Below are 144179 nucleotides of genomic sequence, written 5' to 3' on the forward strand. Positions count from 1 at the left end.
GGGATCTGTGATCCATGTCGTGTAAATGTTTCATAACAATCTCTATAAGTATTAAACATTATGTAACAACCTTGTCAAAACTTAAATGTTCCTTCCAAGCTGACCTAGTAATCATTTTTCCTCAAACTCTATTCCATTCTTGACTTTTATGTAAATTCTGCATTGCTTAGTCTTCATTGTCTCCTGATGCTTGAAATTACTATTGGTTGATCTGCATTACTCTTTTGATGCTTGACATGTATTGTACTCGGCACACACTATATAACTTGGCACTTGTATTCTTGATACTTGCCCAGTCACTGATGAGCTTGGCTTGTATAGAAAATGCTCTTTGACCATAAACTTACTTGGCTCCTATAGATCTTAGTACATACTTTGCCTATGTACATGACTCAGCCTATATAGAGTAGCTCAATTGCAGTGATGAACATCTAAATATGTCTTGTAAATGACTAAGTGATTGACACTAATAGACAACAATGGTTAGAGATGCCAACAATATTTTGGTTGTTGATCCTAGTATTATTCCTTTTGTGGTTAGTAATGTTGATTTAAATCATTCATAATATTAGATGTAAAATTCAGAGGGTTGATATCTTCAATATCTTTTTATTAGCTAGTAATTTTCCTATTACAAAACTTAATTCAAAATCTAATAAAACCTAACATACATTATGGAAATTGAATCATTATAGAACACATATTCTTAAAATAAGCACAAAAAAAATTTAAACTCACCAACTACTCATTGACTTTATTATCTGAAAATATATTTAAAAAAACATAAAATTGCTTGTAAAGATACCAAACACATTGTATAAAAATGGAGTACATTTGTAAATGACAAGGTTTCTTTGTAGTCACAATAATGTCAAATTATTTTTTAAAAATCATTTTTTTAATCATAATATGTATTTAATCATATGTAGACACTAACTTGAATACTAATACTAATAAAGAATGCATACCAATGATCTAAGATCAAATCTATTCATTGAATCTATATTACAAGATAATTGTTTCCTTATATTGTAAAAATGATTGAGTTAAGATATAAGAAAATGCATTGCATGTGCGCTTCAAACTCATTAGCAGAATAACACATACACTTGTTGTGAAGTATACAGAAGGTCTATAGTTTTCATCCCCTACATGTACTTGCTAATATACAATTTATACTTCAATGATAACCATAATTATGTGTTACTTTGTGGTGACTAATCAGGGAAGTACTATAAAAAAAATTGGGTTACTATTCGCCAATGGTGGGTTGCTATTCCCCAATTGGCTATTGTTTATATTCAATAATTTATAGTCGACATGTTGTAACTAATTTTAACCAAAATACTTGTATAAAAGGGCTTAGGGTTAGGGATTGTTTGATAAAGTGTGATGCAAAAATTGCTTCTTGTAGTGGTATTAAGCTATAAGAGATTATAGATTGTAATCAAGATGTAATCACTAGATCATAAAAATATTGGACTTATTGTTTGGTGGACATAGCCCAAGGATTGGGTGAATCATGTTAAATCTTGGTGTCTTGTTTTCCTTTCTATGTGATCTATTATTTTCTGATATTGTTTATATTTGCATGTAATTGTTATTTATGTTTGAGGTCATTCCTAACAAGTGGTATCAAAGTGAGGTTTTTTTTTAGTTATCCTTTGTAGGAAAGTCTCGCGGTTGAGTGGGAGTGATGGCAGACGAGGGTAAGCTAAGGGTTGACAAGTTTAATGGGAAAAACTTTTAGTTATGGAAGATGCAAATGTAGGACTATCTTTATCAAAAGCATTTATGGAAATTATTGGAAGGAAAAACCAAGAATCAGGGATCTATGAAAAATGGCGACTGGGATCTTTTAGATAGAAAGGAACTTGGAAGCATTTGATTATGCTTGGCATTATTGGTGGAATTTAATATAACAAAAGTGAAGATGATAGAAGAGTTGATGGAAACCCTAGCAAAATTGTATGAAAAGCCCTCTACTTCAAATAAGGTATTTCTCATGAAACATTCATTTAATATAAAAATGGTAGAAGGTGGATCTGTTGTAGATCATTTAAATGAGTTTAATACTATTACTAGTCAGTTATCTTCTATGGGTATTAATTTTGATGAAGAAATTAGGGCTCTCTTGATTTTGTGTTCTTTGCCTAAAAGCTTAAATGACTTGGTAATGGATGTGAGTAATTTTATTTCTAGATCTAATACCCTAAAATATGATGATGTGATTGGTGTTATTTTGAGTGAGGAAACTCATAGGAAATTCTCAGGTGGATCTACACGAGGAAGTGCCTTGAATGCACAAAGCATAGGCAAAATGCCTGAATGAGGAAATAATTTTGGAAATCATGGGAAATCAAGAGGAAAGTCAAAGGGGAAGAGGTCTCAATCCAAAGGATCAAGAGATTGTTGGTACTATGGTAAAACGGGGCATAAGAAGAAATATTATTGCACTCAAAAGAACAATGAAGGAGATAATTCATAAGGGAACAAGGAGGAAAATGTGGTAAGTAACAAATCTAAAGAGGATGCTTTGCTTTTGTCTTTAGAAAGTGTTGACGATTCATGGGTTTTAGATTCTGGTGCTTCATTTCATGCTACACCTCATAGAGGTTATTTCATTGATTATGTCCAAGGGGATTTTGGGATTGTTTATTTGGGGGATAATGAACCTTGTTAGATTGTTGGAAAGGGAAAATTTAAGATTAAGTTTTAGAATTGGAATCATTGGTTGCTACATGAGGTAAGACATGTTCTAAGACTGAGTAGGAATTTAATTTCAATAGGTCAACTCGGTGATGAGGTTTGTGTCATTACTTTTAATGATAAAAATTGGAAGGTTTCAAAAGGTTCCCTTGTAGTAGAAAAAGGTGTGAAAATAGGCACCTTATATCTTTGTACAAGTCATATTGTTCCTTTTACTTTAATTTTGTCAAAACAAAATGAATGTTCAGGAACAGTCACTGTAGTTGAGTATGGAGAACAAATAGCTACTATAGATTTTGAGACGGCACTATGACACAACAAACTTAGGCACATGAGTGAGAAAGGTATGAAAGTAATTCATTCAAAGAAAGTTTTACCAAGTCTAAAATGTGTTAATATGGATTTCTATGAAAGTTGTGTGTATGGGAAATAAAAGAGAGTGAGTTTTGTGAAGACTAGGAAGGAAAATAAAAGGGAGAAATTAGAGCTTGTGCATATAAATGTATGGGGACTGACTCAAGTATCTTCCCTCAGTGGCTCTCATTATTATGTTATCTTTATTGATGATGCAACTAGAAAAGTATGGGTTTATTTCCTTAGAAAAAAATCTTATGTATTTCAAACTTTTAAGAAATGGAAATACTCAGTTGAAAATGAGACTGGTAAGAAATCAAAATGTCTCAGATCTGATAATGGTGGTGAGTATTGTAGTCATGAATTTGAAGATTATTTTTCCATGAAAGGTATTCATAGATCAAAAATTATTCCAAGGACTCCATAGGGAAATGGAGTGGCTAAACATATGAACAAGACTATAATGGAGTGTGCAAGGAGCATGAGGTTGCATGTTGGGTTGCCCTTACACATGTGGGTGGAGGCTATCAATATTTTTATATATTTGATTAATAGAGGTCCCTCTACTCATTTGGGTTATGGCATTCCAGAGGAAGCATGGACTAGTAAGAAGGTGAGTTATTCTTTTCTCAAAACCTTCGGTTGTGAAGCATTTGCTCATATAGATTCTAAAAATAGAACCAAGTTGGAAGATAAGTCAAAGAAATGTGTATTTTTTGGATATGGCATTAATGAATTTGGTTATAGGCTTTGGGATTTTGAAAATCATAAAATTGTAAGAAGCAAGGATGTCGTATTCAATGAGAAAGTGTTGTACAAAGATCTGTTATAGCAACATGAGAAGAGAGAACATGATTATGTAGTGTTGTATGATACTCTGAAAGATGATGTTCTAACCATTCCTCATGATGTGAAACAATCGCAACAACAAATACCACGCACACTAGTGAATGTTAGACGGTCAACAAGGATAATTAGACCTCCAGAAAGATTTTCTCCCTCTTTGTATTCTATTTTACTATCCAATGCTAGTGAACCCGAATGTTATGATGAAGTTGTACAGGTGGATACTAAGATTTAGTGGGAGTCTACAATGCAAGATGAAATGGACTCTTTGTTGAAAAATAAGACATGAGATTTATGCAAGTTGTTAGCAAGTAAAAGGGCTTTATAGAATAAATGGGTTTACAAGTTGAAAGAAGAGGATGGAGGTAAGAGACAATTTAAAGCCAAGTTAGTGGTAAAAAGATTTGCACAGAAAAAAGACATTGATTTTGATGAGATATTCTCTCATGTTGTTAAATTGACTTTATCTATACTATTTTAAGTATTTTGGCTACTAAAGATTTTAATTTGGAGCAACTCGATGTTAAAATAGCCTTCCTTCATGGTGATTTGAATGAAGAGATATAAATGGCACAGCCACAGGGATTTGAGGTCAAATGTAAGGAGAACTTAGTGTGCAAATTAGAAAAGTTTATATGGCTTGAAGCAAGCATCTTGGCAATGGTATCTAAAATTTGATAGGTTTATGCATGAGCATGGATACAATAGGTGTCATTCAGATCATTGTGTTTACTTTAAGAAGTTGGATGATGAAAACTACATTATTTTATGTTTATATGTTGATGATATGATTGTAGCTAGGTCTAATATGGATCATATTAAGGGGCCAAAATTCTAGTTAGCACATGCATTTTACTATGAAGGATTTGGGAGAAGCAAAACAAATCCTTGGTATGAAGATTTGCAGAGATAGGAAGAATATGAAATTGATGCTATCTCAGGTGGATTATATTGAGAAGGTATTAAAGTTGTCAACACACCTTTACCTGATCATTTGAAGTTGATTAAGGAGATGTGTCAAAAAACACAAGAAAAGGAGGATAAGATATCCAAGGTACTATATGCTTCAGGTATAGGAAGCTTGATGTATGCTATGGTGTGTACAAGGCCAGATATTGCACATGCAATGGGATTCGTTAGTAGGTATATGAGTCATCCAAGCATTGAGCATTGGAATGTTGTAAAATAGATTCTCAGATATTTGTGAGGAACATCCAGTAACTTTTTACATTTTGGGGGCTCTACTACTAATTTATAGGGCTGTGTTGAATCAGATTTGGCAAGAGATATTGATACCAAGTGAAGTACTACAAGTTATGTATTTACTGTTGAAGGGGTATTTGTGAATTGGGTTTCTAGGTTACAGAAGGTTGATGCTTTATCCACTATAGAAGCAAAGTATGTTGTTGCTACAAAGGCAACCAAGGAGATGATATGGCTTCAATTATTCTTGCAAGAATTGGGACACCCTCAGAGAGATAATTATTTGATTACAGATAGTTAGAGTGCCATTCATCTCGTGAAGAATTCTGCTATGCATTTAAAGACAAAACACATACAATTGTAGTCGATCAATTTTGGATGATAAACAGTTAAAGCTAGACAAGATACATACAAATGATAATCTAGCATATATGTTTACAAAGGTAGTGACAAGGGAGAAGTTGAATTCCTTTGCTTCGCTTGGTCTTCTAGACTGAACAAGAATAATTGAAGAATAGTAGAGTGCAAGGTGGTTTTATCTAGTGGGAACCCCATGTGGTAGTAGTATTGCTACAAGATCAGTCTCCAAGTGGGAGATTGTTGTCCAGTGTGGAGTCTGATCAGTCCCCAAGTGGGAGATTGTTAGTTTGTCATGACTAATTAGGGAAGTACTATACATACTTCATAAATTCTTTCGGGCAAAAAAATTATTTGGGCTACTATTCAGCAATGGTGGGCTCCTATTTGCCAATGGCTAATATTTACCAATTGGCTATTGTTTATATTCACCAATTTATGGCTAACATGTTGTAACTAATTGTAACCCTAAAGCAGCAAAAACACTTGTATAAAAGGGCTTAGGGTTAGAGATTGTTTGATAAGGTGCGATGCAAAAATTGCTTCTTACATTGGTATTGAGATGTAAGGGATTATAGATTGTAATTAGGTTGTAATCATTGGATTGTAATAATATTGGACTTATTGTTTGGTGAATGTAGCCCAAGGATTGGGTGAACCACGTTAAATCTTGGTGTCTTGTGTTCTTTTCTGTGTGATCTATTATTTTCTAATATTGTTTATATTTTCATGTAATTGTTATTTCTATTTAAGGTTAATCCTAACATTATGAACATCGTGAAATGGAGTAACCTATGAGTAAAATGAATTTGGATATTGCTTACTAGATGATGTAATTCATGAGATCATATAATTTTGATACTACATTTTCACTAGTAAATTTGGACCTATTTTTTGACAAGTGTTGGTCGATATTTCAATAGACAATGGTCGAAAAATTATGTCACTATAATTTTGTAAAAATTTTGGTGTAATCCAAGTTTGCTGATATATCAATGGACAACCCTGTCAAAAATGATCCCAATCTCTATCACGAGGCAGCGTCAAACCACTACTAGGAAAAATTGAAACTTTGATGACTGGGACATTGTTATTGATGACAATTCTTGTCTAAAATTTGACGTTTAGGAAATTGTTATCGATGAGCTTGCCATGCCCTTAATGGTAGGCCTCGTAAAAACATCGATGATTAGGAGATTGTTATCAATGAGCTTTCCATGCCATCAACAATAGGCCTCATCAAAACATTGATTAATGATCGTCAAAACTTTGATGACAGCCCTAGGTTGTTTTTTTTTTTAATGAAAAACTTTCAAAGCATGACCTCTCTAACTAAACTTGGAGTTGTCGTTTGAATATATCTTTTTCCCAAAACATAGTGGAAGAATCATCATCATAGGAAACTTATTGATTTAATATAATGCTTATTCTCTCTATTTTATAAGAGTCAATAACATATAGATTATGTCTCATGTAATCTTTTTTCCTACTTTGGACTGAGAAGATAGGGAAAATGAAAATTTTACATTGTTAGCACCCTAGATCTGGTAGCAAGTTGATAGTCACAAACCACTTTCTTAGCTCAAATTTTGTGTTTCCTCACATTTTTTGTTGTATGAATAAAGAATCCTTCATTTTCTTAGAAAAATGAAATATCTTACACCCTTTAACTAAATTATATAAAATGGAACTTCATTGTTAGTAAGCATCTATTCACCCTATGATTTTTTAAAAATCCTACACATATTGCAAGCCAATTTATTTTACCAAAGAAAACTAATATTTCTCTGAAAGAGTAAGTGAAACAATCATTATGAGAAGCAACACATGACTCACCACACATTCTTCGATATATCGATTAAAGAAAGGATTACATGCAATTATGGTGCTTTCAATATTTTTATGGGGAGAGTGATCGATCTCTGTCATTTTAAAAAATGATCAAGCCATGTTGGAGACTTTAATGTTGGAGCTGCCTCCATCTATAATAATGAAAATAATGCCTACGAGAGACAACAATGACATGATACAAAAATAAGTTTTTTGGTTAACAAATTGTCCCTCTTTCTAACTTGGCTTTACCTTAACTCTAGGTGCCTAAAATGTGAGGAAACAAAAGCATGTTACCAAAAAATACGTTATATGATTCCCCTTTGAATTATAAGGTACAACTCCCTTATATGAAATATATGCAATGAATTGTTTTTAATAGATCATTGGGATGGGGGGTATGCTTTTAACCTAAAAGTATAAGAGGATAAACTAGGATGCTCATAACTACAAACACCCTAGACATAAAAATATTTAGGCAACATATAACACCCAATGGAATGGATATCACAAGCTACCTTGAAGTTCTTCTAACATCTACTCCTATTTCTAAGTGTAGATTAGTCCTACTGAATTGCAATCTAGAGATAGAGCAAAGATGCATATGAAAGATGAAATGGAATCCACCTTGACTGATAACTCTCCACTAAAATAGAATCTAAGAAGATATCACCAGCTTCAAATTCATCTGTCCTATAATCCCATAGAAATTATTCTAAAATGCAAGGTTAACTCAGCTAAAGGAGATAATGAAAGAAACCTAGGCATGCTAGTCCTAAATGGAACCAAAACATCACATTGCCTAACTGCAAACATCATACAAATCCTTCATTCCATAAAACTCTTTGATTCTCACTCAACATCTAGAAATGCAGGGGGAAAAGTTGGACAGAATTGTTAATTCATTCCATTAACTTAGAAATTCACATATATAGGCCCCCTCTTAGGGTTCTTGGCCATTTATAGATTCATTAGTTAAATTAACAAAGAACTTGAATACCACAAAAATCTAATAGTCATTGGTTTCAATCTAATACATCAGTGAAAGAAAATAGAACTAGTTAGAAACCCTCAAAATGGTTCATATTCCTCTCTAATCTACAACAATCATCTTGGCACTAAAACCATATAATTTGTATCTCAAGGGTCACAACAGGTTTGAATTTTGGTCATAGATCTTGAATCAACAATCATGATTAATACATAATAATCCTCTTTATGAATACTTTCATGGGTCCCTTTACATACACATGTCAAATTGTCACTTTCTCACTTTGGTTATTTCTCACACATCTCTAAAAAGTAAGAAAGTGAGAGACATTGATCTAATTTTGATCTAATAGTTGAATGATATCTTCTTTTTCTATGTCGTATCTTCACTATTGTCATTCCTTTGATGCCTTCATTCGATACAATGATACGATTGACTCTAATCATTTTTGCTAGGTTGCAACTTGACATGTCTTTATTCTACTAACTACAACGACTTGGTGACAACCTTAGTTTAACCATGATCATGATTTCGCAACATTAAACTTAATTGTTACTTCTAACTTGTGACTATGTGATGGCAATTTGAGATTGACTATTACTGTAGTCACCAAGTCGCAACTTAACATTTATTGAATGTCTCCTAGCCTGTGATCATGCGATCAATAACCTTTCACTACTTTGTAACTTTAAATGTATTTAGCATTTTAGACCTATGAAAATGAGATTAACATGCTTTCACATCTTCGTGACCTTGACTATGAGTTAATTTGAACATCATGTGAACATGCAATCTGTAGCTTTCCACTTCTTCACAATTCTAACCAGAGGTAAATCTTTACTCCATGTGACCTTGCGATATTTTTTATTTTCACTCCATCATTGCCTTAACCATAGGTTATCTCTAATGACTAGCAACCATTCAATTACTAACTTTCACTCTATCACTATACTAACCTTAGGTTACCTTCAATTACCAGTGATTATGCGACAATCGTCGATCTTAAAGATCTGACGATTTAGACTTAAAAATCTTGATTCTCTGGTTTGCTCTATAGTGTGGGTCCATTTGTTCCATATGTTGAATTATCATTATGTCACTTTGGTTATTCTTCTTGCATCTTTTAAAAGCAAGAATACAACAAGCATTGATCTTCTTTTGACCTGATGGTGGTGATTAAAGATCTTAACTCTCTGTTTGTTTTGCAGTGCAGGTCCACTTTCCATCTATGCACCTCATGGTAGATAGGTGGCACCATTTCATTGCCTAGAGAATCAGACATTGGCCTGCCTTTCTTCATGGCACTTCACAGTTGGATTCTAACTATATCTCATGGAATATGATGGGCCCATCAAGACACATTTTTTTCTATTGTAATGTCTTTTTGGTTATCTTTCATGCACCTCTAAAAAGTGAGAATATGACAACCATTGATTTATCTGGAGATCAACAATGAAAAGAATTTCTTAATAACCTAACTTCATTTTTTATAAAACCAATCAAATGAAGACACTTCTCACCTCGTCTGACAATTGTATCAGTCACAAAAGGAAATGGCCCATAGGGACACATGTTGTTTTGTCACAATGTTGCTTTGGTTATCTTTCACGCACCTCTAACAAGTGAGAATATGACAATCGTCAATTTCATGCTTGATCTACGATGATGATTCTCCTCAAGATCTTACCCTCAGTTGGGTCCCATGGACAGGTGTCAAATTTCCATTATGTCACCATTGTTATTCCTATGCAACTTTGGAAAGTGACATAGTGATAGGTGTAGATCTTTTAAGATCTAATAGATGAGGAGATGCATTATTGGGTACTTATAATTCTATCTTAAAACATCATTCGTATGGTCTTCATTTGACAATTAGACTTAATCTCAAAGTCATTTGACTTGTCAACTTTGCCAATTAGATGTGTAAATTAAATATAAGATGTTGATTGGATTGTAACAAGAGTCATACCACCTTTTACTGGGTTCTTTCATTATTTCTGAGGATTTAACAAATTCTTCTTCATTTAATCTAAATTTTTAGGTTTCCCTGATGTTCCTATGATCTACATATTACCTTTTAGCCTTGGTCCTATATTCTTTGTTTCCATTTGCTCTGAATATGTCTGTGATTTCTCCATTTTGCTTGCATTATTCCTTTAATGGAACACTTTGATCATAGAGTCACGGTTTCTTATAAATAGAACTAATTCTCTCTCTCATGTAGGGTATGTAGAAACTTACCCTCCCAAATCCTAGTCACCTAGCTAGATTGAATCCATTACATTGTTCTTGTATTCCCACCTAGGCAACTCAAAGAGAAAGATGAGAGAGGAAACCCTAATGGCAACCTAGACTAGACACAGATACAAAACATTGACACAACCATTATCCTATAAGTTTGAAAAATATAGCATGGCAACAAAGTTATAACTAAAATGCTTTTAATAGGGAAATTAAGACCACTAATGTTTTAACCAAATCATAAATTAAAAAAGGGATTGTTAGTGTAGTAACAAACCTCAACTATCAATATTGTCAAACTCAAGAATTCTAGCTTAAGTTTTTGAAGAACAAGACAATGGCTGAAGTAAAAAGATTCACCACCAAAATAAACATTTAATACAAAATTGTTGTTGAACGAGAATTGTTTCAAAAACAAAGTGTGACTTTGACAATAGGAAAAAGATTAAAACCCACCTTAAATCTAATGTCGTCAAGTTCTAATAGACCAAACTTACATCATGTAAGTTTACATAATGGGACAAGTTCAAAATAGAAAGATGAGTGTATCGAGCTGATTTGGGAATAACAAATTGCTTGATGTCAAAACAAAAATTGCAACAAAGAGTCTTAAGTTAGTGTGTTTAATTTCCTCTATAAGTGACTACGTAATATTTCCACTCATAGATGTATTATTCTCTAACCTCCAAACTCAATTTAAGGACATCCATATTCGTACATCTACTTAGTTTTACATTGGTGAGGTGCAAGCAACACACCATGAGCTCTTCAACCATGGATTGGAAAAAGCAACAATTTGATAAGTCTAACACATAAAACTTTGGAAGAGACCTTCCTCTATAAAGAGACACAAGTGTGTTATCATCAAGTCTTTTACAAACCTGGAGGTTCAAAGCCTAATTTACATAATCAAACAAAAAAAATGTTAGAGCCTTCGACCATAAAGGTTTCCTTAAATAATACACAATAAAACCTTCTATTTTTAAATAATACATCTAATAGTGGGCAAGAAACTATAATATGCTCTAGATTTGTCAAGTATGTAAAAGAAAAATCTAAAGTTGTCAAGGAGGAAAATTTATTAAAGGTGGATAGTCTGTCTAGTGCAATTAATGTGCATAACATCAAAATCAATGACTTCAATTAAGGACATGCACTACCTACAGACTCCAAAAAACTATCATTAAATGCTCTACCATATCCTCAGACATTGTAAATAGAAATATTGTCATCCAAAAAGAACTAAAGTGGTGTAGACAATTAGAGTAGCCTTAATAACATTCTATCTAATTGAAATAGAAAGAGAAGATTATCAATTGACGTCCCTCATTTAGCACCAAACATGTAATAAAACAACATAATGTAGGAATCTTAAAAAAAATTGTCATCGATATTTTCCTTCTAGATTTAAACCATAAATAGATTCAGTCCTTGCTTGAAATTACCCTCAAATGATGGAGAGATGCTTTCTTTACCCTACAACTTCAATTTCTCTTTCAGTTCTGCTACTTGATACCATGCAACTAAATACAATTAAATCATGATCAATTAGCATTATAACAACTTTAAGAAGACTAAGATCAACATGTTACCAATGTGGTTGCAATTAGCAAAGATCAATTTTAGTGAATGAAGGTGTGACACATTTCAAAAAAGGAATCAAAAAATTACTTTTAACAACATCAAAATATAGAATGTAGCAATAGTCAAAAAAAGGAACTTAACGATAGAACTACAATCTAAATAGTGAAGAATCATTGTCTATAGCCACTTAAGAATCCATATGTATTTGGTTTCTCTCTATCCCATCCAAAATAAGATTTAACCACTCTAAATTGAGAATGCATGTGCGACAACATTCCATATGTATGAACAATAGGTGGAGCTAAAAATGCACCATGTTTATATTAATGACCTGTATAAAAAATGCAAACATGTTGCATTTTTCAACTCCACTCGATGTCCTAAGCATATCAATTGAGATTGCACATTGAACTAGGGCATCCTTCTACATTGCCTAAAATTGAGATAGATGAAAAAATTAATCCAAAATATAGATTTATGAAACAAGTGATATGTAATAATGACCCAAATTGTAAAACCATTGGCCCAAATTGCATATATAAGCCATCGTGGCCAAATTGGTCAAGGAGGTAAGGGTAGAAGTTGGTGTTCTTAGGTGTTGGAAACAGTTTCAAGTCATATTTCACCTCTTATATGAGGTCAACATCTAAATGCAATCTCCTTAAAAACCTCATCAAATGCTTCTCTCATTGGCTAGATGGTTCAAATTTTGATTTATTGAGATAGTATTGATATATTTATGACCCAATGGATCAAATTCAAGGACATATATGTACAAAGGGTTGGCATAGGGGGTTTAGAGAAACATTAGGGTCACAAGGTGATCCAAAAAGAAGCATGAAAACGAATAAGTATTTTAAGGTCATAAAGAAAAGTAATCATGGTCATTAGAGCCATTTTAATTAAGTTTATATAAAAAATATGTCAAAATGTTAAAGGTTACCAAAATGGGCAAATAGGCCTAACAAGAGCTAATAGATGGGTTCAAGGATAGCTTTATATTTTAGTTGATTTTTGAGCCTAAAGGGGTAATAAGAGGTTATTTGATGTAATGGAATAAGAAATACATGTTAAAGTTGCGAAAATTGTGTAATTGTAAAATTCACAACATAATCCCTTAAGAAACAAAATCAGTCTATATGTATATAGGGTAGTTACAAAGGTGGAGGTTGGTTTCAGTAGATTGTATTGGTCTATAAAAGATGTCAAAGCTCGATGACAAGTGTAATGGTCAAATGAGTTTTGGGCATCAATTAAGAGCATGTTTCTACATATTTATATGTTTTGACTGATATAACAACTCTTTAAAATGGTTCTTTCATGGTTGATCTACTAGTACCTAAATCGTATTTTTTTGTGAATGAAAGCACGATGAATGCCCCTAAATGATATTTTTTTGTAGATAAATAGTTGTTAAGGGTTCAAGAGTTGTAGTTTGTGGAAATAGGACATATTTGAAGGATGAAGTTGTAATAAGAAGAAAGAGATGAAAATTAGTAAATTCTTATGTGATCAGTACTTAGGTTTGATCTGAGATTGATGGAAAACCAATATGTGGAGCATGGTGGTTAGATGGAGTTGTTTGTGATAGACTCTAACCATTAATAGATCTTAATAAATTCATTAAGTGATTTGATGATTAGTTAAAGGACTTGGTGTTGGTTCAATCAATTTAGTGGTTTAACATGATATGTTTGATGTGAGAAGTTGTGTCTCACTGGATATGTTTGATGGTGAATAAGATGAAGAACCTAGTACTTAAGAGTTTGAAGGTGTTGAAGCAAATGTGGAAGACAAAGTTTCTAATGGGGATAGTAAGAAATCAAGTCTTATGAGGCTTGAGTATGATGAGTTAGTGGTGTTTGGAATAATGATGAGTCCTTTGAGTGAGAGAGATACAGTGGAACAGTGTACCCCATATGACAGAGAGTATAGAGGCTAATATTGTAACCTTGATGATGAATGAAGACTTATAATCCAAAAAGGAATGACATGAGGTAAGTAAAAATTTGGTAGAAGAAATGATCTTAGTGAAAAGGATGCAATGGTGTTGGTGATGGGTCATGAGAATATCATGGAGATTGTTTATGCTCCAAGAATGGAGATTGGATATGATGTTGTTACCAAGATAGAAGAGTTTCTTTGGGTGGTGTACTTGGTGAATTTATAGATGTATGTAGTTGGGATGATGAAAATGAAGACATCTGGCTAAATGAAGAGTAGTGACTAGGAGGGAGTGTTAACAATGCCAAGGAAGAATCTTCCCAAGCCATCTTCCTAACTAGATAATGTGTCAAAGTTTTATGAATGTTTTATTGCTTTCATCTTTCATGCATGTAACTAGATCATATTATATGGTGATGGTTTAATTGGTGAATTAAGTTTGAAGTAATGGTTGATCTCTGATTTGCAACTCTAATTTAGTAAATGAGATTTATTTGAATAATAATGATCACCTTACTCTTATAGATAAGTTTCCGCTATTCCTTATACTACTTGAAGCATTCTTTAATTCACACTCATCTTTTTCTTACTTGTTCACATACTTGTTTGGATATGATATAATACATTACATATATATCAATTCACTGAATTACCTTCTGGAGTTGACTATAATACTAAATTCATCATAATTCACTAAGTTGACTAGTTGCTGGAACTTGGGTTGTGAAGGCAACTTGGTGATGTTCTAACACTTGGCAATATTTTCAACACTTGGCAGGCTCTAGCACTTGATTGACATTGAAGCTCAGTCCATACTGATCACTTAGATTAGTAGGAACTTAGTCAACACTATATGAATCGGTGAATACTGTAAAACTTGGTAAATACTGAAATGATCGATTGACAATGCATGGTTTGGTCAACACTAACTTCATTTACTTCATTAACACTATGAACTTGGTAGACACTGATATACTTGGTTAACACTAAGATCTTCATCACTTATACTAGAAATCTCTGTAGACTCTGCTATGCTCAAGTAACACTGTACTTTTCCTCTAAAGCTCGGTAGATATTGTAAAACTTAGCAAACATTGATATATGTCTTAGATGTTGAGTAGACACTACTGAACCGCCTCACAATAGGTGTATCATAGTCATGCACTAGGCCTTGCTTAGGAATAATATATTCAAACTAAGGACTATTTTCCCCACCATGAGATGCATTTCATCTTATCAACCCGGGGACGTATACTTGAAATGGTCGACACAGTATGTGCACTAGGTCTCTTAATGAGTCACTAAGCTTATGCTATAGGAAAGTAAAAATGCAAGGAAAAGAACTTACACTACTATTGCAGGAAGGTAAAACAATTAACTCTATGAATGCTGGAAATACAATGGAAAAGGTAATAGATATTCCAACTTGGCTCATCCACTAAAATTGTTCTCACATATGCTGCAGGAACATTTACAAAGTGCGATGCTACAGGAAGGAACTTACTACTTCTACTTAAGATACTACTAATGCTTGAAAAAAAAAATTCTATCCTAATCTAATCCACCTCCCAAGTGGGCCCCCTTGGTTGGCTTATCTAAACTATTAACACAGGATAGAAGCCAAAGAAAACTATTTCATTCCATTTAGATATTCATTACATAACACAAAACTGTAAAACACAACTGTAAAAGTTAAAAGTCTGCTCTCAAAACTTTTCTTCTTACTTGCTAAAAAAACTTCACACACTGGGGTTGATTCCTACATATATATAGAAGATCAACACTTTATTTCATAACAAAAAAGTAAATGTCCTAGCTTTAAATCTGCAGGAGAGAAAATAGGAAGAACAACTGAAGGCGAGAAGAAGAAATAACGACTTAAGGTAGGAATAATAAAGTCTTAACATTCGCTCGCCACATAGTAAATGCAAAGAAGGCAATGAATCTTCATAGCTCCTCCTTACTCACTACCATGTTTTCTAGAACCGTTACAACTTTCTCCACCATGGTTGCTCCTTAGCACTCACTTCTCCTTAAATTCTCTTGACGCCTAACTTTTGAATCCCTCCAATCATCTTTTAGTCTTCATTAACAAGTTAGTTATGACACAAATCATGTTTGTAAATAAACATTTATCAAATTAAATTCAAACATAAGAACACACATTTTGATAACTATATGAAATACTACATACTAGATATAATATGAGCAAAAGATGGCATAGTTTCTACCCCATAGGTTCATCAAAGGTTCAATAAACATAGGTCCATAAGTGTTTTAACAAAGACAAATAGAGTATCAACAAAGTATCTTAAACACCACAAAATAAAGGCAAATTTTAGTCTCATCAACTATGAAGCTTGGCATGAACTATAGTTTGACTGATTAGCTTAGTAGCAACTAAAACACTTGGTTAACACTACTAGAAGTATGATAAGCTTGGTAACAACTATAGAGCTCGGTAGCAGTGAAACCAACTGACTAAGTATTTAGTCACTAATAGACAAATGATTTGACCATAAGGTCAACAATCTCCCCTTTTGTCATTAGTGACAAAAACACTTATCATATCAAAATATGAATTCTCAAAATACAAGTCAAAACTTTCCCTATTAGCAATTTGGGTCTTCAACTTGGTTTTGACTGATGTCTACTGTTGTAGCTCGATAACCTCTTACTTTGGTTTTTGTTTTTTTTTTTAATTTCTTTTGTAAACATATTTATGTTATCTATACATATGTTTCCTTCCTTATTACAACTACCCCATACATATATTTGGAGTATGATAATATTCTCCCACTTTTTGACATAAATGCCAAAGATGCAAAACATTTACAAATTAACTCCAAAATGTGACAAAAATTCACTATGTACCTTTAAAGTGATGGTCATTGTCTTGTCCCAATTCTCTTGCAATACTTTTGATGCATGCAAGGCTAGTTGCATTTATGTTGAAAGTTCCATCATATGATCAACTATGGAGAAATTGTTATCATGGACCGATGTCTTTGCATGTGTAATTTGTTTTTATAGTGTATCCATGTTGGGAAGGATCATGCCTTGAATTTTTGTAAGTGTGGCCCTTATCCTAGCTTCTTCCCTTAACAATTCTACTTGAAGTTTTGTCAAGTACCAAATCTTTACAAAATGTGCAAAGCTGCAACTAGGATGAAGTGACAATTGATGTGTACTTTTCTTCATGTCCCCATCTATCTTGGATAATTTATTGTTTATTTTCTTAGTGAAAATAGATTTATCGCTTAACTTGATGAACAAAACAACAACATTATATACATATACTTCAAGTGTAGCAAGAATAGTAGATAATTCTACTTGGTCAATAGCTATCTTCTGTGCTACCTTCTCAATACTTTGTTTTCAAACTTTCTTTCTGCCCTCTGCATAAGTTTATCTTGTCCATTTAGCTCCTCATTGTACTTGCAAATAACTTCAACAAGTTGGTCCAAAATAGGTTGTTTCTCATCATCCTCAATTATGCATCAATGAATATTCATTTTATATCCTCAAGCACTTGATTGTACTTCTTCCTTTCTTCTCTAAGATTTTTCTATTTAGCCCTCTTTTTCCATAACTTACCAAGGGTGTCCATTTCTTCAAGAGTGAGGTTAGAGGTATCCTAATTTGGAATAATAATGTCCTCATCCAAATCAATCTCTTCTTCCTTTACCCTTTTCCTTTAGAATGGTAGAAGGAACAATTTCTTTTCCCTTGCTCGTGACTTCTATGCTCGGTTAAGGCTTAACCTCAACTATCATTGCACTTATTGTAGACACACTTGGAAATGAAAAAATAGTGGAAATAGTAGAAACAACAACAAATGTAGGTGAAACAATACTAACATCAGGAATGCTTGAAATACCTTGTTGTAGCTTGATTAAGCTTGATGTTGGGATGGTTGGAGTTTGTTGCTCAGTAGATGAAGTGATGGAAACTTCACTCATAATAGCACTTAGTAATTTTTCTCCAAAGGTTAGTTGGGTGTTTGGTGATGTAGCTTTTACCTCAACTAACTTAGTAGCAACCTTCTTTGAGTTGGCTTGCACTAAGGCTTTGCTCGAAGAATGAGGAAGAGAAGTCATAACCTCTAATGCTATCTTCTCTGCATCAAAGTCTTCAATACTCTATATATTAGGAAGATCTCCTCCTATAGTTTCTTGATCCTCTTCATCTTCACATCATCTCCTTATACATTTTTTATTTGCTAATCATCTATTTCGACATCTATTCTTCTACATCCTTTTCTTCATCATCCTTGTAATCAATTTTCACAACTTGATCACTGGATTTGTGCAACCCATAGATGTTCTTCTATGCAAAGTGTTTGACTTTACAAAATATTCTATGTCTTTTGATAGGATTAGGAATGCATTGAATCTAGGGATTAGCTTTTGGTCATTTTCCTTTAATGATTCCTTCACTTTCTTATCAGAAAGACTTGGCATAACTTGTCTAAGAGTTTGCTCTATGATGTCCTGGGAAACTTTAATTGCATTGTCCCATTGTGGTGCAACTGCCTTAAGTCATCAAGAACTTTTGATTTCAGTTCATTAGGGGAATATTTCCACTTAGCCATCTTTTCCGCTAGGGTATCCTCAATTTGTTTCTACTCTTCCTTGGTTATTATTTCATATTTTATAAATCTAAAATCAAATGTGCCTCCACATTCTTTAAGTATTTTCAATCTTTGTTGTCTGCAAAGCTTGACTAAATTCATTAGCGGGTGTTGAGCAAGTTAGTTCATGCTGAGTAGATTATCAGTAAGTGTCGAGCAAATGCAAAATCTAGTGTGTGTTGAGTGAAATAGAAGGTGTCGAGCAAGTTCAAGTGTTGAGCTAGACAAAATGAAATACATGTCAATCATCAATATAATTTAGTTAATGCCGAGTGAACCCACAGTAGGTGTCGAGTAACATAGTATGTGTCGAGCATCAAAAAGTCAATGGTGCTGAGTTGCTACATTATTTGAAAAGTCAAAGATTCGCCAGATCTAAGATGATAAGTTTCTTACCTTGAATTTTGTGAACTAGATGCAGAATAAGGATGATCAGTTGATGGCACATAATTTTAGGTAAACTATTTCTAGGTGAATACAGGTGGATTCTACATGATGATTCTAGAAGAAACAAGATTAAGGGTAGATTCATTGAATCTTCACCTAATCCATTTGAACCAAAAGAAGATTAGAGCGAGAAAAGTATTCTAGACTTCTATTTAAGGAGCTATGGGTCAAGAAGCAAAAGTGGTTGGTTGAAGATATTGTGCGGTGTCAAGGACAAGGCATCGAGAGGGAGGAATAGAGTACATAGACTCTACTTTGATAGGTGACCACATAGGTGATTGCATTGGCACAATGAGAATTGAGACTCAAGGAGACAAAGCTTGAAAGGAGGACAAGTTGTAGAGACTGAAAGCCAGGCAAATTTGTGAACTGAATTGAGATCTAAAATCTACAAGTTATGTTGTGAGCAATATCAAATCAAAAGCTCTTATTGTTACTCTTTAGTAGTTGTATCAGTTAGGGAAAAATCCTATGGACTTAGGTTGGTTTAACAACCATTTGTAAATCCTTTAACAAGGTGGCGTTCCAAGTGAATGTTCTAAAGTCCTTTAACCAAGCCCACTTCTAACAAGGTGGTTAAAATCCTTTAACCAGGTCAAATTTAACAGTATGTTTTGTAGCCTTTAATAGGGCAAGCCTTTCACAAGGCAACACTCCATAAGAGTGAAAATTGAGTAGCATGTTACTGGTGGTTTTTCCCAAATTGGGTTTCCACGTAAATCACTATGTTATGTGTTGATCTTTCATGTCTTATTCCTCAATGTTGATTTATCAATAACTTGCTAAGTAGAAAGTTTAGCTTGGATGCATGGTTAAGTTTAATAGGCTCACTACCCTTGGTAAAAAGTTTTATCAGGACATTTGGACCTTGAATAACTGATTCACACCCCCCCCCCCAAGTTATTCTAAAGCATTTCAAATAGTGACTCAAGAACCAATAAAACTTTAAAATTTAACTCACCAATTAATCCATCACCATATAATCTGATCTAGTTGCATGTATGAAATAATGAAAGCAATAAAACATTCATAAAACTTTAACACAATATTTGGTAATTCAAAAACCTTCTAAATAGAAAGTAAAATTGGTGGGGATGATACCTACAAGCTTTAGTACTGCAATATAAAGTTGACTTATTAAGGCTTACAATTGATCAATTCTGATGATCTACCCTGTTAGGAGCAATGAGGACTATTAGTCCACCTTGTAAAAGGATTTTACAAACATAAAAAGATATTTGGCATAATACTGTCAAGTCCACCTTGTTAGAGGATTTGACTGATGCACCTATTAGGATGAATCAATGGTTGATAGTTGATCTGCAACTTTGATTTGTTGAATGAGATTCCTTTGAATAATAATGACCACCTTACTCTTATAGATAAGTCTTTGCTATTCCTTATACTACTTGTAGCCTTCTTTAATTCACACTCATCTGCTTCTTACTTGTTCACATACTTGTTTTGATATGATATAATACACTACATATATATTAATTCACTTAATTACCTACTGGAGTTGGCTACTAATACCAAATTCATCATAATTCACTAAGTCAGCCAGCTATTGGAACTAAGGCTCTAAAGACAACCCAGTGATGTTCTGACAATCAAAAAAGCATTGTCTACACATGACATAATCTAGCACTTAGTTGACATTGAAGCTTGGTCCATACTGATCACTTCAAGTAGCAGGAACTTGGTCAACACTATATGACTCAGTGAACATTGTAAAACTCGGTAGATACTGAAATGCTTGGTTGACATTGCATGGCTCAGTCAACACTAACTTTATTTACTTCATTAACACTATGAGATTGGTATACATTGATATACATGGTTAACACTACAGAGCTCGATTAACACTAAGATCTTCATCACTTACATTCGAAAGCTCAGTAGACTTTTCTATGCTCAGGTAACATTATACTTTGCATCTGAAGCTTGATAGATATTGTAAAACTTGGTAAACACTAATATCTATCTCATATGCTTGGTAGACACTACAAAGTTTAGCATGAGCTATAGTTTAACTAATTAGCTTGATAGAAACTAAAACACTTGGTTAACACTACTAGAAGTATGATAAGCTTAGTAGCAACTATAGAGCTTGGTAGCAATGAAACCAATTGACTAAGTGTTAAGTCACTAATAGACAAATGATTTGACCATAAGGTCAACAATCTCCCCCTTTGGCATTGGTAACAAAAACACTTATCATACCAAAATCTAAATCTTCAAAATACAAGTCAAAATGCCCCCTATCAAAAATTTGGATCTTCAACTTAGTTTAGATTGATGTCTATTAGTGTAGCTTGGTAACCTCTTACTCTATTTTTTTTATTTTTCAAAATTTCTTTTGTAAACATATTTTCTTCTATATGTACGTGTGTTTCCTTCCTTATTACAACTCCCCCATACATATATCTTGAGTATGATAATATTCTCCACCTTTTTGACATAAATGCCAAAGATGCAAAATATTTACAAATTAACTCCAAAATATGACAAGAATTCACTATGTACCTTCAAAATGATGGTCATTGTCTTGTCCGAATTCTCTTGCAAAAATTTTTATGCATGCTAGGCTATCTACACTTTTATTGAAAGTTCCATCATATGATCAACTGGAGAAATTGTTATCATGGACCAATGTCTTTGCATGTGCAATTTATTTTTACAGTACATCCATGTCGGGAAGGATCATGCCTTGAATTTTTGCAAGTGTGCCCCTTATCCTAGCTTCTTCCCTTAACAATTCTACTTGAAGATTTGTCAAGTACCAAATCTTTACAAAATGTGCAAAGCTGCAACTAGGATCAAGTGACAATTGATGTGTACTTGCCTTCATGTCCCCATCTATCTTGGATAGTTTATCCTTTATTTCCTTAGTGAAAATAGATGTATCACTTAACTTGATGAACAAATAAACAACATTATTTAGTTAAACTTTAAGTGTAGCAATAATAGTAGATAATTCTACTTGGTCAATAGCTATCTTTTGTACTACCTTTTGAATACTTTGTTTTCAAACTTTCTTTCTACCCTCTACAGAAGTTTATCTTGTCTATTCAACTCCTCATTGTACTTACAAACAACTTCAACAATTTGGTCCAAAATTGGTTGTTTCTCATCAATCTCAATACTTATTGCATCAATGAATATTCCTTTTATATCCTCAAACACTTGATTTTTCTTTTTTCTCTCTTCTTTGAGCTTTTCCTATTTAGCCCTCTTTCTCCATAGCTCACCAAGGGTATCCATTTCTTTAGGAGTGAGGTTAGAAGTATCTCAATATAGAATAACAATGTCCTCATTCAAATCAATCTCTTCTTCTTTACCCTTTTCCTTTAGACTGGTAGAAGGAACAATTTATTTTCATTTGCTCTTAACTTCTATGCTCAGTTTAGGCTTAACCTCAACTATCATTGCACTTATTGTAGATACACTTGGCAATGAAAAAATAGTGGAAATAGTAGAAATTAAAAAAAATGTAGGAGAAAAAATACAAACATCAGGAATGCTTGAAATACCTCGTTGTAGCTTGATTAAGCCTGATGTTGGGATGATTGGAGCCTACTGCTCAGTAGATGAAGTGATGGAAACTTCACTCATCATAGAACTCAGTAATGTTGCTTTAGAGGTTAGTTGGGTGTTTGGTGATGTAGTTTTTACCTCAACCAACTCAGTAGCAACCTTCTCTAGGCTGGGTTGCACTAAGGCTTTGCTTGGAGAATGAGGAAGAGAGGTCATAATCTTTGTTGCTATCTTCTCTTCATCAGAGTCTTCAATACTTTGTATTTCAATAAGATCTCCTCCTTTAGCTTCTTGAATCTCTTCATCTTTAACATCATCTCCTTCTACATTTTCTATTTTTTCATCATCTATTTCTACATCTTCCTCTTCTACATCCTTTTCTTCATCATCCTTGTTATCGATCTACACAACTTGATCACTGGGTTTGTGCAACCCATAGATGATCTTCCATGCAACAATGCTTGACTTCACAAAAAATTCTATGTCTTTTGATGGGATCAAGAATGCATTGAATCTAGGGATTAGATTTTTTTCATTTTCCTTTAATTATTCCTTCACTTTCTTATTGGAAGGACTCGGCATAAGTTATTTGAGAGTTTTCTCTTTGGTGTCTTGGGAGAATTCCATAACATTGTCCCACTATGTGCAACTGCCTTCAGTAAGTCATCAAGAACTTTTGATTTTAGTTCATCAGGGGAATATTTTCACTTATCCATCTTTGCCACCAGGGCATGCTCAATCTCTTTCTGCTCTTCCTTGGTTCTTGTTTCATATTTTATAAATATGAAATCAGATGTGCCTCCACCTTCTTCAAGTCCTTTCAATCTTTACTCAAAGGCGAGGGCAGGCCTTTTGAATGTGTTCTGCTCATCTTCATCATCGTTATCACCCAATTTTAGTTTCTTTCTTGATTTTGTGGATCTTCTAATGAACAAAACAGGGAAAAACTTTGTAGGTTTGGTGATTATGAACATCCCTTTCTTCTTGGGATGCTCCTCCTCTTAAGGTTCTTCTTCCTCTACATTTTCTTCCTCTCCTTCTTCTTCCACTAGGTCATCTCCTTTTCCTTTAGTTAGCATGAGAAGAGAACTGGATGATTTTGTGTCCTTAAGTATTTTCACCACTTTCTTTCTTCCTCTTTTCATGGCTTGGGGAAGCTTGATTTCTAAATCAATTTTGGCCTTTGCTTCCTCATAGGTGTTAGATTAAACCAAAAATAGATATACCAAGTACATGCAAATATAAAAAATATCAAAAAATATTAGATCATACAGAATAGAACACAAGACACCAAGATTTAACGTGGTTCACCCAATTCCTAGGCTACATCCACCAAACAACAAGTATGATATTATTACGATCTAGTGATTACAACTTGATTCCCTTACAACTCAATATTGCTATAAGAACCAAATTTTGCATCACCACAAACTAACTATAGGTGCCAAAATATGATGCCCTTGGATCTATTGGCTCATTAAAGAAAGTCTCAATTATATCTTTTGTGTCATCAATATTGACCTCATATTCCAGAGGCTTAAGCCATGCTACTCTTGGCTTGACTGCTTGGATATGGACCTTATCACACTTAGCAAGAAAACATATATCTTGTTCATAATCTTCTGCCCTTCTTTGGTATTCTATATCTACTTTGCATTTTCTCTTTGAATGACTCAAAGTAGTTATCTATTACACTTTCAAAAAAATTATCCATTTCTGCTATAAACTTATTAATATGATATAAAACTGGTGTATCCTTTTTTTCATGCCACAATTCCTTTTGAAGGGAAAAAAATTTTCACATAGAAGAATAAACAAGTTAACAAAGAACCAAACTTACATGGATTTTTCTTTGAGACTCAGATGTTTTCAATGTTCTTTCTGAATTGGTTCAACTGCAGCTCAGTAAGGTCAAAGGATAGATTATTCTTCACCACCTTGTATGCTAGGTCAACACCTTCACAGGGTACACTATTCAAATGGCTTGAGCTCTATATCTTGTGAGCAATAACATGAATGCCAAACTTAATCTCCATATTAGTTACTCAATTCAATTTCATGCCTCTTCATCCAACTCGGCAAGCATTCTCTTAGCTAGTTTAACTCAACCTAGGCTTTTTGTGGTCTTTACCTTGTTCAGCATTGGCAACTCGATAATTTTATGTATCATCTTCTTAATAATCTGAATAGGGTGATCCAACCACAAATGCATGTCATGGACTCGACTCAAGATAAACCTAATCCATTTCCATTGGAAATCCCTTGACATATGTAGAATATGCATTAAGCCTTTCATTTCTAGATGCTTGTGTTCGAGTTTCAAAATGCCATCCAAAAATGACTCATTGTACACTTGGTTCATCTCTAGGGTTTCCAATTCTTAGATTGAATAGTGGAAAAATGATCGGATACCATGTATAAGGAGTACCTTGAGAGGAATTTATGATTGCACTCTAGCAAGATCAAGTGCTTCTACAACTGTTGGACTCAACTTGAATGCGGGAGCCTTACAATGAACTCCTTGAATCAACATCTTTGAAACCTTCTTCACCTTGCTGCTAAAAGATTCCATTCACTTGGTTAAACTTTGAACATGTAAGTAAACTTCAACAATAACTACTTCGAATCACTCGAGGGCTCTGGAATTGCTCCACTCTTTGCTCTGAAAATTTGTGGTGAAATGATTAGTTCTATTTCTCCCTTTTAACAAAATTTAGTATTTACGATTGCCATTGATGCTTCATAAAAATATTCACTCTGTGACAGGCTATCCTCCACTTAGTTAAGTCTTTAATGCTTAGAAAACACTTTCAACTCAGTAAAGTCTCTTGACTAGGTAGGAACTACCAACTCAAAGAGAACTTTGAACTTGGTAGAGTTAGCACCACTCGATTTGAACTTGGTACTCAGTAGAGTCACCAACTCAACATCTACATCCAAAAATTGGTACAAGGTTATGCAACCCGACCTTTGTTGGTAAGATCTTGCGACCCAACCTTGCTTGGTAAGGTCTTCAACTATCATCTTAGCTCAGTGATCCTTGTGCATCTTGAATGTTGATATAAATCATCTACTTGCTAACTAGAACTAATGTGAGATGTCTTCTTTTGAATCATAGTTCTAGTAATCTCCATGGATGACTAGGTTTAAATAGTTAAGTCACCCAACTCATTGACTTGGGTGTCAACAATTTCAAGACTTTGGCTTACATTATCTAGAGTTTTCTACACCCATTGCTGCCTCATTTGTTTTCTGATATTGTTAGCCTTTGGTTTTTTTCATCTTCAACTATTCCTTTGTTCATATAGTTATTGCCAAAATGTCCAAGTTTGGTACATACAAAACATCTCTTTATAGTGTCTCTCTTTTTCATGTGATGTTTTATACAATTTGCTCCAATATGTCCAAACTCACCACAAGAGTGACATCTACACCATGTGTTGTAATCCTAACCAAATATTGTTTTCATAATTTTCTCTATTGGGTTCCACTTCTTGGTCTTGCATTCTAAAGATTTATGTCCTTGTTTGTTGCAATTGAAACACTTTCCTTCAAACCTAGATTTCTCTTTGCATTCACTTGCTTTGTGTCCTGGCTTGTTGTATCTGTAGCACTTTCCATTGAACTTTGATTCACCATTTTTCAAACAATCGTTTGATGTATGACCTATCTTTCCATAATGATTGCAAGTAGGTCTTTTATTATTTTGAGCTCCTTGTTGAGATGATTCACCTTCTTTTGTGTATCCTAATCCAACTTTAGCTTTATGTCTATAACCTTACCAAGTCTTGGATGTAGACGTTGAGTTGGTGACTCTATTGACTACCAAGTTCAGACCAAGTGGTGGTAACTCTACCAAGATTGAAGTTCTATCTAAGTTGGTAGTTACTACTGAGTCAAGAGACTTTACCAAGTTGAAGGTGTCTTCTAAGAATTAAAGACTTAACTGAGTGGAGGATATCCTGTCACCGAGTGAACATTTGTACAAAGCATTAATGGTGATCATAAAGATTGAACTTTGTTAAAAGGAAGAAATTGAATGAATCATTTCACAGCAACTTTTTAGAGCTAAGAGTGAAGAGCAATTCTAGAGCCCCAAGTGATTCGAAGCAATTATTGTTGAAGTTTACTTTTGTGTTCAAAGTTTAATTGAGTGAATGGCATCTTCTAGCAACAAGGTGAAGAAGGGTTTAGAGATGTCGATTATAAGCCTTTCCAAGTTTTGTACATATAAAACATCTCTTTGTAGTGCCTCTCTTTCTCATGTGATGTTTTATAAATTTTCTCCAATGTGTCCAAATTCACCACAATAGTGACATCTACACCATGTGTTGTAATCCCAACCAAATATTCTTTCATGATTTGCTCTGTTGGGTTCCACTTCTTGGTCTTGCATTCTGAAGATTTATGTCCTTGTTTGTTGCAATTGAAACACTTTCCTTTGAACTTTGATTTACCATTTCTCTAACACTTGGTTGATGTATGACCTATCTTTCCACAATGATTGCAAGTAGGTCTTTTAATCTTTTGAGCTCCTTGTTGAGATGATTCACATTCTTCTATGATCCTAATCCAACTTTACCTTTATTTCTATATTGATTTTTCTCATTCAATTGATTCATGCTTTCTTGAGATTTCATCGTCCTCTCATTGGCTTGCTTTTCCATGCTTAGATCATTTTGCATTCTTTTATTCTTTGTTATTAAGTTCATAATCTCTTGATTTTAATCATTGTGTTGATCAATAAAATTTTCTTGTTGAAGGGATAACTGATGGATTTCATTGTCCTTTTCTTCTATCTTTTTCGTAAGAAATCTCTTATCTTCTTTTGCTTTGTCCATTTGTTCCATTTATTCCATATTTTCACACATTCAGACTAATTGGATTTCTTTCTCTCTTTTCAACATTCTGATTTCTTCATGAAGAGTGACATTCTTATCAAGTAGGTCTTTGATTGCTTCATCAACTTCATCTGAACTTTTCTCTGGGCACAACATCAATGTAGAGATTGTCATTCAACTGTACACTAGTTCCTTCCTTCTTTGCAAGGATTGAGAGAGATTCTCCTTTTCTTTCTTGAGCTCTACATACTCCATCAATTCAACAACTTTATTATAGCTAACCTTTATACCATCCATGGAAAATAGGCCCAAGCCATGTAATGATGATGGAGCTATGCAATATATACTCTCGTTAACACAAAAATCAATGTTAATTGGAGATAATTCTATGGGTACCCATTCTTTTTGAAGATGTGTGTACCTAAAGGGAACCTTGATGTTGCCCTTTGTCTCATCATCATAAGAATATGACCCCCCTCAAGCAAGGAAAATTTGCATTTTTTTATTGAATTTTCTTCTAATATTTTGACCTCTAGTTTGTCTCTCTTTCATAAACATACCACATGTCTCACTATCCTCTTCTATTCTTGCATTTTTGTCACTTGCAGGAGATAAATTTGATAGATACCTATTTGGTGGTACCTATAGCTCATTTATTGAGAGATATAGTTGGAGGAGAGAAATATTTTGCTATAAAATGAGGCTAATATTGATGAAGTTTTCCTAAAGTTAATGTTGAAGGTAAAGAGAAAACATGTAATAAACTTATACCTCTCGATCCATGTCACTGTGTACGATCCTCATCAAAGGGGTATAGCTTCCTGCATATGTAAATCATTTGTCTTAAGGTAGTTACAAATTACATGATACTTATACTACAAATTACATAGAACATAACATGAACAATATGCATACATCATAATCATTGTATACTTTTAAATATTGTTACCTCTACAAAAAAACATATTATAAGTAATCAACACCAAGAATTGAGCATCATAAACAAATATTTCAACCTAATCAGCACCTAATACATTTCCATTGATCATGTTATTGATCATATTCTTTGTCCATCTCATCATCGTGAACATTATCATCATCATCATCATCATCATCATCATCATCATCCAAATCATCAGAATGACCATTTTCATCATCATGATCATCACTATGACCATCATCATCATCATCATCATCATCATCATCATCATCATCATCACCATCACCATCACCACCACCAGCATCACCACCATCATCATCATTTCGCCACCACCACCACCACCATGAACATTTTTGCCATCATCATCATCATCATCATCTCCTTCTTCATCTTTGCCATCATCATCATTTGCTTCATCTTCCACTTCTTCAATATCTTCTTCTTCAATCACATTATACTATATTGGTCTTCCTCTTGGATCATGTCTAATGACAAATGACCAACCCAGTTTATGTGGAATGCCAAAGTAAAACACTTTTTCACATTGGCTTGGAAGAATATAGGGCTCATTTCCAACTGGCTAAAATGACCTTATATTAATCATTGTAAATCCATTATCATGTTCAATAATAGTTCTCTTAGCATCATTTTGATTCAATCATAACCTGTACCATTTGATAATGAATAGAACTAGTTTGAAGGAATTAAAGTCACATTCAGTTATATCATCCAAAATGCCATAATATCTATTTTCAGATTGTTGAGGATGCATGTTGTTTCTAGAAAAAATATTGTTGACCTCAAAAACTGTAGTTATCCTAGAATCCCAAATTCTCTTAGTATTGTCCACTTTTTTAATGTGAAATTTATGGCCATTGCAATACATAGTTTTGTGGTGCTTGACCTATTATTTTTCAAACATGTCAAAATTATGCATCCATCCGTGAGTTGAAATTAAATAAATGGGTCATGATAGATTAATTTATACGTACCTTTCCACCTCTTAAACCATTTGCTAGATCAATTACTATTAGCGCAACATTGGGATCTCCATTATGATGAGCTTATTTAACCAATGAAGCAACACCTTACCATTTTAATGAGTGGCCATTTTGTTGAGATCAATCAATATATACCATCATTTAATCAAAGATTGTTTGCAATATTCAAATGAAGTGCATCCCACTCACGAACAATTGTATAAAACAAATAGACCATTTAGAAACAAGTTATATTGATGATGGATAAGAATTCATTAACTAAAATAACATCTTATAATCACCTCTCACTTTCCTCAATCTACCTTTCTCCATTAATTACTCCCCTTCGAATCTGTTAATGGAGTTGGGATCCCAAATGCAATCTACATGGATCTTTGATGCAAACTCAGGAATATATTCACTAATGTACACCATAGTCTGGTATACCATATATCCCTCGACCATGGAACTCTCAAGATGTGCTCTTTGTCAAACCAAGCCCTTCAAAAATTTCAAGTGCCTTTCAATCATCCATATTAACCTAGTTGGTACAGGTCCACACAATTCAATATCCACAACTAGATGTATGAGGCAATGTTCTTGTGCATTGAAAAAAGTTGAAGGTAGACACTTTTGCATCTCACACAAAAGCTGAGGAATTTTGCTCTTCCAATGCTTTATGTCTTTTTTAATCAATTTCTTTAGATGAAAACCACCTAGAAGATATTCATCATGCAAAACATATTAATGAGACTCTACAAAAAAAAATACTATAAATTACAGAAAAAAGAAGAGCAATACGCAAAAATAATATCTATACAATAAATCTAACAAATAACACGTCTAACCTCATGTCTTTTCCAAGATCATATATAACTTGTATGACACTCATGTTGTTGAAGTTGTGTGGGAGAGACAGAGGTAAAACACACTTCAATAATAATAAAATTATCCTTTCAATATATTATAAAATAAAATAATAAAAAGTATATGATGTTTTACAAATTTATTGTAAATAGAGAAGAACATGACTTACCTTGACGAAGGTATGCCAATCATGCATTTTTAACCCTAACCCAAAATCACCTTTCTTTGATATGAGACTCCTTATATTTGCAACAAATCCTATGGGATATTTAGTTTTTTCAATGGCCTCAAATATGGCATCAGTTTGTTGCCTCTTTAATAACTAGGGAATGACATTTGTATTAATCTAGCTTCCATTGCTACTTGATTCGAATAAAAAATTCAATGCATGATTGGATTCATCAATGTCATTACAAATTTTGACCAATTTTTTTTTCACACCTGCCATCCAATAATTTACATATTATCTCTGTTACTTTATTTTCAATATGCATAACATCAAACAAATGCATGGTTGGGAGGTGCTCATAGTACGACAACCTACTAAATTATCTAGGATAACTTTTAAGTCCTTTTGGAAGTTGCTTATTAATGCCTTGACAACCTTCACAAACATCAATTACATCATTACTAAATAAAAGACAACATCCAAATTTTAATTTCCTACAAAAACCTCCATCATATGGAATGACATTACCTTGACAATTCATTCTACTGTATTCCAACTTCCACATTAAGCTGTCATTTTTCATGGATTTGATGTTATCTCTTCTTTTCCATTGAAAAAATATTTTTGGGTAATTCAATACTTATGATTTTTGTGGAGAAAGTGTCTATGCTCATCGAACACCTGCTTTCCTAAACTTTTTGAATGACAAGATTTCATCTTTGAGCTACAAATTAGATATGTAAATTTTCCCTTTGTCTAAAAACCTACAAGATCGTGTATAATTGGATGACATATGCACTATAAGATTCATATTTACAATTATCACACACAACTTAAACATACAATGAAAATGCATTAGCACTATTAAATACCAAAAATATGTGTTAATAGTTTTATACACCACAAAGATGTGTTAGTCTAGGGGAATCATGTATTGTCCATACAAGCATTGCACATAATTGAAATTGTCTTTCACCAATTGCTTTAGATTTGTCATACATAATGACCCCATTTCATAACTCCAATATATCATCAAGTAGGGGCTCAATATATACATTCATATCTTTCATTTGGTACGTACCTAGTTGAATTGGCATAAACAAAACATAATTATTATGGCCATTTTGATATTGTGTTTATAAATTAATTTAGATGATTATTAAATGGAAAAATACCTTGTACAATCATTGCCAACATTATATGCTCCCTCTTTACAGACATCCAAGGAGGATTGTTATTTGCTAATAACAAAAATAGGCTAGACAAAGTAAAAAAATCTCATCTATCTAAATGGATTGACACCGTTTGTTGCCAATGAAAGCTTCAGATTACAAGGTTCTTTAAATACTAGTCACCCATCTTTTATGTCCTTAAATGTAGAACCATCTACAGGCATTCACATAATATCATCTTGACTTCTATTGCATGCATGGTAATCCATAAATTGTGCCAAGTTAGTGCACCTAAATAATTGTTGCAGACATGAAATAATGGGAATGTATTGAAGAACCTTGTGAGAAACCTTTTTGGTTATTTGATTTGATCGATATCTACTAATGTGACAATCAGGGCACTATGTTTCAAATTCATGTTGTTTATGATATATAATATGATCATTGGGACATGTATGTATTGTTTGACACTCCATTCCAATATCATGGCTAATCATTCTTAGTAAGAGTGACGTAGAATGTTTGATGGTGGTGGAAAACACTCACCTATCAACCTATGGAAAAAATGTTAATATAAAGAACATTAATGGTACGCTAGCATAGAAGATGAAAAAAATGACACTATACCTTAGCATACGTGAGATTACTACATTGTATATACCTTACATAACCTTGAAGTTTACTAGCAACAATACATTGGAGAGAAGTGTTGTTTAGGAGCCTTGGTACAAGGGCTCGTAGTCCTTTTCAATTATAGGTATATCAAGCTTCTCTTCATCATCATTATTAGATGCGTTACTATCATCATCTTCATTAGTTTCACCAATAACATCTTCTTCAATTCTGTTCTTTGGCACATTATTAGTTGCGCCAATACCAACATCTTCAATTGTGCTCTCTACCTCAGGATCATCTTCTTCCATGGGAGCATTACCTTCTGCTTCAATATTCATACGTCCATGTTCCACTAGTTCAAAATCCACATTCACCAAAGGGTAAAAATCCTTTCCCCCTTCAATGTAATTGTGTTGCCTACAATGTCTTTGAGCTGTTGTGATTATAATTCTTTGATTCTCTAAGCCCTTGCATTTTTTTCAAGGACAATAACATTTTCCATCACCTTTCCTTTGGAACTGAGACCACAATCTAGTAATTGTCACCTTATCTTATTTTGGGTTCACATTGTTAGGCGTGGACTTTCTTCACAGGCAAATATTTGGGCTATTAAATTATATCAAATATAAACACACATTACTAATATCTTGTTTATAAAAATAATAATTAAATATTTCTATACCTTCAATAACGGTGGCATCTAAACCAATCAAATGAATTATACAATATAAATATATATAATAATAAGAAAAGCTTTCATTAAAAAAAATCACTATACAAACACAAATATTCCACTTTATATAAAGACATCAATAGTGTCTTCATGGCAAATCATTGGTACATCTAGACACCTTATGTTTTATTTGTAGTAAATAACATTGAATGCGGGTCTTTATTATGTTTTGGACTAGGTGTTATTCACATTATTACATATTGAGATCGAAAAGCTGGTGCCTAAAAAGCTACGATAATTGTTGGTGCATGAAAAGCTATGATCCCAGTTGCTGTTAGCTTTGATTGGAGAATATATGGAAATTAATCCATACCGAACCTAAAACTATTTTGATTTAATCCATAAGAAATGAATATACCACAATAACATGTAAAATTTGTACACACAAATGAGAATGAAATAGACATCTACAAAGTCATCAATCACTAAACATTCACTAGAGTCCATAGGTAGCGAATAGCTCTTAATCACACGTACATTGTGCTAAGGATATAATTAAAGCCTCTGACATTAACAATTGTGCTACTTTTGTAGGCTGAATATTTAGATCGATTATACAATATCATTAAGAATGTCTTTAGTGTTGGAATTATGCGTCTAAACTTTCTTATTATATGCATGTTTTCTTGAAAACATTCTTATTCTATGCTTTGCTTGTCCGATTGAGAGAACATAAATGGCTTTTATTGCAATGTGTTTAAACTTTAAAGAACTCATTTATATACCAAAAATGTTAACTACAAATGGAGGAGAATGAAAGTAGCATGGAATAGTTATGATGTCTCGATGTAGTAAACAAACCTTTTTTTGCGTACCAAAAATAGTTGGGGTTTAGCCAAACACCGTCATATTGTCATAAAGTGTCATTTTGTCATTTGTTGACCTAAGAGATTATGTAGAATCCTTGGGAAATCTAAGGATTAGGAAAATTTGTGAGATGAATGAGAAAAAAAACTTAGGGGAGCATGTGAATGGAATTTAAAACCAATCCTTTTAACCTTAAACATGACAAGTGAAACTACTAAACCTTGATTGCTTGATCAAAATTTGACTAAGTTTCAAATTTTGAAACACTTGATGTCCCAAAAACTAAAAGAGCACCATTGATATTTTGGTGATTGAAGGATTAGATGTGCTAAATTTACAAGTTCCTAATCCCCAATAATTCAAAGCTTTATCAATGGTCAAGAGACCAATACTATGAGATTAGATTCTAAGATTTATCAAGGTAGTTAAAATTCCAACACACAAAAGGGATTAGGGATGTCAATAACCATGATCCCCAAATATGTTTTTTACCAAAGTATACTTATAACCAAAGGATTTAAACTCATTACATTTGCTTATGGGATTTTTCAAGGGTGTCACCACCCTCAAACTCCAAAAGGGTCGAGGATAACAACACCCTAATTCCCTGAAAGGGTAGGTGCTATAAATAGATGCTCACTTATATGAGATGTTAGGGATGCTAACATCCTCAACCACAATATGTTCACATTTTCCAATATCCATAAAGCCTAAATATGTTGTTTTTCTTATAAATTTTCTTTAAGCATGGTTAGGGCTTAAGGTGAATGAATGAAATTCCTTTTTCAACATCTGATGCTAATGATACATTAGATTAGGTTGCTTTTAGTGGGAGATATTTAGATGAATGGTTATTACCTCTTGCTTGGTGCAAAAGGAGATATGTCAACTACGACAACAATGAAGTACAAGTTTTAAGGAAATCTAAAGACCTTCAAGTTGGGTAATAGAAACCAATAAATTATTGATATGTACTTGGAGACATGGATTTGAGCGAGTTCACAACCAAGATAGCCAATCCCTTTGGGGATGTCATTCAAAGCCACCTCCTTGGTCTACATTGGGCCAATAGATGTAACAAGGTTTCCTATTTCCCTATAGTCTTTGAATTTGGTTATGGCTTGTGTAGAGAACTACAAAGTGGATCAAATGAAAGTCTTTGGGAGAGAGGGGGAGGTGATCTTGGACCTCACCTCACATAATGTAGAGTTGGTGGTTCACATACCCCAAGCTATGACACCTATCACAAGGTCATTATGGACCTTGGAGATAGATACTACAATTTGGAGAAGGATTCCACTAGGTATATCAACGAGGAACTCATGGAGAGGCCTAAGAAGGGGCACAATTTTGACAAACTGAACTTGCAAAAGGCATGGTTCCACGAGGATGCTAAGAAACATTTTACCCTCCCAAGTAAAGTGTCAAACTTCATCAAGCTAAAAAAATGGTGTCGTGGATGGTCCTCTTCATTAATACCTTGTTAAACATGAAAGATAAAATTGAGTGGGGCAAAGTAATCAATGAAAACTTTTACACCGAATTACTAACAATGAAATTATTTTTGAGGTTATATAAGACCTTCTATTGGTCTACCTTTGCTACCCAAGCCACATTCTAGGGCTAAGGATAGAAGTGTCACTCATTGAGTTTGTTGTCATGATTTATAATCATTATCCATAGTTAACACTCAAGAGAAGTATCGAGAAGGAAAACTACAAGGTCAATGATATGTTCATGTTTGTGGTGGTTAGAACAATTGAAGGTGATTTTGCATAGAGTCTGTCTCCAAAAGTTGTTGCTCTATGAAAAAATTTGGGTGTTATTTAATCTGATTCAAAACCATTTATCTCAAGGTTCCTAGCTCTCCTCTCCAACTCTACAAGCTTCCAAGGTTCCCACAACTAGTTGAGTACCAAAAATAGTGCACTTACCTTTACATAATTATTTTTGAAGTCATAGTTATTATCTTACATCTAGTCTTGAGGGCACATTTTGTTGTGGAAGGTACAATGTTGGTCATGTATACTTGCATTTTGATAGTGCAACATCTGCAGTTTGTATACAATGTGCTCTCCATAGTAGATGGTTTGCTATCAAAATAATTATGCCAACATTCAAGGTATATAAGTTGAGTTTTAGAAAGATACAATTTATTGTTGTAGGTCAAGTTATATTACCATGGTTTAATTATTTTCTCCATGTTGTTTCATGTGCAGCCTCCCTATAGATATGGGGCAAAATTTCCTAATAGTAATGATTAGGGTGGATCAAATATTCAAAATTATCAAGCATTTCAGTTTAGTTTTTAATGAAGTTAAATCTAGTGAATTGACATCATCTACTCATGATTACACAAGGCATTGACCACAATATTACTTGATTTGGATGAAAAAAAACAAGAAACAATAAACACACTTGTAAGCCACACACATATACTGACCTAGCCTCTTGCTACTCCCATGAGCCCTAAATGTAGGTTGTATGTAAGCTACCTGTACTACATTGTGTATACAAAACCCTTCATTTTCCTTTTGGTTTTCTTCCTTTTCCATTCACAACAGAGACATGACTAATAAGAAGGGGAGGACTAGTATCACATTAACACAAACAATCAAAATTTAATGACTTTTAGCTACCTTCAACAATGCTGAGAAGTGGTTCTCCTTCAACCCTCCCGCGTGCCCGCACTTTGCCGCATCAAAATAAAATGAAGTTTCACTTTTTTTTCCTTATATCCTAACAACGTTGAAATTTTGACAAAAGTACTTAAGTGTCATTGAAATTTTGACATTTTCAAGATCATATTAAAAAAAGTGAATTTAACAAGCCAAATTGGTCTGCCGTTGAATATTTAGGTCAAAAATGGGACCCACATGTACTAGTGTTTATATTGAAATAAAATAACTAGTAGTTGCATATTTTGTACATGCAACAAAAAGTTGATAGAAGTGATATATTAGATGGAAAGAAAAACATATGTAATTAATACTCAGATTTTACTCAAAAAATAGGCTTCACAAATTTTATATCATTTGATTATCACTTATTTTCATTTTATAATATATTGATATAAAAATTATTATAATTTTAATTGAAACCTGTTTATATTTATTAAATTATCTAAATTAAGAGTTTATATGAATTTGGTCAAATTCATTGATTGTAGACGTGCATAAATGATATAAAATAAATTTCAGCCTATTAGAACTTGGGAGGAAGATCTGAAACCATCCAACTATATAGTGTGTTGTTTAGATTTCAAGAATCTTTTCTTTAGAACAATTTCAAAAGTCTATTGTATACAATTCTATAAATGGAGTTTTTAAGTAGTCGGTGGATCCAAGTTGAATGCTTGATTAGGATTAGAAAAATTTAAAAGTGTCAGATAGAGTGGGAGAAAGCTTTAACTAATGTTTGACAACCATGAGAGGTACATGTATTATTTCTTAACTACATCATGCATGTCGGATGCCCCATTGGCCTCTAATTGAGTATGTATCCAAATTATTAGAAATATTTTTCCAAATGTAAATAAAAAGTTCAAACTTTGAGAACAAAAAATATTAAATTTAACATAAATTTCATTTTAATATTGTAGATTTGTTGTTCTCAGTCCACAAAAGTCAAGGCTCAGTTTCTATGATACCCCAAACATTTTTGTTGATTGCCCTTGCAAGTTTTTGTAGAGCTTTCTACTAATGTTTTCAGGGGCTCTCTAAAGAAAGACATTGGCAAGTACATGATTTTTTTTTAAATCTCAGTTTCTTTAAAGACAACTTCTTTATCTTCATGAATTCCTCCATCATTCATTATGACACTTCCTTTTGGTAAAGCAACCTATGTAGAAACATCAAAAGTTTGTAGTAAGTGATTGTAGTCCCAAATCATGGGCAAAAGCATACCTTGGCTACTGATGTAACTACAATCCCAATTCATCGGTAGTATATTGTGAATCCAAACAAACTAAGGAATTGTGAAACACATAGAAAATGATACCATAAATATACTTTTCTCTAGTTGTGCCTCGTCATCATGTCAAACATTAAAATATTGTCAATGTGCAACAACATATAAATGATTGAAGAAAAACAATGCAAGGTCACTCACCTTCCATCACACAGGCCCACAAGTTTAATAACATACCCTGAAACCAAAATAACATATTAGAGGTACAATGCTCTAGTGTCTTATTCATTGAAGAGGACATATATTTATACAATAAGGAAAGAGGCAGTTTTTTGCAGTTCCAATAAATATAATGTTGACTACTAACCATCTAAATACACATCAATATATACTATCTATAAAATAAAAAAATCATAAAAATAAAAATAATAATTTCACACCATTAAATAATCAAATATTAATAATATAATAATGCATCATTAGAAAATGCCATAAAATCAAGAGAATGCCCCAACTTATTCTAAGCATCAACATAAATGGTGATGACACTTTTTTGGATATTCTCATTTTGTTTGTTCTACCAATGCTCTACATCAAATTTTTTTTTTTTTAATAAAAAATAATTTAACAATTTTTAAGTTCAAAAAATAAATATTATCAACCTAGAATAGAATTATTTTGTAAATAATAAAAGATTTATCTCAAAAAGTTATTTGCAAATTTAATATAGTTTTGTCCCAATTTGATCTTAAATCAATTGCATAAAGACTTTGTAAATTAAAAAACTTTTCATTCTCAAAAATCTAAGCCTACATTAAACTTGAAGATATTATATTTTTATTATCTCATAAATATAAATAAATCTACACCATGAACTTGAAGACCTTACATTTTTGTTGTTTCACAAATAAAAATAAATTTAAATAATATAAATTGAAGTTCCAATTAGAAATATATAGAAAAATTAAAGTTTGAATTAAAAATATATAGAATGAATAGTTTGAATTAGAAATATAGAGGATAGATTGAAACAATTAGAAAGTGGATAATGGAAGGTAAGATTATTATGGAAAAGAGAAAATATAAGATTAGACATTAGCCCACAATTTTTTGGGAAGTTTAGTTAGAATTAACAATCCACCTAGAACAACATATGATATCATATATTTAAAAAAAATCTGAAAAATCAGAAAGAAAACATAAATCTCTATAATTTGTTAGATTAAATTTCAATATTTCAATATTTATTTTTTAATTAAAAAAAACTTCTTAAAAAAATATGATTATATAATCTTTTCACGATTTATTAATATTAAGAATTTTATTTTAAATAAGATAAATCAATTTTACTATGTATTTAAAATACTTCTAATATTATGAATATTATTTTAACCAAAAATATACAAATACTTCTTACAAAATATTTTATTATTAATAGACAAATATTTTATATTTTTATTTGTTTTAATACAATTGATGTATAATTTGTTTATCTTCATCGTAATTTTAATATCATGATAGAAAAATTATCTTACAAATAGTTCAATACTATATAGTATTTGTATTTAAAATAGTCAATGATAGAAAAAAATCTTGAAAATACTACTACTTCATATCTTATCTCATTTTGTTTCAGGTGCTAGAAAGGTGCTAGAATCTGAAAAATATTATGAGTTTTACCAATGGACTCTTTTGTGTAAAGATAGTTTGACACAAGTTTTTAACTATAATAATCATTCATGTCTAGAGGACACATATATTTTAAATATTTATATTGTCTAATGTATCTTAGTAAACTAAATTCACATACTAAGATTATGTCCTATGTATCTTAATAATCTAAGTTTTCTCATGTTTTAAATATCTAATTCAAATATAGATGTATTTTGAACCTCTTATAGTGTTATGATATCTTTTAAGAGTGATTATAGCATTAATGTTGTTGGAGAAGAACATTGTGGAATTTTGAATGGCCAAACTTTTATCAATGTATTGTGTATATACATATTTTGGTATTTTTTATCTTTATAGACAGTAAGTGCAATTTACCCTTTTATTTCTCATATTTGTATAGGAATCATATATTTTCAAAACCTCATGATTTATATTTTGTTCTATTTTTTTTGTATTTAATAGGTAAAAAGTAAAAAGTTGACATGCTTAATGTTTTGTTTAAGAAAGAAATAATATTCGTACCATTAAATTTACATGATTTGATAATGGACTCTCCATAGACACGCTGTGGAAGCTATCCATTCTTTCTTACTAGAAATTAAAGGTTTATATAAAATACCTCATACAACTATCAACTCTACCCTTACAAGTCAAATTGTTATAATTAGAAGATATTTTTCCATAAGTATAGTATAAATATATATATGTTGATAACGACACCAATTTGCCACCTTTTTGCGCTTTCAAGTGCACCAGCTATTGCTATACCCTTACAAATCAAATTGTTAAAATTATTAGATATTTTCCGTAAGTTAAATCGTTATCAACTGTGTAATTGTCGAACAAATTCGTTGATCCATATTTTACAAATAGAGATCATCCATCTAACTAGTGAAACTCTAGAATCAAATTCTTTGATCCATATTTTGTAAGTAGAGATCATCCGTCTAAGGAGTGAAATCTTTAATCAAATTCCTTGATCCATATTTTACAAGTAGAAATCATCCATCTAACCAGTGAAACTCAAACACACTTATCTACAAAGTTATAAAAAAGAAATTCCATATGAATTTGAAAAAGAAAGCACGGATTCAAACATCAATATCACTATGACTAAATGTTGATAATGGCGCCATTTCGCCACCTGTTATGCGCTTTCAACGTGCACTCTATTTATTTGCAATTTCAAGGTTTCTGCCCTTTGCCGCTTGATCTTAACTTGTGCCCATGTCCTCATACGAAAGATCAGTTTTAGAAGCCCGCAGCTCTGCGGAAATCAGAGTATGGCGAAGGTAATTTCTCAGGAATTAACTAGTTTTTATCTTTTATTTGCGTTGTTGTGGGTTGTACAAAATGATACATTAAATCTTCTGATTACTCAACCCTGGAATAATGCAGAATGATACAAGCCTACAAATTCATGCCTTTGCTGGCTAGCCTTGGTATTAATTCACACGTACAATACACTTCTTATTTCAATGCATGATTGCTATTTTCCTTTTCTTAAATTTAAGTTAGGGTTTGATTTCTCAATTTCGGGATTTCTTGATTTCCAGTGCAACGAGATGCTTGTGGCATAAAACATCGAGTGGCAGGTAAGGATACAATTGAGTCCTTGCTTGGGCTATGAAGCATTTTATTGTTCAAACAAAATTTATCTTTCCCTGTTTGTTTGCAAACGCTCTTTCAGTAAGATGTGCTCTTTATATATGAAATATAAGCTACATTGCATGCTTCTTAAGTGGGGAATTCAGGCAAGATATGTGATTGTAGTCAGAAACCATAAACTTTGCCAAATAGTTTAGTATAACAAAGCGCCCGGTCTCTCGTTTTTCTTTGATTTTTTAATGAGAGTTTGTATGCAACTATATCAACCTGTTAAATAATTTATCATTCTGTCTGATTTTTGGCTCTCTCAGGAGCAGCCTGGTACAGCTCCTGTACTTGTCTGATTTGGTTATTAGTAGCCAATAGTATATAAGTTTTAAATATTTTCTTGATATGTTTTCAGTGCTCCGCCCCTGCTCGATCCAATTGCTGCTGATAAAGTTTGCCACCTTCAGAATCATCCGTAGATGGATTTATATAATTCATACCATTGCATCATCATCCGAATGAAGCTCCACTGTTTTTCTCGTGCTTTTGGCTCCGTTTCTTCGTTCACTTGCTCTGCTTAAATATTCTGTTTCCAACATCTAGCTTGTCACAAACAAAGTAGGAAAAATGGTCTTATATGTTTAGCCATGTCATACTCTGTAGCTTCTACTCTTGAAAGACTCCTGTCCAAAATGATTTTTCGACTGAAGGCTTGGTGTTTGCAGTCAAGCTGGCTTCAAACCATTCGAACTACATTACCAAGAAACAAAACAAGTATGTTTTCGTAATGCACAATGGCAAGAAAACCGATTTCAAGCTTTCATAAATAACCCAGCTTTTCTAGCTCAAAATCAATCTACCTTCATGTTTCACTAACCATTCAGTTCGACTGTGGTCTTGTTAGTTGCTCCCATGACCTTCAAATATTCATAAAGATAACCCGTTCTTTCAGCTATGGACTTAAACTTCTTTTTCTCTTTTAGAAAATTTAAAAAAAAATTGGTTATCTTGGCTACATTTTTCTTACCTTTTGTTTGGGACCTGCTCGGTATCTCCATGATACAGAGAGAACCATCCGACCTCAATGGCATATTTAAACGATACATCTGAGAAGAAGCCTACCAATTACAGAAGCTAGTAGAAGCTGACTTTGCAGGGGACTTATAAGGATGATCCCCATGACCCTCATGCTTTACTGCCCAGTGTGGTGAAAGGGAGAATGCAAGCCAGCTACAATTCATGGATTCACTACAAACTGAACCTTTCAGTTTATGTAATATAGCCTAAGTGCTTATGATCTTGAAGGTGTTAACGTTTAACAGTACCACATAGTAGCAAAGTGCCAGGTGTTTATGCTGCCAAGTATTCTCCATACAAAATTGCATACCTAAGGCATTATTTAATAACACTAGCATGCAATACCATGCCATAAGGAATTTTATTCTCCATACAAAATTGTATGTCTGAGGCATCATATCATGATTCTAACATCAATACCATGCTACAGAATGTACGACAATGGCTAATCTTCACGTTTTGATCCATCACTATGAACATCAGCTAACAATGATGAGATCTGCATTTCTCTTTGCCCTTTTTTGTATAGAACTAATATGCTTTTTCATATGGAGCTTCAGATACGTGTCGCCTTTATTTCTATCATTTATTTTGAGTTGAGAATTGAAAAACCAGTTGCAAATGATCCCAGCTTGATGAGTTGTAGGCTACTCTAGCTTCTCAATGAATGAATGAAGAAATTTAAATGACGTCCATGTACCCGAGTACATTTATTTATGCAGGCATCAAAAGGTTTCTAGGCAAGACAGTTTTTTGCATTTAATAATTAAATTAAAAAAACAGCATGGTACTGTACTCTAAAATTTAATTTAATAATTAAATGCAAAAAACTATTTTGTCAAGAGCCCTTTTGGTGCCTGCATAGATATTGCCCATGACCAAGTGGTATAAGGGAACAAGAGACAGAACAGTAACACTTTTTCAAGTTCCTTTTGAAATCATCTCGTCTATTATGAATTTTGGTCAAGAGAGCTGCCATTTTTAAAAGCCTTGCTTCCTTAAAATGGCTCATTCAAAGTTCAAACTACCTTCACATTTTTTTCAAACTGAATATGAATATAAGTATCCTAATACACTGTTCATGAAATGTTGAAGTGCCATTTAATTTTAATCACCCCTTTGCTGCAGAAAATGCAAGTTCTTTATTACCACTCTTCTTGGTAGACCATCTCACATCTAAGATGATGTGTTCTTTTTCACCACTCTTCCTTGTAGATCATCTGACATCTAAGGTGAAGAATACTGATCCTCAACTGTGCAACTAAAACTTTAGTTGTTCCTTCAATTGCAGCCCTCAAATAAATGTTTTCATCATGTCTCATGGCAGGTTAAATTCTTTGACACGATGCACGTTATTTTGGCCAATGTGTCTTGTCCACAATCTTTTTTAATCTCTCCAATAGTGTTTGGATATTCATGCAAATTGATGCCCCAATAGGTTTCTTCTATCTTTATGGGTATTGCCAAGCATTTATGCTAAATGTTTGAAGTCTAGTTTAAATCATGTCTAAATAAAAAATTTAATGGTGCCATATTTTGTTCTTCCCACTAGAATGAGGTGGTTAATTTGTGACATAACTTAAACTCAGCTATTTTGCAATTTCAGCAAAATGTCTTGATGGTATGCATTGAGGTATAGTAGAAAACTGAAAGATTTATGTTTGCAATTCATATTTGGCTTTCTCCAGTTTGTAATTTGTCTTCTAGGGTTGTCTGCAACTTGTTTTAGAGTTCCTGAATTTAAACAAATGACAAACAAAAAAAAAAGACAAATGTTTGAAACTCTTGGCTTCATACATCATTAATGGTGATGTTCATGGAGAACAGAAGGAAATGGGTTCTAGCTGATGGCTCATCATAAAAGAAAAATGACAAGAAAAATGTTAAAAAGTTACTGTTGTTGTGGGTCCCATTTCTGTAGCCTATGGAATGTGATATCGTATGTTAGAATCATGTTATGATATCGATACCCATGCAACATTATATGGAGAATAGCCTATACCCTTTTGTAGGGGATGGGACCCAGTACTTCAGTACCTTAACTTCATTCCTCTCAAAATCATATGTGGCAATTTTGAATTACTCACAAATTCTTATAGTAGCTTGCTTGGTAATTTCATTCCACAAACCTAAGCTTTTAAATTAACATACGGCCTTCAAATTTTAGGCTCTTTTGTGGGAAACTTCTATCTCTTTGTTAGGTGGTTCTCTTGCATAAAAAGGTGAGCACATGGATATCTTGGCCGGCTGCTCCATTTTCAAATGGAGATTCCACAAATCACTCTAATTTTAATTCTCTAAAAGGAAATAAACAAATGAAAGAAGGTATAGGCATGCCCTTTGTCTTGTGAGTCCCTCTTAATTGGGCCAAATTGTTTTCATATTGATCCAACACAATATAATAACGGTTGTTTTTGTTTTGTTATTTGAAAAATGGTATTATTTTATTGCTAGAACATGAGAGTATATAGGTCCCATAAACAGCTACTTTGACGGCCTGGAACATTTGTTTTGTTTCTATTGGTACTTGTGTGTATTTGGATCAGAAGTTATACATGGCACTTCTTTCAGGATGCATTTAATATAACAATGAACTCACTATCAAGAGTATTTTGAATTATCAAGCATGTTTTAATATAACAGTAATGTTTTATTTGTTTGGACAATAGAATTGCAAGATTGCTTGAACTCAAACTGTTATATCTGAGGACAAATTCATAATTTAAAAAAAAATATTGACTAACATTTATGGGAGCAGCCATGAATGCTTGTTAAAATTGTAGGCCCTATTATTACCAAACTTTTCTCAATTTGATCAGAGCCTTATGATTAGAAATTTGACTGTGATTTAAAAACTAAAATGACTTTAGAAGAATTTGAGGCTTGGATTGCCAAGTATTATATTTGTTCTAGAGATCTGTGAAGTAGCTTCTGCATGTTGTGTACCAAAATAATGGCATAATATACATCTTGCTGCTGCAACTCAGAAACAAAAATCTTTAAAATCCAAAGAAACTTATGTTATGTACATGCACAAAATTCAGTTGAACTCAGCCATTCAGACAATTTTGTATGAGAGAGAAGGGATTTAGAAAATTTAAACCTGTATAAAGACAGTGGGAATGGTAGGAAAGGAGACAACACTGGCAAAGAAAGAAAGGATCCCTCTCCCACTGATTGAGATTGGCTGTGAAAAGTACTATATTCAAACACAAATCTAAACCTGTTTCAACAATATAATGCACAGATTTTGGCCGCTGAAAATCTACTTTGTGATTTTACCTCATAACAGATTTGATAAGGCTCTGTATTAAGGGTTCTTCAGGCAAAGGAATATTGATTTTGCAGGTTGTAAATATTGGATTGTTTGTTATATTTCATTACCAAGAACTCTTCCTTTATATCTATTGGTGGTGCCCCTTCACCAAGGTTCAGCACTAGTCCAAGATGGCCCAATTATAATTAATATATAATTATATACATATAATTTATTATCAGTATAATTATATTATCACAATATCAATGTAATAATTATATTATCACAATATCAATGTAATAATTATATTATCAATAATAAAAGCAATTTTACTATCAATAATTTAATAAATATATTATCAATAATAATACTTTTTTTTTTTTTGATTTTTGCAGCTGCCAAACAAGGGGGTTGACCCTTACAGATTGACAGCCAAATTGTTGTCAAGGAAACAACACAAATCAGTGTGCTAGAAGAAACAAAAGGAGGCCACTAACAAAACTCAACCAACAAGGGCTAAAAAATAGATACAACTAGGAGTACAAAAGACCAAGAGAGGCCAAGTACAACAAAGAGCAAAAGGCTCCCATTGATCAATAACGCTTCAAGTGCCAAGAAAGACAATTGTCAGTACATTGTCATTGCTAGCCACCCACAACATGGGGCACATAAAAGCCCTATGAATAACAACACCACCCTGATTATTAGTCTGGACACCAGCTGGAATCACCCTTTGCACTTAGCACAGTGGTCCACCTCAATAGGAACAACAAGGAGCGACAGAGATCAATGCAACAAGGTACAAATCATTATACTACCATCTCTCAACATTTCCAAAGTAGGGAATCCAGAAATTCTCCACCTCAATAGGGGAATCAGCCACCTCTAGAATCACGAAAAATAGTCTCCATCTGTATAGGAGATTGGTCCACCTCCACAGGAATTGTGAAAGAAGACGACAATTGAATGTACCAAGCCCACCTCCTAGAAAACGAAATATTACACATAACAAAAGGGTTGAGAATAAAACCCAAGCTAGCTGTAAGCTTCAACTAAAGACAACACCCCAGAGTGTAATGTTCCCGTGCCCTATGTTTCTCTAAAAACGATCTTCTTCCGTTAGTTGCTAGCAAAATCACCCGATGGGGTTATTGCAGAATCTGTACTGACTATTGGGAAGCAGTATAGATAGGAGGAGATGCTGTACAATTATCAAAAGAGGATGAAGGCTGTACAGTTTGGAATGTACGGTGTGGTGAAGGGGGGCAAATATGCCTGTACGTTGTAGGGTAGTGGAGTATGATGAATAGATTGGGCTGTACAATGCAATGCTGGCCGTACAGTATAATGGTGCTGGCCGTATGATACTATGAAGCTGGCTGTACGGTATCTAGGAATGAAGCTGGCCATACGGTATAATGGTGCTGGCCGTATGATACTATGAAGTTGGCTGTATGGTATGCAAGGGAAGACCTTACGTTGTTGTGAGGAAGATGCAGTTCAGGGGTGTTGTACAGTATGACTATTAACTATATCCGTACTACACTGATTTGTATAGTATGTTGAATGCGGAAGTTAAGTATGCATACCAAACAAGAATGATTAGATTTTCCAATTAACTCAGATTAATGGAGTAATGATTCCAGATAACTATATATATATATATAAAATTGTAGATTGCGCTCTAGATGTGCTAGATCCAAAGCCAAATAGAACACAACAGAATAGGGTGAGGGTTGGATCCCACTGAAACCTTGGAAGCCAAGTAGGGAAGGTCTTCCACCTCCAAAATGGTGAACAATAGAGAATCCCAACGGGAATTTGCAGTACAAGGAAATAATCCAAATTGTATACTAATGACTACCTACAAGCCATGCTTAAATATCCGTCGGGGAAACCTTTCCGAGGGTGTACAGAAATAGCCAACGACTACACATACTTACAGAAACAAAAGCAAAAATGGGTTTGAGATATATTAAGTCAATTGGCCTATTAACAAAAGTTTGATTAATGATTTATTTTATGACGGGAACATTATAGTCCTGTCCCAAATTTTGCTTGTCCTCAAGCAAATGCAATGTTGGATGCTGAAGAATGTGCTCGCCCTTCCACGTCGCGTCGTCCAATGACAAGTATCTCCAACATACCAAATATTTTTTCACCGTGCGGTTCCGCAGGGTCTTCTTGTGCACCCTGTTGATTTTGGCTGGTTCCAATATGAGCTTCCCTTCTTCATTGAGCGGTGAAAGGTTTGCAGCTGCTGTGATGTTCTGACCCATGACTTTCTTCAGGAAGGAGACATGAAAAACATTATGAATACGGTTCCCTTTCGGAAGTTCTAGCTCATAAGTGACTTGATTGATGTGGCGAACTACTCGATAAGGGCCATAAAATCGTGGCTTCAGTTTTTCTTTTCCCTTTTCCTTTAATGAGGATTGTCGGTATTGCTAAACTCTGTGATAGACCATGTCTTCCACTTTGAAACTTCTCTTGATTGGGTGTATGTTGGCATACATCTTTTGTTGATTCTGCGCCTGTTGTAAGTTTTCTTTCAAGCATCTCAAGATGTTCTTTCTGTCTTGAAGCCAGTCCCTCACACTTAGTGCGTGACTATCACCTAGTACTGTGTCGATGAATGAAAGGGGTTCATATTTGTATAGTGCTTTGAAAGGTACCATCCTGATGGACATGTGGTAAGTGTTATTGTAACAATATTCCCCTAAGTGCATCCATTTGATCCACGCCAATTGTTGTGCCAAAATGTAGTTCTGAAGGTAGCCTTTTAGCCACTTGTTCACAATCCTCGTCTGTCTAAGGGTGGTAACTAGTACTTCGCAACACTTTTGTTCTTGCGAACTAAAACAGTTTTGTCCAGAAGATATTGATAAATCGTCCATCCCAATCACTAGCAATGTTTCGGGGTAATTCATGTAGATGAAAGACTTCTTTGAAAAACAGATCGACTATTCTTGTGCGGCTTGAAAATCTAAGGGGATGGCGAGTAAGTGTGTATACTTAGTCAATTTGTCAACCGCCACGAAGATACAATCTTTTCTGTTCACCTTGGGAAGTCCAATAATGAAATCCATCGAGATACTTTTCCACTTTTGTTCTGGTATAGGCAGAGGTTGTAGTAACCCAACGGGTAGAGTATGTTTGGATTTGTTTTGTTGGTAGACCACACACTCTCTTACATACTGCAATATGTCTCCTTTAAGGCCTTTCTATGAAAACCTCTCCTTGAGGTGTCTGTAAGTTTTGAGGAAGCCTGGGTGTCCCACCAAGGGTGAGTCGTGTACCTCCTTCAAGATTTTCTGCTTCAGTTTGGATTTAGGCACTAAGTATATTCGATTCTTATCATAAATGATGTCGTCCACCACTTTGTACCGATCATCCTGGGTGTTGCCATCCATTAGCTCATGGGCAAATGTGTTTTTGGAATATTCCACCAACAAATGTGCTTTCCAGTTGGCTGAAATTTGGGTCAGTAAACAGATGACAAGTTTCTTGCACAAAGCAAATACAACCACATTGTTCTTTCCCTTCACATATTCAATGTCAAAATCAAAATCCCAAACCTTGCTTACCCATTTTTGTTGCCTCTCGTTCAAATCCCATTACTTCAGAAAATATCTCAAACTATTGTGATTTGTACGAATGACAAATTTGGCACCCACCAGATATTGTCGGAACTTGGTCAATGCATGTACGATGACCAATGTCTCTTTATCATAAATGGAATATTAGCGCTCTGTTTGTGTAAGCTTCCGACTCTCATAGGCTATGGGGTGTGTATCTTGTATTAGTACCGTGTCAATGCCTTCTCCAGAGGCATCACACTCCAGAATGAAAGGTCGAGTGAAATCAGGTAAGGCAAGTATGGGACAAGTGCTCATTACTTCTTTCAATTTATCAAAAGTGAGTTGCACCTTTTCATTCCACTGGAAGGAGCCCTTTCTTGTCAGATCTGTTAATTGTGTATAGAGCTTAGAGAAACCTTTTACAAACCTCTGGTAATAATTGTACAGTCCAAAAAATCCTCACAACTTAGAGAGTGATTTTGGGAGGGGCTAATCAAGGATAGCTTGAATCCTCTCCTGATGAATCTGTACTCCATATTTACTGACAACGTGCCCAAAGTACAATATTTCTGTCATACCGAATTCACACTTGGATTGCTTGGAACAAGGATTGATCCTTCATGATCGTTAGGACTTCATCTAGATGCTTCATGTGCTCTTCCCATATTTTGCTATAAATAAGGATATCATCAAAGAATACCAGTAAGTACTTACGCAATTGTTTGTTGAAGATGCGATTCATGCATGATTGGAATGTAGCGGGTGCATTCGTTAGTTTGAATGGCATGACTAGGAACTCATAATGCCCGTAGTGACAACGAAAGGTCATCTTCTTCACGTCTTCTTCCCTCATGCGGAACTGATGGTATCCAGAATGGAGATCAATTTTTGAAAAATAAATTGCACCATGTAATTCATCCAACAAATCATTGATCCTCGGAATAGAATATCTATTTTAAATCATTTTTTTGGTCAATGCACGATAGTCTACACACATGCGCATCATCCCGTCCCTTTTAACCAATACCACTGATGATGTGAAAGGGATAGAACTGGGATGGATCCATCCTTTCTCAAGTAGTTCTTGAATCATTTTTTTGAACTCATCTTTGAATTTCTTGGGATGGTGGTAGGGTGTGGTTATGACTGGGTTGGCGCTTGCTTCCAACTCAATAGTATGTTCAAACCCTCGATGGGGAGTTATGCTAGGAGGAATGTCTTAAAAACTTCATCATTATCACTCAAGATATTCTGGAGATCGTTATTCTGGTGAGGTTTCCATTGTCCATTTACAGGTTCTGCCAAAACAGAACAATGTGCAACCCAAACAATGTCCTCATGTCAAAAGATTGCTTCTATCCGATGTGCTAAAACTTCCTTCGGTCCCTCATTGGCCATTTCGTGGAGAACAACCTTCTTCCCATCAACAACAAAAGTGAAGTCCATTCATTTGAAGCTCTGAGTGTATTCATCAAGTGTCTTCATTGACTGTATCCCTAGAATAACCTCCATATCATCTAGGTCCACTATGAAGAAATCATGTCACCCTATGATTTGCCATTGTCATACTTAGTTGAGGAACAAGGTGTTTGCAGGGTAGAAGGGTCCGTTTGGCTACTTTAAGCTGGAATCCTATGTGCGACTCAATAGGTAGACCTCTTCGTCTCACCAAAGAGGAGTTTATGAAGTTTAGAGTGGCCTTGCTATTGAGCATTGCCATAACTCTTTGTCCTTGAAGGGTTCCCCGTACAAGAAACACCGTACACCTCAAGCTCTCGACTAAGGCAATAGTTCCTCTATGCCGTACCAATACTGCATTTCTCTCCATACGGTTCAAACTAACCATTTTGGTGTTCTCATGGGGATGGTTGTCTAAGGTGGCCAATATACAATACCAACAAAAATAACATTGTTAGTGTATTTAATTAAATAATAGTTATAATTCACATGTCTTGCGAGAATGGTTGAAGAAGCATCGAAATTGAAATTTGACAATACATGAGTGATCTTGATGAAGAAAGAGGATGAATGAACTTGACGAGGTGACTTACTAAAAATAGATGCTCCCTTCAAGATTCTTCGAGCCCAAACTAGAAGCCAAGAATAAAAATTGAGAGCATCACCAAACTCCTATGATTCATTTGAGCTCGTCAGAACTAATTGTTGTCTTACTAGAAATAGTAAGTCCCTAAAAACGGAGCCGAAACTTACCATTGGCCATTGAAGAGCCTAATAACTCCACAACAAGTCCTCTGAACACCAATATCAGTCTACAAGGACCCATTAACGCTACTACAACTCAATTAGGGACATGACAATCTTCCTTCTCTAAGATTACTTCTCTTTAAGAAATCCCAGAGTAAAAACCAACTTCACAGTCCACCTGGATCCAAAGGGTAAAACTTTGTAATATTTTTGTTGTGCACAACCGAATCCTCTAGCGTCAACACCCAAAACTGACACCAATAACATAATCATTTAGAAACTAATTGTACGAATTGATGGAGTAGACATCTCATCACAACTCAAACCAACTGAAGTGCCAACTCTGTCAACACATGAGTCCCAACATAATTGACACTCACATCCACATGCACTACGGAGATAGTAACAATATAGACGTCTGTGACACAACCACCATCTCCATCCTCTGCTGAACTTTCCTGGATTTGTTGACACTACAAGTGATCAGATTTGCAGTTGCTGATCCCATTTGTGAAAGATGGTGCTAACCCATCCCATATAGGATGGTATGAAACTGGTGCCAATCTACATCTGTGCGAAACGAAGTCCTCAACTTGTGGGTCAAAAGAGAAATGATGAGCACTCCTCACTGTCTAATTGTGATAAACTCCTCTGATCGTTGTCGGAGGCTCATTAACACCAAAAAGGAAATCAAGAGATGGAGCCAATCTTTGACTATGAACAACTAGTCGAGCAGGATTTTGGGTAACCCTCTCAACAAACCCAACCACAAAATCCTTGTGGGGAAGCATTGTAGCCAAGGTCTCTACAATCCTTCCCACCAAAAATTGAATACTGCGAGAACTTGTAATGTCCCCTTTTTGGGACATTAGAAAAGTTAATGTCATATTCATATAATACTAAAATTGACATTGAGAGTATAGACTCAAAATATAAAAGGTCAATTTAATATTATAAAGTGGGCTAAAAATGACAAGGAGAGATAAGACGAAAAACTAGGAAGGGAGTCAAGAGTCACTGCTATGAGAATAAAAGGAGAAGGGACTCATTCATTTGACATGCTTGATTTATGATTCAGATTTCAGCTTCTCTCTTGCAAGAGCTATTCAAAAACCTTTAGCTTTTAGCTAGTGTGAGGATGTAGCCCCTCGTGCTAGCAGACAGTGCACGCAAACCCATTGTTCGTGGAGACTTCACTTGAGGTGTTTCATATGCGCTTATAGGTTCTTCTCTTAGTGTTCCAATCTGATTGTAAAATTGTGTTTAAGATTGGATTTTGAATGCTAGTTATTGTATTGCTGTTCTATAATGCAATAACATGTTTTAAGGAATTTTATGAGAGTTTATTGATTTTATATTGTTGGTTTGTAACACATTTTCATATGCTTGAATTTTGAATATTATTATGAGAAAGAACGGGTTAATACCTATTGGAGGGTCTATTGGTTTCTATTGTTGTTTCGTAATACATTTGCCTATGTCTAAGTTATGAATATTATTCTGAGAAAGAAATTGGGTTAATCTCCGTTTGGGATACTTCAGTGGTATCAGAGCCGGTGTATTCTGCCAGCCTGTGAAGATTAAAGAATAACATAAATCAAGGGTTTGGTGGTCTTGAAGTAATCATCAAACATGAAGGAATTTTAGTCTAAAAATATCAGTTCTGGGTTAAATAGTCGTGGAGGAATAAAATATTTCTTTTAAGTAACAAAGTGAAGTATTATGTATTGTTTTGTTGTTCGAAGCAAAATTATTATTGGAAATGTATTGAATCATCTCCAAGGATAAACTTTGCTGAGTTGCAATATTTTGAAAGGCAAGTAGCTAGGCGACTGAATATAACATTCTATATGTTGGGTTCACCAAAATTCAGACATGGTACATTTAATCAAATGTATTAGCCCAGATTGTTATCGAGCCCTCTTTATTAGCAGAGGAAAAAGGAATTTACTTTGATAGAAGTATTTTACTATAATGGGTGATTACTATGGTGAAATAATTTTGACCACTTAGAAACAAGACTTAGAGTAGCTATAATTCTTTGGCAAGAGTGAGAAACTTTCATTGCGGATGGAATGGCAAATTATAGAGTTGGGAATTTTGGAATAGACACTTTGGAGAGCATAGCATCAAAAATAGGCAGCGAGAAAGTCCAAGGATTTGGGCATTAAGGTTGGAGTCGAAATCAGTTTCTGTGTTGGCCTTTGGGACAGAATTGAAAAAATTAACTTCAATGTGGCTTAGGAGGCTTATGCTTTTAGATAGCTTTGGAGATGCTCTTTGATTGTGTGCATCCATAGAATATTGTGTGCAAGCCAAACACCACACACTCTTGGTGTGGACGGCTACCTCTACCAATCATGACACATTGTTAGGGCAAATATCATTCTGTTGTGTGCGGTTTGAACACGAAGAGAACAATTTGCGGGCAACATCCATTATTTCTTATTTTCAAGCACGGGTCCTCCACAAAATCGTAACATTCTTAGAAAATCGTATGACGTGGGAAGCTTCACAGGGAGTAAGATGAATCGTAGGGTCTGACGTTAATTCTAGGATATCACACTTCATCGTTCTTCAGCAGCAAAGACACTGCAATTATAATTGGGCATAAAATATTCATTGCATATCAATAATATTTATTTTGTTGTGAATATATTTCATACTAATTGTTTGTGAGTTTCCTGCAAAGGTTAACAGTTGCCATGAGTTATAGACTTGGCAAGATCTGAACTGAACATATAGCAGATATCAGCTAGCGTAGGGAGGACATGTGACACACACACATGAAGATTAGGAGGAAAAGATGTTACATGAGTTGTGTGGATTCAAGGAAGTAGTGTTAGGTCATGATGGAAGGAATATAACAAAGGAACCGTTTCTGGTGCAGACAAGGGGAGTTACAATTCCCCAACTCGACAGAGATACAAACCACAACAAGTGGAGTTTGTAACAGATGAGGAAAAGACAAAGATGTTTCACCTTTATTCGAAATTATTGGAAAATAGTGAGCAGATTTGAGGCGCTACTAAAGGTAGAAAATCGCAGAGAAATCGAAGGGAAGAATAATTAAATATTCACAAGAAGATGTTGACTTTGGGAAAATATTTGTAAAATGAAATCTAAGTGTGAATTGAAACTTATAAGTTGATATTAGAATATTTACGTCAAAGTGGATGTTCTGGAAAAATAGAAGTCAAGGAAGATTTCATAACTGTCGAACTTACTGTGCTTACAGATTGAGATTTTAAGTGACAAACAGTCACAACCTGTTTCGCAACTAAATTTTGTGACTGAAGCTTGGCTGCAAATAGTTGAATGTAGACATGTTTTGAAATGGACCTATACATATGGCTATTACCTTCTTGAACATGAGCAAGCTAAAAGGAAATTTTTTGAATACTTGCAAGGTGAAGCTGAATCTAGCTTAGAAAGACTTCATTAGTGTGCTGAAAAGGAGTTACAAATATATCTTGAAGGTGATGGCCCTTCAAAAGACTTCAATGAATTTCGGACAAAACTTGCAGGACATACAAGTGTTACTTGTAATTACTTTGAGAAACTTGTTTGAGCTTTGGAGAATGGCTTATGAGATGTGAGCATTCCACAAGCAGCTAGCAGCAAAACCAGTACCTCTAGGCTTCTAGTAACAAGGGCAAAGGTGAATTCCTAAAGGTTGGCACATCAAAGAATCATTCTGACAGAGATGGTGATAATGCAGCCCGTTGGAGTTGCAATCATTGTACATGTGCTAATTTGAGTTCTATGACTGTCTGTAGCATGTGTCATCATGCACGGTGATGCAACTGTGATTACCAAATATCACGAAAGACAACATAGATTGTAAAGCTATACATTATTTTCATTTGATCTTGCTGTCCATGTTGATCTTTTGAGAATGTTTTTATGTAACTTGTAAAGTGAAATTGATGCTCTGCATTCAAGCTCGTTTTAGATAGGAAATTTCAGGGGTGGAGATTAAAGGTTTACCGAAGCTAAGACTTTCTCTATTTGAGCATACAAGCAGCTATTGCAAAGCATTCTGCCTTTTAGATATAACAACTAGGTAGCTAAGTTGTTGGTGGAAGTCGGGTTTTGATTTGAAGTAAAGCTCAGTCACACAACTGCAATAAATGGATTGAGCTTTGTATGCAACAGCTTGAGCATATAATTGCGGGTCTCATTATATTATAGTAAGAAAAAAGCTTCTGTCAAATGATCAGAATCTGAACAATAGCCAATTAGTATCAAGCATTGTTGAAGGCATTGGTTTGGAAGTCTTCAGTGAATAGAGAGAGGGAATTTTCTAATATAAGGTTAGGTTGTTTGAGAATATATTTGAAGCTGAAAATACTATGGGAACTCTTATAACTATAAGAACAAAAATTGAAGAAATATTATAGTAGACTAGAATAACACTTTGGGATAAAATCATGAAGAATATCATAAAGCGACCACAATAGTTAGCCCAGAATTTTGAACTTGATATAAGAGTAGAAATACTCGATATTTATAAACAGTATAAAAAACTTCCTACTCGAGTTCAAAATGATTTATCATTCAGTAATTACCTGGATTTTCATCTAGAGCAGCAAAATAAGAATGATATGGCAAAAAGGAAGTACATGGAATTGGTTCAGGACCTCCTTGCAAAAGACTAGTGCAAAAATGTGTATGAAGAAGTTCCAGAGATCAAAATCATCTAATAGAGGGTCTTGAAAAAGAAAAGCAGTGAACTACGATCAATTTGCAACCTTCTCGTGATCAAGTAGAAGATGTTACACAGGGTGCAAGTTTCTACATGGGTGATTTCGAGGTTAGTTTTAACAAATAGGTTGATGAGGCTGGTGGCACACGAGGTAATAGCAGGTTGGGATCTTTGCATGATGAGCCTCTATATACAAATGATAACATGGTAACACTTCGGCCTTTGCATACAAATCCAGAGAAGGGGGGAAAGAAGGCCTATGAGTTTGAGAGGTGTGATGAACCATATATGTTTTATGCCCATGACATTTATGTCGAGGAACAATCCAAGATGACACTGCAAGACGATGAACCACTTTAACTTGATGACAATGGAATGCATACTTTAAAGAACCAACTAAAGGTTAGTGAAGAGATGGTTGTGGCATCTTTGGTATGTTATGACAGCACCCACAAGATGGTTGAGAATCTCTACAAGAAGGCCCAAAGGGAAGAGGAAGGAGATTGGCCTGTTACTGATTTATAGGTCATCAAAACAGCCCTTGAATCTATGAAATTAGATTACTTATGTTTGCTTTCTGATAGGGATTAAACTGTTAAGGTGGCTGAAATGTATGTTGATCAATTGAATAAAGAAAGGAATGAGATTAAGGAGCTCATCAGGGAGCTTAAGTATGCTCGTGAGGCATTGGATGATACTCAGTTTTCTCTTCAAGAAGTAGAAAATCAGATCAGGATCACAAACCATTTTTAGGAACATGAGGGTAAAGAGAGGTAGGAGTTTTTCCAAGAAGTAATTGAGGAACTTGATAGCATTCAACAAACCTATGACTTGGATAGTTGTCCCAAAAGATCAAGTACCAAAGTTTCAAATCACATTAAGCTTATAGAGAACCCCATGTTTGAGGTGGATGTTGATTGGACTTTTGATAACCCCCTTTTTGAGATAAATGAGGGAACTCCTTTTGATTGTCATGAAGAAGATACTTCTGATTTCAAAATATGGAATCTTGGTACAGATCCTAGTAGTGAATCTTGGTCACAGGATGGGAGTAGTGAGTTGATTACTATCGCTTGTCATGAATCAATCCAAATATGGTTTTAGATTTCATCCGATACAAGAGTTGGATGGATTTCCTACATCAGCCATTGAATAGACTTTGGGGGAGTATTGATGAGAGCTATGTTTCAATCATAATGAATAGCTTTCTAGCTTCATACTTACTCATAAAACCTATGTACTTGAAAGTTCTTTAGATGTATGATGACGGTATGGTTTTTGATGTGCTCATAGTGTTAGTTTCATCTTTTGAGCAACTTGTTTCTTACATCATCTATTTGGGTGGGGTTGACACCATCTACTAGGTTATACACAACCCCTTGATACATTTCTACCTCATCATATCAGTTGGTCATGACAACAAGGTTTGGGATCTAGGTGTTGACAGTATGTATTTATGGCTTGTTGAGAATTTTGTTGTAGTTCTACTTAAATTGAGATTGGATGTGAGGATAATTAGAGTTATACAGTCTACAGGTGCAACGATATTTCATAGATTTGTATGGGATCCAGGGATCTGGTTGATGGATGGTTGCAAAATGACACCTTGCTTTGTAGTGTGATCGGATTTGTTTTCAAATTGGACTACAGTGCTACCTGTAGATTCATATGGGAGGAGGGAAAATTTGTAATGTTCCCATTTTAGGACATTAGAAAAGTTAATGTCATATTCATGTAATACTAAAATTGACTTTGAAAGCATGGATTCAAGTTATAAAGGTCAATTTAATATTATAGAGTGGGCTAAAAATGACAAGGAGAGATAAGACGAAAAGTGAGGAAGGGAGTTGAAGAGTCACTGCTGTGAGAATAAAAAGAGAAAGGACTCATTCATTTGACATGCTTGATTTATGATTTAGATTTCAGTCTCTCTCTTGCGAGAGTTATTCGGAAAGCTTTAGCTTTCAGCCAATGTGAGGACTTGGCCCCTCATGCCTGCAGAGAGTGGATGCAAATCCATTGTCTGTGGAGACACCACTTGAGGTGTTTCGTATGTGCTTATAGGTTCTTCTATTAGTGTTCCAATCTCACTATAAAATTGTGTTTAAGATTGGATTTTGAATGTTGGTTATTGTATTGCTGTTATGTAATGCAATAACATGTTTTAAGAAATTTTATGAGTTTACTGGTTTGATACTATTGGTTTGTAACGCATTTTCATATGCTTGAATCCTAAATATTATTATGAGAAAGAATGGGTTAATACTTATTGGAGGATCTATTGGTTTCTGTTGTTGTTTCGTAATACATCTGCCTATGTTTAAGTTTTGAATATTATTTTGAGAAAGAAATCGGGTTAATATCTGTTTGGGATTCTTCAGAACCTCGGATGAGAGTACCCTCCAAAGCTTTGTATATCCCTCCTGCAATTCTGCACTCTCAAGTAGATGCTCCATAAATGACTTTGTGTTGTAGAAATTCTATGAAGAAGCATCAACCTGCTCCCCTGCGATCCACAACTGATCTCTCTAAAACTATAGCACTACCAATTGTCTACCGCTATCAGTTGTACGAGATGAAGTAACAAGATTGTTTCTAAAAGGAAACATCCCAACATGAGAATCAACCTCCCAACTAGATGATACTCAACATGTGTCTAGTGAAGACGAAGGAGTGATGTTTTGAACTGTCACATAACACACAGCTGAATACATCACAATGACGCTCAAAAATCTGTCTTAGATTCACTTGTCAATGAACTAATCTTTGGAGAGCGTGGTACAACAAGAAGCTCTGCACACTCCACTTATGCACTCATCTCATCTGTAGCTAGTGCACTCATCTCAAGGATGGATGGAACTGCAACCTCTTCACATCCTGGAAGTCAATTCACCACCAATCACCACTATATGTAGCTGAACTGGATTTGGGGCTGGTGTAGACTGTACATGCTCCAACTCCATGGTAACTTTATCCAAACGTGATTGTGATTCCTGGAGGGCCAACAGAGTACACTGCAAAGATTCTACAGTCACCTCGAGCTCATGGGTGAGCTTGTCAACCTTCTTTCCCCTCAAGGCATCATAGCACACTTGGTCTCTCTCTCGAGTAGGAAATCCCATTTTGCTAACAATTGCAAATAATTATGTCATAATCTTGTTAGCCTCTCAGAGAACATGAAAATCCTCGAGGGAAAGACCACCATCCTATAGCTCATCTGACACAAGAGCACTCCAACTATAGGTAGCCAATATCTATTGAGAAACATCAAAGTGCTCTAAAGTTGTGGCAATCATGCTATTGCTCAACTTCAGCTGCCCAATTAAATGATAAGTAACTTGTAACCGCTGACTAAGGCACATGTCCTTTAACCAAACTCGACACTGTGATAGGAAATTGTATCTGCATCACTCACCTCATGACACATAACATCATGTTTGCTATCTTCTGCGGTCACATCAACAATTGAGGTACGACTACTGGGTACCTCGACAAATGTCTTATTTGAATAACTAGAAGCTATTGCCATGCTAATCTCCTTGCATGCTTCCACTTCCCATGTAATTGCAAGTCCCTGTAAGTCATGATCTTGGGATGTATCATCAACCAATGACTTCTCTAAAGTATTTGCTAAAGTCTTTAATGACAAATCAGACTTACTGCAGCATGAGTCATTCTCATAAATAACAATCAGTAGTCATTATAGCACAAATCTACATCATATAACTCACTTCTAACACCCAAATCTTGAGTGTTAACACAAGGGAACTCTATGCAACCATCACCTACGTATAAAAATGTCACTTTCTCCTGCATATACCCACCATTATGACTGCTGTCATAATCATCAGAGCTATTGGAGCTCATAATGCAATCCTCGAAACTAACACTCTTGTCATGTGAGTCAAAACTCGTAGTGATACCAACAACATTATCCACACTTATCCTGTCATCAACACCATCAAGAGCGTCAAAAATAGGACTGCTGTAATAAAAATCAGACTGTTATGACTAACATTTTCATTACCACCAACTAATGTAAGGTTTGCATCAATAGTAGTGAACATGTCATCATTATTTTCTTGTTCACTAACTCTAGTATCGTCACAATGCTGAGACTCAGTGCTGCTGTCTTTAGCAAATTGGTTATATCCATGTGTCCCTAAGATGAGTCACCAACACCATGTACACAAGATGGACTAGTGATTTCCCCACTAGCATAGGATCATCTTCACTATGATCATTGACAGTTGAAAACTCATTGTAAAGACCTCTAGATGTCTCACCGGTGGAAAACTCGTAGTTTCTCTTCCTGCATTCACAATGAGGGAGACTCTTTAAAAATGAAAACCATAGACCTAGCTGATTTGTCAACTGTCGCCAGATTTGGAAGTCTTTCATCCATCCTTTTCTGATTTTGTCTAAGCAATTCCATACTTTTCATTAGGGCATTTGTTTGTTTCCTGAGTTTACCACTGCTATTTGACTAGTTTCCATATTTACAAGATTTCCTCTATTCGTGCATAACTGAAATAAGTACAATTGTGCTGATCACTCAAATAGCAATAGCAAGACCAAAATAATGATTTTTTCCTCGATGCCTAGAATGGTGGGAAACGCTCTGATACCACTGTAAAAAACCTCAACCAGTTCTAACTTGAATTCTAGTGGTTTAAATTTTTTTCAAACACTTATCATGCAAGCTTTGATTGTTGGCTTACACTATAGCAATGCTGAAGATTGTGTTTTTTAACTTCGCAAGTTTTATATTTTTTTGTATTGTGAGATATGTGATTTTTTGCAATTTTTGTAATTAGCTCTGCTGGCTCTCAAATCATCTATGCTGAAGAAATTTTATGTTTTTTGTTTTTGAGGTTTTGCTATTTTTGATATGATAATATAGAAGCAAAATAGAAGATTTTGCACTAATTATTTCAACTCAAATATTTGGATATTACATAGAGAATATACAGCTGAAATTTCTAGATTTTAATATCAACTTAGATATTGAGTATTTTCACAAAATACGGACACCCAATTGATAAAATATCCCCTTTTATTTTAACCAATTTTACTTAGAAAAATTAGAAGTTACAATCCATGAACTTATAGGTAAATATTGCCTTGAAACCCTCTAAAATGAAGACTATCAGCAGCAAAAGAATGTTCAATAGACAAATGTAGCTACAGATATGGAAACACTACTCCCAAAGTGCAGAGAGAAAATAATGACCAACAACAGATATAAATGGGCACTCAACCAACTCCAATAAACAACACACAATTCCATATAACAATACTAGTGAATCCTTTCACAAATTCCAGAATAACCTCTAGCAACAAGAAAAATTAAACTTCTTAACAACAGTTAATACAATAGGAGAAATGACAAATTGTATACCTCAACACAATTTGCCAAGCAATTTTGGAATAATTCTCAGAATTGAATCTACAATACTTGTGCTGTAGATCCCAAACCCTTATACTTCAACAAGGGCACAAAATCAAAGCTTTAGAAGTGTCACCAAGACAATAGAAGAAAATAAGATAATCAAATAATCAAATGCTTTCCTCATCAAATGGGTTCATATTTATAATTTCCAAATGAACTCCACCTAAGAAGCTTCCTCAACACGACATTAAAATATAATAAGGTGCCATATAATATAATTGTTAATTACTCTTGGCTCCCAAAAATGACCTTTTCCACTATAACATAACATAATATTTTGACACACAAGGCCATTGTTTCTTGTGACCACGATTTTAAACTTTTCATCTCGATTCCAACAAGCTATGATATTGAGGTGGCTAATATACAACACCAACGAAAATAACAACCTCAACATATTTAGATGAATAATAATATTAATTCACCTGTCTTTAAAATGACTGTAGAAGCATCAAAATCGAAATCTGATAACACCAAAGTGATCTTGATGAAAAAAAATGATGAATGAACTTGGCGGGGTGACTTACTATAAATAGATGCTCACTCCAAGTTTTTTGGAGCCCAAACCAAAAGCCCAAAATAAAAACTAAGAGCATCACTCAATTCCTCTGACTTAACTGAGCTCACTGGAATCAATTGTTGACTTACTATAAATAGTAAGTCCCTCAAAACATAGCTGAACTCGCCATAGGCTGTTGGAAAGCCTAATAACCCCACAATTGTGTCCCTTAAATCCTATTGTTAGCTCATGAGGGTTGTGATTGTGAACTAACCAAGCTAACTACAGAACCCTACTAAAAATGGGGACATTAAAATCCTCCCTCCCTAAGATTTCTTTTCCCCAAGCAATCCCAGAGCAAAATGAACATCACAGTCCACTTGGATCCTAAGGGTAGAATTGGTACTATCCTCATTTTGTACGAGCAACTCTTGTAGCATCAACACCCAAATAATTGATATCAATGACGGAATCATCTAGAAACTGGCTATAGGTGTTGATGGAAGTAACAACTCATCGAAACCCAATCCAATTGAAATACCAACTATGTCAACATTTGAGTCATTATCAAATTGACATTCACACCCAACTGCACTATGGAGATGATAATGACCATAAGTACTTGAATCACTATCACCAACTCCAACCTATGATAAACTGTCCTGAGTGTGTAGATATTGCGAGTGGTCTAACTTGCAGCTGCCAATTCCATCTGCACAAAATGGCTTATCCCATCCTATCCCATCCTATAATGGATGGTATGAAACTAGAGCCAACCCACATTGACATGAAACCAAATTCTCTACTTGTGGGTCAAAAGAGAAGTGATGAGCACTCTTCATAGTGTAATGCCAGTTAAAGCTCCCAATCTTTGTCAAGGGCTCATCAATATCAAATTGGGAATCAAGAGATGACTCCAATCTCTATCTCCAAACTACTGGTTGGGCGAGAATTAGGGAACCCTCTCAGTGATACTAACCTCAAAATCCCTGTTGGGAAGCATTGTAGCCAAGGTCTCTACAATCTCCTCCACCAATTGCCGTATAGCATGAGAGCCTCGAATGAAAATACCTTCACACACCTTGTATGAATCTTCCCACAAATCCAAATTCTCAAGAAAATACTCCATGAATGACTGCATTTGGAAGCGTCAACCTGCTCCCTTGTGACTCACAATTGATCCCTCTGAAAATGTGGCATTGCCAACTACCCAATGCTACTAGCTGTATGAGATGAAGAAATAGATTGGCTTCTAACAAAAGGAAGCAAAACATCATGGGAGCTCGTCTCCACTGATAATCTCACCTCCTCCCTATCTACTGCACCCATATCCTATATGGATGTATCAACCACATCATGACATCATCACATCCATCATTCCCAATCGTAGAAGCAAACTCACCACCAACCACAATATGCAGTTGAACAAGGTCTGGGGTTGGTGTTGACTGTACTTGCTCTAAGTCTATGGTAACCTTATCCAATTGTTAGTGTGACTCCTAAAGAATCGACTAAGTACATTGAAGAGAGTCCATGATCACCTCAAGCTCTTGGGTGAGCTCAGCCACCTCCTTTGCCTTCCCAAACAACGCCTCATAACGGGTGCTAACACACTCCAGAAGGTAATCCCTGTCAGCAACTAACTGAGAGTAACTATGCTTCAAGTTCTTGATAGCCTCTCGAAGTGCATGAATCTCTGTTAGGGAAAGACTACTATCACTGTGCTCATTCGACATAGGAGCACCCCAATCAGATGCAACCAACACTTGACGAATAACATCACAATACTCAAGAGTTGAATAGATGTCACTATCACTCACCTTCCACTGACTAGTCGCATGCTGCCTATATAACCCTTGCCTCCTATGCAACCTCTTTGTCTCACTAACTGCATTGTGATAGGAAACTGAATTAAAACTGCTCACCACAAGATAACTCATTGCATATGTGCTACTGTCCTCGTACACATCTACAATGAAGGTACAACTACTTGGTACCTTAATCGACACCTCCTTTGAAGAAGCATAAGCCCTCCTTATATTGCACTCCTCGCATGACTACTTCTTTGTAGAAAGTCCCTGTAAATCTTGATTTTGGGATCCGTTCAATATCTTACAAGGAATATCATAACCGGTGCAGCTCATAGCGTTCTCAAATAGATCATCAGAGGTGTCCATACTATCTATAATTCCATCACCCAATTGAGCCTCAACTATTGTCACCTGACTTTGTACACATGACTATATGACAGGTTGTGAATCAATAACACTGGAGCATAAACCAACATTTGCTAATTTCGTTGTAACACTTAATCACCAATAACACAACTGGGTGACTCTATACATGCATTAGTTTCACTTGAGGGAGCAAGTGCCTCTCACAAAGGAGCAACACTGTGACAATTGACATAGAAATCTCCAATAACAATCCCCTCCTTGAGAGCGTCTAAACAATCAACAATAACGACTGCCCCAATAGCACCTACACTATCCATAGCAACAACTCTGGACTCCTCAACCCATTGGCGCTCAGTGTTGTTGTCTACTAGTGGCATTGACACATCCATATGTCTTTGTGTGGAAAGTCCATCGTTAGAACTACGGATAGGACTAGTGGGTGTCATACTGAAGATAGGTACATTTGCCTCTTGAATGCCCATCGGAGAGAACTCAAGCATTCTTCCCTGCATCGTTGGTGCTCGTCTCCTAAAAGTAGAAACAATATACCTTGTTGACCTATCCACCATTATAGGATACAATAGTCTCTCTACCAACCTCTATTGGTGAAGCTCAAGTTTCTCCGTGCTCTCTCTCAAGACATTTATTTTCGTGCTATCTTCCTCACTACTCTGTTAGCTCCTTGAATTGCTAGGCCTCCTATATTTGTCCATAGCTGGAAAAGCTAGAGTGATGTGACTTTAAAACAATGATAGATGTGAAATAAAATAAACTTTTGTACCCCAAAGGATGATAGGAAATTGCTTTGATACCACTGTAATAAGCCTTGTTGGCTCTCAAACAATTTGTGTTGAAGAATTGATTTTTTGTTTTTTGTTTTTGAGGTTTTGTAATATTTGAAACAAGTTACAACAAAATAGGAGCAAAATAAAAGAGTTTTGCAATAATAATTTCAGCTCAAATATTTGGATAATATGTAGAGAATATATAGCTGAAAATTTCAGATTTTAATATCAACTTAGATACTGAGTATTTACTCAAATTACCAACAACCTCATTGATAAAATATCTCCTATTATCTTAACCAACAATAATTTAAAAAATTAGAAGTTACAATCCGTGAACGTATAGGTAAAATATGCCTTGAAACCCTCTAAAGTGAAGATTATTCAACAATAAGAGAATTTTTTAACAAACAAATGCAATTGCCGATATGGAAAACGCTGCTCCGAAAGTGCAGATAGAAAATAACACCTAGCAGCAGATATAAATAGGCACTCAACCAACTCCAAATAAACCAACACACAATTTGTTATAACAATTCTAATGAATCCCTTCACAAATTCCAGAACGACCTCCAACAACAAGGAACATTAAACTTCTTCTTAGCAACAATTAATACAGTAGGAGAAATGACAAATTGCATACCTCAACACAATTTGCCAAGCAATCTCAGAATAATTCTCAGAATTGAATCTACAATACTTCAGCTGTAGATCCCAAACCCTTATACTTCAGCAAAAGCACAAAATCAAAGCCTTAGAAGTGTCACCAAGACAACAAAAGAAATAAGATATCAAATAATTGAATGCTTTCCTCATCAAATGTGCTCATATTTATAATGTCCAAATGGCGCAAGTTTCCCAAATGAATTCCACTTAACAAGCTTTCTCAACACAACATTAAAATATAAAGAGTCATATAATATAATTATTAATTACTTTTGGCTCCCAAAAATGACCTTTTCTACTATGACATAATATTCTAACACATAAGGCTACTATTTCTTGTGCCCACTATTTAAAACTTTTCATTGCGGTTCTAACAAGCTATGATATTGAGGTGGTCAATGTAGAACACTAACAAAAATAACCTCAACATATTTAGATGAATAATAATAATATTTCACCCGTCTTGTAAAAATGACTGTAGAAGCATCAAAATCGAAATCTGAGAACACCATAGTGATTCTGATGAAGAAAGACGATGAATGAACCAGAAGGGGTGACATTATAAATAAATGCTCTCTCCAAGATTCTTGGAGCCCAAACCAAAAGCCCAAAATAAAACTAAGAGCATTAATCAACTCCTCTGATTCAATTGAGCTCATTGGAATCAATTGTTGACTTACTATAAATAGTAAGTTCTTCAAAACATAGTTAAACTTGCCATAGGCTGTTGGGAAGCCTAATAATCTCACAACTGAGACCCTCAAATCCTACTATCAGCTCACAAGGGTTGCAATGGTGAACTAACCAAGCCGACTTCAGAACCCTGCTAAAAATGGGGACATTACAATTTCCAAAATATATAAATGCTCATAAAAATAATGCAATCTGAAACTGCCAACAATGCCAGGCTAAATTTATGTATTTTCAATTATAACACTTGCAAATTATTACATACAATTCACATGAAAGAACAATTTGAATATGGAACCTAAATATCTGTTGGCATCCAATATATTGCACCTAAGTCTCAGAAAACTCCATGCCAAACTTGTTTGCAGCAGCCCTATGCAAGTTGCAGCTTTGTATGTGTAGACATAGGTCCTAGAAACCATGCTATCTTCACTAAATTGGGCCAGCCAAGAAAGATAAATAATTGCAAACCATAAACACCCATTTGCAACTACCAATTGCTCTCATAGCAACAATATGTAACAGGATTTGAATTCTGAATGTGTGGTGTTCGAATCAATAAACCCTCTGATAAAAATTGCTGCAATTGAACACGAAAAGCGGTATACTTCAGTATTGATTTACCGAGCTAGAATTCAGAGATGATGCTTGGAATTTCAGACACAATTCACCCATATTTTAATGGCTCAAAGTGTAATTGTAGATGGAGGAATCTGTCTTCACAAAAATCCAATGTAGAAACCCTCAATAATTCACAAAATGAGATAAAATCAAATGGCAAGGGAATGATTGATCTTCAGAAGGAAGCCTTTTTATAAAATTAAATAAAATGTGGCTTCATCCACATACCAAACACCCAAGAGCTTCATGTTTGAATATATAATTTATTAACTCACATTGGCTCCAAAAATAACCTTTTCATCAATATCATGTTATTTTGACACACAGGGTCATTGTTTTCCCCAAGATTTAAAACTTCTTAACCTGGTGGCAACAAGCTATGACACTGAGGTGGCCAACATACAATACCAACAAAAATAACAATCTTTGCTATTTATTTAAAATAATTCACCCTTCTTGTGAAAATGATTGAAGAAGCATCAAAATTGAAATCTAACAAAACATTAGTGATCCTAATGAAGAAATGGAATGGATGAACTTCATAGGGTGATTTACTAAAAATAGATGCTCCCTTCAAGATTCTTTGAACCCAAACTAGAGGGTAGAAATAAAAATTGGGAGCATCATTCAACCCCCTAACTCATTTGAGCTTATCAAAATCAACTATTGACTTATAACAACAGTAAGTCCCTCAAAATAGAGCCAAAAGCCACCAGTGACCAGTAGAAAGTCTAATAACTCCACAAAAAACTCCTCTAAACACTAGTATCAGCCTACAAGGTCTCAATGTTAGTTTGAATCCATCAACTCTACTTTAACTCAAAATTGGGGACATTACATCCTTATTCAAATATAACCACATGTTTTGTGGATGCCTAAGGGTGACCTTTCTTGAAGTTATGTGGTAGTGGAATGAGGTAAATATATTTCATTTAAGGCAACACAAAAAGGTCTTTTTTTCCCCTATGGTGAAATTCTTAGATTTTACAGTCACGTCAAAAGACTATTTCTTGGGTTATAAGTTAATGCACATAGGATGAATATAAAGTGGAAAACAAATTGTAGAGCATTACATTGACCAAGCCGGGAGAGTATGAAAGTTTTCAAATGAATTTAATTTTATTGAGTAGAAGATTGTATTATAAATTGCTCCCTCAAATTGAAATTGGCAATAACAGGTACAAATGATCCAAGATTCTTTTTGGAGAAAGAAAGATAGCTTTGCAATGCTAAGAATAATAATCCAAGATTCTCGTTGGAGAAAGTAAGATAGCTCTGCAATGCTAAGAATAATAAGCATTCATGGCGATCAAAGACTTAAATCTTAGAATGCAAATGATGTTCGAAAATATAGATAGGTTTGGAGTTTATGTCTTGAAGGACTATGGCAAGGCCAATTGTTTAGGATCCTATCTTGGAGGTGTTGCTTCTTACATGTATTCGGTGGTTTCTAAGTTGTATCAAATCTTATGGTAAAAATTGCTAGACAATTGGCTAGTGATCAAGGGTGATCCTAAGATCAACCTTTCCCACACTTTAAGCTCCACAAAACCAAGGTGGGCTACCTTTATCTCAACACTTAATGTAAATGTCATGTAATAGTTTCCTACAATGTTATACATATTGTCACATATTAAGACAGATTTTCAACATTTTGAGATTATATTCAACAATCTTTTGGGAAGACAAATAACTAGAAATAAATTTAAGGCTATTAAGACTTGTTAATTTGATTTTTTTTTGGGTCAAAATTATACACAAAGGTAGATCAGTGCCAACTCAAGGATCTCAAAGTCATATAATGCTACATATTATTGCTTTAATCTAATATGACTTGTGAATGGCTAATCATTGATTAATGCTACAAACATCTGTGTTATTTTTAATAAAAACATTGCATCATTTTGTAAACAGCGTCAACAGTAAAAACAACTTTTTAAAACAAATCTGAACAAAAAAAATTCACAATCCCTATTCATGTTTTCCAAAGAAATGTAATATCATAAAACTGAGACCAATAAGACAATGCATGTATTCATATAACCTTTATAAAAAATGACAAGTAATCATGGAAGATTCGTACAAGCATGACAACTATGTTCTTTCTTATGCATGCTCAAATAACTCTAGCATACTTATCAACATCTTTTACAATTGAAGTACATTAATTATATAGAAGAAGTGAATATGCAGGTCACTTGTACAATTGAGAAGATGAATTTGTGTACAATGGAATGGCTGCAAGTTGCAACAACTTTCCAACTACTTGAGGTGGCTACCAAAAGTTCATGGCTACGATGCTGAATTAGTTAGAGTTAAATTATCCTTGGACCACCTAAGCTTATGCAATAGTTACTAGCAGTCATGGCCATGGAGAGTGAATGTGTACAGTGCTTGTCGTTTGAGTCCTCAAACCCTGTCGACGAATGATTGGGACTGAGACTCATTAGATGTATCCATCCCAAAAAGGCTTGGACATAGAATTGAGTACGAGTGAGGATGATCGTGATCAAGTCAATTTGAAAAATACATTAATTAGCCTAGTCATTGTTAAAGTCGCCTACTATGCCCATATCTTAATATTTAGTTGTCACAAGGAGATTGAAATGACCTACCAATAATAGCATCACTTTCCTGTATGATAAAGCCACTAGGAAGGATTATGAGATTGACTTCCAAATTTGCTCTTTGAGGGCCAAAAGCATCACTTACATCCACTGGTATGCATAGGACAACAACAAAGCCTTTGCATAAGGAATTGGAATTATCTTTCTCAAGGAGCTTATGGAATTGGAAATCCTCCATAGTGGAAGGAATGAAAATGTTCAACTCGTGCTCTCCAATCGAATACATTGTTCTCCACTAGAAGTCCTTGTATCAGTTTGGACATACTCTCAAGTGTCCAATGGACCAAACCATCCTCATTTTAATTTGAAAAGTATTTTTCCCCATCCCTTTTAAGTTCACTATGTTTGATGCAAGAGAACATTGGGAAAGCTCAAAAATTCCGAGGCACCATTGTAATTGTCTTCTAAGAACATGCAGAAAATTATCGTTTATAAATAGAAAATATATCCAAGCATGATTTGTCTTGAACTCAATTGCTTTTTATAAACATATTTGCAGAATTGGGTTTGATATTTTCAATCTTGTTCATGGTCATTTCTATGTCTAAGCTATTTAAGAAGGATCCACCTATTGAATTTCGATCTCCAACATTCGTCAACAGGATTTGATGACTCAAGAAAGGGTCTTCTACACATTCACTCTCCACTGCCATGACTATGAGTAATAGGTAGTTTGTCCAAGATTAATTTAGCTCCACATAATTCATCACATTGTCAATGAGTTGTTGTGAAACACTCCTAAGCAGCTCACAAGTTGCTGCACTTGTTTCTTTGCAGAAGAGTTCATCAAGGTAATTGTAGAATTGACATATGTCACTCATCAGGGTGCTTTCATGCTTATTTCTTTGATATAAAAAATATATTTCAATGTTAAAGGATGTTGGAAAAAATTAAGATAGTAGTCATTTTGAGTTTATAATAGTAGGAAAATTGTTGTAATGTTTGTCAAAGTCTTCAATTATAACATGACATTTTTGTTTGAGCTTATATGGTTAGATGTTTTGTGTTGTGTTGTCTCTGCAGCATGATGTAACATTTCTCTGAAATAGATCGAGAATTGTGAACTTTTTCATGGATATTTGTTGTCTTGAGTTATTTATTTATGCTAGATATTATTCAAGGAACAATTAAATGCTTTTATGAAATATAAAGAGAATGTATCATAACCCATATTGAATGTAACAACTATAAATATCTATTAGATTAAATATAAACAAATATATTCAAGTCATTATCTTATTTGCAATGTTTGGATAAATGGTATTACCAATAATAATTAATCAATTGTTTTAATATTATCCAAATGATAATAATTAACAATATGTAAATTCTACAATATGTAAATTCTACAAGAGTATAATAATTAAGAACACACAGAGATAAATCAATATATTAATCATTAAGTGATTGGAATAACCGTCATCTAAATATAATAATGAAATAATATTGAAAGAACATTATTAATATTGATTATTCTTTGTAAAGGATTAACAATAACCTTAAATAAATTTATAAAAAATGCAAGGGACACACTAAAAAGTAACCTTTCTCTAAAGGTCATGAGGTGGTAGGCACACCATATGCATAGGTAGAAGGGATCATTGAAAGTCAAAAAGATCAACTCTAATGGAAATGAAATTGTCAAAGGAGGAAGTATGAGCAAGACCAACGCAGCAAAGATATTGCCCACGTAGACAATCGAAGGTCAGCGTATAACTGTAAGGATACCGACACATATAAAGGTCCCCGATTTAGTAGGTCTCCGGAGTGTGGGTTTGTCAGCTCATTATCACAACCCTCGTGAGGTGATGTTTGGATTTGGAGGTCTTTGTTGTGAGAGTGCTAGTTTTGAACTTACTATTTTTAGTGAGTCACTCATGGCCAGTTGCTATTGGATTGAGCAATTCAAGTAGGATGGTCATCTGGTTCTAGATATTTGGTCTCTCTTTGGGATTTCTTTATTACAATCTTTTATTGGTGAGCTTGTTGGCTTAATGATTATTTAATTCACTTTTAATAATCATAGTGTTTTAATATTATAAAGTGTCATAACTTTATATTATAAAGTTGCCTTTTAAGCAAAAAGTGTGAGAATGAAGCTGGATGGCGCAATTAGTGTTATAAATGCAGTTTTTAATGAGGATAGATCATCTTGAATAATATACCTTTTCTTGCTCATTGCATTGGTATGAGGGTTTTTAAGTAGTTTTGAGTTTTTTCTTGATAATTGTGCGGAGGTAAACAATTATTGGTTTCTCCTACTGTATGCACTGTATCTAAGGAGACAAACATTTTGAGGGTGGATTAATTGCTATTGTTGGCAATTAAAGGAAGTTCGATTTGGTTTGAATAATAGCTGAAAGTGTATTACCTGGGAAAAATGTTTGGACTAAGTTTTAGTTTGGAGACAAGTTGAGTGTTGGTGTATAGGGTCCATAATTGCAGCCAGGAAAGGGTCAAGCTAAATCTTTGTGGTGTTGTGAGCTACTTGTGGACAAGTTTGAGGAAAGACGTCAAACATTTTTTGGTGGTCGTATGCAACTGGGGTCAGAATTTCTTGAATTTGCATTGGATGTGAGTTCCTTGTTTGCGTTGGGAGTTAGAGGTAGCAACTGTGGGATATTCTTGCTACGTTGGACATATTCATTACTGTTGACGGCATATATAATTTCATTTTTGGCGGCTCCTGCAACACACGATTGGCGGCATCTGCAGATATATACAACAACCAGGTTTTCCTTAAAAGTTGTAATTGAATTAAGTTGTTTTAAGATACTTGCAACAATAAAATCCGACATAATTTGGAGTTGTTTGTATGATCATAATTTTCCCTTTGTGTCATTGTATACTTTGCAAGAATTCAGAAAACATAGTTTTTTTTTTTAAAGAAAAAGAAATTGGAAAAATAGAAGAGCAAATTTGATCATTAGTTGATCAAGACTTACATAGATAAGGCCAAGGGTTTTTACAGTGGTATTAGAGCGGTTTCTTGCCAGACTGCAGGAATCGGGCTCAGATTACTTTATATCTTTAGTTGTTCGGCATATTGAGAACATGGATGATGATCGAAGATTTGTGCCAGGCATGCACTACACCCGACGAGATCAGAATGTACCTCTTGAAGAGGGAGAGCCAGATATACAATTTGGCTCAGTGGGTGGTCCAGGTGGTTCTGGTGGCATTGGGCAGTGAGCTACAGATGCTGAGGTTGATAGAGACGCCTTGCAGGCATTTAGAAATATTGCAGCTGGGCAGCAGTAGATGACAGGTGTTCTGCATCAATTATCTGACACCTTGCAGCAATTAACTTTGCTTCGGGATCGGGGTAGAGAGAGGGCTCGTGATATATCTGTATGTTCCCATCAATCACGTGTGGATGCTGGGCCTAGGGTGATCGAGGATCATATTAGGATGGATGATAGGATGGACAGGACAAGGTATATTGGTGCTCAGGATAGGCACCAGAGACCTACTTTCTTGAGACCAGATTTAGATGTGGCTAGCACCACTTCTGACACCGCCCCATTTGTTGAGGCTGTACTAACTCATTTTCATGAGTGGGATGCTCTTCCTCAGGCATTAAAGGATAACTTGAGTTTTGATAGATATCTGACATAGAAGCGTGAGCATTCTCGGGGTAGGCCTTCTATTGACAGACAATGGCCTAGGTATACTGAGCTTCAGCAAGCAGTTGGTAAGATGACATTGACTCATTTTGATGGGAGCGGTAGAGTGATTGCTAGAGCTTGGGCCACAAGCTCGACACCTACCTCGCTTTGCATCCTATGACTGAGGAGGATGCCATCAGGTTTACTATGCTCCATCTTGATAGAGTTGCGCATGATTGGTGGTATCATGGTTTAGTATCTCTCCATCATGATCAGATCATATCATACTAGGAATTTGTCGACAGGTTGATAGAATGTTTTGATAAGAAGGATCTTGAGGTATATTTTAGGGAGTTGGCTCAGTTATGACAGACAACTAGTTTGGAGGCATTCATCAGTGAATTCTAGAGGATGTCAGTGATGGTGTATGACATATCTAAGTGGAGGAGGGTTATGCTTTTCATTGAGGGTCTTGCTGAGCCACTCAGAGGGTGGGGTAAGTCACTAGATCCCCCTTCAATGCAACAGGCAATGAAAAAGGCCCGTAACTTAGAAGCCTCCCGCTACGTCCTCCTATGATAGGACACCTCCTCAGAGAGAGGAGAAGACTAAGGGTAAACATCTTGCTACAACACCTTTGGACCGGGAAACAATCAATGATTTGAGGAGGAAGTTGTGTTTCTAGTTTCTACTGCAAGGGTCCTTATGATGTCGACCATGACTATCCTATGAAGCCTAAGGGTTAAAATAGGATGATGGAATGGTTTAAAAATTAACTATGATGATGGTAGTGCTGAGTTCTAGCAGTAGTCTAGGAATTTCAATTAGGAACAACATAAGAGTGATGATGCTGATGATGAGGTGGATGATTCTAACCTCAAGGTAGCTTATTTATCTAGTATGAGGAAGGAGGGAGCTTTCAGGATGTGTGGGCTCATAGTTGGACAGGGTATTGTTGCTTTATTTGATATAGGAGCTACTCATAATTTTATTGATGCATGTTTAGTTACCACGAGAGGTATGTAGACCGAGGATTTTGAGGGTCTACGGGTATAGGTAGCAGATGGTTACACCTTGAAGTGTAACAAGATGATTACAGATCTTCCTGTGAAACCATATGCTTTCTCTACAGATTTTTTTGTTGTAGACATGGGGGGAACCGATATAGTTCTTGATTTGGCCTGGTTACACACACTTAAGAATATCTACTTGAGTACAGAGAGGATGGAGATGAGATTCATTAAGGACGGGCAGCCCTAGGTTCTTAAAGCAATTTGTAATGATGAGTTCAAACAGATCTCCCTTAGGCGCATGCAACATATGGTTCGTCATGAGGATATTATTGATTGGGTAGTGGAGTGTAGGATTATGTCTACTCAAAAGAATATTGAGGAGGCGGAATATCATTCAGATATCTAACAGTTAAGAATTAAACACTCTAAAGTGTTTAATGATTTATCCCCTGGTAGGCCACCAGATCGTGGGATTGAGCATATTATTGAGTTGGAAGAGGGCACTAAGCCTATTATGATCACTCTCTATCGCCATTTGAAGAGACTAAAAGATGAGATTGAGAAGACCATAGAGGAGCTACTTGATCAGGGGCATATTAGGCCAAGTCCCCATTCGCTTCTTCAATTGTTCTAGTGAAGAAGAAGGATGACACCCTCCAGATGTGCATTGATTACCAAATGCTGAATAAGAGGCCCATTAAAAGCCAGTATCTCATTTCACGAATTGATGAGCTCATTGATGAATTGCATGGTGCTGAGTATTTTTCGAAGATTGATTTGAGATTTGGCTATCATCAAATCCGATTTAGAGAGCAGGATATAGAGAAGACAACATTCAGGTGTCACTGTGGGCATTTTGAGTTTTTGGTCATGCCTTTTGGTCTTACCAATGCTCCTGCCACCTTTTAGTCTACTATGAATAGGGTGTTCCACAGTCAGCTCCGCAGGTTTGTGTTGGTCTTCTTTGACGACATTCTGATTTATAGCAAGACTTGGGACGATCATGTTGTTCATTTGGATACGGTGTTGGGTATGTTGGATAGGGCTTCCTTGTATGCCAAGGAGTCCAAGTGTGCTCTTGGTATGACAGAGTTGCTTTACTTGGGGCATATTATTAGTGCTCATGGAGTTCGCATGGACCTAGATAAGATCTTTGCTATTGTGGAGTGGCCTACACCTAAGACCTTAACATAGTTGAGAGGGTTTATTGGACTTTGTGCTTTTTATCGGAGGTTTGTGGCCGGTTTCTCACGACACGCTGCCCCCCTTACTGATTTGACCCGTAAGGGTTCTTTCCATTGGTCAACCCAGGCACAGGATTGCTTTGAGAAGTTTAAAACTATTATGACTTCATGTCCAGTATTGGCTTTGCCTAATTTTTCTAGGCCTTTTGATTTGCACTGTGACGCTTCTGAAGAGGGTATTGGTGTCATTTTGTCCTAGGATCGACATCTCATAGTTTTTGAGAGTAGGAAATTGCAGGGTCCTGAGAGAACTTTTAGTATTTATGATAAGGAGATGTTAGCTAGCATGCATGCTTTGGCTAAATTCAGGCAGTATTTGGTGGGCAGCAAGTTCTGTATTAAGACTGATCATAATAGCTTTTGACATTTCTCGGGGCAAAGGGATTTGAATGAGAGGCAACAAAAATGGGTCAGCAAGCTACAATCTTATGATTTTGATATCTCCTATATCAAGGGGACCCAAAATATAGTCGCAAATGCTCTTTCAAGGAGACCTCACTTTTGTATAGTTTTTGATATTTCAAAAGATTGGAGACATTTGATTATAGCTGAATATGTCAAGGATTAGTGGGCAATAGGTATTGTGGATGGTAGTATTTAGAATGATAGGTATTCGCTTTTAGGAGAGTTGATTATCTACAAAGGAAGGCTATATTTGATTCCAGAGTCAAATGTGTGTAAGATTATCTTGTAGGCATTTCATGATTCTCCTATGGCTGGTCACCCCTCGGGTTTTTCAAGACTTATAGATAGGTTCGGGAGAGATTTACGTGGAAGGGATTGAAGATTGATTTTCATCACTACATTTGAGAGTGTTTGGTTTGTTAGCAAAACAAACATGAACACAAATATTCGGTTGTTTTATTACAACCACTTTCTAATATTGAAAGAAAGTGGGAGGGAATTTCCTTGGACTTCATTGTGGGCTTGCCCAAAGCCCAAGGACGAGATTGCATATATGTGGTGGTAGATAGGCTCATGAAGTATGCTCATTTCTTCCCTATTACCACTACCTATTTAGCCGTGTAGTTGGCTGAATTATTTTTCAGAAAGATCTTCAGGTTGCATGGTATACCTAAAACTATTGGGTGACCATGATAGAAGATTTATGAGTTATTTCTGGTAGAAGATTTTTAGATTGTGTAGGACTGAGTTGACTCCTAGCACTAGCTACCATCTGTAGACTGATGGACAGACGGAAATTGTTAAAAAGTGGATAGAAGGATATTTGTGAAAATATGTCTCTTCGCAGTAGAAGGCTTGGGTAAAGAGGATTCACTTATATGAATATTGTTACAATTCCACTCATCACATGACTACATAGATGTCGCCTTTCAAGGCTCTATATGGGTATGATCCACCTAGTTTTATAGACTTGTTATGTGGTGATAACAGAGTACTGAGTGTAGGAGATTTGTTGCAGGACAGTTAGGATGTAGTGAGGTCGTTGAGAGAAAATATACAAAGAGCATAGAATCAGCAAAAGCATTATGTTGATCAGAAGAGAACAACTCGGACTTTTCAGGTAGGTGACATGGTCTACTTGATGTTGCAGCCCTACCGGTAGTCTTTGATAAAAAAGAGTGGGGCTGAGAAACTTAAGTCGTATTGTTATGGACCCTTTTGGATTGTGCGGCGGGTTGGTGAGGTGGCATATGAGTTGCAATTGTAATGTCCCCGTTTTTTGGCAGTCTGTGTAGTTGATTGAGATAGCTCATCATAGCGACTCTCGTGAGCTGACAAATTGTTTTGGGGGTCTTAGTTGATTACTTACTTTTTTTAGTAAGTCTAGCATGGGCAGTTGTTATTTTTAGCAGCGCAGTGGATGGCTTGGCAGTTGGTCATCATCTGCAGTTGATCAGGTTAATAATTACATGAGCTCTTATTTATTTATTCATTGAGTTGCATTATTATAATAATTTTTATATTATTATAAATAATGACTTAAAGAGATATTTCTAAAAAGCAAGTTAGAAAGTTTCTAGTGTTGAGTTCTTTTGGGAAACTTCCACGTTTTTTGAAGTGAAATTTTATGGAAACTTTTGCCAACGAAAAGCTTATAAATGAGAGCTCTTTTCATCGGGAAAAAGCATGCTTGATTATATATTTGATTTTGCACCTTTGTGGCTTTTTCCCGGGTTCTTAATTGAATGCCCTTGTTGATGTACAAGGGTTTGGAATTTCTTTTGCAATTTAGTTGCTGAAGTATAGCTAAGTTTTCCCAACTTCTCTATTGTTCATCAATGTAGTTGAGAAGTGTTTTCATTCCACTGATGAGGTATAGTGGATTCGATATTTGCTGAATTCTCCTATTGTGTTTAACTATAGCTTGGAGAATCTTGTTTTTTTTAAATTCTAGAAGTGTAGAGAGTCATGTTTTCCTGCCTAAGAAGTTGAGCAAGAGTATGGAATTGATGTTGTGCGTCTGCTGTTCCATATATACTTGCGCCAAGGTTGTAACGCAAGCTCATCATATTGAAGGGATTAGGCGTCAAATTCTTGGAAGTTTAGATGCAAATTACAGCCCTTACACTGAGTTGGGACGGCTGAAAAAGAGCCATCAATCTATGCTGAAGGCTTGCGATATTACCTAGCAAATCGTGTCAAGGGAAGGAGGAGTCACGCCTTCCAATTGGTCTCCTTACTGGCCGTAATTCATATAGATGCTCATGTATTGTTGTGGGATACTAGAGGGACAGTTATCATTTGCAAAGGTTGGGCATTGAGTAGTCACCATAATCAATGAGGAAGCATGCTGTGAAATACAGTTTGATTGAATAAATGTAGTCCAAGTGCCATATCTATATTTTATGATTTTTGATGTATGCTTTCAAAGAACTTGCAAAGTAAAGTCTTGAAGAAGTTTAATTTGGCTATAATTTATTATCTTTTCAAAACTCCTTGAATTTGTTGATTCTAATTTTCATTGAAAATAAAGAAAATACATTATAAACTGTTCGGAATTGCAAAGAAAATAAGTTTTGTTCAATAATTAAGTTGGAAGCCAGTTCGGATCTTTACAGCAGTTGCTTGATGATAGCAAAGTTCATAATGTGTTTCATGTTTCATGCCTCAAATGGGCTTTGGGTCATCATGTGAGACCTTCTCTTGTATTGCCTCTGTTAGATGATGAAGGGAGATTGGAGTTGATTCTAGAAGCGATTCTTGATACTAGAGAAAGGCAATTGCGATAGAGGACCATTCCTGAGTTTTTGATTAAGTGGCAGAATCTTCAAGATGAGGATGCTACCTAGGAGCCTGAGGATACTCTACAACATTCTGGACTTCGATTGCTTGAGGACAAGCAATCTTGGGGAGGGAGGATTGTAATGTCCCCGATTTAGTAGGTCTCCGAAGTGTGGGTTTGTTAGCTCATTATCGCGACCCTCGTGAGCTGATGTCTAGAGTTGGGGGTCTTTGTTGTGAGATTGCTATTATTGGATTTACTATTTTTAGTAAGTCACTCATGGCCAGTTGCTATTTTTGGATTGAACACTTCAAGTAGGATGGTCATCTGGTTCTAGATATTTGGTCTCTCTTTGGGATTTCTTTATTACAACCTTTTATTGGTGAGCTTGTTGGCTTAATGATTATTTAATTCACATTTAATAATCATAGTGTTTTAATATTATAAAGTGCCATAACTTTATTTTATAAAGTTGCATTTTAAGCGAAAAGTGTGAGAGTGAAGTTGGATGGCTCAATTAGTGTTATAAATATAGCTTTTTGATGAGGAGAGATCATCTTGAATAATATACCTTTTCTTGCTCATTGCATTGGCATAGGGTTTTTAAGTAGTTTTGAGTTTTTTCTTGATAATTGTGCTGATGTAAACAATTATCAATTTCTCCTACTCTATGCGCTATATCTAAGGAGACGGACATTTGAGGGTGGATTAATTGCTATTGTTGGCAATTAAAGGAAGTTTGATTTGGTTTGAATAACAACTGAAAGTGTATTACTTGGGAAAAACATTTGGACCGAGTTTCAGTTTGGAGACGAGACGAGTGTTGTTGGTGTACGGGGTCCATAATTACAGCCAGGAAAGGGCTGAGCTAAATCTTTGTGGTGGTGTGAGCTACTTGTGGACGGGTTTGAGGCCAGACGTTAGACATTTTTTGGTGGCCGTATGCAACAAGGGTCCGAATTTCTTGAATTTGCATTGGACGTGAGTTCCTTGGTTGCGTTGGGAGTTAGAGGTAGTAGTTGTGGGATATTCTTGCTACGTTGGACATATTCATTGCTGTTGGCAGCATATATAATTTACTTTTTTGGCAGCTCTTGCAACACACAATTGGCGGCACTTGCAAATATATACAGCAACCAGGTTTTCGCTAAAAGTTGTAATTGAATTAAGTTGTTTTAAGATACTTTCATTTCTTGACAATAAAATCCGACATAATTTGGACTTGTTTGTATGATCGTAATTTCCCCTTTATGTCATCGTATAGTTAGCAAGAATTTAGAAAACATAGTTTAAAAAAAAAAAAAAAAAGAAATTGGAAAAAAAAAAGAGCAAATCTGTGCAGAGATAAGGTCAAGAGTTTTTACATCTTTGTAAAGGATTACCAATGGCCTTAAATAAATTAATAAAAAATGCAAGGGACATACTAAAAAGTAACCTTTCTATAAAGGTCATGAGGTGGTAGACGCACCATATGCATGGGTAGAAGGGATCATCGAAGGTCAAAAGATCAACTCCAAAGGAAATGAAATTGTCGAAGGAGGAAGTATGAGTAGGACCAATGCAGCAAAGAAACTACCCAAGTAGACAATCGAAGGTCAGTGTATAAACATAAGGATATCGACACATATAAAGGTGGTAGTCACCAAGAGGTCACGTGACATCCACGTACTATAGGGGAGCTATTGATAAGGCCTAATAAATCCTAACGAAGTACGTGGTCAAAGGGAACATGCATACAACACACTCTATAAAAGGGCATACATAAAAAGAGATAAGATTGGATAAGCATTGAATTAATGAGCAGCAAGGCCTACCCTAAGTAAGGTAAATGGGTATAAAACATATGTTAAGCTTATCTTACATTTCTAATAAAGTAATGAATCTATTGGTTATAAATATAAAGTTCTTTTATATAATATAAGTGCTAATCAATACGCAATGGATATGTTACTACTTTAATTATGGAAATTGCCTTTGATTGAAGATAATAATATTTATTTAATTTTGATATTTTATCTTTTAATTAAATATATAGAAACAATAAGATTAAACTTCCCTAGTGCCAATGTAGGGATTATACTCAACCCTATATAAATGATTGAGTGTTGTTATAGGGATTGAGGCCATCTCTATATAAATGGCTAAGTTGGGATTGAAGGAATATCATAGTGCCAATGTGCGAGGTTCATTCCCTCGTATAAATAGCTCAGTGCTAGTACGAGGGGTCAATGTAATCCCCATATAAATGGCTAGATGGGAAAAATAACTCATAGTGCTAGTGCAAGAGGTTATCACAATCCTCGTATAAAGGGGTAATAGTGCTAGTGTGAGAGATCAATACAACCCATGTATAAATGTCTAGATTTGCTAATGGCTAGAATATTATGATCATGTCAACATATGCAAATGTGAACCTTAAGGATTGTACTTTAGAAAAGACAGTCAAATAACTAAGGGTTAGGAAACCCGGTCTAGAGATGTCTTTAAGATTTGGGATTAAGATAGAGGGTAGAATAGTATAATTTGATTTGTTATTATTATGATTCTAACAGTTGTTTTGCAGGTATTATTTGTCCCAAGCTAACCTTAATAGTGGGGACATTACAAAATGGATCGTCAATAGTATTGTCTATGCATAAGCCATTGGCAAGACAATTTTAGTCAATAAGGTCTTATGAGCACCTTGAATATTTGATATTAAAGCAAAATGATGTATTTTGTTATGACTATGTGATGCTTGAAGAGGCACCTACACATCTTGGTGTATCGTGCTAACCGCAAGCATATTTTGGTATGATGAATCTTGAATGAACCATCATTTATTTTTGTTCTCTTCATACAAAAGCTTCAATTCATATGGCATAAGTTAATTGTGTGCATAATTTGCAATTCCTTGCCAAAATGTACGAAGATTCATATTTGCTCAACATTGTGGTCTCATTTTGTCATGTATCTATGGTCGATAGCACGAAAGGATACCATCCTGGTTTTTCATGTTAAATTTTGAACTAGAATGCAAGAAGGCAAAGAACAAAAACACAATAAAAGATGACACAATAGACTATCCTGGGAAAATCCTCCACATGAGGGATAAAAACTCAGCCCCACAAAAGAGAGTTCCATTATTAAATGCTCAACACAAAATACATTGATCTCAAGCTTATGATTGCAACTCTAAACAAACAATCGATAACGTTATTCACAGTTCAATCACTTCTTTCATGCATATACAAATCATACAGAACTACAAGTATCTCATATATACTTCTCCCACAGAGAATGAATTACACAAATAAATTAATCATCTATAGATCATACATAAGTAATCATCTACACATCATACCTAAGACTTCGTGAAGTGCAGTGCTTGCTGAAGCAGAAAATCACATTTTTTAGACACATAAAGATGCAACTGTTGCCTTCTATACTTCACCAGAATCACAATGCCATAATCGCTATTCATAGATCAAACATCCAACAAAAATAGAACTGTTACAGTCATGGAACTTAATATGGATGATGCATGATTCTCTTCGCAGTCACTCAAGAGGTGATCACTTTTCTTAGCTGAAGTACACACTGTTAATATACTATTAGTATGTGAGCTAGTCATGACACCAAAAATTGAATAAGATCGCAAAAACTCAAGAGCCTTCATGGTTACGAAGACAAGTTGACAACAGTTACAAAGAGGAGACGATAGGAATCCACCCAAAGATGGTACATCAAACAAAGATGAAAGAGGAAGACATAAGGCTGTGTACAACATGACCACCTGAGCTTAATGCACAATGATTCTTGTATGTCGTCTTCTTTAAGGTTGGGCGGTACCAGTTACACAAGAATTTGAAACATCTTTAGAACATACTAAGTTATTAACAATATACATTTACTGCTGAAAGAAACCATATGAGAAAAATGAAGGGATATTGAAACACCAGAAAATCTCTCCAATATTTGAGCACATGATATAGTGACAGAAGACATTAGAGAGAAAATACAGCAAGGATGACATAAGCTCATCATCATCAAAATACTATAGTTGCTGCAAGGCAACACATTGAAGGAAAAATTAAATTAACATGGAACTGAAAAAACCTGAGAGCAATGAGGTCTGCACAATCATCACAGGTAGAAATGATTTCTTCTGCAGCTAGAAAACATTAACACTCCCTCTTAGAAAAGGAGAAATCATTCACAGATATCATGTCATGGAGTCTCTCATCATGAAAACAACAATGGCTGCACCCATATGGGTCAACAAGAAAACATTATCATACATTCTCTTGATGTGATATTGTCATCTCAACATGACGTTCACCATGGATACTCCTAAAGGCTGAATAAACACGAGCTAAGTCATAATTTCTGTCACATGACATCCACCATGGCTAGTACCAGATGGATCCCAAAGGATGGAACAATGGATTTCGCCTCAAACTTCTCCTGCAAAGAAGAATCCATTAACAAGTTCTTACTCCTCAAACTTCTCTCTCAAAGAAGAATGCATTAACAAGTAGCTGCACCTCAAACTTCTTTGACAGAGAAGAATGCATTAACAAGGGCTTTCACCTCAAGTTTCTTCCTCTTTGAGAAAAATGCATTAAGCTCAGAACAGTTCAATGTTGAAACTCCTTCTCAGTAAAGACTCCCTCTTAGCAGGGGTAGCATTCTCACAGCTTGATTAGAACAATAAATTTCAGGTGACCTCAATGCTTGAACAAAAAAGGATCCTGTGTAGACTTACTACTACATGAGCTTGCTGATCCTCTGCATAGGACTTGGCACATTACATCTGCCACTCAAGCTCCCTCTGAATCTTCAAGCACTTGCATCAACCTTCTGACCTCCTTGTTCAAAGATTACCTGAAATGCTTGCCTTAGATGAATGATTTTCAACACACACCTCTGAACTTTATGACATACTAAAGTTTGGGGCTGTTCTCCTTGTTCTTATCCCAAATCATCCTCTACTGAAGGTTCACAAAGCTATCAATATCAAATCCAAATAGGCTGCAGAATTCTGTTCTCTGCAACACTGCAACCCATTTAGCTGACATATCTACTTCATAGAATTCCCTCTGAATGTCATGTTCTCCTCTTAGAAGTAGCTGATCGCAATGATAGGAACTTTGTTGTTTATTGTCTTCATCTTTCTCGATTTCCTTGCTGAAGCAAACTCTTCATCCAAGGCTGACCCAACCTTGTTACGAGACATCAACTTAGACTCATGGCTACAAGCTAAGACCTCATAAATGTTTGTGAGCAGCAGTTACACATGAATTTGAAACATCTCCAGGACATATTAACAATATACATTTACTGCTGAATGAAACTATATGAAAAAAATGAAGCCATATTGGAACACCAAAAACCGTATCCAGTAATCGAGCGCATGACGTAACAACAAAAGACAGTAGAGAAAGAATACAACATGGACAGAATAAGCTCATCATCATCATCAGAATACTATAGCGCTGCCAAGCAAAACATTGAAGAAAAAAACTCAATCGACATAGAACTGAGAGAGATTGAGAGCAATGAGATTCGCACAATCATCACAGGTAGAAATGATTTCTCTTACAACTATTAGAGATTACCATTTCAGAGTCAAAAAGTGTAGAGGAGAAAGTCATAAAGTTTTTATATTCGCTGGCCAAATCTTCAATAGTTTCAATTATATGATCTAGTAGATCTCCAGAAACTACTGAATATTGTTTGTGATGTGCCTAATTAATGGCTTTGTTCTGTTATATCTTTCATGTTTTATACGGTTTTGTCAGGGGCTTCTAGACTGTTAAGGTTTAAATACCTTGTTTATGATGTTTACATGTCGACTTCTTGATTGACTTTCTAAACTTTTAAAGTGGTTATGATTCATCCTTAATGATTCCGTTTTGGTTAAACAAGGAAAGTTAGTATGTGGCGTTTGCTATGTGAACTATTCATATTAATCTTGCACGTAACTAGATAAATTGTTATTCTGATATGAAATAGATATCCTATGTTTTGTGCACACTAATGTCATAATGTAAGAGTGTATAGCAACGGCCAAAAGCGTTGCAATGAGGAAGTTTGTAACAGCTAACCAGGTGGAGGCAAAGTCCACAAGATGAACCTTGAAGGAGTCAACAACTGGTCACCTACTAATCATGAGGTGTAATAATAAAACTTCAATGTTCATACTTGAAGTAGAGTAGATCTAGGAGGATTAATTATGCTAGATTCCCTCTACAGCGGAAAAAGTTTGACTGTTTCTTATTCAGATCTTAACTACCTTTCCTTGTTTCATGTTGTAATGAGTAGCATCCTCCTATTGTCCTGGGAGTGGACTTGTTATTAGGTTTTTCTTTTCTATAAATGAGGTTGAAAAACTTCTTCTTAGGAGGTTAGAACTCCAACTATTGTAATTTCCAGTTCTAAATGAAGAATAGTGTAAGCCAGTTTAGTATGTGGCAACCTTATGAATCAATACGATGATATTTTAGTTTGCAATATATAACTGAGCTTTTTGAATACTCATTCAAGGGTGCCCACTTGGTGAGGATTGAAGTCTCAGTATTTGGTAGTTATTTTTCATTTAGTACTTAGTTGCTGTCCTGATAGTTGACCGTTCTGCAGCCACTAGAAATTCCTTCCTATGTCTTTTCTTGCAGCCAAAGTGGACAGAGTAATTGTTCTTTGTTTATCATGGATTTCATTTCTGGTAGTCCTTTCAAGTTAAGTTTAAGAGGTAGTTGTTGTTAAGTATTCAAATTGTTTACTTTCCATGCACTTTCCTTTCAGTACCATTTCATTTTCAGTTATAAATAGCATGACTATAATTGAGTTTCCAATGCATATACTTTGTTGACCCATTTGAAGTATAAGTCCTTGTGTTAACAAAAAGGAGCCTTCACGATGGTCAAATAACTGTTTAGCATCCAATCTCTAAGTTCAGATTCTAGGGCCTAGTTATTGAAATTTGAAACCATTAAAAAGAGACCAACAAGTTGGATAGCCAAGTATGAAATTTCCTTGTTGACTAGTCAATATCCATTCTTGATTAAAAAGATTGAATATACATTAAGAAACTAAGTTGTCAATTTGGGTAATGGATTTTTTGGTTATATATGTGTGAAATGTTTTAAATATAAAATATAAAATATATTGTCTAATCATATATTATTATATTTGCATTTATGTTTGTGTAGTATAATATTATTTATGATTGTAAAGTATAATTTAAAATAATTGTAAATCGCCTTGTATTAGTTGGGGAAATAAATAAGTATATTAGGGCTACTAGACTATTTTTTGTGTTGTTCAACATTTGATTTCTATAGATATTGTTACAGAGAAAACATAATTGTAGTAACAAAAATAATTCGTGTGATGTAAGTTGTCTTCCTACTAAGTGCTTTGTGCACGGTGTTCACAAATCCCCTAAAAGTGGGGTTTTATAGCCACAACAATGTAGTGTGTTGTAAGTTGTCTTCCTACCAAGTGATTTGTGCGTGGATTTTGGTTGTCTTCTTCAATGGTTTAAATAACTAGGTCCTAGAGCCATAACTTGGAGATTGGATATCCATGCTAAGTAGCTATCTCATCATTATAAAGGCTCATTTTTTGCCAACCTAGGGACGTATATTTGGAATGGGTCAACAATGTATATGCACTAGGAAGCCAATTGCAACCATGTTATCTATGACTGAAAAGATAATGCTACTGAAAGTAAAGTGCTTGGAAAAGAAACAATTTAAATGCTTTAGCTATCATCTAAACTGAACTGAAATGTATAACAATATAATCCATGACAAACAAACAAGAAACTACTCTATCTACAAGAACTATCACAAGATAGAGTTTCTAGTGGCAACAACTAAATACTCAATGAAAAAGAACTACTGGAGTCATCACCAAGTGGGCCCCCTTGAGTGAATATTCCTAAAGCACAAATGGATACGCAAACTACAATATCTAATTATTTATGCAAAACACTACTTCATCCTAATGGAGCTGAAACTATTCTCAATAAATTAAAAACTGAAATTACAATATCTAAAATTTCAAACTCTTGAGAATTGGGGTGTTTGAGCTTTATTTATAACAAGAAGACTTCTAACTATTTGTAACTAACAAGTCCACTCCCATGATAGTAGGATGACATAATTTATTACAAGATAAGAAAAGGAAGGGAGTTATGCTTTGAATGGGAAAAATGAAGCCACTTTTCCTCTAGAAGAACTCTAGCATAGTTGCTCCTCCTAGATCTTCTCTACTACAAACATGAACACTAAACTATTATTATAACCCTACGTGAGTTGTAAATAATTAGTTGCCAACTTTTTCAAGGTTCACCTTGGCATGACTTTGTCCTCAACTAGTTAGTTGGCATGAACTCCCACATTGTAAGGCTTTGACCATAGTTGCACCTTCATGTAGTGTTGCATTATGATATTAGCATGTACAAAACAAAGATATATCCATTTCACATCAAAATAACATTTCTTTAACCACATGCAAGACTAATATGAATAAATCACATAGTAAGATCACATAACATCTTTTGTCATTTAATAAAAAAATAAATTATAAGGATAAGTTCATGCCCACTTTTGTCAAGCTAAGAGAAAAAAACATAGAAACATCATTAAAAAGGTCTTAAAACCTATAATAGTATCTAAACTGTTGGAAAAATAGTAAAAATATTAATGATATCCATGGAATCGATCCATTATTTGGACTCATCATTCCCCCATTCGAACTCGTTGTTACTCCTCTAGAAGGTACAAGATTTATCATCCGAGTTTGTACTCTGGAATCATTGGGGGTGACCTAACCAATTCCTTTGGTAGTTAAACTTCAATAAATCCATATGTTCTTCTCTAGCTTGACCCACCCTTTTTCTTCTACTTCACTGAAAGCATTTCAATACTCCCTATAATCTGGCATTGGTCATGAAAGCATAGGTGGTTGAAAAATAAGTGGAAGCCAACTATTCTATTTTGTCTTGCCTAGGTGTATATACCATGGTTCTCTTATAATGTCTGTATAATAATCTTGAAGGGAATGTAACTCTACCTGCTTCAATTCCTCTACCAAACTATTCCATCTATGTGACAAATATCCATCATTGTCTATCTTAAGTAACACTCATTTACTCAAATTTTTGGAATGCCTCTTCTCTCAAATCTAGGATTTGTTGTTTACACTCTTATGTACAGAATCTCGTGCCGAGTGAAGACAACTTTTCTAGGATCTTAAGTTTCAACTCTTAAATGTAGAGGAATCTAGAGTTAATTGTAAACCTCTAGAATTGTAGGGAATGTGTTCATTAATTGTAATTAACCCTATATATTCTCTCTAAACATCCTAGGGAGGCAATCAAATCTCTAGAGTAAATTTAATTACCTAATAGATTCTCGGAGTCCCCTACAATTCTACGGGTTTGATTGGAACTTGCTAGAATAAGAAAGTATTAAATTAATAATCCCCCAACTGAATTGTAGGGGTCGTGCACCAAAACATGAGGACTCTAAGATGAATATCCCCAATATGAAGTAAGGGATTCCGACCACTATCACGAGAAACATAATTGTTATGCATGCATTGATCAGAAAACAAATTTTTAATTGTTGTAGGGGAAGTATGGTAAACCTGGTAAAACTCCTATGGGGTTTTAATAAACAGGTTCAAATTCATAACAATTCTTGATAATTTGAAAGAGACATTGAATTCCTTTAAATACATTGCATATGCCCTTTTTGGTGTTTTGCATTCTAAAATCTGTGGTACCAAGGTTAACACATTATCCACCTTACTCTGTAATGCAACAATTTTCTTATTTTTCTTCTCAATCTCGGTAGTGATCTTATTAATCAACTCCTTCAATTTAAGTTTCTCTCTATTCCACTCCCCTTCTTTATCCATCATGTCCTTCCATAGGTCTAGGCGGACAACCACCCATGAAAAAGTGTTTGTGTCTAACTACTTGGAGCTTTTATTGTATTAATTACTCTTCTTATTTTCTAGATAACACTTGTTCTGCCATCTGCTCTATTGTAGTAGCTAGTTTAGCAAGATCTCCCAAATCTACATTCTCTTGAGGCTGCTTCTCTATTAACGAATCTTGCTCTTCCTAAGGAAACTCTCTCGACTCACCTTGTGACACTTCTTCATCCCTCTCCCCTTTTTACTCATCCACTTCCACCATTGGATTGTCCCACTATTTAGGTGAAGAGGAGAATTGTGGACTCTATCTACAAGGTCTAGGGGGGCGATTGAAAATTTTCCTCTTCTCTCCACTAGAAAAAGTATGAACAAATTCTAAAGATTCAATGTGAATATTGACCCTAGACTATGTTTTTTTGATTCCCAATGGTTTCCCGTGAGCCTATTACTTCTTCTTTGTGGTGACTTCTTAATAGTTTTGAGGGTTATAATTTTTTTAGGTTTCTTAGCCTTTGCAGTGCCTGTAGGTAATTCTTTCTTCAACTTTCCTCTTCCTAGGGCTTGGGGTTTTCTTCTCCAATTTTTGTTTCTTCACCTTTCCTCCTTTAGCCTCTACTTTCTTTGCTTTCCCTTCTTTTATTCACAATAGCCTAGTGCTAACTTTGGTTTTAGGTGAGATATCGAGATAAGGATTTGCTGAAGAGTTATTGGCATCACTAGACGAAGATTTAGATGGGCTTGGTTCAACTGCAGGAGACTTTTGCAGTAGGGGTTTCCTTAGATGTTGAGGCACTTGGGGTTAATTTAAGGACTTTCTCCATAGTAATAACCCTTAGGGTTAAAGGTTGACTCGTAGGTTTAATATTAACTACTCTAAACATTCTAATTAAAAAAATTCACCCCAAGACATCTAGGAGACATCTTGCAAAGATCTTTGCACAAGTAGCTTAATTGAACAATGGTGTGAGACATAATTTGGCGTACCTTTTTGTGTCTCAGTTGCCATTATTGAGAGTAGATTATATACCATGCTCAATCCATTCATCCTCTGGCTATGTCTCATGTGGTGAATAGTTTAAAATGTAGGGAATGGAGACAAGACTGCCTCGCTCATAGGTGAGTTACTTGATTACTTGTGTAACCCCAATAATGGGGTACATCAGGACAATGGGACGTGTTTTCGAGATGGGGGAAAATAGGCCTCATTTTTGGGGCAATAGGGGGAAGGCTAGGGGATGGTGAGAAGGGGAGGACAGGGCAGGGAGGGGTGTTGTATACTATACATATAGAACTTGAAATGCGAGTTATGAAATCATGCTTCAATAGAACATATCAAATTAAAATATTTACATATAACAAAATTGCAACATGAACTAGAACCATTGAAGATTCAACATAGTAACATATTACATACCCAATAGTGACATTCAAAAATCAAAGTTCAAATATAAATTCAAGTAACCATCCTAGTGATGACTTGGTTGTGGAATGGCAGAGGTGGGGGTGCTTGGGTACTCAAGTACCCAGTGTGGGGGTGTCTCAAGGACGAGTACTTTGAGGTTTGGAAGGGATGCAAGTCCCCGTGTTACATTGTTGATTACATAAACTACTACTTGCTTCCATTTGTTTGTTAGAGAGCCTTCTAGTCCCTTGTACAATGATTGGAGGGTTGCGAGGCCTAGTGAATTCAACCCTAGAAGACCTGACATTCTTGGATTCACCCTGAAACCTCAACTATCCACTTGTTTGTAGCAATTACCTTTAACACCTTCACTGTAGCTTCTCTGTGAAGGATAACTTTAAGAAACCTCGCTCGAAAAAAATGCCTAAAATGTTGGCGAATCCAACGTTTTGTGGGCAGGAAAATTTTAATGTCGAGGGCGGTTCTTTTTGTTCTATATAGGGAAATAAAATATTATATGTTGGCGATTTTTTTCTTGCCCTAGCAAAAATCATTTTAAATGTGACGAATTAATGTTTTTTCTTGTTGATAGATAAATAAATGATGACTATTTTTTCCTTTGCCAAAAATGAATTAATAATGTCAGATTCAAATTACTTGTTTTGTAGAAAAATGAATAATAATGGTCTCGGCTAATCTTTATTGGTAAACTGTAAATTTGTTTAATCTAAAAGCAAATTTGCACACGTATTGGCTAGTGACTGTATTGACTACTAAGTAGTCACTTCAAGTTTCAACTTGTGTACTGCCTTAGGTCTATTATTAATGATGTCATTACGTCAGTGTCACTATTACCAAGTTGGCTACCGTCACTTTCGTATTGTTAATACAATAGTTTTATCGACCGTTGGTTAATTAGAGATCAACGACAGAAGATGCATTTCAAGGCCATGTCGCTTGAAAATACTTGGAGTAGTATGAAATTCTTCGGAATGGAGACACGTGGAAAGTTTTTCATGGAAAAGCATCAACTGGAATGTACTCAATGTAGTGAACATCACATCAAGATTAAAATAATAAATGTGGTACTGATAGTTACAATTATTACATTTCATTTATAGCCACCTTAGCAGGCACTTTCAATTGTCCGACATTAATGCAAGTACATTTCACACACTTGAAAATTAATAGGAATATGAACAAATAAGATATGAAAGATTGTGAACGCCAAACAATTTAATGCAACTGCCATAATTAGTCTCTTCAATTCCTCTTTCATTATCATTTCTCAAATTCTTGAATCTGAATTCGGTTTGCAGAGTTTCTTAGCCATGGATATGCCAATTCGCCTGAAGTGCACTACAATGGCTCTGCAAAAGCCCCTCTTGGGCATGATACCTGACAATGTCCTAGCCATGGTTTGTAAGGAAGATGCCCAAGGTCCTTTTATCTGCCATGCTTTATTCATAGTCCTCGGCCATGAATTTTTAAGAAATGATCAGAGGTACTGCGTGTCCACAGATACTACCTCCTGCTTCCTCACATCTCTTCTCGACCTTGGAGGCAATCAAGTGGACATTCTGATGCTTTTGTGTAACCTTTTTAAGGAAACGTTTTTAGAAGACGACATCAAAATTATTGTATTGGTCAAGCAGGTACTGGGGCTGGGCATTGGCATCCCTTTTGTAGACGTAGCAGACAAGTGTTGGGAGCAAGGCATAAGGAGCATTATACAAAAGCATCCCTTTCTGCTTGGCATGAATGAACAACAATTGACTCGCCATCCAGAAGTGGGTATCACTCAGAAGGGATTTTCTACAGAAGTGGTTGTTGTTGGACAACGTCAGCAAGACTGACTTCACATGGTTGGACGAGTTCAACGACATCATCTTCTCCAAAAGATTCTGTGTGGAGGGACTTGAAGACCTTCCTGTTTGAAGGTTTCAAGCCCTCGACCCCTCAGCCCACCAATGCTTCTAGCCTCCCTATTCCCTATTTCCTGAATCTTGTAACCCTGTTTCCTTAACCTTTGCCCTTTGGGCAAAAAAATGTTTTTAATGTAAATTACGAAATAGTAAAACCAGACTGATTTAATAAGCTATTTTGAATATCTATGCTATGAATCAATATTATGTACATTGTACACTTTAAAATATTATCAATGAGAACAATAGTTTTTGGCTTCTCAAATCGTTGTTCCTGTTAGTCTACAACTTTGTTTTTGGCATCTCATTGCACTGTTGAAATGTTAGTCTGTGACTCTGTTATAAAAAATTAGCTGTTAATAGTTATAAAGTTAGAAACAAAAAAAGGGTTTCAACAATCCCTTTATGATTTCATATTTGATTAACGATTTATAGTAAAATATTATTCAATTGAAAATTATCTAATGAAAATTTGTACATTTGTAATATGTATATGTATGTCTGTTAAATTTCAGAACTTGTAAAATTCGATAATATATGAATGCATGAACCAGGGCCATGCAAGTTAATAGTTATAATAGTTTTGAGTATTTTTAATTTATTTAAAAATATTAAATAAATAAAAAAATAGTTTGTTAAAGTTAAACTTATGATACATGTAACATCATGAATCATGAATCCTGATCAATGATCATGCAATTTAAATTGTAATATTGGAATTTGATTTGAAAATAAAAAGTTCAAATTATAATCTATATATGTTCATATAAAATATTGAATATTAATTAATTTATTCATTTCTTCCTATTTTTAAATGTAAATTTATTAAAATATCATGATCATCATAATATTTTAACTTTTTATTATATTTTGAATTAAATGAAAAATGCCACGGTTATTTAAATTTAAAATAAGTTATCACACAACTCGTTAAAATAGTGCACCGCTGTCGTGCTCTTGTGATCATTGCATTTTGTTGCCATGCCCTTGTGATCTCTGCATCTCGTTGTCGTGCCCTTGTGATCTTTGTACACACACATATGTGTGTGTGTATGTATGTATGTATATAAACAGAGAGATCTTGGCACAATAGAAAAACAATAAAACTCACTCAACACGTAGCATGGCCACAAATGCGATGATAACGCCTATTGGTAAGTAGATTCCTCTCTCTCTCTCTCATTTTTCATGTGTTTATTTCACTTGAACTATTATTTCTTAGCGGACATTTTGTAATATTGGATTCATTTTGTGCAGGACGTGATAAGGACATTCCTAGATGTAGTTGTGTTAGATGTATGGGAATCACTAAAGAATTGTAATGAATTTCTTGTGAGCAATGAAGATGGAATTTTCTTGAGAGTAACAAGAGGCGATGAGGACATTCTAGGTACTTTAAATATTGATCCTTTCTTAAAGATTTTAGATGTTAACGAGGAATCTAGATGTTTGAGGGGGGGGGGGGTGAAGTGAAGGGTGGGGTCAAATGAGCTCCCACTCTCATGTGGCTGGCCTTGATTAGTAGGGAATATTCTATTCTTGAAACCAAGTGAAGCTCAAAATTAACCTATGATTACATGACAAGTAATTGTGTGAATCTCTTGGTTTCACGCAATGCAGAAGGAGACCATATTTTAATATGCAATCTCAATTCATATACATATGACATCAGGTGTAACTGAAAAATGCAACAGGTTTGCATTATTGTTAGAGGCTTTTAATTAGGTATTTTAAGTTATAGACCATTATGAACATTGTAACTTTGACTCTTATAGGCAAGGGTAATGTCCTCAGCATTCAAGAAAATCAAGACTTTCTATGTGCTACCTTGCTGAGGACATTCTCTTGGCCATAGCAACTAGAGTTCTAATGTTCACAATGGTCTATAATTTTAAAAACTTAATAGACCTATTAAATAAATGTAATTGTACTACATTTTTTTCAGCTGCTCCTATTGTCCATGCATATAGAATGCAACTGCACATGCATTCTCAATTTAGAGTGGCAAAATCTTATTTTGGATACGATGGAAAAATGACATGCACCAGAAGATGGAAAAATGATATCGCTTTTGTAGGTTTCGAACATTGTTTTGTACTTTAAATATTGATCCTTTTGTAAAGATTTTAAATGTTAACGACCAAATTAGGTGTTGGAGAGGGGGGGGTGTGGATGAGCTTCCACCTTCGTGTGGTTGGTAGTGATTAGTAGAGAATATTAAACTATTCTCAAAACCAAGTGAAGCTCAACATTAACCTATGATTCCATGACAACTAATTGTCTGAATCTCTTGGTTTCGGGCAATGCAAAAGGATGCCATAGTTCAATATGCAATCTCAATTCATATGCATACAACATCAGGTGGAGCTAAAAAAACCCAACAGGTTTGTATTTTTGTTAGAGGTTTGCATAGACCTATTAAATAAATGTAAATGTGGTGGGTTTTTTCAGCTCTACAGGTATTGTCCATGCATATAGAACATAACTGCATGTGCATTCTTGATTCAAAGTGGTATTCACAAGTTTATCAAATCAATGGTATGATGTTAACAATGAATTTATTAATGGAATGATTGAATTTTATCTATGAATGAATGAATTTTAAGTGTTAACGGGGAATTTAGATGTTGGGGAGGGGGTAGGGCCAATTGAGCTTCCACCTTCATGTTGTTGGCCCTGATTAGTAGAGAATATTAAACTATTCTTGAAACCAAGTGAAGCTCAACATTAACCCATGATTGTATGACAACTAACTGTGTGAGTCTATTGTTATTTCTCAGACTCGTATTGCTTCCTGAATTATCAAAGTAAACATAAGAAATATTTTAGAGATCATTATAAATGGAGAAGTTGGGTGCCCTATCCATGATTATTAAAGCCATAAAAAGAAAGCATTGACTTCAGCTATTCAGGAGGAATATCTCGAGACCAAAGGTGGAACCATGCCATGACTGATAAATCCATACAAGAAGGCATTGACTTCACCTCGATAACTTGCTTTGGAGACCAAAGGCAGTATGGCGGCTGTGCATTTACAATGTCCCTCTCCATGCCCCTCAAGTGATCGTACATTCTTATCCAACCATCTTCATCCTCCTCAATTCCATAATAAAGTGCTCCATAAAACTCAATGTCCTATGCTGCAATGGTCGTAGTTCTTCTTTCTCCAATGAAGAAACATGTTGCATCCAAGATCATATCCTTCTCTTTCTTCCCTAGAGCATCGTGAGCCTCTTTATGATGTTCTTGTGGGGGAATTTGGGAATACTTATTCAACGTTTGCTACCAATTTTTTAAAAATAATTTAGTAAGTTGTCGCAATTGTGACGGCTTGTTCCAATAGGTAGCCCTCACTCCTATGACATTGTTGTCACATACCCATTGCAATTGCGACAGACTTTTTCGACAAATAACCATTGCTCCCACAAGACCTCTATTGCATATTCGTTGCTCTTGCGACAACCTACTCCAACAGATAGTTGTTGGTCCTACAACACAGCTGTTGCAATTGGAACGGTAGATTGAAAGCTTAAGATGTCGTGTTTGTGATGGTCTACTGTCGCAATTGTGACAATGTGAAGATGAACCCTTGCCCTTGCCTTCTTCCAAGTTATGACAGATTTACGCGTCACAATTGCGACGGATGCCCTTGCTGTCACAATTTGCGACAGCAAAAGTCTGATGCCTGTTTGACGAAAGCCAATTTGTGGTACTACTGCTTGGGTGACAGGTGGTTGTGGTAATTGCGACAGCCTGCTATCGCAATTTAGACCCAAATTTAGTAGTGAGAAAGAACTAGAAGGTGGTTTCGATAGGCTTGCTCCAGATCCAGTAGGGGGGTGGGGGAAGCCCCCCAAGGAGGGGAGAATCATGCACAAGAGTTGCAGGCGGGAGTTGTGAGAAGCCAATGAAATTGTTTTGAGTGGCTACAATGAATGTTAAGTGTTGTTTTAAATGGTGACTAGTTTGTTATTTTGTTGGTTAGTGAGATGTTAATCATTTGCTAGTGATACTGTCACCACTTGTTCTTTTTGGGCTAGTCACACATTTTTTACTACTTTTAATATCAAAAACATAAGTGGATAACCCTCCTTGAAAAAATCGTGATGATCGAATTAGTCTTAAATACTATTCTCATCTACCTTATGTCAGTGCTTAACATGCCTAAAATATCAATGCAAGAATTTTAGTCTATCTTAAGGGACTTCTTGTGGGCTAGTAACATATATAAGAAAAAGAAGATGCCCCTTTTGGCTCAAAGAAATATAAAAATGCAATAAGATCCCATACCAAAAGCATCTGTACTAGAACATAGAGTCAACCCAAATGCATAGAAGAAAATCATTAAATTCATAGCATACATATATCATAAACCCATATGAATAATAGATAAACATTAAATGCAATACTCTAGACCTAAATCATGAAACATGGTCCACTTTAGTAGAGAGAACGACAATGACCACACTACACGTAGCCCAATGCAAAATCCTCAATCACTAAAACATATAAAATCATCTCAAATATGTAGAAGCATTCTAGCCAAAGAACCATCTAACATACTTTTAGAAGCTAGTTGTCACATGCAACAATAAGATCCATGTGCCGTGTTAGAAACACTAGTGCATGCCATCAGTCCATGTCAAATTTTTTAATATCCAATATTAGGAGTAGATCAACAACTAAACATAATTGCACCATTGGATAATATTTTATGTAACATTAAGAATAATTTTTGAAACACCAAAGTGTACCACCTTCAAACCCGATTCTCAAAATAGAAAATTTTCCAAAAGTACAAATGAACTATTATTGTTAATTATAATTAAAATAATATTTTTCTCTATTTATTGAACCACAAATATTTAGACCATTTAGTCTTGTGAATATAAGAGTGAAACACCAAAGAATTGTAGAACATTATCTTCACAAGATAATTGTTTTACACTACACTTTGATTATCTTACACTACTACACTCTGATTGTATCTGTCTTTGATTGCACTATAACATTGTTTTGAATACATATTATACTGTAGCTTTGAATACATATACATCCTCCATTGTTATAAAGGTTCACTGGATATCCTTATTCTTCCAAGAATAAAACACTTCTAGACCATAGCATTTAAGAAACCATAAACACCTATGAAACACAATGCTTGACATCAACAATAATAGACAACCAACACATATTCCATGTAGACTCTTCCTCATATTATTGAAAGAATATCTTGAATCCCTTGTTGATCTCTAAAGTTAACTTTTTCTTGTGGATGACTCTGCATAATAGAATATTAGCTCAAGATAGTCTCATGAAAAGGGGATTACAACTACCAACATATGAAATTTTTGTAAGCAAGAAGAGGGGTCCATTTCCCAACTTTTAATACCCTGCTCAAGTTTGTTGGAGACAAATATGGAGATAAATCCCTCCTCATATTTGTTGGAGTCTTTGGAATGAAATTGATAATATGGTTTTCTTGGAATTTGAGAATCTAGTGGAACAAGTATTCAAATATTTCTTATGCATGATATTTGATAATTTATTGATCACCTAGTATAGATGCTTTGAGTTTATTTCTATTTCCTTTGATGCGAGAATGGCTAGAAATAGGGATTTAACCAATGCATATGCTAAAGTTTATAATTATAAAAGAATTATTAGATGGAATAATAGGTGAAAAAATCTAGATAATGGATGGCACAAATTAAACTTTGATGGTATTGCTACAGATTGTTTAGTAGCAAAGTGGTGTGATTTGTGCCTCCTTCGATGCCCTTGTCACAACTTATTTGGAGATCTTGATGGATTTTCTAATAATAAGGTAGAATGTATGACATTATTATGGGGCCTAAATCTTTCTATTTTTATTGGTATTATATCTCTTATTTAGAGTGGGACTCAAAATTTATCATCGATGCTAGTTAAGGGTATACTAAGATTAACTGGTCCTTTGTTGATGTTATGAAAAATATCAAAAAGTTTATTTTTGGTGTGGATTATTTTGTTATACACATTACTTATAAGGAAGGAAATAGTGTGGTTAATTCTATGTTTACTCTAGGATTAAGGTGTGTTTTCTACAGATGTGAAGATTCTCCTTCAAGGAGACTTGAAAGAGAAACAAAATGATAATTTTATTGCCATGGATGTTAGTCTTTGCCAAAAGTTTTTTTGGTACAATATAATTATTAATATGGAAAGATGTGTTAGAATGACATATATTTTTAGAATCTTTATGCCATGTATTATTAAAATATTTTGGCTCTTATTTCTTTCATAGTCAACAAAGTGGTGACATATGTGGTCAATCAAACTAGTGGCCTATTGTGGTGCCATAATTCCATATGTGGCCTCATGATCAAGGTGAAGTACATGGAGAATAATGTTTGACATCTGTGGAAGTATAAGGAACTTTTAATGTTCCTCACTCAAGATTGGTCTAGTTTCCCACAATAAGTTGACTCCAAGAAAAATAAATTTGGGTAGGGGCCAAACCCTAGGTAGTTTTTGTTTTTGTGCTAATAATGATCGTGATGGCATGATGTTTAATTTCTATATTTTTATATTGTATATGATTAAGATCATTAGCAATTGTATGTATTGTTGGTTAGGTAGGGGTTTGTATGTACTAGTCATAAGGCTAAAATTAGTTTTGTTAGCTTAGATGGTTGGTGTGTTTATGAGACTTATGATACCTATATTAGCTTAGATGGTAAGATCAATGCTCTAGCAACAATGGATTCACTATTTTGTTAGGTTTTATTTTTGGTATTGTTATAATGTAGGTTGGTGTGCCTCATTTGTGCTTTGGACTATGATCATTTTAAGTTGGATGTAATAGGACAACCACCTAATTTTTCTACCTATAATATAAAAAATCTAACTATTATGTGTGTATTTCATGTCTGTCTTATGCAAATACTGGTTTTAAGCATAAATACAATAAAAAGAACTTAAAAATATTTTAAATTCCTTTATAAAATAGGGACAAACTATCTTTTAAAGCTTCAATTAATAATTGTATAAAATCTATTTTCTATCACAATTTAGAATATTATTTATGTTATTTAATATAAAGATTGAGTTAAGCACTATAATAAATGCATGTATGAAGATGGAAAAACTAATTGAAAAAAACATGATGCAAAAGAATGCATGTTTGAACATTTAATTATAAAGTTCTAATTGAAATACCTATGTATGTACTCTAAAATTCAAATCAAGTTTAAATATTGGAAAGAGCTTTTAATTAATATTAAATTTTAAATTATCTAAAGAAGCATTAGCGAATGTTGACAAGTGAGTAGTCAAATGTTTCCATTGATGACAACATGCCTTATTTGCATGATTAATTTAGTTGACAATCACTTTTGTTATGACAAGTATGTGGAAAATGCCTAAGTCCATAAAGGAAATATATGATACAGCCTAAAAGTCTTAGTCAATAATGATATAATAATAATTAGATGTAAACCAACCTGAAAGATTTTGAGTGGGAAAACCTTTTGTCCTCTAAATTACATCTACACTCAAATAAACAGTGTACCAAATGTAATATAAATCTTAGAAGTGAATATAATTTAACCAATTCAACATCACAATATAATATATGTAGTTGTTAATATACCGAGCATTAGCATTAGTATTTATGCTTTCCCATACAACTTGAGAGGTTTGGTTTTTTTGTAGGAGGACTACATGAACTTGCCATCAAAGAAAACACCGCAATTATATGGACCGCATAGATTGGCTTTCATAGGAGGAAGAGATTCCAACTTATTTTCCTCTACATCATAAACAAATGCTTCACATCGATTAAGCTAGCCATGGTTGCTACACAAATAGATGAATGGACCACCGCCAAGATAGATGAGAGGTTCAGTTGGTGATGCCGCACATGGAAACTCACATATGTTCTCGAATGTTAGCACCCAGTCGCCATTGATGAGATAAAAGCTCAAATATCAACACACTTTGCATGCATGTGCAACTTTTAACAAGGCCGATAACAATTAGTTGTGTCGTCTAACAAATACACAATGATGAGTGATTGAGTACACATTTGGAATTAGATGGTTACCCTTGCTTGTCATACGATTTTTTTTATAACGGTTTGATCATTTTAGTGGCTTTCGTCTTATGTTTGAAAGAAAATATCGATTGTCAATATTTTTAATTAAGGAATAATTTAATTAAAAATAAATAAATTTATCAATATATTTTGTACCATATATTAAAAATATAAAAAATGAATCTTAATAAAGTATTGCAAATGATTTAATTACTATTTTTTGAATCAAGCATGTGATTTTTTTAAAAAATCACTCAATTTAAAACAACAAGATTTCTAAGAATCTAATTTATAGGTTCATTATATTCATTTGAAATTGTGATATAAAACATAAAATAATATAAACAAATATTGTCAAAGATCAAGATCTTTGATTATTTGTTCTTCCATATCTATATGCTTCATTTAATTTTTTATCATTTATTTCAAAATGATTTAAAATATATTCATTAATGCATCTATTGTATCCAAACATACCTTTGACTTTTTGACATCTTTGATAATAATTTATTTTAAAATCTTGTTTCACGATCAACATTACTTGATGGAATTGTAAGAAAAACCTTCCATAACCTCATCATATGAGGATGACTTCTATGTCATTATTCTATATTACAAAAGACAAAAGACAAGACTATGCACACATTTTCAATTTTCGGCCCCTTACATCTCTCTAATAGTTTATGTTATTCCATTTGAAGAATTTTTTTGACATACATACACAAATCAATATAGTAATCATATGCAAAACACTATTCTATACAATCATTGGAGAAATACATAAAATAATCTATAATGTAATTGTATTATGAGGAACTTACCATAAGTCTATTAAGAAAAAGATTGAAGCTAGAAGTGAGATGCAATTGTATCTTCACAAGAAATGATAGTTCTTGTTGATATAGATGTAAAGACTATAAAATTAGAAAATAAGTAAAAATTAGTAACACAAACAAAAAATTTTAAATTATAGAAGAAAGTTTCTAAACTTAAAAATTTTATTTTTCAAAAATCTCATTACAATATTTTTTAATATGTAAATTAGGAATATATGAAAAAAATCAAATTAATTATGCACACTAAAATTGAAATCATAGAACATTTTAAGAAGATTCTAAATTAATATTAGTATATTAATAAAATAAATATATTGTTATAAATATATTTTATTTAGCATGCATATATCATATATATTATAAAATATGATATATTTATATTATTAAATTGCCTATAACAAATTTTGACGGTTTATTTTAAATTTTAAATGTAAAACTTAAGGTTGTATACAAATTTAACCTGCCAACTATTTTTCTAGCCTATCATATACGGTTCAAAAATATGAAAACGACCAATTTGACCATCAAATTCCAGGCTGATTGAGTATTTTAATCCAAATTCTCTTGGGATTTTAGGAATCTTTTCTCGCCAATTCCCAATTGGGTAGTAAATAATTATATAGAAATTATTGTATAATAATACAATGTACTGATATTTTTTTATTTTTCAATTTCTTTTTGATGATTTGTAAAATTGAATTTATAATAGATTTATAATTTTTTTTCTTTTATTTATCTTTTTAATATATAGTAAATTTTGAATTTATAACATTATAGTGCATGGGATTTTTAGTTTTTTAAGTTTTATTTATGTATAATAAACTTAAATGTATAACATTATAGTGTACCTATTTTTTGAATTTTATTTTGGTTTTATTTATCTTTTTAATGCATAGTAAAATTGAATGTATAAAAATATAGTGCATAGAATGTTAGATTTTTTTAAAGAAATTTTGATCTTTATATAGAGGAAATATTTTGAGCATTGATTTTTTTCATTCTACTTTTAACTCTTATTTTTCTCCTTATTTAGTTGATAGACTATTTGTGGTAACTTTGTTCCCTGAGATTGATTTTTTGACAGAAAAGTTGTCAGTTGGTTGGAAAAGTTGTGAGTTGGCTGGAAAGGTTGCAAGTTTGGCCAAAAAATTGTAAATCCTTCCCGTTAATTATTTACAGACTAGCTTTTTATTTGACTCCACTTCTAACCCTTGTTTTGATATTTATTAGTTATTATCTCCACCTTTAACTATTATTTTTCTTTATGTATTTATTTAAAAAAACAATTACTTGTGATCTTCATATTAGCTAAAGTTGTGATCTCTATTTATTTAACTTTTGAATTTTAAAATTGATTTAGATTTTAGTATTTAAATTATTTAAATTTATTTTTTATATTAGTTTAGTTATTACTTAAAAATATATATTTTTAGTTTCTATAATTTATTTAGTCAATAGAATATTTGTTAGAGACATTGTTATTTTTTATATATTATATTTTAATATTTCTCTTATTAATTTCATAATAGATTTTTTAATAGGGTTTTTAAAATGATTATTTTTTCATATTGGATAAATTGAATTTAAATAAATAATATATATTAATCTATTTAAAATATTTTTGTAAATATTATGTTATTTAAATTGAAAATTATTAATAATCTAATTTGTTCACATAAGATTATATTTTAAATCTCCACTTTTAACCATTATTTTTCTTTTCCTATTTATTTAAAGAATAATTATTTGTGATCTCCATATTAGTTCGTGTTGTGATCTCTATTTATTTAATTTTGATTTTTAAAATTGATTTAAGTTTTAGTTTTAAAATTATTTTAATTTATTTTTATATTAATTTAGTTTTTTCTTTAAATATTATTTTTTTATTTTTTTGTAATTTATTTAGTCAATAGAGTATTTGTTAGAGACATTATTTTTTCATATTATTATGTTTTATTTCTCTTATAATTTTTTCAAAATAGAATTTTTGATGGAGTTTTTTTTAAATGATTAGTTTTTTTTTCATATTTGATAACTTTTTTTTGATGAATAGTCCTGTTCTATTAAAAAAAATACTTAGAATAAAATTCACAAAAAAGGCATCGGGGGATACAAGATCACCTCGCGAGAGAGTTCAAATGGCCTAAGCCAGATCTAAACACACGACATCAGCCAGAAATAACAACTATTCATTAAAAAAAAACATATATAGCAACCTCAGGCTGTCAAAGCAGTGGTAGACGAGGGGGGAGGATCATCTTTTTCATTGAAACCCCAATCATTGGTGGGATTGGGGGGTGGGCTGGGCACAAACCAGCCGTCATTGAGAGCAGCAACAGCAGGGGGATCAGTGGCAGCCTCCGCATCTTTGACCTCAGGCCGTGGAGGAGAGATCGCCAGCACCAGGCGGGGCCATTTGCCAGCATTATCTCGATGAGCGCTAGGAGGAGGAGCCAGGGACTAGCCAGAGCCACCATAGGGTGGGGAGGCAGAGCGGCGCCTCCAACTACCAGCCCCACCATTGGGAGAGTGGTGGCAGGAAGCCTGCGAGTGCGGAGTGTGCGAATGGCGGCCTGAGGAGTGGCGTCGCTAGCGGTGGCCACGAGGCGTCGAGGTGTCTGCCGAGGCATCTGGAGGTACTCGAGCCACAGTGCAAGGGGCATTGCCCCAGTGGTTGAGAAACTCCTGCAAGTGAGCAACTTCCAGGGCAACTTTGTTAGCTTGCACATGTATCTGCATAATAACATTGTTACAAATACAAGCTTTAGTGTACATTGCAATGTTAACATCCAAAAAGCTATGTGTGAATAAAAAAACATTTCTATCTTTCCACAGAGTAAACAAAATTTCCATCCTGAATGTATGCCAGATCTGGGAGTACTTTCTGGGAATTTTGGGGAATCACCCAGCAAGATCATGTGCCATGAAAATGGTTTGAGCCTAAAGGGCTTGAAAAAATCATGAATCCAGTGCCAGTAATTCTGCACATGTTGACAAAACCAGAAATTATGTAGAAAGGACTCAGGCTGACCGCCATATTTGATAAATTGAATTTAAATAAATAATATTTATTAATCTATTTAAATTATTTTAGTAAATATTATGTTATTTAAATTGAAAATTATTAATGATCTAATTTGTTCACATAAGATTATATTTTAAAATATAATTTTATTATCGAGCACCTATCGACTTATCATTGCAAACACAAAAGCATGCAATTGCTAGTTTATTTAACTTAAAAATTTAAACTACAAAATAATAAGATATGTCAAATATATTTTTAAATGAAACGCATAAAGAACCTATAAATTTATTAATATTAAAGAAGTGTTTACATCATAATTCATAATAGTTATCAAACCTGTACAATTTAGTCCAGAACACTGACTAGGCACACAAATCAACCACTATGACTTACCATGAGTCACATTTCATAGAGATGAGCATATAGTTGATTAATCACACAGAGTTACCAAACTGTCAATACCAAGATGCACCAAAGCCAACCGTAATGTAGTAGTATATATAAAGCCCTGTCATAAATGGATGAATGAAGTAAAGAGATGTCTTCCTGATCAACAATGTGAAAAAGAGTAGGGAATAAAATTCAATTTTCAGAACTAGGAACAATATTCACCAAACCTTTATCAATTGCCATATTTTCCATGTAGTCAACCAATCTATTACCTTCTCTATATGTGTGAGAAACATAAGAGAAAAACTTCTCGAACAAAGACCAACACTTTTGAAGAATATGATGTAATTTCTAGTTCTGACATTATCTCTATTGAACAGCTTGAATTATGAGTTGAGAATCTCCCTCAATATGGATATCCAAAAAACCCAACCAAATTTCCATTTGAATGCCATTAAGAAGAGAAAATGCTCCAGCTTGATTATTAATGCTTAACCCAATTGGAATATCATTAGCTTGAATTAACTCTTCTTGAAAGTTCCTAAAACATATTCTAGCCCCTGAAAGGCCTGGATTACCCCTTGAGGCCCCATCAAAATTCAATTTACCCAATGGAATTGTAGGAGTGCACCACCTGACCTCCCTATTCATTTTTACCTTATTAACAATATGGTGAAATGATGGTATTCTTGGACAAACCATAGTTTAAGGATATCATTATCCCAAGATGAAAATTGAGAAGAACTTGAGGAATTATTGGAAGATAATGAATTTAATGATTCCAGAATTGAAGAAACCAACCTTTTCTGAAATGCCTGGATAGTAGAAGCAACCTTTTGAAAAATCATTTTGTTTCTCTTCCACCAAATAGACCAAATGATAATGGTTGGTACAATCACCCATAGATTAGCAAATAGAGAATCTGTGTATATAGTCATCCAAGATTGTAAAAAATCCCAAAGCTTAGAGGGGATGGGAGAGCAATAGTGTAATTTATCAAAAATATAGCACCAACAATCATATGCAAAGGGACAAAGTAAGAATAAATGATCAACATCCTCGAGAGCATCACCATAAAAAACACATTTAATGTGATCAGATATTTTCAGTTTCCATAACCTATTCCCTATTAATGCATGATGCCTTAGTGCCAACCAAGTAAATGTGTCGACCCTTGGTGGAATTCTATTACTCCAACAGAACTTATTAGCCCTTTGACGACCAAGTTGGCAATCACAAGCTTCGAGAGCTTGATAACCAACTTTGATTGAATATTAGCTAGATTTAGAAGGAAGCCAAAAAACTCTATCTGATTGTGCCAAAAGGAAAATAGTTCTATTATTTAATGCTCTTTTGAGTAAAGATTTAGAGACATGATCAATAGGAAGGAGATCAGAATCCTTCGAATAAACCTTACCTAAAATAATATGCACACAATCAATATAATGAACTAATTTACTACCCCAAATTTTAGAAACTAATTCATGAATTTTAAGGAATCGATTTTCATGAATTAATGGAACAAATCCATTCCAAGAATCTAGCTAGAATAACACATTATCGCCATAATGCACTTCCCGTGATATGTAGTCTATAATTAGGCGACATGAAGACATCATGAATGCGATCTCCCTGTCATGCCCAAAATACGAGGCAATACACACGTAATTTTTATTTTATTTTTTTAATTTGACCAATAATAATTAACTCGAATAATTAATTTAAGCAATCCAATTTTCATTTATTAAGGGATTTATCAGCTTATTCTACTCTTAATATATTTTAAACATGCGGATACCCATTGAAATAAATGTTGATCCAAAATTTTTGAATACATTTGAAATAGAAAGAAATTACAAATGAAAGTATGTTACATCGATAAACAAACTTTACTTAAAAACTTATTCTAGTAATAATATTATTTAAAACTATAATCTATTTGTATTTCATGGACTTTACTATTCTAACACTTTCTAGAATAAGATATCGCTAACTCTCAATTAAAAATAAATAACCACTTTTCATGAAACTTGAAATTTTTATTATTTTTATATGGACTAAGTACACTGACCAACTTATTTATTTATTTATTTATTTTGACGTCAAATATACCAACTTCTCTAACATTTAATAATTAAAAAAAAAAATATAACAACTATTTCAAAACTTTAGTATACAAACTTCCATTAAAGATAATGAAACTAATTAATATTTGACTACACTTTTAAAATCTATCACCTATACTTGCCTACATAAAATAATATCCAAAGATAACATTTTATTTTAATACTAAAGTTAACTAAAATGTAAACTAAATTAAATTTAAAACTAACCTAATTTAAAATCTCTATTATAAAAAAATTATTAAACTAATATTAATATAATAACAAAACTTATAATGCTAACTAAATTTAAAAAATATATATTTAAAACTCAAACTAACTAAGCCCTTAACACTTACCTTATACTAACATATTAATAAAATACAATACTAACCTAAACTTAAACACTAACAACTAAATATACTAACAAACTAACCAACCCTCCTCCCAAGCTCACGTGAGCTCTTTTTCATATGGAGGGAATGCTGCTCAATAAAAACAAATCTTGTCCCCTCACATTTCATAATGCTCCACGCCTCCCAAGACCAGAAAAAACGCAGGCTAAGAAATAGTTTAAAACTTTTTCAAAAATAAAAAATAAAATCCACACACATCAAAATTTGCTCCTTCCTTGGTTTGTCATCTCACGTGGTCCAAAGGAGTTGGAAGGAAAGCACATGGGAAAGCGAAAAGGTGAGTGGAAAGGAGTTTGAAACCCTGCCACCAATTAATGCTTTGTCCCCCCCACTCCAATTTGACTTGCAAGGAGTAATGTCAGACATGTCAGCCCAAATTAATTGGCCTAGGATGGAGAAATAAGTTAGTGGAGATTTATTGTTATAAAGTTTTATAGTTGAGATGAATAGAATAGAATAGGATAGGATATTTTTTGAAAAGAGATATTTGTTTTATTTTTATATTTTTTTCATTCTTCTTCTTTAATTTAAATTGAAACATATATTATGTATTTGAAATAATTTAAAGAATCTTTTAAGATCCTCTGTTCCAATAGGAGATTTAAATACTTTCCCATACAAATTCCAGAACTATTTTTGTTCTTGGAGAGTATTTTATTTTATTTTTTTTCCATATTTTCTCTAAGTGTTAAATTTCTAAAGTAATTTCATCTTGACATAGGAACATATATATACTTTTTTTTTTCTCTTCTCATAGATTTAAGCCACTATGTCTAATATACCCAAGGCAATATTATTGAGTTTCTTTCTAATGTTGATTATATTCATTCAGTTCAAAAGTTATTTTTTAATCAAAGACATAGGATAACTTGGCTTCCTAAGTATTACAGAAATGCAATAAAGCCCAAATCAAGCATCAAATTTTCTTTAACATGAATCTTAAATTTTATAACGAGATATCGTCATTCTATCAAATTAATTTAAACTAAATAAGTATGATTGCCAAACATGGGAATGCAGTAGTAAGTTAAAAATGTCATCACACTTAATGTCAAGTACACAATGCAAAAATTGAAAATACGAAAATCTCATAAGAACGATATCACTTCAATACTATTTTTATTGACAACCTTTGTCAATAATTTCTTTTAAATGAAAATCCATAAAGCCTAATTACAACCTTAACATACCAAGAATATGGATTATCCATTTTTCTCAATAATGCAATACTTGTTTGATTCAATAATCATGAAAATTGAATCTACATGCATGATCGTAATTTTCATTTTCCAATACAAGAAAACTTGAAATTTTTGCCAAATTTAATCAACATCAATTCCATCCTATTTTTGATGTGCATCCATCTAAATTTAAATCACGATTAAATCACATGATAAACAAATATACTCAAACACCAATTTTATTGGCAAACCTGATTCAAAGGCTCAGCCGAGAAAGAATCAGGAAGAAAACCCGGCTTCGATGCCAATCCACCAAGGTTTGAAATACCAAAATTTACATAGGATATCAATCCCAAATTTTAACAATATAATTGAATTTTCTTCATGACCCTCATCAAGGGATTTATAACATTTCTGCACCACATCTCTAGAACCATGGATGGAACAGAATTCTGATCAGGTGACAACAAGCATAACCAAGAGACAATCAAACATGCATATTCATACATGGTTTTCACTATAAGACTCACAATGAATCAACACTAGGGAAAGGTGGATTCTTCCAACCAGGAGAAGTCAAGCACAACACCAAACAGATGCCCAATCGGGGCTATATACCAAGAACTTCCGTTCTTCCTTTTCAATATACCATAATCATACAAAGTTTGTGTTGACAGGTAGGGGCTCATAACACCCTACCCTTTCTCCCTCTTCTCATCCTGAGAAAAGACTCTACACTGGATGGAGTCCGACTAAACAAACCTTTCCCAAAATTGGTCACTTCTGCCCTCTCCAAGGGTGAGTAATACCAAAACACCCATGCAAGAAAAATCTCAAAATTGCAACATAAACATGAAAGGAAATCAACCAAAAATAACATGGTTTCCAAAGCTTCCCAACATACCCACAAACATACAAACATTGAAACAACAGCAAGGTAGCATAAGCATGAAACAAGAATGAAATCTGAACAAGGGAGATGAGAATTCCAACCTTCACAAAGAGGTAATGGCAATGAACAAGTTTGAGTAGAGTTTCCACTTCCTTCTTTCAACCTTCAAAAGCTTCTCTCTAAATGTAGAGATTGGGTAACAACCTCTACTAGTCCAAGAAAGGCCTCTAAATAAGCCTCAAACTCAACCACCAAAAAGGATCAATAACTTCTCCCACCCACTTACAATTCTAGAAATTCCTAACTCCACCCATACCATGGTTAAACACTAAGTGGAGGTGAGGTAAGGCAACTCATGGTAACCACTTGCAATTTTCGCACAAAAGCAAAATGAGACTTTTTGAGTGATCTCCAAAGTCAACAAAAGGGGCTTAGGGGTTGGAAAAGACCCCCAAACCATACCCATACCCCTTGGGTATAATTATTCCATGATTTAAAGCCTTAGGAAAAGGTTTAGAGCTAAACAAAAGCTAGGAAATAAAATAAAACCATCTAACTATTCTAACTTGCTGATTAAACACTAATCCGAATTAAGGGATGACTAACCTCGATAAGAACCTAATAGCAAATTGACACTCACTTAAACCAACTTAAGGTCCAAAGGGGTACACAACTAACCCTAATCAGCACACAGAAGAACATAACAATTTACGAGTGTCAAGCGACGCTAAAGAAACATAGTTACGAACATTAACATTTACTGATCACATAAGGATACATACATACATCTTAATTTAATTACGAACAACAAGGTTTCCAAAATTAGCACATAGAGATCAGTTCTGTTCCTCCGTCAGTTTTCTCGGCTAAAATATCTGCACACTCATTGCACACATCAGTAGTCCCAAAAATCACATGCACATATGTATATACGTATCAGGAAATCACACAAATGAACACATACATCTTTCAAATCAATCAGGGTTCCTCTCGTCTTACTAATATTCTTAATCATTACAATTTCATAATCAAAGTGTTAATCCTACATTTACTTATTTCATCAACATACATGTTCATAAAGCATTACATGACAAACTCAAGTATTTGAAAACAACCATCACACAACATGAAATAATATAATATGTTCAAAGTATCCGATAGTGTCTCGACTTCTCAGGTCGTGAGTATAATAATGTATCACTATGCTACGATGGGTCGGGGTGAGGCCTCACATAACATAACTTTATTCATTAATTCAAATTTAAAATTTTAGTATAATCATCATTAGGCATGCATATACCTAAACATCATAACATCACCAATAGGGCATATTGTACCATGTGAATTGCATATAACTTAATCATCGTGTTACAAAATTAACATCCTCATTATCAGGTGAAAACACTTCATACCATCATTAGTAAAAATTAATATTTTAAATAGTCGACGTGATGTAGTAGTTCTTGAATCACTAAGTATCTAAAACATGAATGAATAAACTAATCTTAGTTTCTTTTAGGACATTCTCAACATAAAACATTAATTCATTTCTGATACAATCTCCTATAACAATTTTAACATAGGATTCATATTTGATAAATACATATGAGGAGGGTCCTTACACTCCCCATATTAGTATATAATTTAAATAATAAATAAATATTATATATATTTATATTATCAACAAGATATCAAATTGATATAACATTATATCGATTAATATAGTAGCAAAATGTAAATTATATAATTATATAAATAATGAATATATTATAATAATAATATAATATATTACAATAATATGATTAGAGTAGAACATCAAATATATGATTATTTCTGAATTGTTATTATGAAAGAAAATATGTACTATATATATATATATATACACACACACATACGAATGATATAATTGGGGAATACAAATACTAACCAATATTCAAGACATTTAAATGATATAATATAATTATATTAAGTATCAAAATATAATAATTATAATCATTATAATTAATTTGTAGTATATTATAAATAAATTCAAATATTATATGTGATTACAATCTAATGACTGTAATGTTCCCATTTCTAAAATAGAATTTAATAATGAATATAAAAATAAAATAATAATATCCTATGAAATAAATAATAATTTTCTAATGAATAGTATAAATACATATCCAAAATAATTTGTCATTGATCTATTATACAAAGTGAAACATTATCATAACAATAATACAAATAATTATTCTTATAATGATAATAACAATAAGATTATAAATCAACCTATGATATGAATATAAACCAATTTGAATAGGGCCAAAATCATTTTAATAAAGGAGATAACAATTATATCTGAGGAGTTATAATACACATCTAATGACCTTGGACATAAGCGAATCAATGAATTTGCTTCTTACTGACGATCACCAAAAGATCAATATGTGCAATAATAGAAATTGATGTGAACTGGTCGATAATTGCAATTAATGGATAACCAATATAGAACTATTTATGTTAGGATGCATATCTAATCAATTGCTTACATCTCTAATCCATGAATAAGGGTGTGTCTCTTCCAACTTGTCAATTCATCTTCACCTCAAGATATAACTGGTTAATCCCATATTTAAAAAAAAATCATCAGATCAGAAGAAAGGGCTAGGGGAAACAATCATTGGAGAACACAAAATCGTTAAGGAAAAAATGAATGACCAAAAAAGGGTTATTAAAATTGGTATCAGAGCCTCAAACCTGCCAGCTTGAGGGTGTCCTATGCAATTAAGTGAAAGGCAGCAGAGAGCAATCAAGAGGGGAAGGAAGAAGGCAGCTGTTGAGACTTTTGGAACAAAAAAATTGGCAGACAAGGATGAATAGATTTCATTTCTCTTAAAATGTTTAGGGCAATGATGAAGGGCAATTGTGATAGGGCTGAAAATAGTTAATTTTGTTATATGATCCATTAAATTAGAAATGAGCTAATGAACAAACTTGCTTGTGCAATGGAAATCAGTTGAACAAAAAAAATCCCAATGATAGCAGCAGACCATTGGCCATTCACAGACAACTTCTTCTAGTGGTAAATTGTAAATTCATCGAGGAAGACATCCATTGTGGGTTTGAAATTTAAAGCAAAGCAATTCTTGGAAGAGATAAATTGGAAGTGATGGTATTCATTTAATCTTTTAAGCCAACTAACTACTATGGTATGCAAGATAAATAAAGATGAAGAAAGGGATACATATTGTGCAACAATGGATAACAATGAGGATGCCATCTGGAAGCCTCTTATTCATATATTTTCACCAAACTATAAAGAACATTGAAAAATTATAGCAGGAAGGCCACTTAAATATTTTGATGCAAGAAAACCTAGTTGATTAAAAGCAGCGAAATATCGGTGGAGACACCTACAGTCCTCACACGGTGTCTCATAGTTTCGCTCTTCAATATTAATAAAATTGTGAAGGCCATAAAATTTATTGTTGTTCCCTAAGTATCATTTGTTGCTCAAAACAACTACTTCCTAAGATGTAGGCATTAAATATATATTCATACATGAATGCTCTGAAGTGGATGCCACTCACTAGGAGATTCGAAATATAAATATTCATCATAAAAATTACCTTGATACATATAATCCCAAGTGGATACCAAGTTAATAGAGATTTTTTTAATCAATGAGCTTGAAGAGGAGCATTGGAGCACGGGTAAGGAGTAACAAGCTGTCTAATAAGGAACTGATCAGAATAGGTATAAAGATCAAACACGGTCTACAATACAATAGTCTATAATACAATACAAACAGCATTTTGATTCATCAAATTGATATATGATACAAACCATTTCATATTGTGAGATATTGGAAGCAACTGATTGCATGCTGATGTTCAACATTTGATGAAATCCACATTTTGAAAGAGATTGGAAACTAAAGACGATGTTAGGGAGATACGTGAAGTATGTATTTTGGTGCATTTGCATGTGTGGTCCACCTTGGAAGTTTTATTTGAACAATATAATAGCCTTGGTGTAACAATTTTTGGGCATGATCAATAAGTGGACTCATAGATTGATTTATGGCAGCCAAGGAAACCATGAATGGTTGAGAGTCTTACTGTATAATAATATGACCAATTGTCATATTTTATTTTTGTCATATTTTTCTTTTTCAAAGGATATTAAAAGGTTTACAACTAATTAAAAACTCATAAAGATATGTATATATAACTTTTGCATACACCATTTTTATTCTTGACAATGGTGATCACTATCTTGGTGATTTTTGGATCATATCAAACAATGGTAACCAATTATTTAAAGATATACATCATCACTCTATTAAGAAATCAAGTCAAGCGAGAAGAGATAACTTATCCTAAATGGTGAGTTATAAATATAATGGGAAGATAGATCTAGTACAGCTGGCAATGCTCTACGTGGAGGGCTTGCCAACTACCATAGAGTCCTCCACATATGCTGTGAAGAGAAGAGAATTAGTCATGTTACTACCTCTCCTAGCTACTGCCATGGATCTCTTGTAGGAATCCCTTTGAAGTGCTGTTGAGAAGACGTTGAAGAAAAATTGTCATATAAAACACCCAAAAAAAATAAAAATCAAGGTGCCAATATCTCGAGAATCAAAACTTATTAAAAAAGGACCAGCCAATTTCCTTATTCAAACATTGAAGGTGTGGCCAAATCCCTAATAAGGTAACTTTCAAATTATGAGACAACATATAAGGTATCACTTACTCCCCTTTTTTATTCATTTATATGTTGAAATCAATATTATGAGATAAAATATATGTGATATTTGTAATTTCAAATATTAGATAGGGTTAATATTTAAATGATACTTTGTTCATAACTCATGGAAACTAATACTATCTCTCAAGAGGGAGAATACCTAATCTCAAATATTAATATTATTATGAAATATGATTGTGAGAGTATAATTGCTAATATAATTGTCTCTCACATGATGTAGGGACACAAAGAGAAGAGATAAGTGTATCTGAGGCAATATGGAATATAAAGACAAAGATGAATGCTAATATGTAAAGATATACCGAACATAAAGCAATTCCATAGACTTCATGTTGAGGTAATATGGAGGTAAGTATTATTTTCATTATGAATATGTAATTTAAGTGGATTCTTGATTATTAAATATATTGGGTGATGATAAAGAGAAAACACATCAAATATATGTATATATACACAAGTATAGATGTGAATATATGAAAAAATGAAAAATAGATAAATATCAAAATAAGTGGATACATGTATATATGTTAAGATACATTCCTAAGGAATCGTGATGACATTAGTAACATAGGGCTCTATTTCTCATCCACATTAAGATCTCTTAAGATAGGGAGTTGGTGGAGGGAGAGGCAGAGTAAATTCGGGCACATGATGGATGTCCTCCAGGGAACCGCTTGTAGCCTATTTCATGCGCCCTTTGCACTGTCAATCTACCATCTCAAGATGATCGTGATAAGGAGAGAGAAAGATTCCTGTGCCAAATAATTATGTTAATTAGATTAATCTTCTCATTCACATTATGATATCCTAAGGTAGGGAGTGGGTGGAGGGAGAGGTAGAGTAAATTTGAGCACATGACTGATATCCTCCAGGGAATCACTTGTAGCTTGTTTCACACGCCATTTGCACCGTAAATCTACCATCTTATGATGATCGTAATAAGGAGGGAAGGAATCACCACGAGACTTATCTTTCTTTGGAGCTATTATATGCTAATAATTATTTGTTTGTGCAGGATCCATGATCAAAAGGCGTATTGGGGAAGTATATTTTAAATCCTTCCCTTTACTCTACTTCATTGGGAAAAGTTATAAAGAATGTATGATGTGTTTGCCTCGTGTATGCTTCGTGTCTTCATCTGTCTTCATCGTGTCTACTTTGTGCCTTCATGCATCATCTGTCTACATCGTGTATGCTTTGTGTTTTCATGCATTCATGTGTCTACTTCGTGTTTGCTTCGTGTATTTATGCATCAATATTTATATTCAATATATGCTTATATTTTCCTACATCATAAGGATATTAACATTACAAGTAGATAGTCTTATAAGTTGTCTTTGCTTGAGGACAAGCAAATTCGAGAGGGGAGGACTGTGATGTCCCCATATTAGTATATAATTTAAATAATAAATAAATATTATATATATTTATATTATCAATAAGATATCAAATTGATATAACATTATATCAATTAATATAGTAGCAAAATGTAAATTATATAATTATATAAATAATGAATATATTATAATAATAATATAATATATTACAATAATATGATTAGAGTAGAACATTAAATATATGATTATTTCTAAATTGTTATTATGAAAGAAAATATGTACTAAATAATATTATAATATATATATATACAAATGATATAATTGGGAAATACAAATACTAACCAATATTCAAGACATCTAAATCATATAATATAATTATATTAAGTATCAAAATAGAATAATTATAATCATTATAATTAATTTGTAGTATATTATAAATAAATTCAAATATTATACGTGATTACAATCTAATGACTGTAATGTTCCCATTTCTATAATAGAATTTAATAATCAATACAAAAATAAAATAATAATATCCTATGAAATAAATAATAATTTTCTAATGAATAGTATAAATACATATCCAAAATAATTTGTTATTGATCTATTATACAAAATGAAACATTATCATAACAATAATAAAAATAATGATTCTTATAATGATAATAACAATAAGATTATAAATCAACCTATGACATGAATATAAACCAATTTGAATAGGATCAAGATCATTTTAATAAAGGAGATAAAAATTATATCCAAGGAGTTATAATACACATCTAATGACCTTGGACATAAGCGAATCAATGAATTTGCTTCTTACTGACCATCACCAAGAGATCAATATGTGCAATAAGAGAAATTGATGTGAACTGGTCGATAATTGCAATTAATGGATAACCAATATAGAACTATTTATGTTAGGATGCATATCTAATCAATTGTTTACATCTCTAATCCATGAATAAGGGTGTGTCTCTTCCAACTTGTCAATTCATCTTCACCTCAAGATATAACTGGTTAATCCCATATTTTAAAAAAAAATCATCAGATCAGAAGAAAGGACCAGGGGAAACAATAATCGGAGAACACAAAATCGTTAAGGAAAAAATGAATGACCAAAAAAGAGTCATTACAATGAACTTCCACATCTCAGACCCTTTTGGAGGATTGGCAACTGTGAACACTCTAATGGGGTCCATGGAATCTAAAGACTTAGCACACATCATTTTACACTAGAGCAGATCTAGTTTACTATATAGTTGCCACACTAATTTAGCACCAAATGCTAGATTTCCTTTTGCAATATCATGAAGGCCTGATCCCCCGCAATACTTATTAAGAGCCATCCCCAATAGAGATATTAATGGAATCCATTTTTTACCATCAAAATTGTTGTTCCAAAGAAAGTTTCTAATAACCTTTTCAATCTATTTTATGATTGATTTAGGGGCCTTCAAAACAACAAAGAAATAATTCAAGATGGATGCAAGAATTGATTTTATCAGAGTTAATCTCCCAGCAAATGATAACTATCTGAATTTCCAGCTAGAGATTCTTGTATTTAACCTTGAAATAATTCTAGACCAATATTGCTTCTTATTAAGTCCTTGAAGTAGAGGTATGCCTAAATGTGAGCTGGGAAATTTAACATTATTGAACTCAATACATTTTAATAGTGCCTCCTTGAATTTGGGGTTTGTATTGAAGAGGAGGACTGAAGATTTTTGGCAATTGACTTGTTGCTTTGAGGCAGATTCATAAAGAATAAGCACCTTTTCGACTTGGTGAATCTCCTCAATGGAAGCTTTACAAAAAAGAAGTGTGTCATCAACAGAAAAGGAGTGTATAGCTACAATACTTGAGTTTGGTAATGAAATGCCTTGCCATAGTTTGTATTGATTAAGAGCTATAATAGTCCTACTTAGAGTTTCAACCATGATGATAAATAAAAATGGGTATAGTGGATCCCCTTGTCTAACACCTTGAGACACCTTAAATTTATGACATGAAGATCTATTGAGGAGAACTAAAAAATTATCTCCTTTTAACAACACAAGAACTCACTTACACCATTTCTTGGAAAAGCCAAATTTAAGCATGACCTTAGATAGAAAACTCTAGCTAACCCTATCATATGCTTTCAACATATCAAGTTTAATAACACAAGCTGGAAGGTTATGAATTTTGATAAAATGTAATATCTAATGGGCAACCAAGGCACCATCCATAGTTTTTCTTCCTGGAACAAACCCTCCTTATTGAGTAGAAATAATACTTGGTATAAAACCTTGAACTCATAGGTACAGGGATTTTGAGAATATTTTATAAATTACATTGCAAAGCGAGATTGGATGAAAATTCGCAAACGTCTTCAGGGCTTGAAAGGAATCAATGTAATAATTCTATTGTTAATTATAAAGTTCTAATTGAAATACCTATGTGTGCACTCTAAAATTCAAATCAAGTTTAAATATTGGAAAGAGATTTTAATTAATATTAAATTTTAAATTATCTAGAGAAGCATTAGCAAATGTTGACAAGTGAGTAGTCAAATGTTTCCATTGATGACAACATGCCTTATTTGCATGATTAATTTAGTTGAGAATCACTTTTGTTATGACAAGTGTATATGAGCAATGTTAGTATGCTAATAGAAACCAAATTTAAATAAAGCTTCTACAAACTAAACAAAATTCATAAACTTCAAGATAGACTAAGATGAGCTCTCAATTGAGAATATGAGCCATTAATGGACTCTCTCAATAAGAAGCTCTCTTGTTGAGTAGCTTTGTCTAAATAGATAGGATGTATGATCAAGCTTTATGCTTCAAAAATGGCTTCAAATGGAGTTGGAATCTGGGTGTGGGTGTATGATTTTGATGTAAAATGACTTCTCAAAATGGCATTATGACTTTACTTCATGGATTGTGTTATTTTGCAAAGGGGAAGGATCCAATTTATAGGCAAGAGGCTTGAGGGATTGAGGGCTAAGATGCAAGGATGGGAAAAAGCTCATGGAGGGCTTAGATTGCATGAGAGGAGAGCACATGGATTGTGCTTCCTTACAACCAATCAAGGAGTGACACATGTCACATGGTGAGAGGATGGAGGAAAGGGGAAGGATGAGTCAACAAAGGAGGCTCAAGGGATAAAATTTTCATAAAGACCCTTCATAAGTGCTTTGTAAGAACATTTATGACTTTGTGGGCTTTATAAAGTTTTGTGGTTGAAGATATTTGTGAGAGATACCATGAAATTCGAATTTGAGGGTTTAGGGGGGTTTTACGCTTGCTTAGGGTTGTAAAAATGATTAGAGGAAGGGTTAGAGATGGCTTAGGACTAGGCAAGTGGATGGCAAGTGGATTGCAATTAATGAGGGTGCATGAAGGAGGAGATATTTGTTAACTTTGGCTTGAGTTAGCAAGTCTTAACCCATGTTTAGGGAATGTGACAAGGTTAGGAGGGGATTAGGATTAGGGTTAAAGACATCTTCTAGAAGAGTCTAGGCTTTGGATGAGGATGAAGACTTTCTAGAAGAGTCTAGAACTTCCTAGGATAAGATTTTATGAAATAAATAAAGTTTTATTTATTTCAAGGGTTTGGGTTGAGGAGATATTTATTAAAATATTTTTAATAAACATGAGGATTAATATTTAATCTTGATTAAATATTTTGAGTTGGGATTAGGGGTAGGAAATGATGATATTAGCCTTTAATCGAAATTAAAGAAGGATTAGAAGATTTTGGAAGAGGTTATTGGTCTTAAGGAAATTGGCCAACTTTTGGGAAAAAAATAAATAAATAATTTATTTTGAAATTTTTGGTCAATTTATTAATTAAATACTTAATAAATAAGGAAATAATGTTTAAATAAGATTTAAACATTTTTGGGAGGGATTCCTTAATTAAATATTTTTAATTAAGATAAAGGGATTTAATGGCATAAAAATAAATAAATAAATTAAATAAATAATTAATTAATAAATGATGATGTCATCAGGACTTTTTCAGAAAATAAAAATACTTTATTTTCTAAAGGATTTTTAGGTGTCTACAAAAAGTATGTGGAAAATGCCTAAGTCCATAAAGGAAATATATGATATAGCCTAAAAGTCTTATTCAATAAAGGTATAATAATAATTAGATGTAAACCAACCTGAAAGATTTCAAGTGGGCAAACCTTTTGTCCTCTAAATTACATCTACACTCAAATAAACAGTGTACCAAATGTAATATTAATCTTAGAAGTGAATATAATTTAACCAATTTAACATCACAATATAATATATGCAGTTGTTAATATACCGAGCATTAGCATTAGTATTTATGCTTTCCCATACAACTTGCGAGGTTTGGTTTTTTTGTAGGAGGACTACATAGAACTTGCCATCAAAGAAAACACCACAATTATATGGACCATGTAGATTGGCTTTCATAGGAGGAAGAGATTCCAACTTATTTTCCTCTACATCATAAACAAATGCTTCACATCGATTAAGCTAGCCGTGGCTGTAGCAAAGATAGATGTATGGACCACCACCAATAAGATAGATGAGAGGTTCAGTTGGTGATGCTACACATTGAAACTCACATATGTTCTAGAATGTTAGCACCCAATTGCCATTGCTAAGATAAAAGCTCAAATATCAACACACTTTGCGTGCATGTGCAACTTTTAACAAGGCTGATAACAATTAGTTGTTGTGTCGATCTAACAAATACACAACGATGAGTGATTGAGTACACAGCTGGAATTAGACGGTCACCCTTGCTTGTCATATGATTTTTTTAATAATGGTTTTGATCATTTTAGTGACTTTCATCTTATTTTCGAAAGAAAACATTGATTGTCAATATTGTTAATTAATGAATAATTTAATTAATTTTTTTTTTATCAATATATTTTGTACTATATATAAAAAATATAAAAAATGAGTCTTAATAAAGTATTGCAAATGATTTAATTACTAATTTTTGAATCAAACATTTGATTTTTTAAAAAATCACTCAATATAAAACAACAAGATTTCTAAGAATCTAATTTATAAGTTCATTATATATGCTTCATTTATTTTTTTATCATTTATTTCAAAATGATTTAAAATATATTCATTAATTCATCTAGTGTATACAACCTATCTTTGACTTTTTGACATCTTTGATGATAATTTATTTTAAAATCTTACTTCATAATCAACATTACTTGATAGAATCGTAAGAAAACTCTTCACCTCATCATATGAGAATGACTTCTATGTCATTATTCTATATTAAAAAATACAAAAGACAAAAGACTGTGCATGCATCTTCAATTTTTGATCCCTTACATCTCTCCAATAGTTGTTTATGTTATTCTATTTGAAGAATTTTTTTGACATACATACACAAATCAATATAGTAATCATATGCAAAACACTATTCTATACAATCATTGGAGAACTACATAAAATAATCTATAATGTAATTGTATTATGAGGAAGTTGCCATAAGTCTATGAAGAAAAAGATTGAAGCAAGAAGTTAGATGCAATTGTCTCTTCACAAGAAATGATAGTTCTTGTTGATATAGATGTAAATACTATAAAATTAGAAAATAAGTAAAAATTAATGACATGAACGAAAAATCTAAAAATATAGAAGAAAGTTTCTAAACTTATAGGTTTGATTTTTAAAATATCTCATTAGAATATTTATATATATAAATTAGGAATATAGAAGAAAGTTTCTAAACTTATAGGTTTGATTTTTAAAATATCTCATTAGAATATTTATATATATAAATTAGGAATATATTAAAAAAATCAAATTAATTATGCATGTTTCTGAATCAAAACATACACTTAGATTGAAATAACAGACGATTTTAAGAAGATTCTAAATTAATATTAGTATATTAATAAAATAAATTTATTGTTACAAAATATATTTTATGTAGCACACATATGTCATATATATATATATATAATAATAAAATACGATATATTTATATTGTTAAATAAAATATTAGATTGCCAGATCTTGACGGTTTATTATAAATTTTAAATGTAAAAGTTATGGTTATATAAAAAATTAACCTTCAACTATTTTTCTAGCCTATCATATAGGTTCAAAAATAGGAAAACGACCAATATGACCATCAAATTCTAGGTTTGATTGAGTATTTTAATTCATATTCTCTTGGGATTTTAGAAATATTTTTCCACCAGTTCCCAACTGGCAGTAAATAACTACATAGAAATTATTGCATAATAGTATAGCGTACCAATATTTTTTTTATTTTTCGATTTCTTTTTGATGATTTGTAAAATTGAATTTATAATTTTTTTTTTCTTTTATTTATCTTTTTAATATATAGTAAACTTGAATGTATACCATTATAGTGCATGGGATTTTTAGTTTTTTAAGTTTTATTTATGCATAGTAAACTTAATGTATAACATTATAGTGTACCTAGTTTTTGAATTTTTTTAGTTTTACTTTTGTTTTATTTATCTTTTTAATGCATAGTAAAATTGAATGTATAACAAGATAGTGCATATAATGTTTAATTTTTTTTCAAAATTTTGATCTAGGAAATATTTTGAGCATTGATTTTTTTCATTCTACTTTTAACTCTTATTTTTTTCTCCTTATTTAGCCAATAGGCTATTCGTGGTAACTTTGTTCCCTGAAATTGAATTTTTGATGGAAAAGTTGTGAGTTGGCAAGAAAAGTTGTAAGTTTGGCCAAGAAATTGTAAATCCTTCTTGTTAATTATTTATAGACCATTTAAAAAAAAAATCTCACTCCACTTCTAACTCTTGTTTTGATATTTATTAGTTGTTATCTTCACCTTTAACTATTGTTTTTCTTTATCTATTTATTTAAAAAAAAAAATTACTTTTGATCTCCACATTAACTCATGTTGTGATCTCTATTTATTTAACTTTTGAATTTTAAAATTGATTTAGATTTGAGTTTTTATATTAGTTTAGTTATTTAAAAACAATATTCTTTTTTAGTTTTTATAATTTATTTAGTCAATAGAATATTTGATAGAGACATTGTTATTTTTTCATATTATATTTTTGTATTTATCTTATTAATTTCATTATATATTTTTAATGAGGTTTTTTAAATGATTATTTTTTCATATTTAATAAATTGAATTTAAATAAATAATATTTATTAATCTATTTAAAATATTTTAGTAAATATTATGTTATTTAAATTGAAAATTATTAATAAGATTCTTGCTTGTAACACTGATATTATTGATCATGTCAATACCATTTGGTACTCTTCTTTTGATGCTAATGATTGGAAAAAGTATTTTGAAATTTTATGAAAGAATTCTGTTGAACCTAAAATTAGATGCTTCAGATGGTTAGTCCTTTTGGACAGGCTACCTATTAAGAGAGATCTTTCTAATTTTGATACTTGTAATTTTTGTAGAGTTCCTGAAACTGGTAGACATATCCTTCTTGACTGTATTTTTGCTAAAGAATTATGGAATATGTTTGGCATCGTCTATCCTATTGATGTTACTATTCTTGATATTATTTCTGGGCATATTGATGGTCTTCCTAAAGATACCAATTTATTTTGGAATATTTTGTTGTCTAACATTCTTTGGCAAATTTGGAAATGCAGGAACGAGGAAAGGTACCAAGGTAAGCAAAGGGGTCTTACTGAGTTTTTTTTCGAAAACTCACTTATTTTAAAATCTACTTGCAGGTGTAGGCTACCATGTTGATTGAGTGGGAGAAATTGAGAAGGTTCCTGCATGATGGGTACCAATGGCATAGAACTTTGGATGACTTGCAAGTTTTCGCACATGCTTGTAATAGGCTGACCAAGGAGATCAAATAGAAATGGCATGCCAGAAAAGAGGAATTATTCATGCTGATGCACATTCAAGAGCACAAAAGAATTGTTTGGATGGAGGGCCCCTTAGGGTGGACAGCGTGGGTGGATACGCCCTATGATATTCTTGGCTAGATTGTTCCTCTACTCTTCTGTTATTCTTCTGACTTAATGTACAACGGTTTCTGATTCTCTGTGGTGAGGCCTGGCCTCATTTTTTTCTCTCGTGGTGACCTTTTTGGTTCTCCTCATTTTTGTAACTCTTATATCTAATAGAAAAAAATTATTAATAATCTAATTTGTTGACATAAGATTATATTTTAGAACTCTAGTTTTGACTATTATTTTTCTTTTCCTATTTATTTAAAAAATAATTGTTTGTGATCTCCACATTAGTTCGTGTTGTGATCTCTATTTATTTAATTTTGATTTTTAAAATTGATTTATGTTTTAGTTTAAAATTACTTTAATTTATTTTTATATTAATTTAGTTTTTTCTTGAAATATTATTTTTTATTTTTCTATAATTTATTTAGTCAATAGAGTATTTGTTAGAGACATTATTTTTTCATATTATTATTTTTTATTTCTCTTATCAATTTTTTCATAATACATTTTTTGATGGGATTTCTTTAAATTTTTTTTTTTCATATTTGATAAATTAAATTTAAGTAAATAATATTTATTAATCTATTTAAAATATTTTAGTAAATATTATGTTATTTAAATTGAAAATTATTAATAATCTAATTTTTTCACATAAGATTATATTTTAAAATATATATTTTTATTATCGAGCACCTATCGACTTATTGTTGCAAGCACAAAAGCATGGAACTGTTAGTTTATTTAACTTAAAAATTCTAACTACAAATAATAAGATATGTCATATATATTTTTAAACAAAAGGCATAAAGACCCTATAACTTTATTAATAATAAAAGAAGTGTTTAAATCATAATTCATAATAGCTATCGAATATGCACAATTTAGTTCAGAGCACTGATTAGGCACACCAATCAACCACTATGACTAACCATGAGTCACATTTCATAGAGATGAGCTTACAATTGATTAATCACATAGATTTGCCAAACTATCAATGCCAAGACGCACCAAAAGCCAACCCTAATGTAGTAGTATATATATAGCCCCGTCATGCCTAAATGGATGAATGATGAAGTAAAGAGGTGTCTGCTTGATCAACAATATGAAAAAGAGCAGGGAATAGAACTTGATTTTCAAAATTAGGAACAATATTCACTAGACCTTTATCAATTTCCATATTTTCCATATAGTCAACCAATCTATTACCTTCTCTATATATGTGAGAAATCACATAAGAGAAAAACTTGTCCAACAATGACCAACACTTTTGAAGAATATAACGTAATTTCCAGTTCTGACATGATCTCTATTGAACAACTTGAATTATGAGTTGAGAACCTCCCTCAATATGTATCTCCAAAAAACCTAGCCTAATTTCTATTTCAATACCATTAAGAAGAGCAAATGCTCTAGCTTGATTATTAGTTCCTAACCTAATTGGAATAACATTAGCCTGAATTAACTTTCCTTGAAAGTTCCTAAAACATGTTCTAGCCCTTGAAAGGCTTGGATTACCCCTTGAGGACCCATCAAAATTCAATTTAACCAATGGAAATGTAGGAATGTGCCACCTGACCTCCTTCCTATTCAGTTTTACCTTATTAACAGTATGGTGAACATGATATTCTTAGACCAAGGCATAGTTTAAGGATATCATTATCCCAAGATGATAATTGAGAAGAACTTGAGGAAATATTGGAAGATAATGAATTTAATGATTCCACACTTGAAGAAACCAACCTTTTTTGAAATGCTTGGATAATAGAAGTAACCTTTGGAAAAATCCTTTTGTTTCTCTCCCACCAAATAGACCAAATGACAATGGCTGGTATAATGACCCATAGATCAACAAATAGATAATTTGTGTACATAATCAGCCAAGATTGTAAAAAATCCCAAAGCTTAGAGGGAATGGGAGAGTAATTTAGTGTAAATTATCAAAAACATAGCACCAAAAATCATGTGCAAAGGGGCAAAGTAAGAATAAATGATCAACATCCTTGAGAGCATCACCACAAAAAACACATTTCATGTGATCAAATATTTTTAGTTTCCATAACCTATTACCTGTTAATATGCGATGCTTTAGTGCCAACCAAGTAAATGTGTCGTCCCTTGGTGGAATTCCATTGCTCCAACAAAACTTATAAGCCCTTTGTGGACCAAGTTGGTGATCACAAGCTTGGAGAGCTTGATAACCAGCTTTGACCAAATATTAACTCGATTTAGAAGGAAGCCAAACAACTCTATTTGATTGTGCCAAAAGGAAAATAGTTATGTTATTTAATGTGCTTTTGAGTAAAGATTCAGAGACATGACCACTAGGAAGGAGATCAGAATCCTTCCAATAAACCTTACTTGAAATAATATGCACATGATCAATATAATGAACTAATTTACTACCCTAGATTTCAGAAACTAATTCATGAATTTCAAGGAATCAATTTTCGTGAATTAATGGAACAAATTCATTCCAAGAATCTAGCCAGAACAACACATCCTCACCATTATGCACTTCCCATGATATGTAGTCTATATTTAGGTGACAAGAAGACATCATGAACTTCCACATCTCAAACTCTTTTGGAAGATTGGCAACTGTGAACACTTTAATGGGGTCCATGGAATCCATATACTTAGCACACATCATTTTACACCAGGGTAGATCTAGTTTACTGTATAGTTGCCACACCAATTTAGCACCAAATGCCATATTTCTTTTTGCAATATCATGAAGGCCTGATCCCCCACAATACTTATTAAGAGCCATCCCCGATAGAGAGATTAATGGAATCCATTTTTTACCATCAAAATTGTTGTTCCAAAGAAATTTTCTAATAACCTTTTCAATTTGTTTTATGACTGATTTAGAGGCTTTCAAAACAACTAAGAAATAATTTGAGATGGATGCAAGAATAGATTTTATCAGAGTTAATCTCCCAACAAATGATAACCATCTGAATTCCCAATTAGAGATTCTTGCATTTAACCTTGAAATAATTTCATACCAATATTGCTTCTTATTAGGTCCTAGAAATAGAGGTATGCCTAAGTATGAGCTGGGAAATTTAGCATCATTGAACTCAATACATTTTAATATTGCCTCCTTGAATTTGGGGTTTGTATTGAAGAAGAAGACTAAAGATTTTTGGGGATGGACTTGTTGATTCAAGGAAGATTTATAAAGAATAAGCACCTTTTTGACTTGGTGAATCTCCTCAATGGAAGCTTGACAAAATAGAAGCATGTCATCAACAAAGAGGTAGTGTATAGCTGCAATACTTGAGTTTGGTAGTGAAATGCCTTGCCATAATCTGCACTGATTAAGAGCTATAATAGTCCTACTCAGAGTTTCTACCATGATTATAAATAAAAATGGGGATAGTGGATCCCCCTGTTTAACACATCGAGATGCCTTAAATTTACCACATGAAGATCTATTGATGAGAACTGAAAAATTAGCTCCTTTTAACAAAACAAGAACCCACTTACACCATTTCCTAGAAAAGCCAAATTTAAGCATGACCTTAGATAGAAAACTCCAGCTGACCCTATCATATGCTTTCAACATACCAAGTTTAATAACACAAGCTGGAAGGTTATGAATTTTGATAGAATGTAATGTTTAATGGGCAACCAAGGCACCATCCATAATTTCTCTACCTAGAATTAACCCTCCTTGTTGAGTAGAAATAATACCTGGTATAAAACCTTGAACTCAGAGGTAGAGATATTTTGAAAATATTTTATAAATCACATTGCAAAGCGAGATTGGACGAAAATCTACAAATGTCTTTAGGGCTTGCAACTTAGGAATCAATGTAATAATTATATTGTTAAATTGAGATAAGAATGAACCGCTCTTTCTAGATTCCTCCAAAGCCAATAGTAAATTAGGTCCTATGAAATCCCATGTCTTTTGGAAGAATAATGTTGTGAAACCATTGGGACCGGGGGCTTTGTCTACCGAAAATGAAAAGACCACATTTCTAATCTCCTCAAGAGAAAAAAAGTTTTAATAGACTATAATTATCTTCTTTTTTGATCAATGTAGGAATATTGGCCAATAAAAAATCCTTAGCCCCAGCTGACGAACCATCTACCAATTGTTGAGGGGCTAGTAATTTCTGGAAAAAATTGACTCCTTTTTGGGCTACGTTCATTTTGGAGGATAATAAGTTGCCTATAGATGGTCATGCTGAATTAAAAAAATAGCTTGCTTAGATCTTTTTAAAGTTGTAGATTTGTGGAAGAATTTAGTATTTTTATCCCCTGCATCTAGCCAAAGTTCATGTGATTTTTGTTGCCAAAAGATTTCCTCCCTAAGACACAACTCTTCCCATTGGGCTTGTAATGCTTTCTGCCTCAAGTATGAGATTTGATCCAACCTATTTTGAAAAATACCTTCCTGAATCTTCTTCAACTCCTTTTCCACTCTAGCATTCTGTTCAAAGACATTTTTAAACACTGTCTTGTTCTAAATGATAATCTCTTTTTTCAGATATCTCAATTTAATGTACAATTGATACATTCTAGATCCCTCAAAGAAAGGAGCATTCAATCACTAGTGCTTAAGAGAGTTCATAAAGTCTGGGTGCCTAAACCACATCTTTTCAAATTTAAATGACAATTTTTGAGATTGGGTACTTGAATTATCATCAATAGAGAGAGATATATAGCAAAGTGATCTGAGACGACTAGTGATAGTATTTCCAAAGAAATGACATAATTTGATAAAAACCAATTATGTGATAGAAGAAAGAGATCTAATCTTATTGCAATCTGCATGAAATCTTTCTGTCTATTTGTCCAAGTGTATGCTTCGTTTGAAAAAGGTATATCAATAAGAGCATTCTTATCAATGAAATTGAAAAAATCTTCAATGGTCCTAATCGGGGGAGATACACTTCCAATCTTATCCAAGGGTGATGAAATTGCATTAAAATACTTGGCAAAAAGGTACAAATCAGTTTGATAGAGGGTAAGATATTAGAGAGAGTATTCCATAGGGATAACTTGTCACTTGTAGAGGTGGGACCATATATTGAAGAGTGTAAATTTTAAATCAAAACATGATATGACTACTCGTTGCCAATTTGGGAAACTTTGCAATGATGTAATAATACAGTTGCTTGGCTTCCATAAAATACACAGTCCACCTAAGGCATCCTAAGCTTGGGTGTGAATAAAACTCCATCAAACCCAAGTAGCAATTGAATTCACATATGATTGGTCTGAAAGTTTTGTATCTTGAAAAAAATACCACATCAACATCACTCACATCAATTTGTTTTTTGATGTGAGCCCTTTTGTTACAGGCATTCAAGCCTCTGACATTTCATGAAGTAATCTTCATTGCCCTTGAGCAGTGCGCTTGGCACTCCTCATCCTTTTGGTAACAATAATTTTCTTATCAAGAGTAGTTTGAATACCCTGATCAATTTGTTCTTTAATTTTAACTGAATTAGGTTTTCTACCCTTCTTCTTTGGAGTCTTGATTTGATGATTCTCAATCAAGGGGGTTTGATTCAAAGATTAAATTTGAGAGTAATCAAAATCTTTATGTAAGTCCACTATTGGGGGTTGACATTCGTTCTCCTTGACTTCACTATCATTTGAAACACCTTGAGAATCAAGCTTATTTTTGCAGTCAAGATATGTTGCCTTACTTTTTTCCAAGATTGAAATTAGTAAAGTTTTGTATCTTGAAAAAATACCACATCAACATCACTCACATCAATTTGTTTTTTGATGTGAGCCCTTTTGTTACAGGCATTCAAGCCTCTGACATTTCATGAAGTAATCTTCATTGCCCTTGAGCAGTGCGCCTGGCACTCCTCATCCTTTTGGTAACAATAATTTTCTTATCAAGAGTAGTTTGAATACCTTGATCAATTTGTTCTTTAATTTTAACTGAATTAGGCTTTCTACCCTTCTTCTTTGGAGTCTTGATTTGATGATTCTCAATCAAGGGGGTTTGATTCAAAGATTAAATTTGGGAGTAATCAAAATCTTTATGTAAGTCCACTGTTGGGGGTTGACATTCGTTCTCCTTGACTTCACTATCATTTGAAACACCTTGAGAATCAAGCTTATTTTTGCAGTCAAGATATGTTGCCTTACTTTTTTCCAAGATTGAAATTAGTAATCCATCATCTGAATCAGCATAATCATTCTCATGCTTATCCTAGAAGTTGGTAGAGGGGTGATTTGAATCCCCAAGAGGTTCAGTCATTAATTTGTACATCCTCATCGTTGGGAGAAGGATAGTCTTCCTTACTTTTCATAATGATTGGGCTCAATAATTCATCATCTGAACCATCATAGTCATTAAGATTCACTGCCTGAATGTTGGAAACAGGATAATCTGGGTCCCCAATAAATTCCTCCTGTTGCTCATAATGCTGAGAAATTAACATCTCAAAGGAGTTAAAATCACTATTACTAGGTTCCAAATTACCCATCTTCTCAAGGGACCGATCCAACCTCCAATCAGACGCACATTGGTAAACTGGGTTTTCCCCTTGCTGATTTCAAAAAGAGACTTAAATTTGAAGTTAAAAAACTTTCCTTGAATAACTTGTTGAATGATAAAGTGAAAATTTTAAACTTGATAATAGGATTAATGAATCGACCAGACTTGTTGTTTTGTGTGACGAACCCATTATCTGATGTCTTATGTTTACTGATTTGAACTAGAGTCATATACACATCGTCTGAATCTTGAGGGGGTACATAGAATTGAGAATTAAATTGGTGCCCGTGTTTGCCATAGGAACATCACCATTGCTTATATCAACGGGTTGAGAATCAGACCCCCATTCTAAAAGAAATTCGTGCTCAAGTAGAACAGAATCAGAACTTTTTATTTTATTTGTCCATTTTGAGTTGGTTTGCTTCTTATGTAATGCAAGAGAATACAACTGCAAATTCTTATTTGTATTATCACTGATCTTACCAGACAAGCCAATATTTGATTGTTTAATGCCATAGGCAGAAGATTTATGGCCAGGTAGATGACACTTATAGCATACATTTTTGGCAGATTTAATGAAAATTTTCTACTCCCAAATTCCCAGTTTAGAAACTAACTTAATCGTATCTAGAAGATCAATGTTTGTGTTGAGCATCACATATACTCTGACTGGCACATTTTGATTACCAAAGAACTTCTCATCTAATTTCAAGAAGATGCCTAATCGATTAGCCATTATTACAATAATTTCTCTTGTGCGGTATTCCATTGCAAGCCCTAGAAATTGTATCCAAAAAGGACAAAATATGCCATTAAACTGACCAACTTGGAAATTAGGAATCCAAGCCTACATGCAGATGCCTGATCCCCTCATGAACCAGTATTTAATTCTAAAGACATTATCTCTGAATTGTGATGAATTGAAGAGCATGCAAAAAACCCCTTTTTTCTTGCTGATGTACAAAACTTGATCAACCGCATCCCATTGAGAGTGCAACAAATCATTCAGGGTTTCAATTTTTAAAGAAGCTTTCCATATTTTATAGAATAATGAACAAACTCTAAGGTCATGTACCTATTGATGGAGGTGCATATCTGTAAGAGTAACATTTGCAATTTTTGGTGATTTTGACCCTCCATGGAATTCTCGAACTGATCCTTATGAGTCAACGTCTTTGCATTGTGAATAGGCTCCTTGGAAACTCTATTTTTTGGAAGCCAAAACTGTGTTGACTTGGATAGCCCGTTTGAATGAAAGGGATCTCCAGCAGAAAGATTTCCCTTATCACTAACAACTAGGTTATTGAAAGTGGGCTCCTTTGAATGGACAATTAGTTCAGGTAGTGTTTCCAAGGGGAACATTGTTGATGTGATCCTCTTTATCATATGTTTCTCAGGGAATCGATTGTCCAAACAAATATCAAACAAGGATTTCTTTTTGAATGTTTTATTCTTTTTATTACTGGATCTCCTCAAGTTTTTGGACCTTCATGGCATTGCTGGCTGAACCATGACCTTTCCAAAAAAGATACTTTTTGGCACATGGAAGCTAGGGTTTACACCATTATGATTCTGACCATTTTTTTTCCTTTGGATTTGTAGGCTGTACAATAGCTCTCCTATAAAATATAGATTTCTGAAATGGATGATAGGGCAAATACTTGATATTTCCATTCTGCCATGATCCTCAAAAGACTTGATCTCTATATTGCCCACGAAAACCGGTGCTATAACAACCCATAGCACTTCTAGTATTTTCATGTTCCCATGAATCCTGATTGATTCCTTGAAAGACTTGATTTCCTCCATGAAGCTGCAGGACGAGTTGAAGGGTGGATTCCTTCCGAATATCGTACTCAGTGAGAGTTTTGTTGTCCTTCAGTTTCTTCTTGAAGAAGATGTGACGTTGTTCATCGGGAGGAATGCCCTCCTTGTCCTAGATATTCGCCTTCACACTATCGATAGTATCAGAGCTCTTTGCTTCCGAAGTAATGGTATTGCCAGTTAGGGGTTTCACAAAGATTTGAAAAAGGGTCCATAGCCTACAACAACTAGATCTCTAAGAGTGACATTCACTATGTAACCCCTTTCTAGAAGACTTTTAACCAGCCATGATCCAATGTATCCTGATGCTCCAGTCACACATATTAGTTTCACAGTCTTCTCAGTCTCATCCACCATTCTTCTCCGTTGCCAAGATATGTCATATATTATTTAAATAGTTCGCATTCCTGCAGGTGCTTTTTATTTTTCCAATCAGACCAATCAAATCATAATATTTTAGTTCTATATCTAGTCAAATGTTTGTTTTTTTAAAACTATTTTTCAAATAGAAAAAATGTTGTTTATTTCATGGTGCTTTTAATTTTTCCAATCAGACCAATCAAATCATAATATTTTACAAGTTCTATAGTCTAGTCAAACGTTTGTTTTTTTAAAACTATTTTTTCATGGTGCTTTTAATTTTTCCAATCAGACCCATCAAATCATAATATTTTACAAGTTCTATAATCTAGTCAAATGTTTGTTTTTTTAAAACTATTTTGTAAATGGAAAAAATGTTGTTTATTTCATGTCTTATTGGCTATGCTGAATTTAGGCAAGACATAATTTATTTTTCTCAAAAGATAAATAGAATGAAAATAAACAGCAAATTGATATTTATGAACCAAAGTTAATATTGATATTTATGAACCAAAGTTAATATTGATATTTATGAACCAAAGTTAATATTGATATTTATGAACCAAAGATAACTATTACCTGATATGCATATCTATGACGTGTAGATTGTTGGATACCTGGATCACGTAACATTTTCCACCTGTATTGTTATTAATGCTTGTCTGAAAGGATAGCCGATCAGTCAATCCTTTTAACCGGTGGCATTTGCATACTTTCCATTCCACCTTCCCATTCTTCACATTTTTATTCTGTATATTTCGACTTACGTATTTTCGATAGTATATTTGCATAACTTTCATTATAGTTTCCATTCTTTACAGTTTCGCTCTGTATATTTCGATATATGTAATTTTACAAGTATATTTGCATCCGCAGCTTCTCATTCTTTACAGCTTTATCCTGTATATTTCCATTTCTATTGTAGCTTTCCAGTCTTTACATTTTTTTGGTTCTGTATACTTCGATTTAGGTAACTGACACAATATTTGCATACCTTTCATTGCAGCTTCCCAGTCTTCACCAGAGATGGGAAGGCTTTCTTGGAGACGATTTGAATAGCCAAAAACCCCTCTTTACTGTAAGAAAGGCATCGATTTTACCAATGAATGAAAGCGTCCAAGTATTCATGAGCTGCGGCTGCTTTTGGAAACCCTGCGCGGATTACGACATCGAAGGCTCCTTCTCACAGCGCTCCTGCACTATTGTAGCAAACGCACTCCGTATGACTGCTGCAGAGGTCGGTTAATTTCTCTTCTTTTTTTCCTTCGTGTGTATTGTATTTGTGACAATGAATTTTATTAAAAAATTTCGCTGGTGAGGTGAAACGCAAGTGTGGCAGCGGGTGGATTCTGCTTGGCAGAGCAGTTTTCACTCTAAGTATTGAGCGAGGCTTCAATCAGGCTTTCATTATGGGGCTGATCATCGTCTCTGAGCAGGTAAGCTGAACATTAAGAAAATTTGAAGACCTGCTGTAGCTTTTATTTTGCTGTCAATTTTCATTATTCCATTTGGAGGAACTATGACGCTTCGCGTTGCTTGTTAGCTATTGTCTCTACTTAACTCTTGTTTTTTAATTAATTAATTTAATTTAGTTATTGTTTATTTAAAAGATTTTTAAATATTATTTTATTTTAATTAGAAATTATCTATAATTTAATTTATTCATATTAATTTATTGTTTTTCTTATTTATTTAATTTTTTATTTTTAAAATTGATTGAGTTTTAGTTTTTAAATTATTTTAAATTAGTTTAATTTTTCACTTTAAATTTTGATTTTTAGTTTAGCCAATAGTTCAGCCAATAAAATATTTGTGGGAGTTCTTTTTCAAATATATATTTTTCTATTTCTCATATTAATTTTTCATAATAGATTTTTTTGATGGAGATTTTTTTTAAAATAATTTTTTTAGGTCAATGAGATTCTAATATTAATATTAAGAGTGTTGGAATGCGAATGGATATTCTGCTGAATGCGAATGCAATACTCTGCGTTTTTGACTTATTTTGATAATAAACTCGCTTAAAATAAAAATTTATGGGAACTTCGATTGGCATCTAATTGGGATTGTTGGAAGCGTAACTATGTTTGTTGAATAGCGAAGCATCTGCTTGAAGCATCTGCCTAAAGGGTGTATATTTCTATAGTGCGGCGCAAAGAAGTGAGAGCTGGTTGCGACAAAGAAGCAGAATATAGAAAGCAACTCGCTTAAAATAAAAATTTGTGGGAACTTCGATTGGCATCTGATTGGGATTGTTGGAAGCGAACTATGTTTGTTGAATAGCGAAGCGTCTGCTTGAAGCATCTGCCTAAAGGGTGTATATTTCTATTGTGCGGCGCAAAGAAGTGAGAGCTAGTTGCGACAAAGAAGCAGAATATAGAAAGCAAGACAACTACGCTTGAAACTAGGTTTTCGATAGCGAATGCTGCTAAATATGGCTAGCAAGTTTTTTTACAAACCCCATCATGGCTGATAAAGAACTGTTGGCTAATATTGCTAGCATCACTTCCTTTTCCAGTAATCAAGGAGACGGCAAGGTGGCGGTGATACGAGGTAACACTGAACATGTGTTGGCAGATAAGGATGACATCAGGTGCAATTGCTCCTCTCCCCAACACTTTGAATTTATTTCTTCATTTACTCCATTTGTACCAAGTGGTATTAGCCGTGGCTCCACAGACATTCCAGATTTTTCTTTTAACAATGGTAGCAATGCTACAAGAGACAAGGGCATCGCTGGTGTTAAGCCTAAATCCTTCTTGGAAGCAGTTTTAGGCTCGGTTCCTGCAGTGGTCTTTGGTGCTCGCTTCACTAAATCTCTCCATGATGAAAACCTCGCAAACGGTACACAGTCTAGGGACCCTTTTGTGTTTCATGTCATTCCTAACCATGATAAAGTTCCTACAAGAATTTTTTTGGATGACTACTTTTATAACTATTGGAACTTGAAGCTTGGTTATCAAATTTCTTTTTGCCGACAAATACAAAGAGGTTTATTTGTTATATTTTTCAATAATTTTGATTCTCAGCTTGTAGTTCTTAAAAAAGAGTATTGTACTATGGGTAACTCCACGTTTCGAGCTCTAGCTGGGAACGTTGAGGCCAATTTAGAAGAAATCATTGCCCTTTCGGTTCCCAGATGGGTTCTTATGAATAACATTCCTCCTTTTCTATGGAGATTCATCCCTCAGCTTGTGGAACCCTTTGGCAAATTCCTGTGCATGGATGACTCGGCAAGACTGGTCCCTCACCTAGACGCTAGGATTCTTTTAGACTTGAAACCTGGTAATGATTTACCTAAAGAATTAACCATTTGCATTGTTGATGAAGTGATCTCTTGCCCTGTCGAAACCCTGGGTAGTTTGAATGCTTGTTTTCTTTGTAGAAAGGAAGGGCATCTCAGGAGAGATTGCCCTATCATTAAGAACAAGACTCCAAAAAACAATAACCCCTTGAACACCCCCTCTGCTTCCAACGTGAATGCGTCCACTACTGATAAGCCCATCTCCTCACCTCCTCCATTTGTTGCTTCGCAATCTTTCCCCCCTACCTCTTTGCTGCCTACATCCTTGCTGAATGCCTCTATTACTAGCATCATAGATACTAATGGCTTTCAAACTGTTAATAAAAAGAGGAAAAATCGATCGAATAAAAATAATGTGACCCCTAATGAGCTAGTTTTCCCCCCTTCTCTTATAGGTAATATGAGTATTCATGTGCAGGAGTCCGCCAAGCCTTCTGCTCCCTCCTCTTTAGCACTAGATACTTCCTCCATTCTGAAACTTCCAGTTAAAAAATTCCAAAAAATTTCGGATGAGTATTTTGTAGAAGTCATACCAGTTGCTTCCTCTATGATTAAAAACCAGCCTTTGATGCTGGATAACTCCTCCCCACCTGTGTCTAAAAGTGAGGATATTCCCACTTCAAAGAAGAAAGGGAGACCCCCTAGTTCCAAAAACAAAGGCAAAGGTAATAAGGTTCAAAACAATATAGTTTTGGGTAATGTTTCTTTTATGGAGGATGATATGGAGTTTGAAGCGTCCATTTCTAAAATTATGTCTCAATGAATTGCATCTCTTGGAATATTAGAGGACTTGAATGTCCCGATAGGGAATTTGTGATTAAGAATTTTCTTAATGCTATGGGCAATATTGATTTAATCATGTTGCAAGAAATTAAAGCTACTGGATTCTATTTGGAATCCAATCTTAATTTTATCTGGAAAGATGTTGTGAAAATACACACTAATCACCCTTAGGGAAGAGGAGGTGTTGCTATCTTACTCAGCCCAAAGTGGGGTCCTTGGATTAAATGTTATGGGATCTCTCCCTGCAATAGAGCTATATGGTTGATTATGAATTATAATAATATGGAATTTGGTATATGTGCTATTTATGCTGCTAATGACTATATTGAAAGAACTTTATTTTGGTCTTGGCTCAACTTGCTTCCTAATATACCGTGGTTTTTGGAGGAGATTTTAACATGATAGAAAACTAGGAAGATAAAATGGGAGGTCTTCCCTTCTCCTGGAAAGATCAAGAAAGAAATGCTTGGAATAATTTTAAAAATGCTAAATCTTTATTTGATCCCTTAAGTGGGAATAGAAATACCAACTCGGGACTTTGGTTTACTTGGTGCAACTTTTAGAAAGGCCAAGCTAGAATCTATTCTAGGCTAGACCGATTTTATCTCAATAACAATTTTCCCTCTGTTCTTCCTGATAAGCATAATAGTCTTGTGAGTATCTTCCATTCCACCCTTTCAGATCATCATCCTATCTCCATATCTGTCAGTTTTGGTCCTTCCCCGATCCGTAACAGTCAAGATTACCATAAGTTCATTCTGAATACTTATCTTCTGAAAGACGAAGACGCCCTTGCTGCTATTTCCATAATAAGGCTTATTAATGATTCTCATTATCCCTCCCTATCTCACATTGATAAATGGAAGTTGAATGTTGTTGTTTGGAAAAAGTTACTCAAAACTGTGGGTCAAAAGAGAGCTAAAGACTTTAGATTTAAGAGTCTTGGCTAAATAATAATCTTTATAATGCGAAGATGGATATTCAAAATAACTTTGATGATCCTTATCTTGGTCTACAACTGGCTCATGCTAAGAATGCTCGTAGGAAGCATCAACACCTTAAAGCTTTGGGGGCTAGGGTTCGTTCAAGAGCTCATTGGCTCCAATTTAGGGATAGAGGTATTAAGTTTTTCTTCAATCTTATTAAGTAGAAATTGGCTAAAGAGAATATTGATAAATTGTTAATTGACAATCGAATGAGCACTGATTTGGATGCTATTAAGGAAGAGTTCTCCTAATTTTATGAGAATCTCTTCACCTGTCAGGATTCTCAGGATGCTAAGGCTCTTCGAAACCAATGTAGAGGTCTTATTCCCAAAAGGATTTTGGATAATGATGCTTCCTTTCTTGAGCAACCTTTAACTCTTGAGGAGATTGAGCAATGCATTAACTCTTTTAGTAATGACAAAGTCCTTGGTCCTAACAAGCTGCTTGTTGAATTCTATAAATCTAATAGCACTTGGATTTGTAAAGTTCTTCTTGATGTTTACAATGAAGCCATTGACACCAGAACCTTGGGTAGAGACATTAATTCTGGGATAATCAAACTTATCCCCAAGGAGGGTGATCAATCCCTTATTAAAAACTGGCATCCCATAACCTTGTTAAATCTTTCCTATAAAATCCTTGCTAAGGTTATTGCTTGTAGGCTGGAGAATATTCTTCCTAAATTCATTTTCCCTTCACAAATTGGCTTTGTTAAAGGTAGATTTATTCTCGAAAACTTGATTACTAGTTGGAAGGCTCTTAATTGGGCTAAGCACACTAATCAAAATGCTGCTATGTTTTTACTGGATTTTGAAAAGGCCTATGACAGAGTGGAGTGGAATTTCATTATTATGATGCTTGATGTTTTTGGATTCCCTTCCTTCTTTTGTGACATTGTTAAAATGCTCCTCAAAGATGCGTATGCTCAGGTTGATGTTAATGGATCCCTATCAGCTCCCTTCCCTTTGGGTAGACCGATTAGGCAAGGATGCCTTCTTGCCCCAACCCTCTTTGTTATCACCTCTAAAACATTTTTCTATATCCTTAGGGACAACACTCTTTCCCCTATGGTTAAAGGTATCACCCTCCCGGATGGTAAGGATCTTATCAATTGCCAGTTTGCTGATGACACCTCCCTTTCCTCTGAAGCCTCTGAGTCCAATTTTGAGGCTATGATTAGTAAACTTAATTTCTTTTGTAAAATATCTGGAGCTTGGTTATCCCATTCTAAATCTATTTGTCTTGGATGGAAAAGCCAATCTCCTGATTGGTTTGAAAAATTTGGTTTTCAATGGGGTGGCCCATCAAAACTCATTAAGTATCTAGGTATCCCCTTCTCTGTTGAGCCGTCCTTAAAGGAGATGTGGAACTAGATCAAGGATAAGATCCATAGAAAGCTTAACAAATGGCACAACAGATCCTTGTCTTTTGTGGGTAGAATTCAAGTATGTCAAAAAATCCTCTCTTCTTATAATATTTATTATGCTTTTGCCTAGATGTTTAATGATTATCAAGTGTTGAAAATTCAGAAAGCCATTAGGAATTACCTATGGTCTGATGGCAAAGGAAACAAAAAGATTCATTCCATCAATTGGGCTTGGTGTCATACTCACAAGCTTCTTGGGGGCTTGGGTCTTAGGGACCTTAAGTTAAGCGGTCTAGCTTTGGCTTCTAAAAGGATCTTTCATGCTTTGGAGGGAGAGGACCCTTGGAAAGTCCTGATTTGTAATAATATTGGAAGAGGTTATCCAAAGAAGGCTAAGTTTTGGAAGAATAATCCCCTTGCTGATCTTATTTGTGGTGACTTTCCTACCATAGTTCAAGGCTCTACTATTTTTAAGTCCATTTGGAAAGCCTAGGATTGTGTTAGGCATGTCATCACCAACAAGGATTTCTTTGATGATATGATCCTCCATGGAGAAAGATCTATTTGGTGGAACCTTAAGCTGGGTAATAAACCCCTTGCTCTTACTCAATGCTGCTCTGCCAAGTTCTGGGCTAACCATGGGATCAAGCAATTCGTTGATATCTTTGAGAAGGACACCCTTATTCAGTGGGATGAGTTAAAGAATAAATTTAACCTTCATGATCTTCATAAGAGGACTTATAATATGATTTTTAAGGCTAGTAAGGATATCCCTTCTTTATGTCATGTTGATTCTGACAGTTATCTAAAAATTAAATGGCCTGGTGGTATCATAATCCTTAAACTCAGAGCTAAGGATATTTACAAAATTATTAATCACAATGAAGATATTATAAGTCATATTAATAACACTTCGTATACTGATTTGGACATTCATGCTTGGATGAAATAGTTTGATTATCTTTGGAAAATTTCTATTGACCCTAAAATCAAATGTTTTAAATGCTTGCTTATTCTTAACAAGCTTCTTGTTAGAAGCTCCTTCTTTAATTCTGATTATTACAGTATCTGCAGAGTCCTAGAAATGAGAAGACATATTTTATTTGAATGTAGTTTTGCTAAAGAGGTTTGGCTTATGTTTGGTATCTCTATTCCTGCTTCCTTTACTATTTTTGAAATTATTACTAGTTTTATTTGTAATGCTAAAAAAAATGTTAACATGTTTTGGGATATTCTCTCTGCTAACATTTTGTGGCAGATCCAGAAATGTAGAAATGAATAAAGGTTTCAAAAAATACCTAGCCTGCTTACTGAATCTTTTCGAAGTCTCTTTTATTTTAAAAATTTCTCGCAGGTCCAAATTACGATGAGAACCAACAAGTCGAAGTTCAAAAGGCTACTCAAGGATGGTTATGCTACCTTCTTTGCTAACAAGGTTAAAGATGGACACATGGAGACAACATTTAGATAATATTAACCTTTTCAACCAAATTACTAAATGCTTTTGCAAGGAGGTCAAGAGGACACCCCAAAGTTTCACAAGCAATATGATCAATATGCTGAAACAAATCCAAGATTAGAAGAACCTGGTTTAGATGGAAGGTGCTATGGGCTGGACAATGAGGATGAATACCTATGTAGACGTGCTTCATTAGTTGCTCCTCTTGTTCCTTCTCTCTCTCCCCTTCTCATATTGTATGTTATTCCTCTTGTTTGTGAGGCTTGTCCTCTATTGATCTAAATCCATTTGGACTTTATGTATAATTTTTGATCTTACTATGCTTAATACAAAAATAAATTCTTTATTCATTTATTTAAGCCAATTTTTAGTTTTTGTAATTATTTTAGTTTATCTTTTGCTCTTTTCTTTATACGTACTATTTTTCATGTTACTTTCCTATTTATTTTTCATAATAGATTTTTTAGATGATAATTTATTAGTACATAAATTAAATAAATATAATAATATTTATTTGGTTTACTAATAATTTTAAAAAAATATAATTTATGCACATTAAATTATAATTTTAAAAAAGATTAGTAAACACCTATTGACTCATGATTGCAAGCACAAAAGCTTGCAACTTGTAGTTTAATTACATTTATTACAAGTTTCCATATGTAAGTTTTTGATCTCTAGAGAAATAAGATTGTGTAGAGAAGGCTGAAATTTGACATCACTCCTTTCTTTAATATAATTTTTTAAATAAATATTTGGTCATTTTAGTGTCCAAGAAAAATAACAAATAATCAATGATTAACCTATTCTCTAAATTAAGGGAGGTTAAAGAAAAAATTAAGAAATGGAATAATAACTCATTTGGTAAATTTTTTTATAGGAAAGAAGAGAGTTGGAAAAATGGAGGAGGTTCAAACATAGTTAGAAGAATAGGGAGATGGGGAAAAGGAAAGCAACTTAAGAAAACAATGGCTGAAATTCTCAAAACAAGAATAGGTGTACTAGAATAAAAAGTGGATAGTAAATAATTACATAAAAATTACTTTCATAAGTAACAATTTTTTTTGGTTTAGTTTTATTTATCTTTTTACTGCATAGTAAATTTGAATATATAATAGTATAGTGTATAATTTTTTAAATTTTTTTCGATGGATTGTAAATTCAATTATAATAGATTTATAATTTATAATTTATTTTATTTATCTTTTAAATATATATAGTAAACTTGAATGTATACCATTATAGTGCATGGGAGTTTTAGTATTTTTAGTTTTATTTATGCATAATAAACCTAAATGTATAACATTATAGTGTACCTAATGTTTTTTTTGTTTTAGTTTTAAATTTGGTTTTATATCTTGATGCATATCAATATAGTGCATAGAATGTTTATTTATTTATTTTCTAAATTTTTATTTTTACATACAAGAAATATTTTGAGCATTTATTTTTATTTTTATCACATTCTATTTTAACTCTTATTTTTTTCTATTTATTTAATTTAATTAGACATTGTCTACATTGTTAATTTTTTTTTTCTTATTTATTTAACTTAAAAATTCTATACATTATTCAAAGATTTCTAATTATTTAGTTATTATCTCTATTGCTAAATTTTTTTAAAGATTTATTTATTTAACTTAATTAATTATTATTGGTTGCTTATTTAAAATATTATTTTAATTTAATTAGAAATTATAATTTATTTACATAAGATTTAATTTAATTTAAAAAATTTAGTTTTATCTACTTTTAGCCTTTTTAATATTTATTTAGAAAATTAATTATTGTTATCTTCATTTTTAATTCATATTTATTTAACTTTTAATATTTTAAATTGATTGAAGCTCTAGTTTTTAAATTATTTTTAATTTAAAAAAAGGTTAGGTTAGTTTTTCACTTTAAATATTGATTTTTAGTATAGTCAATAGAATATTTGTGGGATGAGTTGTTTTTTAATTTTTAATTTTTATATTTCTCATAGTAATTTTTAATATTAATTTTTTATAATATATTTTTTGATGGAGATTTTTTAAAATGACTATTTCATTCATATATTTAAGCTAGTTTTTAGTTATATTTTGCTCTTTACTTTATACTTACTATTTTCCATGTTATTTTCCAATTAATTTTTCATAATATATTTTTTAGATGATAATTTATTAGTACATGATAAATTAATTAAATAAATAATATTTATTTAGTAAATAATTTACAAATAAAAATTAATTTTAATATAATTTATGCACATTAGATTATTGTTTAAAAAAGTATTAGTAAAAACCTATTGACTCATCATTGTAACTACTAGTTTAATTATTTTTTATTAAAAGTTTCAACATTTAATTTTTTGATTTCTATAGAATTAACATTGTGTGTAGGAGGTTGGAATTCAACATCACTCCTCTGTGTTATATAATTTTTTAATAATGATTTGGTCATTTTAGTGTCTAAGAAGAATAACAAATAATTGGTGATTAGCCTATGCTCTAAATTGAGAGAGGTTAAAGAAAAAATTAAGAAATGGAATAAGAACTCATTTGGTAACATTTCAATAGGAAAGAAGATAGTTGGAAAAATGGAGCAAGTTCAAACTTAGTTAGAATATGATTACAAGAACATGGAGATGGGGAAAAGGAAAGTAACTTAAGAAAACAATGGTTGAAACTCTCAAAACAAGAAGAGGTGTACTAGAATTAAAAGTGTAGGGTCTTATGGTTGAAAGAGGAGGATAGAAATACTTGTTTCTTTCACCAAACTACTTTGAAGCATCATTGTCAGAATAGAATCAAATCATTGAAACTTCCAGATGGTTATGTGGTGAATGAGGTGGAATACATAAAAAATGTGGTGATTAACCTTTTTAAGGACAAAAGATCTAACCAGATCCTCTTAGATTTGGGTGATCTCCTAAATTATGTTGGTCTATGTGGAGGATAATGTCTCTCTTTCTACTAAGGTCTTTTTTGAGTAAGTGAAAGTGATGACTTTCTCATTTAAAGCCTTCGAATCCCCTAACCTAGATGGTTTCCCCCTTCTTTTTTTCTTTTAGAAATATTGGGATATAGTAGGAGAAGATAACTTTAAAGTTGTGTGCCATTTCTTTAGAAATGGATCCTTGGTAGATAAAGTAAACTTTACTTGCATATCCCTTATACCTAAGAAGCCAAACCTATCTCTATGTCACACTTTAGACCAATAAGAATTTTTACAATAGTTTATAAAAATATTTCTAAGGTTATGGTCAATAGGCCGAAACCCATCCTTGAGAAGTTGGTATTCAAACACAAAAAGGGTTTTGTGACAAGAAGAAACATAATGTATGTTATTATTTTTTATGATAAAAGGCCATAGACACATACTTTATTAATAAAAGGAAATGTCAATACAACTAAAATCGTGTAATATGAAGAAGAATTTATAGCTTGTGCACACTAATAATGAGACTTAATTGTCCCTGTAACTTGATATGAATAATTATATGAATCCACATCAGCACGTGACTCCCTATAACTTCCAAAAACCACAAATAATAAATATTCAATCAAAAAATTACTCAAAACCCTCATGTATATAGGAGAAAACTTTGTTGAGATTTACCTATACTAGGCAATGTTCAAGCATGATGGATAAACCCCTAAGAATGATAATGACACCAAAGAGAGTGATATTAATGACCACTGAACTAACAAACATCTAAAAATTAGTTGTTAAACAACCTCCTATGATGTATCCCATCAATGATTCTCTTTTCTACACACCACAAAATCTATAAAATTTGAATTTAAAACCAAATACTATATAATATGAGGCAAGAATAGTTTCATCTAAGTGTTTATCTTAAAATCTCCACAGTTAAAGATTCTCAATTCCTTTTGTTTAAAGGAATTTTTAGAAAGTAGCACTTAAATGATTAAACCCATGTCCATGTTGTCAGAACTAGATGCTCCCTCTTGTTGTAGCTACACATTTATGTCTAGTGATTACTCCCAAATGTTCTATTTTTTCCATATATAAGAAAATTTTACATCTTCTATGTGAAAAAAACTTTTCTAGAATGACCTAAACTTGGCTCTCTGCCATCATTATACACATCATGTCTAATTCCTTCACCTAATTAGTACACCTAAATTTGGCTCTTTGCCAATGCTCTACACAATAGGTCTAATTCCTTCACCCAATTAGTACACAACTATTCAACCACAAACATTATGAGGCACCTCTTCATGACCCATCTTTCATGGTTAGATCCTACACTCTCAATATAAATTAGAGCATGTCTATTACTAGGGACATTATAAACCAATCTCGACTGCCACACTACTTGGGATAGTCTATTGGAAGTCAAAATATTTAAAACTATTACTTTCCAGAAAGCATATGTTCATTGTCCAATAGTGCACCCAAGTTTGAAAGCCAATCTGCAATGATATTCGCTTCTTTGTAGCAATGAGAGAAATTGTGTACTCTTCAAATATGAGTAGTTCGCAAGCTTCCAAAAACACATAATGGAGTTCTCGATTAAAAATCTCCTTTGAAATTAGAGTTGAGGTTATAATCATGGAGTCCCCCTCTATGCAAAGCTTGGGGATGTTTGGACAAAGCTAATTTCATACCTTCAAGAATTGCTCTAGCATTTGAAATATTGTCTAAGAGCCATCCGTAATTCTGGCATAGACTTCTTTTAAGACAACCTTTATGATCCCTTACCTTGGGGATGTTTGGAAAAAGCTTGGGGATGTTTGGACAAAGCTAATTTCATACCTTCAAGAATTGCTCTAGCATTTGCAATATTGTCTAAGAGCCATCTGTAATTCTAGCATAGACTTCTTTTAAGACAACCTTTATGATCCCTTACCACTAATCCAATCCTAAACCTTCTAGGCTTACCTTTTGACATTCTGTCAAATTTTAGCTTTGAAAAAGGGTGAAAAGGGTTTTTCTACTTTATATATTGTCTAGCTTCCTTCTTGGACTGCCTCCCTGTTACTCCATACATGGACCCCAACTTAAAA

At 33.6% G+C, this 144179-nt stretch overlaps 2 protein-coding genes across 8 annotated transcripts; both read left to right on the forward strand.

Moving 5' to 3' along the window:
* The first annotated feature begins 40459 nt into the window (after positions 1-40459).
* On the forward strand, positions 40460-99737 carry LOC149566253 (uncharacterized). Of its 7 annotated transcripts, none has more exons than XM_089819665.1 (4): positions 40460-40675; positions 40782-40825; positions 40940-40978; positions 99331-99737. In XM_089819665.1, exons 1-4 carry the CDS (start codon positions 40611-40613, stop codon positions 99384-99386), a joined length of 204 nt encoding a protein of 67 aa, XP_089675791.1. In that variant the 5' UTR covers positions 40460-40610; the 3' UTR covers positions 99387-99737. The 7 variants fall into 7 exon arrangements, with proteins under 7 accessions (XP_089675791.1, XP_089675787.1, XP_089675789.1 ...); XM_089819661.1 differs by lacking the exon at positions 99331-99737 and adding an exon at positions 97371-98232; XM_089819663.1 differs by lacking the exon at positions 99331-99737 and adding an exon at positions 92893-93067.
* Positions 99738-130889: 31152 nt separating this feature from the next.
* Positions 130890-132711, forward strand: LOC149566254 (protein LURP-one-related 5-like). The gene is made up of 4 exons (XM_089816446.1): positions 130890-131076; positions 132047-132168; positions 132273-132503; positions 132586-132711. Exons 1-4 carry the CDS (start codon positions 130890-130892, stop codon positions 132709-132711), a joined length of 666 nt encoding a protein of 221 aa, XP_089672572.1.
* The last annotated feature ends 11468 nt before the right edge of the window (positions 132712-144179 follow it).

Source organism: Cupressus sempervirens, chromosome 3 (genome assembly GCF_028749045.1).
Source record: "Cupressus sempervirens isolate cs-2001-9-10 chromosome 3, ASM2874904v1, whole genome shotgun sequence".
Taxonomy (NCBI): Eukaryota; Viridiplantae; Streptophyta; class Pinopsida; order Cupressales; family Cupressaceae; genus Cupressus; species Cupressus sempervirens.

What these genes read in the sequence shown, in the direction of transcription:
- LOC149566253 (XM_089819661.1), top strand. Translation starts at nt 40,611, where the DNA reads ATGTCCTCATACGAAAGATCAGTTTTAGAAGCCCGCAGCTCTGCGGAA. An exon ending in GAAATCAGAGTATGGCGAAG is followed by an intron (nt 40,676 to 40,781) that starts GTAATTTCTCAG and finishes GGAATAATGCAG; the next exon opens with AATGATACAAGCCTACAAAT. An exon ending in CATAAAACATCGAGTGGCAG is followed by an intron (nt 40,979 to 97,370) that starts GTAAGGATACAA and finishes GTATTGCTACAG; the next exon opens with ATTGTTTAGTAGCAAAGTGG.
- LOC149566254 (XM_089816446.1), top strand. Translation starts at nt 130,890, where the DNA reads ATGAAGCTGCAGGACGAGTTGAAGGGTGGATTCCTTCCGAATATCGTA. An exon ending in TCTTTGCTTCCGAAGTAATG is followed by an intron (nt 131,077 to 132,046) that starts GTATTGCCAGTT and finishes TATTTTCGATAG; the next exon opens with TATATTTGCATAACTTTCAT. An exon ending in TCCGTATGACTGCTGCAGAG is followed by an intron (nt 132,504 to 132,585) that starts GTCGGTTAATTT and finishes TTCGCTGGTGAG; the next exon opens with GTGAAACGCAAGTGTGGCAG.